Source organism: Mobula hypostoma, chromosome 23 (assembly GCF_963921235.1).
Source record: "Mobula hypostoma chromosome 23, sMobHyp1.1, whole genome shotgun sequence".
NCBI classification, from domain to species: Eukaryota; Metazoa; Chordata; class Chondrichthyes; order Myliobatiformes; family Myliobatidae; genus Mobula; species Mobula hypostoma.
The window spans coordinates 10006219-10111247 of NC_086119.1; the positions used below are offsets into that span (position 1 = coordinate 10006219).

At 45.6% G+C, this 105029-nt stretch overlaps 1 protein-coding gene across 1 annotated transcript; it reads right to left on the reverse strand.

The window, feature by feature from the left end:
* Positions 1-28841: 28841 nt before the first annotated feature.
* On the reverse strand, positions 28842-78865 carry LOC134337097 (heparin cofactor 2-like). The gene is made up of 4 exons (XM_063031937.1): positions 77429-78865; positions 63344-63617; positions 39157-39304; positions 28842-30772 (listed from the first exon to the last, which is right to left on the reverse strand). Exons 1-4 carry the CDS (start codon positions 78255-78257, stop codon positions 30581-30583), a joined length of 1443 nt encoding a protein of 480 aa, XP_062888007.1. The 5' UTR covers positions 78258-78865; the 3' UTR covers positions 28842-30580.
* Between the last annotated feature and the right edge of the window lie 26164 nt (positions 78866-105029).

A 105029-nucleotide genomic window follows, 5' to 3' on the forward strand; every position in this document is an offset into this window, starting at 1 on the left:
CTGGCCCATCGAGCCTGTTCCACCATTCAATAAGATCATGGCTGATCTGACCATGGACTCGTCTCCACCTACCTGCCTTTTTTTTCCCCGTAACCCTTAATTCCCCTACTATGCGAAAATCCATCCAACCTTATCTTAAATATCAGGCCAGGCAGCATCTATAGGAAGAAGCACAGTTGACATTTTGTGCTGAGACCCTTCGTCAGGACTAACTGAAAGAAGAGTTAGTAAGAGATTTGAAAGTGGGAGGGGGAAGGGGAGATCTGAAATGATAGGAGAAGACAGGAGGGGGAGGGATGGATCTAAGAGCTAGAAAGTTGATTGGCAAAAGGGATACAAGGCTGGAGAAGGGAGAGGATCATGGGACGGGAGGCCTAGGGAGAAAGAAAGGAGGAGGGGAGCCCAGAGGAAGATGCAGAGCTGACAAGGAGTTACTGTGAGAGGGACAGAGAGAGAAAAAAGAGAGTGAGAAAAAGGGGGAAATTAATTAATTAATAGATAGATCGATAAATAAATAAATAAATAAATAAATAAATAAGGAATGGGGTAAGAAGGGGAGGAGGGGCATTAACGGAAATTAGAGAAATCAATGTGCCTCCAACCTGAACCCTTATTGTCCTTATCGAATGCCTTCTGGAAATCCAAGTAAATAACGTTCATCTATTCCCCTCTATATACTGCACTCGTTATATCCTCAAAGAACTCCAGTAAGTTTGTCACACAGGACCTGCCTTTGCTGAATCCATGCTGTGTCTGCCTGATGGATCAATTTCTTTCCAGATGCCTTGCTATTTCTTCTTTAATGACAACTTCAAGCATTTTCCCAACTACAGATGTTAAACTAACTGGCCTATAGCTAGCTGTCTTTTGCCCACGTCCTTTTTTGAACAGTGGCATGACACTTGCTGTCTTCCAATCTGCCAGGACCTGCCCAGAGTCCAGAGAATTTTCACAAGTTATCATCAAAGCCTCTACTATAACTTCTGAAATTTCTATCAGTACCCTGGGATGCATTCCATCATGACCAGGGGACTTGTTTGTCTTCAGGCCAACAAGTTTGCTCAGCATTACCTCTTTAGTGATAGCTATTCTATTGGGGTCCTCACCTCCCATTGCATCCAGTTTACCTCTGTAGTATTTCTTGTTCTGACATGAAGGGATAACAATGAAACATTAATTCCATTTCAACGCACACAGAATGTTGGAGGAACTCAGCAAGTCTGGTTGCATATATGGAAATGAATAAGCAGTCGGTGCTTCGGGCTAAGACCCGTCTTTAGGACTGGGAGGGAAGTTTGGGGGGGGGGGGAGATGCCAGAATAAAAAGGTGGGAGAAAGGGAAGAAAGATAGCGAGAAGGTGAGAGGTGAGGCCAAGTGGGTGAGAAAGGTCAAGGGTTGAAGAAGAAGGAATCTGAGAGGAGAGGAGAGTGTTCCCTAGGAGGAAGGGAAGGAAGAGGGGACCCAGGAGGAAGTGATAGGCTTCACCCTATTTCCCCTCCCTCCACCTTTTTACTCTGCCATCTTCCACCTTCCTTCTCAGTCCTAAAGAAAGGTCTCGGCTGAAAATGTCAACAATGTACTCTTTTCCATAGATGCTGCCTGACCTGCTGAGTTCCTCCAGCATTTTGTGTGTGCAAATACAACCTGGGACATGTTCTTTTGACCCAACAAGCCATGCCACCCAGTAACCCACCTAGTCTAATCACAGGATGTTTTACAATGACCAATTAACCTACCAACTGGTATGTCTTTGGACAGTGGGAGGAAACCAGAGCACCCGGAGGAAACCTACATGGTCACAGAGAGAATGTACAAACTCCTTACAGACGCTACTGGAATTGAACTCTGAACTCCAATGCACTGAGACGTAATAGCATCACTCTAAATGGAGACAATAAAGTTTTTATTAACTTTTTTTTCATTTTAGTTTTCAACCTTATATTTTGTTCACTCATTGTGATAAGGGCTTTAAAACATCTTATCCCTTTTGAAATTTGTCATTAAGGGACATCAGTGCCATTTTATCTTATGAAGATTGATTTTTGTTGTCTTTGTGCTTTATCTCTGCTCCATTTCAAATTATTCGAAATGGACCTTGTGTGTGGGGCAGACTTAAATGAATTGCTTTCTGATTAAAGTAATCCAGGGAGGGAAAGCAGATGGATTTTTTATCCGAACCAGCTGTTTCACAAATTCCATAAATTCCTACATGTGTTTGACTTCCATAGCCATCAAATCTCCCATGTATAAAAATCAACAGAGCAGCCATTTTACGTGCTTTTAGCACAAGCTGTCTAATGTCTGATCCATAAACCATGTCCACTCTCGTTGCAGAGAGGAGCTGCTCCAAACCAGTGTGCCGCATATTCACTGAGTTATTTTTTTAATCTGACAAATAGAATTCAAGTTCCAAACACAAAGGTGAAATTACCTCATGTTTTAATTTATTTTATTAGCCCGCTCCCTCTAATTTCTTATTTCATTTCAAGCTCCTATCACTGTTCCTGAACATGCAGTATTATGCAGATTAATAAAACTGTGCATCATTAAGATGTTATTTTTTCCTGTACAATTTTGCAAATTATCTCTGCTCATTGGCATCACTGTGAATTTATTTCAAAACATAGGGAAAAAAAGATGATTCAATACATTAGATTCAGATTTATTTACTAGATGGACAGTGAAATGCATTGTTTGTTTTAACGACGAGCACACACAAGGCTGTGCGTTGAGGCTGCCCGCAAATGTCACCACACGTTCCTCTGCCAATGTAGCCTGCCCACAATGTTCACAGAACACAAAAAAACAGAACATCTCCCAAGCAACAAAGCAAAGCAGCAAGACAAGCCGGGTTGCTCCCTCCCTAGGCATAGAGACAATTCTCCAATCACAGGACAGCCCGTGTCTGGCTTCCAGCCTCCAGCAGGCTCGTGGATTCAGAGACTCTGGGCCCCAACTTCTAATCTAAGAACTTTCATCCTGGTAGTGTAGGGGCCAGCATAATACTTTGTGGGTCCAGCAATCAGTATTGAATTACTCCCGAAGTCTGAAAGGAAGTGTAGCCCCCTGGTAGGCCTCAGGCTCGCTCAGCTCGCTTTCGTCTAGGAGGAACAGCCTTCGGCCCCGCCAAACTGGGTAATCAAGTTTGTGTGGACGCTATGTGATGTACCCCACCCTGCCAAATAACAGACAATACACCATATGCGCTTAAATGATTACATTTTATAGATCTTACTAGAACTATATAATTAATAGAGATAAAATATATAAGGAAAGTAAAAGGCGCCAAACTTATCAAAGTTCACTTCGTGCACAACAGTTGGAGCTCAAATAACAGAGTCTTCTTCCCACCATTCGATCCCCTCTGACCCCCTCGACCCGCCGCCTGGGACCAATCACGGTGGTCAACCAGACGCTCCACACAAGTCTGTCTTCATCTCTTCTCCTCGCCGAAGACCCTGGGCCTGGGGCTTCCGCTCGGGGTCCGTCCCACCGCCCAGCTTACAGCATCGCGTCTCCTCTCTCTGTCCCCATCGCACCTTCTCCCCCAAAGCCCACGAGAAACAATAGCTTACAGACACACAAGAAAGGATAACATCTATCCCAATTGGTTAGCAAATGAATACAATCCTCATTATCAGTAATATAACCCAAACAAGCTGCTAGAGAGAGAACTTTCTCAGCAGTTAACATAACAAAGAAGCCATTTTATTCGCCTTAGCAGTAACATAAAAGAAGAAACCTCTTACAGGAGTTTGTACATTCTCCCTGTGATCATGTGGGTTTCCTCTGGGTGCTCTGGTTTCCTGCCACATTCCAAAGACATATTGTGGTTTAGTAAATTGTGGGCATGCTATGTTGGTGTCAGAATTATGTCGACATTTGTGGGCTGCCCCAGCACATCCTCAGACCGTGTTGGTCATTGAAGCAAAAAACAATGGATTTCACTGTATGTTTCAATGTACATGAGACAGATTAAAATAATCTCTAAAAATAAAACTAATCCCATTGAAAGTTGAATAAATTCTGTATTTAGATTTTTTTTTAAACAACCTACTTTGGATTGTAATTTTCCAGAAAGTAAAACTTTTTGCAAAATGCAATGTTGAGGCTCGTTAACAAAGGATTACATCATTCCCAGTTTTATTAATCAGATGAATCACTATCTAAAAGCTTTTTCTTTGGATAATCTGAAAAGTTAACCAGTTTTTTTTTAGATTCTGATCAATCTTTGGTGGATGGTTTGCACATTTTCAGAGTATTCCAAATGAAATAAAGGTAGATGAATGTGCTTCATTACAGAAAGGATGTGGAGGCTTGGGAGAGGGTACAGGAGAGGTTTTCCAAGATCATCAATGTCAATAGACAATAGACAGTAGGTGCAGGAGTAGGCCATTTGGCCCTTCGAGCCAGCACCACCATTCACTGTGATCATGGCTGATCATCCACAATCAGTATCCAGTTCCTGCCTTATCCCCATAACCTTTGATTCTGCTATCTTTAAGAGCTCTATCCATCTCTTTCTTGTAAACATCCAGAGAGTTGGCCTCCACTGCCTTCTGGGGCAGAGCATGCCACATATCCACCACTCTCTGGGTGAAAAAGTTTTTCCTCATTATGTCGTCATTATGTGCCATGTTGTATGATGCAGGCAATCATGGTCTTTTCTCTATCCATGACCAGGATTGTCTTTGGTAGTTGCCTTCGGCTTGCCATTGCCTTCTTCTGGGCAGTGTCTTTACAAGATGGGTGACTTCAGCCATTATCAATACTCTTCAGAGATTGACTGCCTGACGTCAGTGATCGCATAGCCAGGACTTGTGATATGCACCAGCTGCTCATACAACCATCCACCACCTGCTCCCGTGGCTTCAGATGATCCTGATTTTGGGGGGGGGGGGGCGGTTCTAAGCAGGTCAAACAGCTTGCCCAAGGGTGGCCTGCATACTAGCGGAGAGAAGGAGCATCTTACACCTCCTTCGGTAGAGACATCTCCACCTCAGCAACCATCTTAAGGATGCCACCTGGATTAGAGGGCATGAACTATAAGAAGAAATTGCACAAATTTAGGTTATTTTCTCTGGAGCTGTGGAGGCTGACGGGAGTTTTGATCAAACTTTATAACATTTTAAGAGGCATTTATAGAGTAGTAAGGAGGGAGGAGAAGATGGCGGTGCGATGCAGCGCGCACAGCTGTTCCGAATGATATTGTATTTGTGAAGTAGGATGCCGTGCACAATCCTGATTTGATGGAGACAGACATGAAGAAGCACAGAGGAACACCTGGAGAAACTTCTGAAATGCTCGCTTCGCTGCCGCTGCTACTGTGCGATCAAGAATCTCCGGAGAGGAAGGCGCCAAATCCTCGGCTTTGCCTATTGCCTGTTGCTGGGGCCGGGGTCAAAGCGCTTGGCAGAGATGGTGCTCGGTGCTCGGTGTCGGAGAGCTGGTCGGAGGCTCGGGGTTTTTGGATGGACTCGGAGTTGGACTGTGGTCGGATGCTTCCAGGATGCTGCATCGGCAAGTTTGTGGCGCTGGTGGTTCACCGTCTGCATGAGATGATGGGACTTTCGAGAGACTTTGAGACTCTTACCGTGCCCATGGTCTGTTCTTATCAAATTACGGTATTGCTTTGCACTGTTGTAAATATATGTTATAATTACGTGGTTTTTGTCAGTTTTTACGTCGGTTTGTCATGTGTTTCTGTGATATCATTCTGGAAAAACATTGTATCATTTCTTAATGCATGCATTACTAAATGACAATAGAAGAGGACTGCGTGTCCTCATAATCTAATCTAGACAACAGGTATCTTCTTCTTTTGGTCTGAATGACTAATAATAGAGTGCATGCATTTAAGATGTTCAAAGGTGACAGAAAACATGGTAAGTTTTTTACACAGAGGATGGTGCCTGCCTGAAATGTTATGTCAAGGTGGGGGTAGTGGAGTCAAATACGGTAGAGGGGTTTTAAGAGGCATTGTGTGGTGGGTAGTTGCTTCCTGGGCCAGTGGCCTCATGTGTGTGACTTTCTATACCTAGCAGCTGCTACTTGTAAGACCAGAGAGCATAAGTTAAGCTGCCAACTGTGGTTGTTCAGCTTCTGATCGTAAATGGGAGCAAGTCTTCAGTTCCTAAAATGTAAATGGCAAGCAGTAATCAGTTTGAAATTTGAAAACACAGCTTTACAGACAAGCATTGCATATAGCTGACACGTTGTCTGTAGGAAGCGGGATGTTGGGGCTCTGCACCTGGTATATTGCTGCTCAAGAGGTGCGGGTTAAGACAGTGGGTTATTTAATTTGGCTTGTTTCCACACGGACAATCTGGCTAAATTGTTTAATTCAAGGAAGCTTGCAGACCTGATGGATAATATCACTTAGCATAACTGATTTATTCATAACCTGGGAGTTTTATGTACTCAGAGAAGTTAGCTTTACAGCATTAATTGTAGGTAGTTGGGAACAGTGTCTCCAAAAAGCTTTTAGGCCCCTTGTGTAGAAAGAGTATCTGAGGAAATATCATATAGGTACACGTGAAGTCACCCAAGTGGCAAAGAAACTGTATAAATGTAAATAGCAGTTCAGAATTTTTAGGAATGGGGTCAGGAAGATCAAGAAATGTGGAAGAAATATGAGGTGAAGTAGAGTCCATTCCTCTGACTTCAATTTCTGTGACGATAATTTGTTCATCTGTTGTTCATCTGCATCATTGGTATGTCTTTTTAGCTTATAGGAATTGTACCTACATTTTGTAAATCCTTTGAGTTTCAGAAATAGTCTGTAGTTTGGAAATGTTTAAGATAGAGATCCTCCGTGGGTTTTGAATGTATTTTAAGAATGTTGTTTGGATTTAACATGTATCACAAAAATAAATGAACTGTGTTTTAAACTATGTTATTAGCTGGAAGTATCTTCTCCTTGGTAGGGAGGGGTGACCCACCACTCAGATAGTGGGTATAGGCCAGTAAACTCACCATGGAGAATAATCAGGGAAGGAAACTAGTTTTGGAAGATTAGGTAGCTACAGTATAATCTCCCTTAGTGAGAATACTTGTTGCTATTTATATCCAACAAGGTCTTAGTTTGAGTTTAGAATTTCATGGTCAGCGAACCCAGTACCATCACAGTTGAATATGCAGAGAATGGATAGTCAGAAGAGGTTGGTAGAGTGGTGGATATGGACTTAGTGTAGTCAGAAAGGATTGGTTTAGTTAGATACTTACTTACTAGTTTAATTAGTTTGGCACAACATTGTGACCTATTCCTGAGCTTTACTGTTCTGTTTGCCAGCTGTATTTTTGTGATGTATGGAAGATAATAATCCTTTTGGATTTTCTACCCAACAGAGTTCCAGATGATCATTTATTGAACACATTTAGCTCTGGTTAATTGATTTTTGGATGCTATTAGATACATATTTAACCAGGAGAGTGAACTTAATATGAAACATTTGGAGTCAGCAAAGGGAAGATTTTGATCCCATTGTTCTGAAAAAACAGTGTCCTGATTCAATTTTAGAACATAGAACATAGAATAGTACTTCACAATACAGGTCCTTTGGCCCACGATGTTGTGCCGACCCTTAAACCTTGCCTCCCATATAACCCCTCACCTTAAATTCCTCCATATACCTGTCTAGTAGTCTCTTAAACTTCACTAGTGTATCTGCCTCCACCACTGACTCAGGCAGTGCATTCCACATACCAACCACTCTCTGAGTAAAAAACCTTCCTCTAATATCCCCCTTGAACTTCCCACCCCCTACCTTAAAGCCATGCCCCCTTGTATTGAGCAGTGGTGCCCTGGGGAAGAGGCGCTGGCTATCCACTCTATCTATTCATCTTATTATCTTGTATACCTCTATCATGTCTCCTCTCATCCTCCTTCTCTCCAAAGAGTAAAGCCCAAGCTCCCTTAATCTCTGATCATAATGCATACTCTCTAAACCAGGCAGCATCCTGGTAAATCTCCTCTGTACCCTTTCCAATGCTTCCACATCCTTCCCATAGTGAGGAGACCAGAATTGGACACAGTACTCCAAGTGTGGCCTAACCAGAGTTTCATAGAGCTGCATTATTACCTCGCGACTCTTAAGCTCTATCCCTCGACTTATGAAAGCTAACACCCCATAAGCTTTCTTAACTACCCTATCTACCTGTGAGGCAACTTTCAGGGATCTGTGGACATGTACCCTGAGATCCCTCTGCTCCTCCACACTACCAAGGATCCTGCCATTTACTTTGTACTCTGCCTTGGAGTTTGTCCTTCCAAAGTGTACCACCTCACACTTCTCCGGGTTGAACTCCATCTGCCACTTCTCAGCCCACTTCTGCAACCTATCAATGTCTCTCTGCAATCTTCGACAATCCTCTACACTATTTACAACACCACCAACCTTTGTGACGTCTGCAAACTTGCCAACCCACCCTTCTACCCCCACATCCAGGTCGTTAATAAAAATCACGAAAAGTAGAGGTCCCAGGACCGATCCTTGTGGGACACCACTAGTCACAATCCTCCATTCTGAATGTACTCCCTTCACCACGGCCCTGTGCCTTCTGCAGGCAAGCCAATTCTGAATCCACCTGGCCAAACTTCCCTGGATCCCATGCCTTCTGACTTTCTGAATAAGCCTACCATGTGGGACCTTGTCAAATGCCTTACTAAAATCCATATAGATCACATCCACTGCACTACCCTCATCTATATGCCTGATCACCTCCTCAAAGAACTCTATCAGGCTTGTTAGACACGACCTGCCCTTCACAAAGCCATGCTAACTGTCCCTGATCAGACCATGATTCTCTAAATGCCCATAGATCCTATCTCTAAGAATCTTTTCCAACAGCTTTCCCACCACAGACGTAAGGCTCACTGGTCTATAATTACCCAGACTATCCCGACTACCTTTTTTGAACAAGGGGACAACATTCGCCTCCCTCCAATTCTCCAGTACCATTCCCGTAGACAACAAGAACATAAAGATTCTAGCCAGAGGCTCAGCAGTCTCTTCCCTCGCCTCGTCGAGCAGCCTGGGGAATATTCCGTCAGGCCCCGGGGACTTATCCATCCTAATGTGTTTTAATAACTCCAACACCTCCACTCACTTAATATCAACATACTCCAGAACATCAACCTCACTCATATTGTCCTCACTGTCAGCAAGTTCCCTCTCATTGGTGAATACCAAAGAGAAGTATTCCTTGAGGACCTCGCTCACTTCCACAGTCTCCAGGCACATCTTCCCACCTTTATCTCTAATTGGTCCAGCCTTCACTCCTGTCATCCTTTTGTTCTTCACATAATTGAAGAATGCCTTGGGGTTTTCCTTTACCCTACTCGCCAAGGCCTTCTCATGCCCACTTCTTGCTCTTCTCAGCCCCTTCTTAAGCTCCTTTCTTGCTACCCTATATTCCTCAATAGACCCATTTGATCCTTGCTTCCTAAACCTCATGTATGCGGCCTTCTTCCACCTGACAAGATTTTCCACCTCACTTGTCACCCATGGTTCCTTCACCTACCATTCTTTATCTTCCTCACCGGGATAAATTTATCCCTAACATCCTGCAAGAGATCTCTGAACATGGACAACATGTCCATAGTACATTTCCTTGCAAAAACATCATCCCAATTCACACCCGCAAGTACTGGTCTTACAGCCTCATAATTTGCCCTTCTCCAATTAAAAATTTTCCTGTCCTTTCTAATTCTATCCTTTTCCATGATAATGCTGAAGGCCAGGGAGCGGTGGTCACTGTCCCCCAGATGCTCACCCACTGAGAGATCTGTGACCTGACCTGGTTCATTACCTAATACTAGATCTAGTATGGCATTCCCCCTAGTCGGCCTGTTAACATACTGTGACAGGAATCCATCCTGGACACACTTAACAAACTCTGCCCCATCCCTTGGAACTACTCAGGTGCCAATCAATATTAGGGAAGTTAAAGTCACCCATGATAACAACCCTGTTATTTTTGCACCTTTCCAAAATCTGCCTCCCAATCTGATCCTCGGTATATCTGCCGCTACCGGGGGCCTAGAAAATACTCCTAATAGAGTAACTGCTCCCTTCCTGTTTCTGAGTTCCACCCATATTGACTCAAAAGAGGATCCTGCTACATTAGCCACCCTTTCTGTAGCTGTAATAATATCCCTGACCAGTAATGCTACCCCTTCTCCCCGCCCCTCCCATCCCTTTTAAAGCACTGAAATCCAGGCATATTGAGAATCCATTCCTGCCCTGGTGCCAGCCAGGTCTCTGTAATGGCCACTACATCATAATTCCATGTATGTATCCAAGCTCTCAGTTCATCACCTTTGCTCCTGATGCTTCTTGCATTGAAGTACACACATTTCAGCCCTTCTACCTTCCTACCTTTACACCCTTTATTCTGCTTCTCTTTCTCAAAGCCTCTCTGTATGTTAGATCTGGCTTTACTCCATGCACTTCTTTCACTGGTCTATCACTCTGGGTCCCATCCCCCTCGCAAATTAGTTTAAACCCTCCCGAACCATGCTAGCAAACCTACCTGCAAGGATATTGCTCCCCCTCGAGTTCAGGTGCAACCCATCCAATCTGTACAGGTCCCACCCTCCCCAGAAGAGATCCCAATGATCCAAAAATCTAAAAGTCCGTGACTGGAAATGAAAGCGAAGCGTGAAAGGATTAAGAACTTAAGATCAAGCAACTTTCACTGTGACAACCTGGTGACTCTTCCCACCTTGCTTCCAATAACAATCACTTACCCAAGCACCATTCAGCTCTCTACTCCATCTATTAGTGTCATAGAACCGCACAGCATGTAAACAGACGACACACACACAAAATGCTGGTAGACGCAGCAGGCCAGGCAGCATCTATAGGAAGAGGTACAGTCGACGTTTCGGGCTGAGACTCTCTGTCAGGACTAACTGAAGGAAGAGCTAGTAAGAGATTTGAAAGTGGGAGGGCGAGGGGGAGATCCGAAATGATAGGAGAGGACAGGAGGGGGAGGGATGGAGCTAAGAGCTGGAAAGTTGATTGGCAAAAGGGATACAAGGCTGGAGAAGGGAGAGGATCATGGGATGGGAGGCCTAGGGAGAAAGAAAGAGGGAGGGGAGCCCCAGAAAATGGAGAGCAGGCAAGGAGTTATAATGAGAGAGACAGAGAGAAAAAGGATGGGATATGAAGGGGAGGTGAGGCATTAACAGAAGTTAGAGAAGTCAATGTTCATGCCATCGGGTTGGAGGCTACCCAGACGGAATATAAGGTGTTGTTCCTCCAACCTGAGTGTGGCTTCATCTTTCCAGTAGAGGAGGCCGTGGATTGACATATCAGAATGGGAATGGGACGTGGAATTAAAATATGTGGCCACTGGGAGATCCTGCTTTCTCTGGCGGACAGAGCGTAGGCGTTCAGCGAAACGGTCTCCCCCATTCGGCCCACCACATCCATGCTGACCCTTTTTAACCATCTAGGCAAATCCCATTTCCTTGCATTAGGACCATAACCTTCTATGCCTAGCCAATTTAAAGTGCATTCTAAATGTTTCTTAAACATAGTAATTACATTCAATTCCAGCATCTGCTCAGGTAGTGTGTTCCAGATATCAACTGTTACTGTGTGTAAAAAAAAACTTAAAACCTAAAATCTCCTTTAAATCTCCCACCTTTCAACTAAAACTGTTCCCTCTTGTATTTGATACCCCTACTAAGGGAAAAAAATTCTTGCCTGTTTATATTCCTCATAATTGCACATATTTCTACCAGGTGTCCCAGCCTTCCTCGCTCCAGGGAAAGCACGCCCAGCCTATCCAATCTCTTCCCTTAGCTAAAGACCTCCAATCCGGGCAACGTCCTAGTGAATCTCCTCTGCACTCTGTCCAGTGAATTCACACTACGACATGGTGTGGTGACCAGAATTGCCCATAAAACTCCAAGTGCAGTTAAACCAGTGTGTTGTAAGGTTACAACAAAATGTCCCAATGTTTACATGCTGTGCTGCAACCCACGAAGGTGAGAATGCCATATGCCTTCTCTGTCTGTCTAAGTTGTTATGTTCAGCAACCTGCAGGCTTTCTCTGAAAGATTCCCACACACACATACACATGCACACAAACACACACACTGACACACTTACAACACACACAAACACATAGATGCACACAAACACACACACTGACACACTCACAACACACAATCACACACACACAAATACACTGACACACTCACAACACACACATGCAAATATACACACTGACACACTCACAACACACAATCACACACACACAAATACACTGACACACTCACAACACACACATGCAAATATACACACTGACATACTCACAACACACAACACACACACACAAATACACTGACACACTCACAACACACACATGCAAATATACACACTGACATACTCACAACACACAACACACACACACAAATACACACACTGACACACTCACAACACAGACAAACACACATATTCACATACAAACATACACACAAAAACACACAGACACACACACACATACAAACACACACACACATACACAACACATACACACATACCACACACACACACACTCACACACACACACTGACATACACACATCCACAAACACACACTACACACATACAAACACACACACACTGACATACAAACACATTCACACACACACACTCACGTACCAACACGCTCACTCACTCTCACACACTTGAACGTTTGTGTCTTCTCTTTTATTTCCACCTCAGCATGATCTCTGACCTTGTTATTCATCCATCTTACTAAGCCCTTGTTTAGAAAGGTTCATATATTTTTAATTTGTTCTTTTCCCAACAGAGGCATCTTTTTGTATTGCCTTCCTGCCAATATTATCCTGATTAAAACTCACTGGCTCTGGTTTTGCTTAACTGTGAATATGTGTTGGATTTAACCACGAATGGGTGGAGTCTCTATTACATTCCCGTTATCACAAGGGGTTCTTAGCTCAATGGAGATGTTCTAAATAGCATTTTGCAGGAGGTTGTTTCTGTGCTAGAATCTCAAGATCAACCCATGATTCATTAATTTTGTATCCCTATTATGTCTTCACTCATCCCCTGCCTATAACAGATATTTACTGCTTGGCTAATAATGTTTCTTTTTCACGTAAGCTGTTTCTGACTTGTTATGTACACACTTAATGTCCATTAGCACTTTGTTCTGCTTAGTAAGCCCTATGGAAAGTATACTTTATTCATATTTTATGGATTAGATAGACTCAGCTACATTATCAGGTACAGTATCTCCTGTACATAATAGAGAGAATACAGAGTGTATGATCATGGTCTTTTGCTACTGTAGTCCATCCATTTGGTGTGATGAACATTCTGAAATATTCTTCTGCACACTGGTGTTGTAACACGTGGTTATCTGAGTTACTGTCGCGCTCCTGTCAGCTTGAACCAGTCCGGCCATTCTCCTCTGACTGCTGTCATTAACAAGGCATTTTTGCCCACATTTTGCCTGCTGGATACTTTTTGATTTGCACACCATCCTCTGTAAACTCTGGAAACTTGTGTGTGAAAACCCCAGGAGATCAGCAGCTTCTGAGATACTCAAACCATGCCATCTGGCACCGACAGACATTCCACGGTCAAAGTCACTTAGATCACATTTCTTCCCCATTCTGATGTTTGGTCTGAACAACAACTGAACCTCTTGACCATGTCTGCATGCTTTTTTGCATTGAGTTGCTGCTACATGATTGGATGATTAGATATTTGCATCAACGAGCAGGTGTACAGGTGTTCCTAATAAAGTGGCCACTGTGTGTATATCGCCAATATTTTTATATAAAACTACATCCAGACTATTTTGTTACAATGGATGTATTAGTTGCATAACATCAGTGCAAAACAAACAAAATGATTTGCCTGTTAATAAATATTTCAGATTTTAAAATATAGCTTCTCTGTGCAGGCATGTAATCAAACACATTCATTTTTTGTTGTTTCATTCCCGTGTTGCTGAAATACAAAGTCATTTGGAATGTCAAAATTACTAAAGGCTGGAGAATCAATGCCGATGACGGAGCGAAGTTCTTTTATAATCTGGTCTCAACAGAATTGATATTTGTTTTAGCAACAGGACCAATGAATTCAGCTTTATTGTTCGTTCAGCTAACAGGTCACGAAAAATGATGATCAGAGATATTCTCCCCACTATATTTCCTGTGGTTATTTTAGAACGTGAAATTGTGGGGCATAGCAACAGCTTATTCAGCCCGTTGTGCAGGTACCAATTGATCCTACATCCATGCACCCTGGTGCCAGATAAATAACCTCTTCCTCAATGTCAAAAAGGTAAAGGAGGTAGTTATCGGCTTCAGGAGAACTTGCACCACTCACACTCCTCTCTACATCAGCAGCACAGCAGTTTCAAACTCCTGGGAGTGAGCATCACACACACACCCTACACGGTCAGGAATGCTCACCAACGCCTCTACTCTCTGAAGAGAGCTGGACTGTGCACATCCATACTCAAGTCATTCTACAGATGCACGATAGAGAGCATCCTAACGTGCTTGGTACGGAAACTGCACTGTGGCGGGCAGGAAGGCTGTGCACTAGGCTGTCAAAATTGCCTAACGCATCATTGGCACCAGCCTGCCTGCCATCAGTGACATACACACTGAAAGGTGTCGGTAAAGGGCCAGTAATGTCATGGAGGATCACATCCACCCTGCACATGGACTGTTTGTCCCACTCCCATCAGGGAGGAGGCTACGTAGCACCCATGCTAGGACCACCAGAGTGAGAAAACAGTTACTTTCCCCAAGCAGTAAGGCTGATCAACACCTCACCCACTAACCCACCACTCCACCACGACTTTATCATTTCCTGTCAGAGTCACCTTACGTACAGACACTCCAGTGCCTATCGATGCTTTACAGACATACAATCTATGTATGTTAGAGACATACAGTCAATCTATGTATGTAATCTGTGTATATTACAGACATACAGTCCATCTATGTATCTTATGTATTTATTATTGTTTTCTTATATCTTATTGTGTATTTTGTCCTGCATTGGGCCCTGAGTAACAATTTTTTTGTTCTCCATTACACTCCTGTACTGAAAATGACCTTAAACAATCTTGAATCTTGCATTTTCCCCAGACTTTGCAGTATATTTTTTAGCCTTTCTAAGCAGTGATCCAATTCCCCTTTGATTGTTGTTATTGCTACCACCCTTTTGGCAGTCCAGATCGTAAACTTTGCTGAGTAAATATTTTTGCATCTCCAAGTTACTTTTGCCAATTATTTTAAATCAGTGTCTTGTTGCCAGGCCACTACTGAATGTAAATCGTTTCTCCATTTGTACTCCAGGTTAAACCTTTACTGATTTTGATCACCTCTATTAAATCTCCCTCTTAACCTCTGTTCTAAAGAGAGGGAGCGGAACCTCTAATTCTTGCCTGAAAACTGTTGAAACCCCTCCTACCTGGGACTACGGCAGTCAATTGCCTCTGTGAACTGTTCAAGACATAACTGTCCTTTTGAAAGTGTGGTGCCTACGTACTGGGTGCAATTTTCTAGCTGAATCAATGATTTAGAAAATCTTCTTAATTCCTTACTTTTGAACTCCGTGCATTTATTTATAATACCAACAAACCCAAATGCTTTATTAACAATCTTTATCAAGTTATCCTGACAGGTCAAAGGATCATCTACAGATGAATAGGATGAAATCTCTTCATATTTATTGATCAGATTATATGTGAGTTGACAAAGGAAATGACTGGATTGATTTTGAACCATTCATCTTTATCAGAGTCCTCTGAACTAGGGAGCAAAGCTTACAGCAACGCTCTGAGAAAGCAAATATTTTACAATATCTTTGTCAGTTGCAACATTTAACAACAAATTTAAACTTCTACAATGTATTAAAAAGTGCAGCAAGTTCAGGGTAGGCATTTAAAGATCTTCATTCATGATAGGCTATAGAAAACAAGGAACTAGATAATAACATTGAGGGTCTTGTCTATAACAGAACAAGATGAAGATACAGCCAAAGGCATCAACTAATATCATTATAATGGCCAATCAACCTGAAATTTATTCTGCTGTGGTGTTGTGCTTTTCTTTCAGCCTAAGACTTCGGACACTTTGGAGAGACCTTTTATTTCTCAAGCCACAGTTCACTGAAAAGTCTTTAGAATCACAGCACAAAGTCTAAAACTATTGAGGATGACATAAAGGTCATGCATCTAAGCAAGAAGTTTAGATGGTGCTTGGGAATTGGGTGCTACCAACAGGGTCACCTCGTGGAGATGCCCAATCGGCTGAACCACCGAAGGGCTTGGGTGTCATTTTAAAGGACCTTGGGAATCAATCACATAGTGTGAGACTGGAGTGCTAAAGTATTTCTCTGCAGGACGTTAGTGCAGTAGTTGGGCTTTTACTCTTAGAAAGTCTTTGTGTTTATTATGGTGCCACCCACAATACAATACGTTTATTGAATTTCATCGCTCCCACTGCAAGTGGGTGGGAGGGATGGGAATGTCTTGTTTCGTTTTGTTGCTGCTGGTATTGCTCTGTGGAACGTTGTGGGCATGCTGTGTTGGGACCAGAATGTGTGGTGACCCTTGCAGGCTGTCCCAAGCACAGCCTTGCTTGGTGTTAATTCAAATGATGCATTTCACCACCTGCTATGATGTAGATGTGATAAATAAATCTGAAGCTGAAATCTGAACAAGCCTCCTTAAGGTCTGTGGTTTCTGAAGAACATTTGAAATTATTACATACTATTAATAAGGCAAAACAAAGGAACTGGTTAATGACACTGACTTATTGTGAATTCTTGGTCCTTGACAATTCAAATCCAAGGCGGAGCATTTTGAAATCTACTGCTACTTTGGTCCTCATGAAAATATCTGCTGCGAACTAACATAATTTATCTTTACTATGCTCTCAGTCATTCATCCTAAACAATTATCACTTGTTGGATATTTTAAAAAAAAGTTTTTCTTAGCAACTTGCATTATTTGAAGAAGCATTTCACACCCAATAAAGGAATTTTATAGTGTGGACAGTGATATGCTTCTTGTTCATTAGTCCCTTGGGGTCGTTCCACTCTGCTTCAGGGGTTCGGAGAGGAGGCCAATATGAGAACCACAAAATCTTCCCTATATGGGGCTCAAAGTGTCTGGCACTGGGTAATTGGTGAAGTGATGCACTCTCGCTGCCACTTAGCCAGGACTCAAGGTTCTTAATGCCAGCCTGCATGCTCCATCTCCACTGGTCATAGGACTGAGATTCCCAGGATTCAGGACTCTGATAGGAATGTTGTATTTCCACAAGGAGCCATTGAGCTGTTTAAGTTCTTTCATCTGCCAGCCTGGTAATCCCAATGATAGAATACAGTATAGAGGTCTCTTTTGGGTGTCTGACTGGTACAACATGAAGAAATACCCGCAGCTAAGTTTTCAGAGTACATGGAGAAGTGCCCTAACTGACTTTCAAAAATGCAGTGGAATGACTTGCATCCACCTGAGAAGGTTTGGTTTGACATTTTATCCGTAAGACCATACATTGCTCACACAGGACTCTGATAGACCAATTGTGAGACAGGAATCGCGACTGGACTCACGGCCTTTTTGCCTCAGAAAGAAGATGCTATCAGTCAGGCACAGCTGACATAAAAATAAAGAACTTCTCTCTAATATCTTTTATAGTTACATTCCCTTCATGTCTCGTTCCCGGTCCACTCTCCTTGCTTACTTTGAAGTGGTAGTCTGTTTTTACTTTGTGCATACCGTTTTAGATTTTATATGCTTAAGTGAAATCACTTTTTAACCAACTACTTTCCAGACTTTCAAATTAAGCTTCTCTACTCCTGTCTCGCAGTCCATCTCCCCTCTGGGAAACATTTCACTGTTCCATAGCTGCATAAAGTATCTCACTTGACTGCAGCACTAAATTGAAGGGGCGGTGCAGTTGCGTAGCGGTTAATGTTAATGCCAGCAAGCCTGGTTCAATTCTTGTCACTGTCTGTAAGGCATGTGTACGTTCTCCTGGTTTCCTCCCTGCGGGTGAGTAGGTTAATTAGTCACAAGGGTGTAATTCGGGAGGGAGCTGTGTGCCTATTCAGCCAGAAGAGCCCAGGACCGTGCTGTATCTCGAAACAAATAAAATCCGTAATCTCGAGTCAGCATCATTTTGCCTGAGGTGAACACAAACTCCTGCAGGGAGACAGATTAGACTCCGGGTTGATATGACAGATGCTTCTTGTCGGCCAAAACCAGAAACCATTTTACAATTAATGGGCCAGTGCATCCTTTCCCTTTTTTTTTAAGCGTCATTTTTAATCAGCCATTCTCGTCTGGCGCATGGTGTCAGGCTTGGTCTCCTTTCGGATTAACCGGCTCACAATATGAACGTTCCTGACTCAACCCTTTTTTTAAAATGATGCTGAGTGGCTAGCTCGATGCTCAACCTGGCACGGATGGAAAGCGTGCTTGGGGGGGGGGGTGGCCCGACTTGTATTCGAACTTGGAAACCGTCGCTCCGGAGTCCGGTGCTGATGCCACTCCGCCACCAGCCGCAAAAAAAAAATCCTTTCCCTGGAGCTGGATTTGTTGGTCTTCTGCTCATCCTTTCCTGTATGTGTTTCGTTATCTAGGACTTAACAATCAACTGAAAACAAGATCATAGGGAGAGGAAAACACCCATGCTGTCTGCCCTAACCATGATGTCATTGTAAACTAATTCCATCTGTCTGCACACAGCCTTTGTCCCTCCATTCCCTGCCCATTCAAGTGTCTGTCTGAATGATTATCATAGCAGCTTCCCCCAGCACACTCCAAGCACCAACCACTCTTAGTAAAAAGGATTTGCCTTGAAAATCGCCTTTAACTTTTCTCTCTCTATGTCCTCTGGTATTTGATATTTCCATCTGGGGAAATAGATTATCTACACTATCTATCCGGGTGGCGGGGTGGAGATACATCTCTACCACAGGAGGTGTAAGGTGCTCCTTCCCTCCGCCAGCCTGGGCAAGGCGCAGCATCGACCTAGTCCCCCAGTCAGGGTCTTGTGAAGCCACAGGAGCAGCTGGTGGATGGTCGTCTAAGCAGCTGGAGCATATCGCAAATCCTGGCTATGCGACCACTGACGCCAGACAGACAATCTCTGAAGAGTATTGATAATGGCTGGGGTCACCTGTCTTGTAAAGGCACTGCCCAGAAGAAGGCAATGGCAAACCACTTCTGTCGAAAAATTTGCCAAGAACAATCATGGTCATGGAAAGTCACAATTGCCCACATCGTGCGACACAACACATAATGATGTTGATGACCCTATCTATGCCTCTCATAATTGTATAAACCTCCGCTAGATATCCCCAGAGACAACAAACTAAGTTTGTCCAACTTCTTCTTCTAGTTATCAGTGTTTGAAACACTCTTCCTCTTTAGATTGAGGATGACTTGCTGCTTCTCCCATTTTGTGGCTGATGAAGCTGAGACAGGAATTGCAGGTGCTTCCACAGACTGGTGGTTGAGCGAGTGGTGGTGAATAGTTTGTGAGATAGTACGTTTCTGCCATTTACGCAGTGCTCCTGAAGCAAGTCCTCGAGATTCACAATGCCATCCCATGTCCTCTGTCCCCACTATGATCATCGTCAGAGCATCACACACAGGAGTGTGTGGAGAGTTGACTTCTCAAGGGGGTATCGGAAGTTTTATGGCTGTGTGCCCAGAGACCTGAGATCTTCGGGCACAGAGCTTGAAAAAAGCGATGCAGCGGACTTTTAACATTGTAAACCAACTAGTTGTTTGTTATCTCTCCCCTCTCGCTGTGAAGCGGAGGCACCTCTTCCTCCCTCGTTAGGGAGAGAGAGAGCCTGTGGTATGTCGAATACCGGGTGAACAAATAGTCTTTGGGGTACTGCAAGTCCGTATCTTTGCTCACGCTTGAGCGCTCGGTGGCGAGTGCTGATGCTTTTTTGGCCAGTGGGGGGAGGGGGGATTGTTGCTTTGCTGCTGCTTACGCGCGGGAGGGAGGGGAACTGGGGGGGATTTGGGGGTTCTAACATTTAACTGTCTTTCATTCTTTGGGGGGCACTCCTCTGTTTTTGTGGATGGTTGTGAAGAAAAAGCATCTCAGGATGTATTTTGTATACATTTCTCTAACATTAAATGTACCTTTGAAAACCTTGAAACAAAATGATGGAGGAACTCAGCAGGTCAGGCAGCATCTGTGGAGTGGAACAAAAAGTCAATGTTTCGGACCGAGCCCCTTCATCAGGACTGGAGAGGAAGGGGGAAGAAGCCAGAGTAAGAAGGTGGGGGGAGAGGAAGGAGCACAGGCTGAGAGGTGATAGGTGAGACCAGGTGAGGGGGATGGTAGGTGGATGGGGGAAGGGGGGATGAGGTGAGGAGCTGGAAGGTGATCAGTGGAAAAGGTAAAGAACTGCAGCCATTTAAGAAGGAAGTTCATCACCAACTTCTCGAGGGAAACCGGAGAGAGTCCCAATTGAGAGTCATCCCACTGCTCTGACAATCTCTTTGTATGAGCCATGTAATACAATTTAAAATTGATATGTTATTACCTGGACAGAAACATTCCAATTACCTCCTTTTGAAAGCCTCCTGGTACAAAGTTACTTGTACTTTGTGTGCTTATTCAATCCATAACCTTTGCTGATCTTTACCTGTACCCTTCATCTCCACTGCTGTCTCTATTCAGTATCAAATTTCTAATTTCGCAGGCTAACTTTTCCACTCTGCCAAGTCCCCATTCAAACTACACACAAAACGCTTTTTGACTTCAGTACACTGAAGTTAGAACTTGCATGCCATTAAACTCACAGTTAATTAAGCATTTCTTCCACTTGGGAGGCTTACACCGTTTTGGCGTTATTTTTTCTCTCTGTAAAGTTGTCCCGTTGTGACCTGAGATGTAAAACTGTATGAGGGTAAAGAATTTGCAGTGAAGTATGGGTGACTGTAACTTCGCCAGGGACAGACCAAAGCTGGGCCGTGAGAGGAAGGGGGTTAGACATGGGGTTAGGAACTCCATCCCGTAAAATCCTACAGCTACAAGTGCTCATTCCTGGTCGAGAAAAGGTCTTCGCCTTGAAGATGTATGAAACCATATGGTGAAAGCAGAAACCACCTTTGGTCCAGGACTCTGTCGAGCAGCTGTCAGCAGTCTATGCCCGAGTGGGGGTGATGGGCTTAAGAAGAAGAAGATGAGTAACTTAATATCTTTTCAGAATGATGCAGAAGGTAAATTAACATTGATTACACAACAACAGGAGGAAGGCTCTGCATATTTGTTGTTGTTTGATTGTTGTTCTGTCATCACAAAACAAAAAATTTCATTGAAGTATATTAATGATAATAAATCTGATTCCGATCATAGACGTTTACACCCAGTGAAGTAAACCATTGCTGCACGTTGACCAAAAACTATAATCTCCCTTCTCAGCTGCTGATTCGTGAATTTGTAGATTAAGGTATATTTAGAGCTTTTAAATTAAATGAAAATTCCTGCTTCCACATTTACTCTGACCATGAGATCTGAGAAGCATACACGAGGAAATTTGCAGACGCTGGAATTTCAAGCAACACACACAAAATGCTGGTGGAACGCAGCAGGACAGGCAGCATCTCTAGGAAGAGGTACAGTCGATGTTTCGGGCCGAGACCCTTTGTCAGGACTAACTGAAAGAAGAGATAGAAAGGGGCCGGCTGGTGGCGCAACGACATTGGCGCCGGACCCGGGAGCGGAGGTTCCCGGGTTCGAAACTAGTCGGGTCCGCCCCCCAATAGGCTTTCCATCCGTGCCGGGTTGAGTGTCGAGATCGCAAAATGTCTGCGTGAGGAGTGGCACGCCACACAGTCTCTCTCTCTCGCTCCGCGCCTTGTAAAAGCCATGAAAAAGACATCATCGCGGATGCACGCACGGACACGCAGACGCACATGCACAGACTTGCATGCACGCAGACACACACAAAAAAAAAGAAGAGATACTGAGAAGCATAGTCTGGTTAGGGATAGCCAGCATGGTTTTGTGAGGGCTAGGTCCTGCTTCATGAGTATTGGACCCACAAACACTAACTCATTGCTTTCTTTTCTCTCCTTTTGCACTACTTATTTAATCTTACTTTTTTAATATATGTACTGTAATATACAGTTTTTATTATTATGTATTGAAATGAACTTTTGCAGCATAACAATAAATTTCACGACATATACCAGTGATATTAAACCTGATTCTGGTTCCGACTGAATTCTTTGAGGATGCGACAAAGCAGATTGATGAAGGTAGAGCAGTGGATGTGGTGTCTATGGATTACAGTAAGGTGTTTGATAAAGTTCCCCATCGTAGGGTCATTCCGAAAGTCAGGAGGCATGGGATCCATGGAAACTTGATCGTATGGTTTCAGAATTACCTTGCCACACTTGGAATATTGTGTTCAGTTCTGGTCGACTTATTATACGAAGGATGTGGAAGCTTTAGGGAGGGTGCAGAGGAGATTTATCAAGATGGTGCCTAGATTAGAGAGTGATGCTGAGGATGGTCTACGAGTCTGTGGTGGCCTGTGCGATCATGTTTGCTGTTGTGTGTTGGGGCAGCAGGCTGGGGGTAGCAGACACCAACAGAATCAACAAACTCATTCGTAAGTCCAGTGATGTTGTGGGGATGGAACTGGACTCTCTGACGGTGGTGTCTGGAAACAGGATGCTGTCCAAGTTGCATGCCATCTTGGACAATGTCTCCTATCCACTACATAATGTACTGGGCGGGCACAGGAGTACATTCAGCCAGAGATTCATTCCACCGAGATGCAACACAGAGCGTCATAGGAAGTCATTCCTGCCTGTGGCCATCAAACTTTACAACTCCTCCCTTGGAGGGTCAGACACCCTGAGGCAATAGGCTGGTCCTGGACTTATTTCCTGGCATAATTTACATATTACTATTTAACTATTTATGGTTTTATTACTATTTAATTATTTATGGTGCAACCGTAATGAAAACCAATTTCCCCCGGGATCAATAAAGTATGACTATGACTATGCCTATGTCTTATGAGGAAAGTTTGAGTGAGCTAGGGCTTTTCTATGTGGAGAGAAAGGAATGTGGTGTGACTTGAAGTGTACAAGATGATAAGAGACATAGGTTGAGTGGGCAGTCAGAATCTTCTTCCCAGGGCAGAAATGGCTAACATGAAGGGTCGTTATTTTAAAATGAATGGAGAAAAGTATAGGTGGGGTGTCAGAGGTAGGGCTTTCACACAGAGAGTGACAGGGGTGGTGTTAGAGGCAAATACATCAGGGACATTTAAGAAACTTTTAGATAGGCAAATGGATGATAGAAAATTGGAGGACTATGCAGGAAGGAATCATTAGATTGATCTTAAAGCAGGTTAAAAGGTTGGCAAGGGGCCTGTACTGTTCTGTAATGTTCTATGTTCTATGAGTTTCAGATTCCTCCTCGCTGAGTAGGATAACAAAATTTATCCTCATTTCTCCTCGCATGCTTCTATGAATTCCCTTTCTATTTCTGCTGATATTGCTGTCCCGGTTATAGCAATGGGAATTAGGGCCATGCTATCTAGTGCTTACGGTTTATACATCTTTCTGCCATATGCCTTCTCACAATGACCCTTGTCCCTACAAAATCAAGCAGTCATAAACAAACTTCCCCAGCCATCCCCAAATTCAGCAAACTAAGATCAACCCACGGGTAAGTTTTTCCAAAGGAAGGACTCAGCTTTCACTTCTCTGCGAATCTCATCTAATTTGGAATGTATTGAAGCATGCTGTATTCAGCAGGTTCTGTTAAATTGATGTTTGGGGATTTAAAATAATGAAAAGTTAAACAGACTGAATGTTAAAACTTGAGTTTGCTTTTTGATTCTAAAATAGAGTCTCACACACACACACACACACACACACACACACGTGTGCGCGCGCACCATAATACAGCTCAGGTACAGGCCCTTCGGCCCAACAAGTCAATGCTGACCATGGTGCCCACCCAGCCAACCCCAGTTTCCTGCATTTTGCCTTGCCCCTGCAAGTACCTGTCCATGTGCTTCTTAAGTAATGCTATTATACCTGCCTCAACCACTTCCTCTGGCAGCTCACTCCACATAACACTCCACCCTCTGCTCCAAGAAGTTGCCCCTCGGCCCCTTTTAAAAAATAAAGGAAAACAATTGTAAGTTGTGCAAATTGTCAAGTACTGGCAGGAGCTTTGGAAAAACAAGAGTACTGTTTTGCAACACACATCAAAGTTGCTGGTGAACGCAGCAGGCCAGGCAGCATCTCTAGGAAGAGGTACAGTCGACGTTTCGGGCGGAGACCCTTCGTCAGGACTAACTGAAGGAAGAGCTAGTAAGAGATTTGAAAGTGGGAGGGGGAGGGGGAGATCCAAAATGATAGGAGAAGACAGGAGAGGAAGGGATGGAGCAAAGAGCTAGAAGTGGTTGGCAAAGGGGATATGAGAGGATCATGGGACAGGAGGCCCAGAGAGAAGAAAAAGGGGGGGGGGGAAGTACTGTTTCGCACATCAGTTTCTATGCCCCTGTAATCTCCTATAGCCCACTGAGTTCTCTGCACTCATCCATTCCATCTCCAAGTTTGAACTCTCCACCATTGTCACAGCACCAACAGTTCTTAATTTAGAAATTCTTTCCCCGAACACCAGCACCTTCTTGCCTGCTCTCAGATGCCACCTTGTTAGGTGCTGGAGTGTACCTAATGAAATGGCCATAGGAGTGGAACCCAGTGTGGTCTTCTGCTGCTGTAGCCCTTCCACTCCAAGTTTCGAGTGTAACTAACAAAGTGGCCACTGATTGTGTTACTCTCTGAAGTTGTCCAGTGATCCATTTAGTATTTCCTTTCGTGGGTTAGGATTATTATTTACTCCGTGGCACTTCCGAGAAGCACCTGGGAATGTTCTGCTAAAGTAAGAATGCAAGTGGTTCTGCAACAATCCACTGATGATACCATCTCTTCTTTCTTGGTCCACTGTTGTTGGTTGCTGTTTGTGGAAGAAAAAGGGATTACCCAGTAGTTTTAATTAGGCAGCTTTAATAAAAACAGCATATGAGAAGTTTTTACAAGGATTTCAGTTTGTGTTACCAGATAATTTGACAAGCATCTTTGAATTATAAGAAATAGACTCTCATTTCCATTCCTCCTGCTTTAATTATTCATTTTCCTCCACTGGGAAGATTAGTCGGAAAATTCTTACCCATCACTTTTTGAACTACCACATAAAATGGCTGTTCATTGGGAATTCTGCAGGCTCGTGGACCAGTGCCACTGGGACACAAGCCCCGGCCTGGGTCGCCTGGGCGGGAGTGTCTGATGTTGAAAGATCCGAAACGCCCGATGACCCCAGGTTACATCACTGGTGATGTGTCCAGCGCATCCGAGGATGTACCTCAGCATCATACTCTTAAAGGTATCACGCAGATGCAGGCTTTTGCCCAGTTATAAAACCATTATATTTGGTGTCCTTTTTAAGATACTGAACAAAAACATGAACATACAGGCAATCAGTGACTCCTATTCAGTTGTGATACAATATATACTGTATATACTAATACTCAAACACAATAAGGTTGCAGATCTGTACAACCCTGGTTAGACCATGTTTGGAATATTGCGTTCAGTTGTAGTCACCTCATTACAGGAAGGATGTGGAAGCTTTACAGAGGGTGCAGAGGAGATCCGCCAGGATGCTGTCTGGATTAGAGAGCAAGTCCTATTAAGATAGGTTGAGCAAGCTAGGACTTTTCTCTTTGGAGCGACAGAGGATGAGAGACAATTTGATAGATGGAGTACAAGATGATAAGAGGCATCGTTCAAGTGGATAGTGGAAAGAGCAAATACAAGAGGGCATAATTTGAAGGTGATTGCAGAATGCATGGGGGATGTCAGAGGTAGTTTCTTACACAGAGAATGGTGGGTGCGGAGTGGTGGTGAAGGCAGATACAGCAGGGATATTTAAGGAACTCTCAGATAGGTACATGGACGATAGGAAAATGGAGGTCAATGTAGGAGGGAAGGGTCAGATTGATCTTGGAGTAAGTTAAGTGGCCAGCACAACATCGTGGGTCGAAAGAGCCTGTACTGTTCTATGCTCTGATACAAAAGCAGAATATTGGATATTTAGATTAGATTAGATTATGAGGACACTCAGTCCTCGTTTATTGTCATTTAGAAATGCATGCATTAAAAATGATACAATGTTCCTCCAGAATGATATCACAGAAACACAGGACAAACCAAGACTAAAACTGACAAAACCACATAATTATAACATATAGTTGCAACGGTGCAAAGCAATACCATAATTTGATAAAGAGCAGACCATGGGCACGGTAAAAAGAAGTCTCAAAGTCCCGATAGCCCCATCATCTCACGCAGACGGTAGAAGGGAGAAACTTTCCCTGCCATGAACCTCCAAGCGCCGCAAACTTGCCGATGCAGCACCATTGGAAGCACCCAAATGCAGAGGACTCTGAGTCCATCAGAAAACTTTGAGCCTCCGATACCGAGCACCACCCTCTGCCGAGCGCTTCGACCCGGCCCCGGCTGCCGATCAACAAGCAAAGCCGAGGACTCGGGGCCCTCCCCTCCGGAGATTCTGGATCACACAGTAGCAGCGGCAGCAAAGCAGGCATTTCAGAAGTTTCACCAGATGTTCCTCTGTGCTCTCATGTCTGTCTCCATCAAATCAGGATTGTGCACGGCACCCTACTTGACAGATAACAGATATCAGCACCGGAGTGGCCGCCATCTTCTCCTCCCGCCTGATGTTTGGAATAAAACCCCAAAATGCTGGAAACTCTGAATAGATCAGGTAAGGGAAGTAGTCAGCTTCAACTGATGAACTCCAGTGGAAGGTTGGAGGTCACTGAACTGAAGCCTTGCTACTACAGTTGGCATTTAGTGATGATAAAGCAGTGCCTCCCACTGCCTGCAAGAAAGGGTCTCAAAAGATCACATGATCTCTAGTGAGAATGTCCTCTTTCAGGCATCAGTAGAGTCCCTGGTGCTCACCAGCATTTGCATGATCAGGGTTTCTAAGTATTCGATCACATTAAATACACCCCACGGGGGGGGGGGGATGCAGAAAGCACTGCTTTATTATATTTTTAAACATGGCAGAGACTATTATGAAGAGAAATAAACAGTCGTCATATCAGCCCGAAATGTTGACTGTTTATTCCTCTCTATAGGTGCTGCCTGACCTGCTGAGTTCCCCCAGCATTTGCTGTTTGTTACTCTGGATTTCCAGCATTTGCAGAATCTCTTGCGTTTGTGAGTGAGGAATTGGGAGAGGGAGTGACAGGTTCTTCCAGCCTTCAATGTACTTTGTGCCTGTTTCCATAAAGAAATGAAAGGGATTCTGCAACTTTGATTGTTTTTCAGCGATCTTTACAACAGGCAATGACCACGTACAACAAGAAGCCTCCAAAGCGAGCTGCCTGGGGGAGTCTATTCATTCCCCTCTATAGATGCTGCCCGGTCTGCAGAGTTCCTCCAGCATTTTGTGTGCATGTGGTGCTCTGGATTTCCAGCATCTTCAGAATTTCTAACGTTACAGAGAGTGCTATTTAAAGATTAGAATACATGAGGCATATCATAGAGGCTGAAATGTCATGAATGCATTCATAATGTTTTAAAATATTTCCAAATCCCATTAATTTTAAAATATTCATGTAATGAATTCACCATTCAGATAGGTAAATTTAATATTTTAGGAGTAGGTAGTTTACCAAGGAGTAAATATAGTTTAGTATGCCATTAAAATCCCACATGGATCTTGTGTAACTAAGCATCAGATTTTCAGGGGAATTGGTGGTAGGAGTAAATTTGTAAAAAGCTAACTTTATGTCAGTTCAAGTGATTTCAGCTTGATTGCACGGAGTAGGGCTTTCATGCCACTTTTGGGCATACAAGTCACTGATGGTAACATCTGGATTTCTGGGGTTGTTATGTATGCATGGCAATCCCCCAGTTGCTGACAGTTGCACAGAACAATGTCAGCAAACACTAGTGACTAGTGCCACTGCCTGAGCTCAGCTATTAACCCTTCTGCATTTTAACCCGCTGATACAGAACTGCACTGCCAAACACCCGAGTAATTACGTTGTCAAGTTCTCCAACGACACGACACTGGTGGGGATCATCACCGGCAACGACGAGACGGCAGACACAGTAGGGATGGAAGACCTCGAGGCCTGGTGCATGTCAACAAGACAAAGGAGATAGTTATCGACTTCAGGAGAACTCACACCACTCATACCCCTCTTTAGCTCACCTACACAGCAGTGGAAGCTATGAGGAGTTGCAGACTCCTGGTAGTGTGCATCTCGCACAATCTCTCATGGTCCCAGGACACACCCTGCACAATCAGGAAAGCTCACCAACGCCTCTGCTTTCTGGGGAAGCTGAAGAGAGCTGGACTGTGCACATTGATGCCCATGTCCTCCTGCCGATGCACAGCAGAGACCATCCTGACATGCTACGTCACTGCGGCGGACAGGTAAACTCTACAATGGGTAGTCAAAACCGCCCATTACGTCACTGGCAGCAGCCTACCACCAAGGACAGACTGTACATACAGAAAGGTGACAGGAAAAGCCCAGAACATCATGAAGGATCCCATCCACCCTTCTCATGCACGGTTAGTCCCTCTCCCATCAGGAAGGTAGCATCTACACCAGGACCACCAGACTGAAAACAGTTACTTTCCCCAAGCAGTAAGGCTGATCAACACCTCCACCCACTAACCCACCCCTCAAACACCCCCTCCCCACCACTACTTTATTATTCCCTGTCAGAGTCACCCTATGTACAGACACTCCTGTGCCCATCGTCATTTTATGGACATAGAAATAATCTATGTATATAAGCTATTTTATGTGTTTATATTTATTGTTTTTTTATTATTATTGTGGCTTTTTTTGTGCTGCATCAGATCCAGAATTACAATTATTTCATTCTCCTTTACACTTGTGTACTGGAAATGACATTAAATAAGCTTGAATCTTGGATTTTGAATATTTTAGCATTTTATGTACTTATTTACGATATACTGTGCACTCGGTGGCCACTTTATTAGGTACAGGAGTGGAATCTGGTGTGATCTTCTGCTGCTGTAGCCCATCCACTTCAAGGGTTGACATGTTGTGTGTTCAGAGATGCTGTTCTGCACGCCACTGATGTGATGTGTGTTTATTTGAGTTACTGTCACCTTCCTCTCAGCTTGAACCAGTCTGGCCATTCTCCTCTGACCTCCCTGTTTTCACCCACAGAACTGCCACTCATTGGACATTCTTTTGTTTTTTGCACCATTTTCTGAGAACTCCAGAGACTGCTGTGTGTGAAAATCCCAGGAGATCAGCAGTTTCTGAGATACTTCAACCAACAATCATTCCACGGTCAAGGTCACTTTGATGATTTCTTTCCCATTCTGATCTTCAGTCTGAAGAACAACTGAACCTCTCAACAATGTCTGCATGATTTTACGCATTGAGTTGGTGCCAGATGATTGGCTGATTAGATGTTTGTGTTAACAAGCAGGTGGAGAGGTGTACCTCATAAAATGGCCACCTTGTGTGTGTGTATGTATAATCATATATACTCTATAACACACCTTAAACCATATGACAAAACTCTGCAAAATTTTAAAAAAAAGATTAATATTTGAAGGCAATCAAACAGAGAGCTTAGACTCACTCGACAGCATAAGTAAACATCTGCATTGTCCTGCTAGCAGTGCCCAGATACTGGTTTAATTCCCATTCACAACTACTCTATGTAAAAGCAACACATATTAAATGCTGGAGGAACTCAGCAGGTCAGGCAGTATCTATGGAGATGAATAAACAGCATTTCAGGCCGAGACCCTTCGTCAGGATTTGAAAGAAAGGGGGAAGATGCCGGATTAAGAAAGTAGGGGGAGGGAAAGGAGGACGAGACAGAAGATGATAGAGGATCCAGATCGGTGGGTGAAGTGCGAATCCGGGAGGTAATAGGTGGAAGAGGACTGGAAAAAAAAACCATGGGAGAAAGGGAAAGAGGAGGAGCACCAGGGAGAGGTGATAGGTAGGTGGGGAGAAGAGGTAAAGGGTCAGAGTGGGGAATAGAAGAAGAGGGAAGAGAGAGGGGAAAAATTACCGGAAGTTGAAGAAATCAATGCTCTCACCATTAGGTTGGAGGCTTCCTGGATGGACATGAGGCATTTCTCCTCCACCCTGAGGGTGTCCTCATCATGGCAGAAGAGGAGGCCATGGACCGACATGTCGGAACAGGAATGGGGATAGGAACTTAAATGGTTGCCCATTGGGAAATTCCTCTTTTTGCAGATGGAGCGGAGGTGCTCACCTGGCAGGGTACTTAATTAAAGGTTTGGAAAGTAATAGGTAACATCTGAACATTAAACCAAACACAGGCATTAAGAATGAATAACAGACTGTGAACAATTAGGTTTAATTTGGCAATCTCTTAGGGCTTTCTGTTTGACATCATAGTGTGCTGTCACTCCTGCTGGAACTCGGGCTGCCTCCACTTATTGGTTCAAAGGGTTCACCACTCTCCCCATGAAAAGCAGCGATCTGGTGTGATGCTCCAGGATGAGAAACAGGAAGGGGCGGTCAGCCATGAACTTGGCCTGTGCGGAAAGGGGCATGAACCCAGACAGGGAGGCGGCGGCTGCTTCACTTCCATCTTCGTCCACGTTCAGTGCCACGCGTTGCTTCATCTGGAGGACAGAAAGGAAGAAAACAGATTTGAGGCGGCTGAAGGTAAAGTCTGCAAGTACTAGACTGCAGCCTCAGCTCTCTGCATTCACCGACTGATGCACACCACTGACCAGAGGGTACTGCATCAGAGAAGTCACAGCTTTCTGAGTCAGCTTCACTGAGTTAATTAATTTCATTTGGGAGAACACCTGGATTGAGGAAAATAATGTTAATTTATTTGTAGTAATATTACTTCATGTGCTGTTCATGTGGGTTATTTGTACAGTGGGTTCCACTTAATTGGGCTGTTGATTTATAAGCAGCTGCTAATTTGGCACACCTCTTAAAGAACAAAAACAAATTGAGAAAATAGCCAGGATTCTGTTTACGGGGGCAGCAGACTGTTGCCAAACAGTTTCTAACTAGCATCACTCGTGAGCACGCTGGGTGACCTTAAATACCTCACTGTGCTTGGAGTGAATGGATTTTAAATAGTGTCACTTGTGTGTTGGTGTTCAAAAAGCTGTGATTTTTGGCACTGATGGTCGGCAAGCTATAAACAGTAAGGCAATTCAGAACTGTTTTGCTCACTATGGTGTCAGGCATTCAGGCTTGGAGGATGCCAGAAACGGCCGGGAGTGAAACAGAAATGATTTCACTACTCAACAAGTTAGGCACTACGAAGACACGAGGAAATCCGCAGATGCTGGAATTTCAAGCAACACACATAAAAATTGCTGGTGAATGCAGTAGGCCATCTCCCCCTCTCCCTCCCACTTTCAAATATCTTACTATCTCGTCTTTCAGTTAGTCCTGACAAAGGGTCTCAGCCCGACACGTCGACTGTACCTCTTCCTATAGATGCTGCCTGGCCTGCTGCGTTCACCAGCAATTTTTATGTGTGTAGCTAGGAACTACGAAGAATTTGAAGGTATCAACAATTATCTAGAATGTTACAGTAAGGATGAAGATTTGGAGGATGCAATCGTTGATAACACTGTTTGAAGGCAGTCCACTATCTTCACTGGATGTTTGCGCTGATTTTGTTCATTTACAGTCTATCAAAAGAACACGTCAGCATACACCAAATGAATTCCTCCATCAATAACTACAGGTTGAACACCCCTTTTCTGAAATGCTTGGGGCCAGAAGTGCTTTGGATCTCAGATTTTTTTTGGATTTTGGAATACTTGCATCTATATAACAAGATACCTTGGGATGGAAACCAAGTCTAAACACAAAATCCATTTACATTACACATAATGTACAGCTTGTACATATATACCCTGAAGGTAGTTTAAAATCATATTTTTAATCGTTGTCACTACCTTGGCCACGCAGGTGGACAGTCAGTGACTGTTTGACATTGCTATCAGTCCCGACTCTGAATTTACGTGCAACCGGTAAGCAGTTTTAGTCTTATACTTGTTCATCAGACACATGCACCAATGCTGCTGTTCAGTATGGTAGATTTGCATCATTAACAGTCTTGGCAAACACATAAATGAATTTCCCTGCTGCTTCGTGATAAGCAGACTCTTTATCGCCACAAATCTTAAAAATTTTAGTGCTGTGCCTTTTCTTAAATTCTTGCAACCAGCCTGCTGAATATTCACAATTACCTTCAATTTTCAGTCTGTCGTGATAGATCTTTGCTTGTTTCATGATCAGCACATTGTTAAGCGGCATATTTTCACTCCAGCGCTGAACGAATTTATTATTTCAATACACGATTGAAATCTTCGTTTCTCACTCGATGCAGTGGTTTTCTATTTTTTATTAACTTCATATGTGGGGTCACTTCTCAGAAATGTCTATGGTGTGCAGGGATTTGCGCATCACCGGGAACCTTCCCAGCGCCTTGTGGAATCTTCCGTTTGTGATGTCATGTCAGCGGTCAAAAAATAGTCAGATTTCAGAGGTTTTCAGATTTTGGAGCTTTAATAAGGGGTGCTCAGCCTGTATTAGGAACTAAGACACAGTTTTATAATACTGCAGTAATTTTGGTAGCATTCTAATTTATTCTGTATTTCATTTTAAAACATAACTTGTTACTCAGTTAAATAGTAGTTTGTCCTGTTCTATAGCTTTTTAGCAATTTCCATGAAACCGGCTAATTGTGGCAACTGCTTTATTGGGCCAAAATGCACTGGTCCAGGTGTGTCCCAATTAACCAGAAGTCACTGCACTGTGTTGTGCACCTTGGTCTGGAGGAATGTTGTTTCGTTTGGCGGTATACAGGTGTACGGTTGAATGATAATAAACTGAAATTGATAAATATTAACAAAGGTTCATTATTGGATAGATTGGATTATGAGGATACACAGTCCTCTTTTATTGTCATTTAGAAATGCAAGCATTAAGAAATGATACAATGTTCCTCCAGAATGATATCACAGAAACACATGACAAACCAAGACTGAAAAACTGACAAAAACCACATAATTATAACATATAGTTACAACAGTGCAAAGCAATACCGTAATTTGATAAAGAACAGACCATGGGCACGGTAAAAAAAAGTCTCAAAGTCTCTCGAAAGTCCCATCATCTCACGCAGACGTTAGAAGGAAGAAAAACTCTCCCTGCCATGAGCTTCCAGTGCCGCAAACTTGCCGATGCAGCACCTGACCACAGCCGACTCTTGAGTCCTCTGAAAAATTCAAGCCTCCGACCAGACCTCCGACAACGAGCACCGAGCACCATCTCTGCCGAGTGCTTCGACCCCGGCCCCGGCAACAGGCAATAGGCAAAGCCGAGGATTTGGGGCCTTCCCCTCCGGAGATTCTCGATCGCACAGTAGCAGTGGCAGCGAAGCAGGCATTTCAGAAGTTCCTCCAGATGTTCCTCCGTGCTTCTTCACATCTGTCTCCATTATGGACTCTTGCCAGTAGCGCCCATTGCAGGGCAGAACCTTGCAAATACCAGGTGCTAACTGGGTCAAGCTCGGTCCTCTCTCCGTCTTCTCAGATAGTCACCCCTCAGCATTTGTTTGCCTAAAAGTTCAAGTATCAGCAAATCCATCAAGTATCAGTCATTGACTGGAGGAAGGGTGCTCGTGCTCCTGGTGATATCAAAGGTGCTGATGATGGGAGGGGTGCTTTGTTGTTGCTGCTTCTGCTAAACGTTCTGGACATGCTATGCTGGCACAGGAATGTTTGGTGACCCTTGCAGCAGCCTTTTGGTTGTGTTGGTTGTCGACCCAAGCAGCACATTTCGCTGTATGTTTCAATGTGCACGTGATCAACAGACCTGAATCTGAATCTGACCAGTGAACGGGGTCAGTTTCTGAGCGCTGAACATCACTAATAACTTGCCCTGGTCCAACTACGTTGATGCCAAGTCCAAGGAAACTCATCTGTGCCTCTTCTTCCACAGGAGGTTGAAGAGATCAGATGTTCCCCCTCTGACCCTCACCACTTTCTATCAGTGGGCCATAGGAAGCATCTGATCTGGATGCATCACAGCCTGGTGTGGCAACTGTCCTACTCGTGACCACAAGAAGCTGCAGTGAGTTGTGGATGCAGCTCAGACATCACAGAAACCAGCATCCCCTCCCGGGACTCTCTCCACACTTCTTGCTGCCTTGGTAAAGCACCCAGTGTAATCAAAGACCCCACCCATTCCAGATATTCTCTCTTCTCCACCCCCCCCCCCACGAAGGAAGGGCCCCACCATCAAACAGAAGGTGCAAATGCCTCAGTGTGTACCGCCAGGCTCAAGAACAGCTCCTTGCTATACGATTATTGATTCATTGTAAAGCTAATCTTTATAAGGCCATACCCACTCATGAGGAAGACTTCGGGAGTAAACCCTGAGGGAAAAATCCGGAGCTGGAGTCCCTAAGGCAGTCCTACGTTGAGTTCAACGCTGACTGGCAACTCCTGTGATGCCGCTGGTGCCAAACGGTATCGGTCTATGCCGTTCCTTTAGGTGCATTAGATGCGTGGAGATGCTTGCCCTCCATATCGTACTGCCCAGGCTTGCTAGGACACAATGTCCATGGTCGGCCCTGACTGAGGCCTCACTCACTCACTCACCTGAGACTATTGAACAGTTCCCTAGCATGATAAGAATGGACACTTGACATCGCAATCCACCTCGTTGTAACCTTGCATTTATTGTCTACAAACACTTTCTCTGTAACTGTATATTGTATTGTTTTACCTTGTACAACCTGAATGCCCGGTGGTAATGAAATGATCTGTATGAACAGTATGCAAGACAAGTTATTCACTCTGCCTCAGTAATGCAGCAAACTTTAACCAATTTACCATGAGGTGTTTGGGTGACACTCTGCCCTGGCTTCAGCTGTCACCGAGCAGGGTGACTGGCACATACTGTACCTTGTTCCTCACCTGAGGCTGAGCCAGGACTTTAACTGCAGGTTTGACGAGCTTTGTGTGGGGGGGGTGAGGGGGATCTGAGGAGGATGTCACTGGAAACAGCACCTGTGTGATGGGAGTGGGGTGGTCTTCCAAATTGCCTGGGGTTTGGATCAGAGGTCAGGATGTTAATGAGGTCGGCATGTCCGAGCGTCGAAGTCCCTTGGTCGGCATGAACGGAGCTTGGAGATCCGTGAGTCTGGGCCAGGGATGAAAGGATGGAGGGCTGACTCCTGGGAGTCTGGGAGTCTGAGAGGCTGGGGCCAAGCTATGGTGCTCAGAGGCGGCTTGTTGGCCTGTCCTGGGGGTTGGAGATCTGTGTGTGTGTGTGTGTGTGTGTGTGTGTGTGTGAGTGTATGTGTGTGTGTGTCTGTGTGTGTGTGAGCGTGTGTGTGTGTCTGTGTGTGTGTGAGTGTATGTGTGTGTGTGTCTGTGTGTGTGTGTGAGCGTGCGTGTGTGTCTGTGTGTGTGTGTGAGTGTATGTGTGTGTCTCTGTGTGTGAGTGTATGTGTGTGAGTGTGTGTGGGTGCATGTATATGTGTGTGTATGTGTGTGTGTGTGTGTCTCTGTGTGTGAGTGTATGTATGTGTGTGTGAGTGTGTGTGTGTGAGTATGTGTGTGACTGTGTGTATGTGTGTGTGTGAGCGTGTGTGTGTGTGTCTATGCGTGTGAGTCTGTGTGTGTGTGAGTGTATGTGTGAGTGTGTCTGTGTGAGTGTATGTATGTGTATGTGTGAGCGTGTGTGTGTGTGTCTATGTGTGAGTCTGTGTGTGTGAGTGTGTTTGTGAGTCTGTGTGTGTGTGAGTGTGTCTGTGTGAGTGTATGTATGTGTGTGTGTGAGTATGTGTGTGTGAGTGTGTGTGTGGGTGTGAGTGCGTGTGTGTGTGTATGTGTGTGTGTGACTGTGTGTGTGTGTGTGTGTGTGTGTGTGTGTGTGTGTAAAGATCTTGTTTTGCTGTTGTTGTGCTGTTGTTTGTGTTGCTCTGATGAACATTGTGATATGCAGTGTTGGTGCCAGACTGTGTGGCGATACTTGTGGGCTGCCCCCAGCACATGCTTAGGCTGTGTTGGTTGTTACTGCAAACAACACATGTCACTGTATGTTCTGATGTATACGTGATAAATAAATGAATCTAAATCCGAATCTCAATTGGTGGTGAAGTGAGTGGGTGGGGATGTTTGGAAGCTACATACAGGTGTCCCCCGCTTTTCGAACGTTCACTTTACGAAACCTCGCTGTTGTGAAAGACCTTCATTAGTTACCTTTTTCGCTAACAGAAGGTGTTTTCACTGTTATGAAGAAAGGCAGCGCGTGCCCCGAACAGCCAAGCTCCTCCCCCGGAACTGCATTCTAGCCGGCATTGCTTAAACACGTGTATGTGAGCGTTTGTGCTTTATGTCGATTTAGTTTGAGCATCTGTTAGCAAGATGAGTTCTAAGGTATCAGAAAAGCATAAAAGAGCTCGTAAGGGTGTTACACTTGGCGTAAAGCTAGACATAATTAAGCGTTTCGATCATGGTGAACGAAGTAAGGACAAAGTGAGTTTGGCTTGTGGAAGTTGATGAAGATGATGTTGAAGAGGTTTTGGCATCTCATGACCAAGAACTGATAGATGAAGAGCTGATGCAATTGGAAGAGGAAAAGATAACAATCAAAACTGAATGCAGTAGCGAACGGACTGAAAGGGAAGTCGTCCAGGAACTGAACGTGAAGCAACTGCGTGAGATTTTCACTGCAATGATTGCAGAAAAGTACGACTTTAATTTTGAAAGGGTACGTAGGTTTAGGGCATATTTGCAGAATGGTTTAAGTGCTTACAAAGAACTGTATGATAGAAAAATGCGCGAGGCTAAGCAGTCAGGCATACTGTCGTTTTTCAAGCCTTCCACATCAGCCACAGCAGACAACGAACCTCGACCTTCGACATCGAGGCAGGCAGACATAGAAGAAGATGACCTGCCTGCCCTGATGGAAACAGACGACGATGAGATGACACCCCGGTGTCCCACCACCCCAGTGGTCCCAACCGCGGACTGATACATTGCCGCGAAGCATGCAAAGGTGCAGCGGTAGCCAGGATTGCATCGCCTCTGATCTGGGCCGACATTTACGTGCCGGGCAGCACCTAATTAATTAGCTTGTTTATTTCGGCTTTTTTCTTAAAGATGTGCTGGGTGCGTCCCGGCAACCGCTGCACCGCTGCCTGCTTCACGGATCGGTATCGGTCCGCGGCCTGGAGGTTGGGAACCACTGCGCCCCAACCTCTGACGACTCAGCCTAACACACCATCATCAGTGTGCTCGGCGCTGTCTTCCTGATTCCATTAAGTGATACTACACCGTACATACATTATTTCTACTTTATATAGGCTGAGTATTTTTACGTGTAATTTGGTATGATTTGGCAGCTTCATAGCTTAAAGGTTACTGGAGAGAGTGTTTCTGCCGAGAGTGCTTATGTGAGATTTTCGCTACAGTGGACAGTTCGGCAATGATTGTAGAAAAGTATTTCTACTTTATATAGGCTGTGTATTTATCATATCATTCCTGCTTTTACTATATGTTACTGTTATTTTAGGTTTTATGTGTTATTTGGCATGATTTGGTAGGTTATTTTTTGGGTCTGCGAACACTCACAAATTTTTCCCATATAAATAAATGGTAATTGCTTCTTCACTTTGCGACATTCCAGCTTACGAACCATTTCATAGGAACGCTCTACCTTTGGATAGCGGGGGAAACCAGTAGTTACCAGGGCAGGGGCAGGTACAGGGAGGGGTGAAATAAGCAAATAACTGCAGATGCTTAAATTCCGAAATAAAAACAGAAAATGCTGACAACACTCAGCAGGTCAGGCAGCATCTGTGGAGAGAGAAACCGTTGATATAACAGTTCAATGGCCTTTTATTGGGTTCTGGACTTGAAACATTAAACCTTCCTCTTTCCACAAATGCTTCCTGATTTTATTCAGCAGTCAGGGAGATCTGATTGGAGGAGAGCGGTGGTTGTCGGATTGTTGATGTGGATACAACTTATGGCAAAAGGATGGGGAAATTATAAGATGAGCAAGGTGCCCAACTGGAGACGGATGGTTGTGTTAGTATTGGGGGGGGGGTGCTTCCAGCAGAATAGGGACCTTGCAGATCCCCCACAACATTGCTGTGACTTTGTGAAAATGTCTCCTTTGGAATGCCTAGTAAGGGGCGTCCCTGGGATGATGTGCGCCAAGATCCCCCGGAAGGTTCCAGAACAAGCGTTAAAGAGGAGCGCTGTCATCCCATGTGGTCCGATATGGAAGTCACACAGGATGACAAAGGGGATTCATGACAGGAAGTTCATGCCACTCCTCTCGGTGTGAGTTAATTGCTGAGGACAGACACCATCTGTGTAATTAGTCTTCAACCTAAACTTTTTTTTAATCAATAAATTTTTATTGCAACACCAACAAATTACATTCAATACAACCAGTTGCCGATTACATTTTGACTGTTTAACCCAGCCACTCCCAACCCTCATCGTCTTCCCCCTCCCCCATCCTCTTTCTCATCCCCACCCCCTCTCCACCCCTCTCTCCCCCCATCCCTCTCCCCATCACCAACCAACTGAATAGTAGTGCATACACAGACAGAGCATTCCTATCTTAACAGTAGATCTTTTAAGTTAGATATCAAATTTCTCCACATTAGGATTGTGTTTGGTCCTGCATCATTTACTTCAACCTAAGCTTTGAATATAGTATTGGACATACACCCATCCTATGGCATTTTCCATCATCCCTTACAATTCTCTGAAACCTTATCAGTACAAGCTTCTTACATGGATAAACCTTCAGTTGGAAGTAGAAACTTGCCACTTAATGAAATTACCACCGTCACTAAAAAAAACATGCTAGCACTTGGGAGGCTTAAAATTACAATGCATTCGATCCCTGAAGTGATAACTCACAGACTCTTCAACAGAATATCCAAATCATTTTTCAAACTCCCAAACAAATGGTAAAACATGACTAAACGACTTACCGTGCTAATGTGGAGGTTTCCCTCTTCACATACGCCAGTCAAATCAGCTTGATTCTGGAAGAGATCTATCACACCCAGGTCTTGAAAGACTTCAATTAAATCATAGTCGCCTTGGAGAGTGAACTTTGGAATATAGACCTCTCTTGTCCTGTTATACAGTAAATGCGAATCATTCAGATTGCAAACTCATTAAGAGTATAAGCATTTTATAAAATACTTTACTCGAAGAAAATGATACACTTTGAAGTTTTAATTTGTTCTTGGACCCTCTGTTTTTAAACCTTTATTTCCAGTTCTTCCACAGGTCTCTAACCATTACTGGGTGTTCACTCTTACATCCCCCATTCCAAAGGCTCAAGGTGAACCTCCAAAGTGCTGGGTGCTCCAAACATTACAGAAGGTGTATATGTCTTGACAATAATTGGGTGATCTGCATTTCAACAAAACCTAATACGGCCCCAGCAGACATTGCTCGATAAACCAGAGCAATAAGACTTAGAAGCAGAAATTAGGCTGTTGAGCCTATCAAGTCTACTCCGCCATTCAATCGTGTCTGATTTATTTTCCATCTCAGCCCTAGTCTCCTCCCTCTAAACTTTGATGTCCTTACTAATCAAGAAGCTGTCACTTTCTGCTTTAAATATACCCAATTACTTGGCCTCTACAGCAGTCTGTGGTAACGAATTCCACAGATTCACCACCCTCTGGCTAAAGGAATTTGTCTTATCCCTGTTCTAAAGGGATGATCTTGTATTTTATGGCTGTGCCCTCTGGTCTTAGGTACCCCTTTATAGGAAACATCCACTTCACGTGCATGCTACCTAGACCTTTCGATATTCGGTAGGCCCCCCACTTCATTCTTCTAATCTTCAGTGAGCACAGGCCCAGAGCCATCAAACGCTCCTTGTACCTTAACCATTTAAATCCCAAGATCATTCTGATTCACATAGCCTCCTCTCACTGTACTCACTGGAATTTAGAAGCATGTGGGGGGGATCTCATTGAAACCCACCGCATATTCAAACAACTAGATAGGGTGGATATGGAGAGGATGTTTTCTATGGTGGGGATATCCAGAACTAGAGGGCACAGCCTCAGGATTGAGGGGCGACCCTTTAGAAAAGAGGTAAGGAGGGATTTTTTTAGTCAGAGAGTAGTGAATCGGTGGGATGCTCTGCCACAGACAGCTGTCGACACCAAGACCGTGGGTATATTTAAGGTGGAATTTGATCATTTCCTGATTGGTCAGGATATCAAAGGATCTGGTGAGAAGGCAGGTGCATGGGTCTGAGTGGGATCCGGGATCAGCCATAATGGAATGGTGCAGCAGACTCGATGGGCTGAATGGCCTAATTTTGCTCCTGTGTCTCATGGTATTATGCTAGACCCTCTCCAATGTCAGCACATCCTTTCTTATATATGGGGCCAAAAAGTGCTTACTTATTCCAAATGTGGTTTGACCAATGTCTTAAAAAGCCTCATCATCATACCCTTACTTTTCTATTCTAGTGCTCTAGAAATGTATGTTAACATTGCACTTGCCTTCCTTACTACCGACTCAACCTGCAAGTTTTAGAGAATCCTGCACTAGGACTCCCAAGTCCCTGTGCTCTTCTGATTTCTGAATCTGGTCCCCAGCTATTTTTGTTTTGTTGCCCTTTGCTCACCCAGTGAGACTGATTGGACAGAGGGAAGGCGGTGTAGCGTTACTACTCACAGAAAATATTTAACTCCGCTGAAATCGTAACTGGCAGCAAAGGCTTTCCCAGGATGCCAAATCTGTGCATCTCCATCCAGGAATTTACCCCCAAGATGGAAACACAAGAGATTCTGCAGGTCATGAATGCGAGAAATTCTGCAGAAGCTGGAAATCCAGAGCAACACATACAAAATGCTGGAGGAACTCAGCAGGTCAGGCAGCATCTATGGAAAGGAACAAAGAATAGGTCCTGATAGAGTGTCTTGTCCTGAAACATTGACTCTTTATTCCTCTCCAAAGACACTGCCTGACCTGCTGAGTTCTTCCACCATTTTGTGCGTTATCTCCAAGTTGGTATCACTTCCTGATTTACGTCATCTTTTTATCCTTCTTTGTGTCTTCCATTCTGCAGCCTGAGTCATTACTTTAGGCCTCCCTTCTCAACTAAACATGTTTTGTGTTCATTGCCCTACCTAATTACCTGTCACAAAGACACTGGGAGAGATTTGAGAGAAGGACAGTCAGCTAATTTCTCAACCAGCAATGTACAAATTACAAAGGAACATCTTGTAATTGAAGTTGGTAGAAAGCCGTGGGTCTGTAATGTAATGTTTATACTGTTACATTTCCATACATTGGAAGCTGAGATGCAAGAAGTCTAAAACATGAACATTCAAAGTTAACTATCTCCATAAATACTGATTGCAGTTCCAGAAGTTACAATTTTTATTGCAATTTTGTATTCTAGGACTCTAGATAGAAACTTTACGATTTGTTCTGCTGTCACTTGTTTAAATTAGGTAAAATGTAGTATGGGTTCACATACGCACATCCTGTGGATTGTATGTGTTTGGGCCACAGTGGACCAGTGCTTCAGGTGAAGTGCACTGATTAAGTGAACTGCTTCATAACTTTGCAAAGTTTCCAAAAAGAAAAAAATCAGTACATCTTCTGCAGATGTTCGAAGCCCGAGCAACACACTGGAGGAAATCAGCAGGTCAGACAGTATCTACGGACGGGGAATAAACAATCGAGATTTTGGGCCAAGATCCTTCATCAGGACTGCAAAGGAAGGGGGAAGAGGCCAGAATAATAAGGTGGAGTGAGCCAAGCTGGCCGATGAGAGGTGAAACCCAGTAAGGGGGAAGGTGGGTGGGCGGGAGGGGATGAAGTACAAAGCATGGAGGTGATAGGTGGAAAAGGTAAAGGGCTGAAGAGGATAGAATCTGATAGGAGGGGAGAGGAGACCATGGGAGAAAGGGAAGGAGGAGGGGCACCAAGACGGAGTTGATGGGCAGGTGAGGAGAAATGAAAGGGGAAGGGGGGGGGAACCATAATGGGGAATGACAAAAAAGCGAACGGGGAAGACGGAGAAATTACCGGAAGTTAGAGAAATTGACATTCATACTGACAGGTTGGAGACAGAATATGAGGTGTTGCTCCTCCAACATGAGCATTACCTCAGGACTCAACTGACACACCAGCAATCCAGAACCATTGCCGAATGTTTGATGTGAGAATTTTATTTCCCAATTTGGATTGAAAGTTAGTTCTAGAAGTCTGTGAATTATTGTTCAGATAGCAAATAAAAAATACATACTTCAGAAATCCTATTTTCAGACATAATATTCCCTTGTTTCTGTTCTCCTTTTCAGAATGGCAATGAGGTGGTGCCTACGTTTAAGATTCTGAACAGCCTACTTGGTGAGTAATCCTATCTTTGATGTTGCATGAGTAGATTTCAGGAGCCAGGCAGCGGAGTTAAACTATAAATAAATTGAAAGACTTTCGTACCTAATCATGTCTCTCAGGAATATCTGCATGCCCTGCGTCATGAGTTATTTGTTTGTATCGAGGGCAAATTCATTACTGGACAAAAGAGCCAGACTTTGCTACCTCCTTATTAGGAAGCAATCGTGGCATGTTTAACCGTTCTTAGAGGTTGTACAAAGAACTCCGCTCTGAAGGTTTGCTGCCTCAGTGGTTTGTTATGAAAATCAGCATGTTATCATGACTTGCAACCCGCGTTCCCTGAGGAAATTCCGAGCACAGTCAGCAAAATGCCACCAGAAATCAAGTGAGAAACGAGTGGCCAACACAGGTTAAAAACTGTGGAGCACTCCAGGGATAAAGTCCATTTAGACAATAACATCATAAGATATGGGAGCAGAATTAGGCTATCTAGCCCATTGAGTAGGCTCCACTATTTCATCATGTCTGATTCATTTTCCCTCTCAGCCTCAATCTCCTGCCTTCTCCCTGTATCCCTTCATGCCCTGACCAATTAAAATCTATCAAACTCTGCCTTAAATATACGTAAGGACTTGGCCTCCACTGCTGCCTGTGGCAAAAAATTCCACAGATTCCCCACTCTCTGGCTAAAGAAATTCCTCCTCATCTCCTTTCTAAAAGGACGCACCTCTATTCTGAGGCTGTGTCCTCTGGTCCTAAACTCTCTCCACTTTATTGAGACCTTTTAACATTCAATAGGTTTCAATGAAGTCACCCCTCATTCTTCTGAATTCCAGTGAATACAGGCCCAGGGCCAATCAAACGCTCTTGATACGACAAGCCAATCAATCATGAAATCATTTTCATGAGCGTCCTTTGAACCCACTCCAGTGTCAGCACATCCTCTCTAAGAAAAGGGACCCAAAACTGCTCACAATGCTCCAAGTGAGGCCTCACCGGTGCTTTATGAAGTCTCAACATTACATCCTTGCTTTTATACTCTAGTCCTCTTGAAATGAATGCCAACATTGCATTTGCCTTCCTCACCACGGTCTCAACCTCTGAATTAACATTTAGGAATCCCGCACAAGGACTCCCAAGTCCCAAGTTTCTGCAACTTTGGAAAGTCATGATGTCATAGAGCATGACAGCACAGAAACAGGCCCTTTGGCCCATCTAGTCATTGCTAAATTGTTATTCTGCCTAGAGCCATCAACCCACATCTGAACCATAATTTTCCACACCCCTCCCATCCATGTACCTATCCAAACTTCTCTTAAATGTTGTGATCGAAGCCACATTCATCACTTAAGCTGGCAACTCGATCTGCACTCACACCGCCCTCTGAAGGTTGAAGAACGGTGCCAGAATAAAGGATTTTGGTGAAGCGGAGAAAATGGAATAGATGGAGTTGTACATCTTAGAACAGGCAAGATAAAGGGGTTCGATTTCACGTAGGGTTTTGATAGTTGAAGAGGTGAGTTATTTCCTGTGACAGGAGGGCTGCGAGCGAGAGGCCACATTGTTCTTCCAACCTAGCGGGTCGATAAACAGCCCACGGTTCGTGCCAGCTCTCTGTTCTTTAGGGTTAGTGAGTTGCAGGTGTGCTATGTTGGTGCCAGAAGCATGTTGGCACTCAGAGGCTGCCCCCAGCACAAACCTCAGACTGTTCTGGTCAGTGAAGCAAAATGGCACATTTCACTGTTATGTGCACAGAATGCTGGTGGAACTCAGCAGGTCAGGCAGCATCAATGGATATGGATAAGTAGTCACTGTTTCAGGATGAGACCCTTCGTCAGGACTGGAAAGGAACGGGGAAAATCCAGAATAAAAAGTTAAGGGGAGGGAAAGAAGGTGAAGGTGATAGGTGAAGCCAGGTGGATGGGGGAGGGGAATAATAAGATGCTGGGAGGTGAGAGGTGGAAAAGGTAAAGACCTGGTGAAGATGCAGTCTGAGAGGAGGGTAGAGGAGACAATGGGAGAAAGGGAAAGGGGAGGAGGGGCACCAGAGGGAGGTGATAGGCAGGTGAGGAGAAAAGAAGAGGCAAGAGGTAGGCCAGAGCGTGGGGAACTGAAGAAGAGGGAAGGAGACAAAATTTACTGGAAGTTAGAGAAGCTGATGTGCATGCCATCAGGTTGGAGGCTACCTCAACGTATTATGATGTGTTACTCTTCCAACCGGAGAGTAGCCTCAGCAAGGCAGAAGCAGAGGCCGCGGACCAACATGTTGGGATGGGACTAGGGATTGAAATTAAAATGCACTTCATGTGGAAGGAGCGGAGGTGCATGGCAAAGCGCTCCCCTAATCGACGTTAGGTCTCGCCAGTGTAGAGTAGACTGCGTTGGGAGCTCTGGGTACAACAGGCAACCCCTGCAGGTTTGCAGGTGAAGTGTTGCCTCACCCTGAACGGAAGTGAGGGAGGAGGCGAATGGGCGGGTGCGTCACTTCTGCCCTTTGCAGGGATGAGTACAAGGAGGAAGATTAGTGGGGAGGGACGAATGGACTGGGGAATTACGGAGGGAATGATCCCTGTGGAAAGCAGAGAGTGGTGGGGGAGGTAAAGCTGTATTTGGTGGTAGAATCTCATTGAAGATGGCAGAAATTGCGGAGGATGATGTACTGGATGTGGAGGCTCATGGGGTGGTAGGTGAGGACAAGAGGAACTCTATCATTGTTAAGGTGGCAGGAAGATGGGGTGAGCACGGATGATTGGGAAATGGAGTAGATGTGGGTGAGGGTAGTATCAACGGTGGAGGAAGGAAAACCCTGTTCTTTGAAGAAGGAGGACATTTCTGATTTGTCTCAATGTATATAGTCATAGTATAGTCATAGTCATACTTTATTGATCCCGGGGGAAATTGGTTTTCGTTACAGTTGCATCATAAATAATAAATAGTAATAAAACCATGAATAGTTAAATAGTGATATGTAAATTATGCCAGGAGATAAGTCCAGGACCAGCCTATTGCCTCAGGGTGTCTGACCCTCCAAGGGAGGAGTTGTAAAGTTTGATGGCCACAGGCAGGAATGACTTCCTATGACGCTCTGTGCTGCATCTCGGTGGAATGAATCTCTGGCTGAATGTACTCCTGTGCCCACCCAGTACATTATGTAGTGGATGGGGGACATTGTCCAAGATGGCATGCAACTTGGACAGCATCCTCTTTTCAGACAGCACCGTCAGAGAGTCCAGTTCCATCCCCACAACATCACTGGCCTTACGAATGAGTTTGTTGATTCTGTTGGTGTCTGCTATCCTCAGCCTGCTGCCCCAGCACACAACAGCAAACATGATCGCACTGGCCACCACAGACTCGTAGAACATCCTCAGCATCGTCCGGCAGATGTTAAAGGACCTCAGTCTCCTCAGGAAATAGAGATGGCTCTGACCCTTCTTGTATCCCCAGCTATTTGTAATCCTCCACCATGTCCACACTGACCCCCTGGATGGAAACAGGGGTCACCGGTACCTTAGCTCTCCTCAGGTCTACCACCAGCTCCTTAGTCTTTTTCACATTAAGCTGCTGCTCACACCTTGTGACAAAGTTTCCTACCATAGCCCTGTACTCAGCCTCATCTCCCTTACTGATGCATCCAACTATTGCAGAGTCATCAGAAGACTTCTGAAGATGACAAGACTCTGTGCAGTAGTTGAAGTCCGAGGTGTAAATGGTGAAGAGAAAGGGAGACAAGACAGTCCCCTGTGGAGCTTCAGTGCTGCTGATCACTCTGCTGGACACACAGTGTTGCAAGCACACGTACTGTGGTCTGCCAGTCAGGTAATCAAGAATCCATGATACCAGGGAAGCATCCACCAGCATCGCTGTCAGCTTCTCCCCCAGCAGAGCAGGGCGGATGGTGTTGAACGCACTGGAGAAGTCAAAACACATGACCCTCACAGTGCTCGCTGGCTTGTCCAGGTGGGCGTAGACACAGTTCAACAGGTAGACGATGGCATCCTCAACTCCTAGTCGGGGCTGGTAGGCGAACTGGAGGGGATCTATGTGTGACCTGACCATAGGCCGAAGCAGCTCCAGAACAAGTCTCTCCAGGGTCTTCATGATGTGGGAGGTCAATGCCACCGGTCTGTAGTCATTGAGGCCGCTGGGGCGCGGTGTCTTCGGCACAGGGACGAGGCAGGACGTTTTCCACAGTACAGGAACCCTCCGGAGCCTCAGGTTCAGGTTGAATACATGGCGAAGTACTCCACATAGCTGAGGGGTACAGGCTTTGAGCACCCTGGTACTGACACCATCCAGTCCTGCAGCCTTGCTTGGGTTGAGACGTTTCAGCTGTCTTCTCACCTGTTCAGCTGTGAAGCCCACCGTGGTGGTTTTGTGTGGGGAAGGGGTATAGTCATGAGAGCAGGATAGGGGACTGTGAGGAGGGGTAGGAGGGGAGAGTGGAATATGTGTTGGTTGGGAGCCGACAACAAATGGCTCGTGGGGGATGCGTAGGGGCCACAATGTCAAATCTGTTAAAGAACAGGTTAAGTTCGTCGGCCCTGTCAAAACTGCCTTCAGCTCCTCTGTTGCTAGGTTGCCGGAACCCAGTGATGGTCCTCATCCCCCTCCAGACCTCTCTCATGTTGTTCTGCTGGAGTTTCCACTCAAGCTTCCTCCTGTACCTGTCTTTAGCCTCCCTGATCCTGGCTTTCAGGTCCCTCTGTATTGCCCTCAGCTCCTCCCTATTTCCATCTCTAAACGCCCTCTTTTTAGCGTTCAGGATGTCCTTAATGTCCTTTGTTACCCATGGCTTGTTATTTGAATAACAAAGGACAGTTCTTGTCGGAACATTGCAGTCCACACAGAAGTCGATGTAATCAGTGATGCACTCTGTGAAAAATTAAGCTAATTGAAACAGTTTCCACACACCAATGTGAAGAAGCTCCAAAATGTAGTGCAATTATTTACCTAAGCAACTCTGAAGAACCATCACAACCTACAAACCTTACCATCAAGAACAGCAAGGGCAAAGACATAGACAGAGGGGATGTAGAGAGGATGTTTCCTATAGTGGAGTCTACGACCAAGAGGGCACAGCTTCAGAATAGAATGCAAGGATGTACCTTTAGGACAATGATAAGGAGGAACTTCTTTGGCCAGAGGGTGGTGAATCTGTGGAATTCATTGCAACAGACAGCTAAGTAATTGGGTATATTGAAAGCAGAGGTTAATAGGTTCTTGATTAGTCAGGGCATCAAAGGTTACAGCGAGAAGGCAGGAGAATGGGGTTGAGAAGGATAATGAATCGGACATGATTCTACGCCAGAACAGACTTGATGGGCTGAATGGCCTAATTCTGCTCCTTTGTCTTATGGTCTTCTATATTAACAGTCCCAGCAGACTCCCTCATGTTTTTGGTACGATAATGTATGCAAGCATTCATATTTTTGATTCATCTTTCCCTAGATGATCAATTGAGGACAAAGAAAACTTGATGTTACAGTGTCAGAAGGAATACTCTGTTGGAGATTTGAGAATCGTGTAACAGATTGGCAGGTAAGTTTGGTTAATAATATATTTACATGCCTGTTGTGAAAGGACTAGTTTGATCTTTGCATGATTTTCAGGTAAAGAAATTGAATTGTTGTACATTTTGCCAGACCTGTGATCATTCTAAAGAATGCTCAGAAAAAGCTTGTCCTTTGATATTTTATTTCTTTCAGAAAGTATATTGTTCTCAGTTTGATTGGTTCATGTTCTGTGGTGTTCTAACCATTTTAATGATAGAAGGGATTTGAAAATACAGTCATATTTGAAATAATCTTCAATCTAAGGCATATGCTCTCATTTGGAAAGAAGGACTCGGGACAAAATATAATTAAGACTGCTAATCAGTAACAGATTTGTTTTTGGAGGGTAGAGCAACAAGAGATTTTTTTAGCTTGTCCAGTATATTATAAAAACAGTCAGCACATGCTCCTACCAGTGTCTGTGTGAAAAACCTACCTTTGACATCACCACTATACTTGTCTCCAAATATAGTAAAGTTATACCATCTCGTATTAACCATTTCCACTCCGGGAAAAATTCTCCACCTCTCCATTCTATCTCTGCCTCTTATCATCTTGTACACCTCTGTCAAGTCACCTTTCATCCTCCTTTGCTCCAGAGAGAAAATCCTTAGCTTGCTCAGCCTCATAAGACATGCTCTCTAGGCATAAAGGCATCCGTTAGTCTTGCGAGACCATGGATCTGTGCCTGGAAAGTCTTCACTCTCCAGGGCGCAGGCCTGGGCAAGTTTGTATGGAAGACCAGCAGTTGCCCATGCTGCAAGTCTCCCCTCTCCACGACACCAATGTTGTCCAAGGGAAGAGCATTAGGACCCATACAGCTTGGCACCAGTGTCGTCGCAGAGCACTGTGTGATTAAGTGCCTTGCTCAAGGACACCACACGTTCCCTGGGCTGGGGCTGGAACTCACGACCTTCAGGTAGCTAGTCCAATGCCTTAACCACTTAGCCACGTGCCCACTTATCTAGGCAGCATCCTGGTAAATCTCCTCTGCACCCTCTTTTCACATCCTTCCTATAATGAGAGTTTTAGAGTTGTAACGTTATCTTGTGGCTCTTGAACTCAACTTACCCCAAATAATGAAGGCCAACACACCATACACCTTCTTAACCATCCTATCAACTTGCACGGGAACTTTGAGGAATCTATGGACGTGGTGCCAAGATCTCCCTGTCCCTCCACGCTGCTAAGAATCCTGCCATTAATCCTGTACTCTACCTTCAAGTTCAACCTTGCACAATGAATCACTTCACACCTTCCCAGATTGAAGTCCATATTGTATTCACTGTACTTCGTGGAGAAAGATCTAAGTGGATTTAGAGAGGTTTATATAAGGAGGTACAGGAGCCTCAGGTCCTACACCACCAAGGTCAGGAACAGATATTATCCTTCAACAGCTTGAATAACTTCACTCTCCTCAACAATGAACTAATTCCACAACTTGTGGATGCACTTTCAAGGACTCTACAACTCATGTTCTCAGTATTACTTACGAGAAGGAGCAACACCTTATATTCTGTCTGGGTAGCCTTCAACCTGATGGCATGAATATCGATTTCTCCGTTCCGTGACAGCGACTTTTCCTTCCCCTTCCCCTCTTCTTCTATTTCACACCCTGGCCCCTTACTACTTCTCACCTACCTATCTTCTCCCCCTGGGTCCCCTTCTACTTCCCTTCCTCCTATGGTCTCCTCTCCTATCAGATTCCTTCCTCTCCAGCCCTTTACATTTCCTACCCACCTGATTTCACCTATCACCTTCCAGCTATTCTCTTCCCCTCCCCCCCCGGCATCTTCCCCCTTCCTTTCCAGTCCTGAAGAAGAGTCTCGGCCCGAAATATTGACTGTTTGTTCATTTCCATAGATGCTGCCTGACCTGCTGAGTTCCTCCAGCATTTGTGTGTGTGTCGCTTTGGATTTCTGGCATCTGCGGAATTTCTTGTGTTTATTTATTTATTTATTTATTTATTTGCTTGTTTGTTTATTTCTTGTCGATATATTAACTTTTTGTATTTGGACAATTTGTCTTTTGCACATTGGTTGTTTGTCAGTCTTTGTGTGCAGTTTTTCATTGATTCTTTTGTATTTCTTTGTCCTACTGTGAATGACTGCAAGAAAATGAATCTCAGAACAGTGTTCGGTGACGTGTGTGTACTTTGACAATAAATTGACTTTGAACTTTGAATGTAGGAGGATGTTACACAACCAGGCAGGTGTGAAACAACAGCAAAGTGTACAGAGGCAATGCCAAGTCCGAGGATTCAGTGCTGTGGAGAAAGATACAGGTATTGATTGAAATAAATGTAAGTGACTGTAAGAATGCATTCAGGCAAAGTAGAATGAAGCAGCTTAACGATTCATACCAAACCATGCCTCACCAAGTGTTAACTTGGTCCATCTTGAAAGAAAACAAATATTGACACACATCTAGTCCCAGCTCACAAGGGGATGCTAATGTTACATCCCTGGCACTGATTGTTGTGGTTGTGACAAAGGGTGAGTGAAATCCAATAGTAAATCATTTGGGCCAGTCATGGGAATGAGTGCTGAGTTTGAGAAAGTTTCTATATCTCTGCACATTCTGCAGGTTATTAAGTGAATTACAGGCACTGAATTGTTTTGCCAGAATGAAAAAAAATTGATATTACAGAAGTTTAGAATATTGATTCATATCAGTGATTCTGTGAATATTGAATCTCCAATTCCAGCTCCCTGCTCTTAGGGAAACAAAACACTCTCACAGTGAGAAAAAAAGAAAAATCTCAGGTTCTATCATGCCCACTACATCTATTACATTTGACACAAGACTCAAAAAACTTGGAAACTGACCTCCCTTTCTCTTGGTTGAGCAGTTCAGTGTTGTGGGGAGTTTATACTTTGGTTTGTGAACCATACTTTAGCACAGAGTACTTCCATACATACAAAGACATGGAGCCCCTGATCCCGCTCTGCCATTCAGTACAATCGTAAGTAACCTAATTTCCACCTTTTCTGTCTCTATTACAGATTGGGTGTACAGTATTTAAAGTGGAGGTTGATAGGATCTTGATTAGGAATAGCATCAGTGGTTAGAAGGAAAAGGCGGGAGAATGGGGTTGAGAGGGATAATAAATCAGCCATGATGGAATAGCAGAGCAGACTCGATGGGCTGAATGGCCTAATTCTGCTTCTAGGTCTTACGGTCTTATCTGTAACGGTCTTACATGATAGTCAACATGGCGCCAGCATACAATGCTCCCTCGGTTGACAGCTTCCAAACAGCTCTTAAAAATCTTTTTTACTTCCTCTATGTTCGTTTTTCCCCTTAAAGAGTGCTTGTGGGACTGTTCGAGCCTGTGATTTGCAGTTTGGAGATCGAATGACGGATCCAGTGATTCTGGGAAGAAAGCGCCTCAACTTTGAGATGGTGTGCGAGCTGACATTCGACTCTATTTTGCCAGTCAAAGTGTCCATTAATCGCCGAGTAAAGCGCTGAGGAAGATTGAGACATTGAGGCGAATGCAGATGGTGCTGACTACCTTCCTTTCGATCACTGCCGGAGCGTCTGTGAGCAGCCTATCACTGCGTGGCTCGGTGAGGCAGGCGGGTAGGCCTCTCTGCCTCGCGTGGTGTCCCTCCCTTCTGATGCATGTTGTAGGATGGTATCGTGGTTCTGAGTTTATGGATTGGGCTATTGCGTTTATGGACTGTGGACTCTTTCAGACTTATGGTTTTTATATTCTGTGTTTTTATCACCTGTTTCTTTTCCATTTTTTTGTGCGAGGGTAGAGTGTTTGTGGTATTCTTTTTGTCCAGGGAGGGGTTGTTGCTTTGGGGGTTAATATTCCTGTTCCATTTTGTGTGGGAGGGTTGGGGGGTTCTGGGAGTTGGTGATTGGGATGCTATTCTTTTTTGCGTGGGGGGTGGGTTTGATGTTCCTCTCTGAACGACTTCCATGTTCTTTTTTTTTGTTTAATGGCTATCTGGAGAAGACAATTTCAGAGTTGTGTATGGATACATGCTTTGATGATAAACAAACCTCTGAGTACCTTTCTTTTCAACCTGTAACTACACTGTTTGATAAGGCATTGTGGAAGCCTTCAAAGGAAAACAGCAGTTTTAATGATATTACATTCATTCATTATCTTGTCACTTCAGGAAAAATTTGAGTGAGTTAACAGAGACCTGCCAGTTCCTGTGGCAAGCTGGCTCGCTAATTGTACTTAGATAGTCAAGTCCCACTCTGGGACTGGGCTGTATAATCCAAGCTGGTCCTTTAGTGCAGTTGTTGTAGAAATGTGTTGGCACGTGGCCAAGTGGTTAAGGCGTCGGTCTAGTGAGCTGAAGGTCGCTGGTTCGAGCCTCAGCTGAGGCAGCGTGTTGTGTCCTTGAGCAAGGCACTTAACCTCACATTGCTCTGCGACGACACCAGTGCCAAGCTGTATCGGCCCTAGTGCCCTTCCCTTAGACAACATCGGTGGCGTGGAGAGGGGAGACTCACAGCATGGGCAATTGCCGGTCTTCCATACAACCTTGCCCGGGCCTGCGCCCTGGAAACCTTCCAAGGCGCAAATCCATGGTCTCACGAGACTAACGGATGCCTATTTTTTTTATTTGTAGAAATGCAATCACTCGAGTCGAATATGATGTTCTTCTAAGAAGCCATCTTCAGGATGGATTCCATTGATGAAGAACACTTGTGTGTCACTTTGTTTAAGGTGCGGAGGCTGATGCACAGGTAGCCGCCATGCTGTCCTTGGCAGATCAGGTCTGGGTCCAGTGGCGTGGAATGGAAGCCAGCTAGGGACCCTTCACTGCTGTGACCTTCCTCCATGGAGTTGAGAGAAGATAACATGATACAGCCATTGTGATGTGTCATCGTCTTCTGCCATCTCCACCGTTGAGGTCTTGGTTGGATCGCTCTTTGCCTGGAACCTTCCCCTTGACCTTACCACCATGGGTGACCCACTCAGGGGCTAAACTCCAGGCCACATCGCTCCCAGGACCTCACAAGCCTCTCTACCGTGACAAGGCGAAATACCGCAGGTTAGAATGAAATCTTCCAAATTATCCAGTAAATCAAGATCCGATCAGGAGATGTCCCAGTGTGACTGCAAGCATTCTTGCATTAAAAGATTAAGATTAGTCTTATTTGTCGCGCGAATATCGTAATATACGGTGGAATGCATCATTTGCGCCAGATCAAATCAGTGAGTGTTGTGTTGGGTACTCGCAAGTGTTGCCGTGCTTTCAGCGCCAGTATAGCTTGCCCAAACCTCGCTCCATTTCCGGAACGAAGGAGGAAAGCAGAGTACCTGGAGAATGTACAATCTCATTACAGGAAATGGCAGGAATTGAACCTGGTTTTGTGAAAGCAGCACACATAAAAGTTGCTGGTGAACGCAGCAGGCCAGACAGCATCTATAAGAAGAGGTACAGTCGACGTTTCAGGCCGAGACCCTTTGTCAGGACTAACTGAAAGAAGAGACAGTAAGAGATTTACTATCAATGGCAGGGACCGCGATCCGAAGTTCATGCCTGCCTGTGCCGGGGCCAGCAGGCTCTGGGGTTTAGTGATCACTGGTTCTGTAAAGCAATGTGCTAACCTTTGTGCAACAGTCCTGCCCCATTAATCAATCCACCTACGTTAATTGTCTAAATAGACAATTAAATATTCAACTTGCTGATGATCATACCATTCCTTTTTAATCTATGCATCAGCAGTAATTATATTTTAAATATAAATTGCCAGTTCTGAAGCACATTCGAGCTTTCCAAAATGAACCAACATAACTATATATGTGCATCTTCATCTTTTGTTAAAGGGGTTTCTATCCTTTTTTTATGCCATTGACCCCAGGTTTGGGACCCCTGCTTCAGAACATCAGGGCACCATAGTGGAGTCGCGGACAGCTCAGGGCCTGGGAGTTTGGAGTTCAATTCCGGTATCCTCTGTAAGAAAGTTTGTGCGTTCTTCCCGTGAGCACCTGGTGCTTCCGTTTTCTCCAACAAAGATGTACGGGTCGATAGGTTCACTGGTCATTGTAAATTGACCTGTGATTAGGCCAGGGTTAAATAGATGGGTTGCTGGGTGGCGCGACTCCTTCTGCTCTGTATCTCAAAAGAAATAAACACCCAAGAATTGCTGCTGTGAAGGAGCGGAGATCATACAAGGAAACACTGGAAGACGTATTGAGCCAATCACAAACTGATTCTAATAGCATATGTATTTTTTTAAATAGTTCAGGGAACTGTAGAAAAGAATAAAATTGCCTGTAACCGTTAGATGAATTATCTCTTTCCATTGCTCATCTTTTAAAAAAATGTTTAATAAAATACCTGCTCCAAGCAGCTTGATGTTGGCCTATTAGATTTAGTCCCACATTATTATCTGTACTATTTTAAAGTAGATTGTAAATGTTAATTGGGTTTTAAATTTCAATTGACTACTCTAAATTTTAAATGTTAAAATTATAAATTTTTTATTTATCCCCCTACAGGGACCCGCTGCAAATTAGTCAGGTTATATGAAATTCTAGTGCTCTTGATCTCTTTATTTCCTTCACCTCTTCTGATCAGTAAGGCAGCAGAGGAAATAGCCATTCAGCCCATCTAGTTATCTTTACTGTTTTCAATCCAATGGAACAAAGAGTTTGAATCACATTTGTCCCACCCCATTCCCCTGTTGTTGTAGTGGGGCAGGGAGAGGTAGTGGGTATGAGCTCCCAATGGTGTGCTCTCAGATAGTCTCTGACAACCAAGTCCAGCTCCTGGCCTTCACATGTGGCTTGGTTACTAAGCCCGGTGGAGCCATTTCTCCTGACAGGAGAAGGGGCAAAGGCGGGTTACTGCTGTCTTTAAACCTGTCGCTTCAGGCAACTGGGGCTTGTCAGCTATGGTTTGCATTCACTTAGGAGAAGGAAAACTCTGGTCTCAAACTTCTGCTGCCTTGCAGCTATACCTATTCATGGGGAAGGCTTCAGGAGTAAACCCCGAGGAAAAACCCGGAGCTGGAGTCCCTCAGGCAGTCCTACATTGAATTCAACGCTGACTGGCACCTCCTGTGAAGTCCCTGGTGCCAAACTGTATCTGTCTCCGCCTTTCGTTTGGATTTAATAGCTGCATGGAGAGGGGGAGCCTGCCGCACGGGCAACAGCTTGTTCTCCATATCGTACTGCCTGGCTTGTTCTCCATATCGTACTGCCTGGCTTGTTCTCCATATCGTACTGCCTGGCTTGCGTATAGACCTACACAACATCCATGGCCAACCCCGAATAACAGAAGGCCTCTCTCGTTCCCATGTTCTTCAACTCTTTCTCCTTCCTTCCATCCACCAGATTCAGCATAAAACAATTTCTGCATTTAACTATGGAATTGTATGCCATCCGTCATAACTCTTTTGCCAGAGGGTGGTGAATCTGTGGAACTTGTAGCCACAGGTGACTGTGGAGGCCAAGTCATTGGGTATCTTTATAGTGGAGGTTGATAGATTCTTGGTTAATAAGGGCATCAAAGGTGCTGGGGGAAAAGGCAGGAGAATGGGTTGAGAGGGATAGTAAATCAAGCATGATAGAATGGTGCAACACACATTAAAGTTGCTGGTGAACGCAGCAGGCCAGGCAGCATCTCTAGGAAGAGGTACAGTTGATGTTTCGGGCTGAGACCCTTCATCAGGACTAACTGAAGGAAGAGCTAGTAAGAAATTTGAAAGTGGGAGGGCGAGGGGGAGATCCAAAATGATAGGAGAAGACAGGAGGGGGAGGGATGGAGCCAAGAGCTGGACAGGTGATTGGCAAAAGGGATATGAGAGGATCATGGGACAGGAGGCCCAGGGAGAAGGAAAAGGGGGAGGGGGGGAAACCCAGAGGATTGGCAAGGGGTATAGTCAGAGTGACAGAGGGAGAAAAAGGAGAGAGAGAAAAAGAATGTGTGTATATAAATAAATAACGGATGGGGTATGAGGGGGAGGTGGGGATTTAGCGGAAGTTTGAGAAGTCAATGTTCATGCCATCAGGTTGGAGGCTACCCAGACGGAATATAGGGTGTTGTTCCTCCAACCTGAGTGTGGCTTCATCTTTACAGTAGAGGAGGCCGTGGATAGACATGTCAGAATGGGAATGGGATATGGAATTAAAATGTGTGGCCACTGGGAGATCCTGCTTTCTCTGATGGACAGAGCGTAGGTGTTCAGCGAAACGATCTCCCAGTCTGCGATGATAGAATGGTGGCACAGATTTGATGGCCTGAATGGCCTGTTTCTTCATCTGTGTCTTATGTTCTAACTCTCGGTAGATTCAGATTTGTTTATTTATCATCGTACATCAAAATGTACAGTGAAATGTGTCATTTGTGCTCACACCAACACACCTGAGGATAGCCTGAGGCCAGCCTGCAATTGTCGCCACACATTCCAGTGCCAACATAGCCTGCCCACCATGCTTGGCAGACCAGCATGAAACCCCAACAAAATGGAAGACAAAGAACTAGAAAACCATAACAATCAAGCCCCTTTCCTCTCTCCCAACACACATGGGCAGTCCTCCATATACACACGGATGGTCCCGCACACGCGCACGGACAGTCCCGTACACGCGCACGGATGGTCCCGCGCATGCACGCACACAGACAGTCCCCCACACACACATAGGTAGTCCTACAACTCCAGGACAGGCCACTGGGTCTCCAGGCCTCGGCCTTTGAGCCATGACTTCCATTCAACTTTTGGACTTTGATCTCCTGTGTGGCCAGCCGGATTCTCCAGTAAAGAATACTGTTCAGTTTTCCGCAGACTTGGCCGTGCGGCAACGGGAGCTGTCAGACATACAGATAATTGAAGTAGAAGCCATTCCTCTGCTTGACCCACATCCACGTGTCATCAGGCCTAAAGACTTCAAAGCCAAAGGAGGCCATTTGGCCCCCTGTGTCTGCTTCGTCATTCAATAAGACAGTATAGAACATAGAACATTACAGCACAGGACAGGCCATTTGGCCCACAATGTTTTGCCAACATTCTAGCCTACTCTAACATTAATCTAACCCTTCCCATTACATAATCTTCCATTTATCTTTCACCTATGTGTCTAACTAGGAGCATCTTAAATGCCCCAATTGCAGCTGCCTCTATCACCACCTCTGGCAGTGTGTTCCATGCACCCACCACTCTCTGTGTAAAGAACTTACCTCTGTCATCCCCCCATACCTTCCTCCAATTGCCTTAAAATTATGGCCCCTCATATTAACCATTTCTGCCCTCAGAGAAAGTCTCTGGCTATCCACTCTATCTAAGCCTCATCATCTTGTACACCTCTACCAAGTCACCTCTCATCCTCGTTCACTCCAAAAGAAAAGCCCTACCTTGCCAAGTTTATCCTCAAAAGACACGCTGTCTAATCCAGTGTCCTGCTAAGTGGGGGTTTAATAACGATGCTGAAAGGTGAGGAGGAATTTCTTCAGACAGAGGGTGGTGGATCTGTGGAATTCATTCCCACAATGGTTGTGGAGGCCACGTTGTTGGGTATAATTAAAGTGGAGGTTGATAGGTTCTCTATCAGGAAGGGCATCACAGGTTACAGGGAGAAGGCAGGAGAATGGGGTTGAGAGGGGTAATAAATTCCCCACCTAGACAAATAAGGTCTGGCCATTGTTTTTGCGGTCAAACGCTTTCATCAGTACCTTTATGGGCGCGTATTTACAATTTATACGGACCATAAACCACTGAGCCTGTTCAGTGAGACTAGATGCATCCCACCGCTAGCCTCAGCCAGGATACAGCATTGGACTCTGACATTGTCAGCCTACCAGTACACTATAGTGTACAGAGCGGGTGGGAATAATGCAAATGCTGATGCACTGAGTCGACTACCTTTACCTGAGACACCTGTTACTACATATGTGCCTCCAGAGACTGTGTTTTCACTGGAGAGGCTGTCAGAGACACCTGTAGAGGCGACCCAGATCAGGCAGTGGACAGAGAGGGAGCCAGTCCTGTCCCAAGTCAAGACTTTTCTTTTACAAGGCTGGCCCAGAGTCATGGAAGGAGAGGAGCTGAGGCCTTATGCCAAACGCAAGACAGAACTCAGTCTGCAGGATGGCTGCAATTTCTGGGGGGCAAGGGTCATCGTGCCTCCCCCTGGCCGTTTACAGATTGTGGAGGAAATTCGTGAGACTCACCTAGGGGTCTCTCGAATGAAAAGCCTTGCAAGATCCTGCGTCTGGTGGCCAAGAATGGATCAGGATCTGGAGAACAAGGTAAAATCATGCACGCAATGTCAGACTTATTAGAATATATCACCACCAGCTCCTTTGCACTCATGGGAGTGGCCAGACAACCCCTGGTCTAGGCTACATTTGGACTTTGCTGGCCCTTTTATGGGGCAGATGTTTCTTGTAATGGTAGATGCGCATTCTAAATGGATCGAAGCTCACATCATGAGCAACATCACAGCCCCCTCAGCCATAGACAAACTCAGGCAAGTATTTGCAGTCCACGAGTTGCCTGACACTCTGGTCACTGATAATGACCCGACGTTCACCAGTGAGCTGTTCAGTGAGTTCATGCAGCAGAATGGCATTCATCACATTCGGACGGCCCCTTTCCACCCAGCCTCCAATGGTTTGGCTGAGCGGGCTGTTCAGACAGTGGAGGAAGGCCTGAAGCGGGTGACAGAGGACTCCCTCAGCATTCGGCTTTCACGTTTCCTGTTTAAATACCGCCTCACGCCACAGACTACGACTGCCCGCACGCCAGCAGAGATGCTGATGGGGCATAGGCCCAAGTCAAGATTGGACCTGCTGCGTCCGGACATGAAGGCAAAAGTGAGGCAGACTACTGCGGAAGCATGTCCACCAGTGACTTTGCCAGTGGGCGAGATGCTGGCAGAGGGGTCAGGGTCCCCTGAAGAGGATGAACATTCTCATGCAGACACACAGACCCCTCTCATGCCCCCAACACCAGACCCACCCAAAACACCCTCACCAGTGGTGCCTGCTGGGTCACCAGGGGTAGTGCGCAGATCACAGCGCACTCGTAAACCTCCTGACAGACTGAATCTTTAACGGGACAGTTCTTTTTTTGTTGTTGTTAGATTGAATGTTGAATCTGTCACATTTTCCAGATGTTTTGTATTGATAAACTGTTGCTGAGATACTAGTATAAGTTTTCAGGGGTACGCAAGTTAACAACACCACTGTTTCTATTTCCTAGTTTTTACATTTGGGAGATGTTGGATTTTAAAGGGGGAGAAGTGTTGTAATGTGAGCATTATTAAAAGTAAGTTAATACTAATTAGGATAAGGGGGGGTTCTACTTCCAGTGGGCTTTGTATATAGTGTGCCTGCCATGCCGTACGGGTTGTGAAAGCCTCTGTATATACATAACGGTTTGGAAGTTCGAGATAAAGTTGTTTCTTGGGCATGAAGTTGTCGAGTGTGCCTTTTTCAAAGTAGAAGTTACTACACAAGAGATTCTGCAGATGCTGGGAAAACCAGAGTAAAGCGCACACAAGATGTCAGGGGAGCTTAGCAGGTCAGGGAGCATCGATGGAGAGGAATTAGCAGCCAATGTTTCTCGCTGAGACCTTCCATTTGGATTGCTTTCACTCTTTGACTGCAGTTTGCTTTGATGTCGCACCCATAAGACAGCACCTCGCTAGTGGCCAGAGAAAGCTAATACCTATTGCTGAAGATAAATATTTACACAAGTGACCAAGGCTGGCTGCAAAATTTAATCTAGATATTTCCTGTCCCGATTATGATCATTGTGCTCAAGTTCTACTGTTAGGTTGTGAGAAATTTAACAAACTTTAACTTGATTACTGAAATGACTTCAGAGTTCAGTTTGCTCTCCCCTTTATCACCTTTGTCCTTTTGTCCCTGAAGAAGGTAGGTAATTATAGGTGATAAGTGGAGAGCCCCAGACTTCCAGTATCATTGAGAGCTTGTGGTGAGAATGAAGGCGACACACAGAAGCCTGACATGCCTGACATTGTCACAGTTCGAACTGCCCTTTAAAGGTTAGTGGTGAAGTGTAATGGATGTGTTTTACTGCTGGTGATAACTAGGAAGCGTGTTGGCAGCATCAGATTTTGGGTTTTCAATCTTAGAACAGGTCCAGCCGTAAATCCTTTCATTACTGGAAACTGAGTTCAAATCCAGCTCGGCCCGATGAAATTCAGTCATTCACTGAAGGCTGTAAGATGATTTAATGCCTGTGCACGCCCGGTTTCCAGGGGCTGTGATTTGGAATAAATCACGGCGGGCAATTTTGCTCATGAGGGTTACAAGTGAGAGGAAATAGAAATGGGGGAAGAGGAAACAAGAGAAAATCTGCAGATACTGGAAATCCAAGAACACACACAAAATACTGGAGGAACTCAGCAGGCTAGGGAGCATCTATGGGAAAGAGTACAGTTGACCTTTTGGGCCGAGACTCTTTTCCATAGATGCTGCCTGGCCTGCTGAGTTCCACCAGCATTTTGTGTGTGTTCCTTGAGGGAAGAGGAAGATGATGAGGTTTGACTCAAAGTACATCAATGGTTTGCAGTAACGATAGTTTCAACCCACATCCAACCTATTCAAAAATACTTTGTACTGGTTAGCATCTTGTTATCTCATTGAAACTAACCAAACATTGAAAGGCCAAGATAGAGTGGATGTAGAAAGGATGTTTCCTATAGTGGGGTAGTCTAGGACCAGAGGGCACAGCACCAGAATACAGAGATGTATCTTTAGAACAGAGATGAGAAGGAATTTCTTTAGCCAGAGGGCAGTGAATCAGTAGAATTCTTTCCCACAGACAGTCGGGAAACCAAGTCATCGAGTATATTAAAAGCAGAGGTAAATGGGTTCTTGATTAGTAAAGGCATCAAAGGTTACAGAAAGAAGGCAGGAAAATGGGGTTATTGTCTATAGGTGCAGGAGTAGGCCATTCGGCCCTTCGAGCCAGCACCACCATTCACTGTCATCATGGCTGATCATCCACAATCAGTATCCAGTTCCTGCCTTATCCCCATAACCTTTGATTCCACTATCTTTAAGAGCTCTATCCATCTCTTTCTTGAAAGCATCCAGAGACTTGGCCTCCACTGCCTTCTGGGGCAGAACATTCCATATATCCACCACTCTCTGGGTGAAAAAGTTTTTCCGAAGGTTGAGCCCTGATGGAATGACAGAGCAGACTGGATGGGCTGAATGGTGTAATAAAGCTCCTACATCTTTTGGTCTTGTACAGGACCATTGACCAGGGGTTCAATTCCTGACGCAGTCTGTAAAGAGTTTGTGCTGTCTCCCCGTGACACCATGGGTTTGGTCCAGGTGCGCTGGTTCCTGCCCACACTCCAAAGACCTGCGGGTCAGAAGGTTATTTGGTCACATGGGTGTATGAGCAGCAGAGGCTCATTTGTCTGGAAGGGCCTGTTACCATAGAAAAAGTAAAATTATTAAAATACTTTTGGGATGCTCCAAAGCAAGTTGCATCAATGATGTACATTGGAACATTATCATTGTTGTATCATCAGATCGTTACAACAATGAATATTATTTATTTAGAGATACAGCACAGTAACAGGTTCTTCCACCCAATTATAATGCTGAGCCTTTATAAGGCACTAGTCAGGCTGCACTTGGAGTATTGTCAACACTTTTGGGCACCATATGTCAGAAAGAATGTGTTGTCATTGGAGACAGTCCGGAGAAGGTTCACAATTCCAGGACTGAAGGGGTTAACATATGAGGAGTGTTTGGCATAATTTGGGCCTGTACTCACTGGAAATTAAAAGAATGCAGGGGAATTTCATTGAAACCTACCGAATATTGAAAGGACTAGATAAGGTGGATGCGGAGAGGATGTTTCCTATGGTGGAGGTATCCAGAACTAGAGGGCAGAGCTTCAAAATTGAGGGGCGACCCTTTAGAACAGAGGTAAGGAGGAATTTTTATTAGCCAGAGAGTAGTAAATCTGTGGAATGCTGTGAAGTCCAAGTACGTGTGTATATTTAAGGTGGAAGTCGATCATTTTCTGATTGGTCACGGCATCAAAGGATATGGTGAGAAGGCAGGTGTATGGGGTTGAATGGAATCCGGGATCAGCCATGATGGAATGGCGGAGCAGACTCAATGGGCTGAATGGCCTAATTCTGCTCCCACGTCTTATGGTCTTGTACAGCCAGGGCAATAAATATACACAAATTGAATATACAACTCAATCAGCTCACCACAGGCTCCTACGGGGAACATTGTGCTCTTAGCCCAGGTAAGGCATTTGCTTCCACAAATTCAATTGCCAGGATGCCAACAACAGCTCTCTACTGCTGTTTATGACATTATCATGGCTCCTTTATCATTCATCTGAGAGGGTGGAAAATGGATGAAAAATATTGAAATATGTTCCATTCTTCAGCAGATGAAGTCAATGCCCTCCCGCTGGGTCCCCTGCACTTGTTCTTTCTGCTTGCCCACCACACCGGCCTCCTCTGGCTCCACGCTCCACCTTGCTCCACCTATCAGATTCTATCATCTCTGTTGCCTCTGTCTAAATCCTCCCAGCCTCCGTTGCCATTTCCACCCTTCCTTTGCCCTTCTGACCCTATCTTCCAATCACCCTTCCTCACCCGGATCCACCTGTCACCCGCCAGCTCTTGTTTCGGTCCTCTTCAGTCCAGTTATCCCCCCTCTGCTCATCCAGTCCTGGCGAAGGGTCTCAACAAGAGACATTGACTGTCCATTTTCCACCACAGCTTCCCCCAGCCACCTTGAATTTCTTTTCCAAACACTACACGGAGCTGATTTGGAGATCTATGGCCAATCCTACACAATCACTGATTGTAAATGTTGGACCTCAATGGGAGCACCTTCCGCTGAAGGTTTCTATGGTCCAAGGAGGTGGCTGACCACCATCTCCTTAGCAGCAACTAGGGATGGGCAGTAAACACCGGCCAGGCCGTCACATCCAGATCCTGAAAACTGAATATAGAAAAATACTGATATTGCATATGACAAGCACAAAATACTGGAGGAAATCGGCAGGTCAGGCAGCTTCTATGGAGAGGAATAAACAGTCGATGCTTTGGGCAGAGACCCTTTGCCAGGATTGAAAAGGAAGGGGAAAGAAGCCAGGATATAGCAGCTACTCTACCAAGGATCTAGAATCAGAAATCAAATGGGAAACAAAATCCTGCAGATGAGCAAACACGCACAATTGCCCCGCCTTCCAACCAATCAAGATCATTTAATGAGTGGGTGCACTTTCAGCACAATGGTCACTCTACCTGTTTGTCATGTCTCTGAGCCAGTCGTCGACCATTTCCCAGCTGAGGGCTCTCTCAATGTGCCTCAGGCCGGAGGTTCTGTGGGGAACCACAACCAGCATGCTGGCATTGGTGCTGTACGGCAGACTGATGACATCGCACGCGTAGACGTGATCTGTGGCAGCCATCACAGTGGCCCTGACGTACATCATCGGCACCTTCACCGCCGCTGTCCTGCTGGTGTGGAACTGGAGCATGGCGGTCTTCCGTTTGATAAACTTGTGCTCCCACAGGCCTGTAAGCAGAAGGTACTGGCAGAGTAATAACAGCCTTGTAGCACCAGACTGCGAGTTAAGATTGATGGCACTAGCAAGGTTGATAACAGAGTGGAAAATGATCACATTAGTTACTGCGCTGATCCAAATGATAGCAGAGACATCTCCCTCTACACGTATTGTTCAAAAGATATGTCTAGGGTTGATCACAGTTGGAGAATCCCTCAAGCATTTTTGAATTGTTTTGTGATACAGAAGAATCCCCAGGGTAGTTGGATCCTTGAATTCATCGTTCTTGGTTGTATGAAGGTATTTGACTGCTGCTTCCTTACAATAAAAAATAAGGTCTATTGGGAAAGAACAGGTAAGTGATACTAATTAAGTAGCTCTTTCATGCACATGAGGACTGAATAGAGTAACAGATATAAACTGCTGGAGGAACTCAGCAGGTCAGGCAGCATCTATGGAGGGAAATAAACAGTCAATGTTTCGGGCCAAGACCCTTCATCAGAACTGAATAGGAAGGGGGGAGAAGCCAGAATAAGAAGGTGGGGTGAGGGAGAGTTGGCAGGTGATAAGCGAAGTCAGATGAAGGGGAAGGTGGGTGGGGGAGGGAGGGGAGGAATGCATTGAGAAGCTGGGAGGTGATAGGTCGAAAAGGTAAAGGGCTGAAGAAGAATGAATCTGATAGGAGAGGAGAATGAACCGTGGGAGAAAGGGAAGGAAGAGGGGCACCAGAGGGAGGTGCTGGGCAGATGAAGAGAAGAAAAGAGGTAAGAGAGAGATAGATAGATAGATACTTTATTGATCCCAAAGGAAATCACTGTGTCAGTAGCTTACAAGTGCACAGATATACAAATTTACAAATATTAGAAGAGAAGTAAAAAAGAATAAAAAATAAGTTACCTCAAACAGTCTAACAGGAGGGGGTCATCACGTCCCCAGCTATAGGATGACTCGTTATAGAGCCTAATGGCCGAGGGTAAGAATGACCTCATATAGAACTCTTTGGAGCAGCACAGTTGTCTTCGTCTATTATTAAATGTGTTCCACTGTTCAGCCAAGTTGGCATGCAGAGGGTGAGAAACATTGTCCAAAACTGCCAGGATTTTCCGTGGGATCCCTTGTTCTACCACAGCCTCCAGCGTGTCCAGTTGGACTCCTATAACAGAGCCAGCCTTTCTAATAAGAGAGGAGCCAGAGAGGGGAATTGAAGAAGAGGGAAGGGAGAGGGGGAAAACTTACTGGAAGTTCGAGAAATCAATGTTCATGCCATCAGGTTGGAGGCTACCCAGATGGAATATGAGGTGTTGCTCCTCCACCCTGCGAGTGGCCTCATCATGACAGTAGAGGAGGCCGTGGACCGACATCTCTGAATAGAATGGGGATCGGACTTTAAATGGCTGGCCACCAGGAAATCCTGCTTGTTACAGATAGTGCGAAGGTGCTCGACAAAGCGGTCCCCGAATCTGCATCGAGCCTCACTAATACAGAGGAGGCCACACTGGTAGCACTGTATATGACCCCGACAGATTTTCAGGCAAGGGGTTCTCTTTGAATCGATTCATCCAGCACGTTGAGGCAGTAGGATGGTGCAGATAGTTGATTTGCTTCTGCCCTCACCAGATGCTGTCTGCGTGGAGTTTGCAGGTTCTCTCTGTGGGGGTGTGGGTTCCCCCAGATGCTCTGGTTTCCTCCCACGTCCCACACATGGAGGATGAGAGGGGACTTGATAGAGGTGTACAAGATGAAGAGAGGCACAGATCGAGTGGACAGCCAGATACTTTTCCCCAGGGTGGAAATGGCTTGTACAAGGGGCTATGATTTTTAAGGAGATTGGAGGAAAGTATAGGAGCAATGTCAGAGGTAAGAGTTTTTACAGAGTGATGAGTGTGTGGAACATTTTCCCAGGGTGGTGGTAGAGCTAGACACTTTAGGGACATTTAAGAGACTCTTAGATAGGCAGATGGGTGATAGAAGGAGGCATGCCAAATGGCCAGATTTTGTCAGGGTCAAATGCAGAGATCGAAGTTCCAAATCACTATTGTTTCCTTCACAGCTTTGGAGCCAGCACTATCTGAGCAGGATCAGCGGTTGCCACACACACCTGGGTGTCGAGCTCTGGGGGAAGAGGGTGAATCTCCCGGTACTGAACCAGAAGGCTGTTCTTTCCTAACCCTTCCCAAAATCTTCAGCATCAGCTGCTGCTCCAGTACCACAGATCAGATCAGTGAGGATGGTGTTCAGGGCAGCCCGCAAGTATCACCATGCTTCTGGTGCCAGTGTAAAATGTCCAAAACTCACTAACCTGTACAAACTCCTTACAGTGTAAAATGTCCAAAACTCAGTAACCTGTACAAACTCCTTGCAGTGTAAAATGCCCAGAACTCATTAACCTATACAAACTCCTTACAGTGTAAAACGTCCAAAACTCACTAATCCATACAAACTCCTTTGTGTAGAATGTCCAAAACTCATTAACCCATACAAGCTCCTTACTGTGTAAAATGCCCCAAAACTCATTAACCTGTACAAACTCCTTCGTGTAGAATGCCCAAACTCACTAACCTGTACAAACTTGTTACAGTGTAAAATGCCCCAAAACTCACTGACCTATACAAACTCCTTACAGTGTAGAATATCCAAAACTCACTAACCTGTACAAACTCCTTACAGTGTAAAATGCCCCAAAACTCACTAACCTTATCCCGCTTTTCTTTGGACTGTGGGAGGAAACCGGAGTACTTGGAGGAATTCCACACGGTCATGGGAAGAATGTACAAACTCCTTACAGACAGCAGTGTGAATCAAACCCAACCTTACAGTTGCTGCCACAAAACAACACATTTCGTAGTGATTATCAGTGACAATAAACTTGATTCTGGTTCTGATCACTATTTCAACAAAGAGGTAGCAACCCCCACTCTACTTGTTCTGTTTCCAGTAGGAGACTGAGACAAGGAAACAGGTAGGAGGAATAAGATAACTAGGATTTCTCTGATAGACAGTAGAGACTTAATGGACCAATTAACCTCCTTCTGTATCATAAAAACACATCTGTTTCTCAATAAATAAACACAAGAGATTCTGCAGATGCTGGAAATCCAGAGCAACACGCACAAATCCTCCAAGAGGACCATCACCTTGTCGTAGGGTTTGGAGGCTTGTGTGCCTCAGTGACCCGGAGACCTATGTTGGCTGGAGTCAGGGCTTTATTCTTCGGCTCTTGGCAGGATGACCCATGCTGAACAGGTCAAAGTGCAGAGGCCAGACTATGAGTGGTCCACCGGTCCTCCTGGTTCAGGGGTTCAGCTCAAGGCCAACAGCCCTGACTGCTCAAACAAAATTGTAATGGAAACAGCAATGAAGACTTCTTCTATATCTGAGTGCGATGGTATTCCTGAGTTTCCACCCGTGACTTGCATGACTGACAGTAGTGAAAAACCAAGAGGAAGCTACTGACATGATGAAGGAAGCTCTGAGCATCGTCAGAGATGGAGGACCTTCATTGCTGCCCTGAACGCCAGTGGCAGAACAGGCGGTAAGCACATGCAAAATGCTGGAAGAACTCAGTAGGTCAGGCAGCATCTATGGAGAGGAATTAAAGAGTTCACATTTAGGGCTGAGACCCTACATCAGGACTCAACCAACATCCATAAAACAGGTTGGCCAGTAATTAAATTACAGTTTGAGGACATCTGCTGTGTGCCAGTTAGCAGCTGCTTTTTCTACATTGTAACAGTGACTGCTCTTTTAAAGTTCCTTATTAGCTGTAAAGAATGTTGGAACTTTGGGGAAGCCTTGCTATAAAGTGCCTTTTTTAATTGATCTGCATGTCTGGCTCCATCCATTGCAGCCAAAATATTTTTAAAATAAATAGTTTCAGAAATATTCTTGTGTTTCCAATCACATGGGTACATTTCTGATTGCTGTTGTCACAGATCACAGACATGAAGTAATTTCTTCCAATGTTTATGTGCAGGCGAGATGGGTGGGGCCGTGTTTTGGAAGTTGCTAACAACAATGAGTGGACCATGGATTCCAGCCTTGCCACAAGTCTAAGAATGAGGAGGGAGAGATATCAGTCAAGCCAGGGTTCTCGTCCTCAGAACAGGGTAGGTCAACGGAAGATTGGATAGGACTGTATTAAAATTATCAGAATCAGAATCACATTGCTTATTATCACTGACAAATGTCATGAAATTTATTGTTTCTCAGCAGCAGTGTAGTGCAATACATAACTTATAATAAGAAATATGAAATATATTTTTAAAATTCAAACTAAATAAGTACTGCAAAAAGATATCAAAAGTAGTGAGGTAGTGTTCGTGGGTGGGTTCATTGTCCATTCAGAAATCTGATGGTGGGAGGGGAAGAAGCTGTTCTTAAAACATTGAGTGTGTGTCTTCAGGCTCCTGTACCTCCTCTCTGATGGTAGTAATGAAAAGAGTGCAGGTCCTGGGTGATGGGGGTCCTACATGGCAGATGCCTCTTTTTTAAGTCATCGCCTTTTGCAGGTGTCATCAATGGTGGGGAGGCTCGTGCCCGTGATGGAGCTGGCTGGGTCTGCAATCCCCTGCCGCTGGATCTGCAGTCCCCTGTTGCTGGGTTTGCAATCCCCTGCTGCTTTTTCCCATCCTGTGCAGTGGCCCGGCTCCTCCATAACACGCAGCGATATCGTTAACTTTGATCAAGATCAAGATGGGTTTCGAGTGCTGGGGAGTGTCACTAACCAGAAGAGTAAACATGAAGATAATTAGATTTGGAGACATTTATTTTATGCAGCTTCATGAAGTGATCTGGAAAGACTAGTAGAAGCAGATTCAATAGTGATGTTCAAAAGGGAATTCTATACTCAGTCACCACCTTCATTAGGTACAGGAGTGGAATGTGGTGCGGTCTTCTGCTGCTGTAGACCATCCGCTTTAAGATTCGATGTGTTCTGTATTCAGAGAGGCTCTTCTGCACATCACTGTTGTAACATGTGGTTATTTGAGTTACTGTCACCTTCCTGTCAGCTTGAACCAGTCTGGCCATTCTCCTCTGACCTCTCTCATTAACAATACGTTTTCATCCACAGAACTGCTGCTCACTGGATGTTTTTTTGCTTCTCACACCATTCTCTGTAAACTCTTAGGGACTGTTGTGTGTGAAAATCCCAGGAGATCAGCAGTTTCTGAGATACTCAAACCACCCCATCTGGCACCAACAATCATTCCACAGTCAAAGTCACTTAGATCATATTTATTCCTCATTCTGATGTTTTGATCTGAACAACAACTGAACCTCTTGATCATGCCTTGCTTTATGCATTGAGTTGTTGCCATGTGATTGGCTGATGAGATATTCGCGAAAATGAGCTGGTGCATGGGAGTACCTAATAAAGTCGTCACTGAGTGTGTGTTAACAGATAAAGGGAACACGTTCTACTTATTTTACATAGAAATCAGGAGGGTTTGAAGTCTATTAAAGGGGACTGTCAAAGAGCCAGCACAGATACAATGGGTTAAACAGTCTTTCTCTGAACTCTACACCTACCGGGGGCCTCTGGCACTGAGTCTGGATCTGTGACTCAGAAGGGAAGGGGGGAGAAGAGGAGTATTGTAGTGATAGGGAATTCCATAGCTATAGGAGCAAATAGGAGATACCGCAGATGGGAAAGAGACACCCAGATAGTACATTGCCTCCAAGATGTCAGGGTCAGGGATGTCTGGGACTGGGTCCATAGAACTCCTGAAGGGAGAGGGTGAACAGATGGAAGCCATGATACATATTGGTATCTACAACATGGGTAGGAAATGGGAGGAGGTCCTGAAGAGAGAATATAGGGAGTTTGGTAGAAAGCTGAAAAGCAGGACCTCCAGGGTAGTAATCTCTAGATTGCTGCCTGTGCCACGTGCCAGTGAGTGGGAAGATGTTGGAGTCCATTATTAAGGATGAGGTTTCATGGTAGTTGGAGGCACATGATGAAATAGGCCAAAGTCAGCATGTTTTCCTTAGGGAGAAATCTTGCCTGGCAAATCTGTTGGAATTCTTTGAAGAAGTAATAAGCAGGATAGACAAAGGAGACTCGGTAAATGTTGTGTACTTGGATTTTATGAAGGCCTTTAACAAGGTGCCACACATGAGGCTGCTTAACAGGATTAAAGCCCATGGTGCTAGAAGATTGGCTGACTGGCAGGAGGGAAGTGTGCAATCATGCGCATAGGGAGAAATAATAAAGGTGTAGACTATTTTTTAAATGGGGAGAAAGCTGAAAAATCAGAGGTGCAAAGAGGCTCATGCAGGATTACCTAAACAATAGACAATAGACAATAGGTACAAGAGTAGTCCATTCAGCCCTTCGAGCCAGCACCGCCATTCACTGATCATCCACAATCAATACCCTGTTCCTGCCTTGACTCCGCTATCATTAAGAGCTCTATCTAACTTTTTCTTTAAAGCATCCAGAGAATTAGCCTCCACTGCCTTCTGAGGTAGAGCATTTCACAGATCCACAGATCCACAACCTCTAACAACTAAAAGTTACCTTGCAGGTTGACTCAGTGTAAGGAAAGCAAATGGAATGTTAGCACTCATTTCATGAGGACTAGAATATAAAGCAAGGACGTAAAGCTGATGCTTTACAAGACATTGGTCAGTCCACACTTGGAGTATTGCGAGCAGTTTTGGGCCCCTTATCGGAGAAAAGATGTATTGGCATTGGAAAGGGTCCAGAGCAGGTTAATGAGAATGATTCCGGGAATGAAAAGGGTTAACATATGAGGAGTCTTTGATGGCTCTGGGCCTGTACTCATTGGAGATCAGGAGAATGAGGGGATTCCATTGAATATTGAAAGGCCTAGATTAAGTGGATGTAGAGAGGCTGTTTCCAATAGCTGGCGAGCCTAGGATGAGAGGGCACAATCTCAAAATAAAGGGACTTCCATTTAGAACAGAGATGAGTATGAATTTCTTTAGCCAGAGAGTGGTGAATATGTAGAATTCATTGCCACAGATGGGTGTGAATCCCAAATCATTGAGTATATTTAAAGCAGAAGTTGATAGATTCTTGTTTAGTCAGGGTACCAAAGGTTACAGGTCAGGAGAATGGGGTTGAGAGGGATAATAAGTCAGCTATGATAGAATAGTGGAGCAGGATTGATGGGCTGATTGGCCTAATTCTGCTCCATGTCTTATGGTCTTGTGAAGCAACTCAGTGCATAAAAGCATGCAGACATGATCAAGAGGTTCAGCTGATGTTCAGACCAAACATCTGATGGGGGAGAAATTGATCCGTGTCCTTGACCATAGAATGTTTGTTGGTGGCAGATGGGGAGGTTTGAGTATCACATAAACAGCTGATCCCCTGGGATTTCCATGCACAATAGACTCTAGAGTTTACAGAGAATAGTGTGGAAAAGATACATCCAGTGAGTGGCATTTCTGAAGTTGTTAATGAGAGAGGTCAGAGGAGAATGGCCAGACTGGTTCAAGCCGATAAGAAGATGACAGCAACTCAAGTAACCACACGTTACAACAGTGGTGTGCAGAAGAACATCTCTGAACACACAACGTGTTGAACCTTGAAGTGGACGGCCTACAGCAACAGAAGACCATGAATGCACCCTCAGTGGTAACTTTATTAGGTACAGAATGTATCTAATAAAGTAGCCATTGTGTGTATAACTCTTTGAGGCTCTAATGTGTTCTGCATTGCTTTGGAAAGAAGACTGAGAACATTACCGGGGTACATCCAATTAAAACAGAAGCTGCTTTAGTGAGATGGCTGTCGAAAAGAAACTTTCCATACGAGAATTCAGCAACGTTCACTATCGTCGCACCCTTCGAAATCTGTATCCTGCCTTTTAAATCTTGGATTTTCGATCTCTTTAAAATGTCGCCTGGAAACTCTGCTGAGAGCCACAGTCGCAGTGGTGGTGAGCGCCTGCAACTACTTCTGCTGCGGCTCATCCTGAGATGAAATCTCTGGTAAAGCAAGCAATCGAACAGGAAACGTGTATGATATGGGAAGCTCATACTCACATACATCACAGCAAGGGATTGCAGGCTAAGCTCCCACAATGAAGTTGCTTTGTATGACATAGGAAACTATCTCTTCGGTCAGCATCCTTAGACAAATTAAAACATTGTGTGCATTTGTAGGCATGTATAAACTTGTTGTTAGGACAAGTTTCGCTGCAGTTCTTGTTAATAGTTCCATTTACAAACTAAGTTATTACAATACTTATGTTAAATGGAATACAATACATAAAAATACAAAAGTTTAATATAATGTCTCTCTTCCTCTTTGAAAAAGAGAGAGTGACAGGAAGTTGGACAGTCAGAGAGGGTAAAGAGAAGGGAGAGGGAGAGAGAATGTGGGAGAGAGGAAGGGAGAGGGTGAGAGAGGAGGAGAGGTGGGAGAGGGGGAAGGAGAGAGGGGGGGGATAGAGAGAAGAGAGAGGGAGAGAGAGGAGAGAGAGACTGAAAGAGACCAGGAGAGAGAGAACAAAAGATAGCGAGAGAGAGAGAGAAGGAGAAAGAGAGGCAAAGAGAGGAGAATGAGAATGAAAGAGGCCAGAAGAGAGAGAAAGAGAGAGAGAAGGTGAAAGAGAATGAAGGAGACCAGGAGAGAAAGGGAGGGAGTAAAGAGACAGTGTGAAAGAAACGAGGAGAGAGAAGGAGAGAGAATGAAAGAGGTAGGGAGAGAGAGGGAGAAGGAGAAAGCGAGGGAGAGGGGGGGAGGGATGGGGAGGGAGAAATATGAAGGGGGGGGAACGGAGCAGTGTGGTGTAGCTTCTAACAGAGAAAGGACTGGGTTATTTGAAGAACTGGTTAAGGACCTGTGGTACCAGTCAGTCTGAATCCCCTGCCTGTGCTATGACTATTTTGCCATTTTTGATGTATTGAATTAGTATTACATAGAATGTCACGTTATGAATTCAGGTAAAGAATCCGTATGAAGATGGCTGGAACACAAGTGATCTAAAGGTTATTCTAATGGCTGTGGGTGACAAAGTCGCAGAGTGGTGCCTGGACTAAACTGATGCATTCTGGCATCTTCCCTGTTCTTGTCCATTACTGAAGAACGGTTATTCATTTCCATAGATGCTGCCTGATTTGCTGAGTTCCTCCAAGATTTTGTGTGTGTGTGTTGTTCTGGATTTCCATCATCAGCAGAAACTCTTGTGTTTGTGCTAAACTCGAGTAACTGTCATTATCACAATGAACTGTGTTCCTCGAGGAGAAGAAACATTCTTGGTGATCTCCCCTCTGGAATGTGGGTGTCTTTAGTAATAGATGAGAGAACTTAATTGCTCTAGTCTCGACAGGTATTTTCAACCCACAATGAGGGGCATAGATTGTGTGAACGTACTCAGTCTTTCTCCCAAGGTTGGGGAATTGAGAACTAGAAAGCATATTTTTAAGGTGAGAAGGGAGAGAACTATCACAAACAAGCTGGAAAACCAGGCAACACACACACACACACACACACACACACACACACACAAAATGCTGGAGGAACTCAGCAGGCCAGGCAGCATCTATGGAAAAGAGTACAGTCGACGTTTCGGGCTGAGCTCCTTCAGGAAAGATTTATTTTACTTTGTTTTTACTTTCTTATCGTGAAATAAAGCAAAGTAAAATCCTTCTGTCCCAACAAGCCTGCATTGCCCAATTACACTCATGTGACGAATTCACCAACTAACCCATATGCCTTTGGACTGTGGGAGGAAACCAGAGCACCCGGAGGAAACCCACACAGTCACAGGGAGAACGTACAAACTCCTTCCAGGCAGTGGCCAAGTTGCTGGCACTGTAACAGTGTAGGAAACTAAGGACAACTTTTTCACCAAGAGCATGATCCTTGTATGGAAAGATTTGCCAGAAGAAGTGGGTGAGACAGGTACATTAATGATTTTTAAAATACACTTGGACAGGTACATACAGTTCTGTCCAAAAAATATATATAGAGAGCTAGGGTGCTGAAGACTTTTGCACAGTACTGTAGTAATTTTATGTACTGCACTGTACTGCTGCCAAAAAAAAACAAATTTCATGGCATCTGTGTGTGATGATAAACCTGATTCTGATCTGGGTCTCTACTGTGGACTGAGAGTGGGAAGGGGGCAGGGAGAGGGGAATCATGGTTGGGAAAAGGGGAAGGGAGGTGGAGGGAGTGGAAAGCACCAGAGAGACATTCTGTAACGATCAATAAACCAATTGTTTGGAAGCAAATGACCTTGCCTGGTGTCTCTGGGCCGGGTGTGCCTGCACCCACAACACCCCCCTGACCCCTGGCACTCCTTTTCTGCCACCTGTCCCACAGCCCTCCCATGAGCTCCATCTTCACCATTCTCAACATCTTTTGCTCCTGCCAGATTTACAAACTCGCTCTCTGCTCCATGTTGACAAATACAGTACTGTGCAAAAGTCTTAGACTTTTGCCCAGTTCTGTAGTTAGGAAAAGTTTAGAAGGACATGGACCAAATGCAGCCAAATGAGAATCTTGGTCAACATGGGCCAGTTGGGCTGAAGGGCCTGTTGCTATGCTGTTCAACTCTATGGAGCTATCACTGTTCTGTGTCAGAGGTGAGGAGCGACCATATTGGCTGACATGTAATTAAGGTAGCAGAACTGGAGTGCGGGATGAACTGTGAAGCCCCAGAAGGATTCATTGGCTTTAGGAGAGGAGAGAATGTGGTTGGATAGCAAGAAGGAAAAATAATCAAAGCTGCTGACTCATAGAGTTTACCGCAGACAGTAGATACATTTATTTATAAACACAAGTCATTCTGCAGATGAGGAACAACACACAAAATGTTGGAGCAACTCGGCAGGTCAGGCAGCATCCACGGAGGGGAATAAACGGTCAACATTTCAGGCCGAGACCTTTCATCAGGACTGGAAAGGAAGGGGGGGGGGAGTCAGAATAAGAAGATGGGAGAGAAGAAGGACTATAAGCTGGCGGGCGATAGGTGAAGCCAAGTGAGGGGGATGGTGGGTTCGTGGGGGAGGTGATGATAAACTGAGAAGCTGGGAGCTGATAGGTGGAAGAGGCAAAGGGCTGAAGAAGAAGAATCTGAGGTGAGGAGAGTGGACCATGGGAGAAAGGGAAGGAGGAGGGGCACCAGAGGGACGTGAGGAGAAGAGGACAGCTGAGAGGGGAACCAGAATGGGGAATGGAGAAAGAGAGGAGGCTATAAAAGAGAAGAGGGAGAAGAAGAAAAGGAAGGGACATATAGTTACGTCCTGTATATATTGAAATAACATCTGTGAATTTTGGACCTTCTCCAACAGTAAGCTATGACTGGAATTTTCCATGATTTTGATATGGTCTATAAACAGATGGATTCAATTGATTGCCACCTTGTTCTCTCTTCCTGTGTCCAAGTTCCTGGAAATACCACGCTGCTTTAATTGGTGCAGTTTAGTGGCCCCTCTCGTTAATTACACTATGTTTGTAAGTTCTCTAGTTACATAGACTGTGGATGGTATGTCTCAGAACAAGGGCAGAGACAAGTCTAGTGTCAGAAACTATGCTGTTCTGAGCCAATGTTAAACATAGACGCTGGCCCTAAGTTGTAAACCAAACACTTCCCCGCAGCCTAGAAAGACACAATAAGCCGAACTTCATCCTCCCTTCTGGACACTCCAGTGCCACTAATAACATCTTACATTGACGCAGCACCTTCAACACATTAGAACACCATGAGGCGTTTCTCAGAGCGGCATCGGGGTTTGTCCTTGGGCTGTGAGCTGCGGAAAGGTTGGTAGGGGTTGGCCTTAGCTTTGGAGACTGCGAACAGTTGGTGCATGTAGTGCGGTGGGAAGCTAGAGGGGTTGGCGTTAGAGAAGGGACAGAAAGGGGTAGAGGAATTTGAAAGCAAAATTGGGCATAAAAAGGATAGGACTGAGGGAGTGAGTGAGTTTAGAACATAGAACAGTACAATACAGTACAGATTCTTTGGGAACTGATTTTGTGGTGACCTTTTAAGGGCTCAACACTCTCTGTGTAAAAAAAAACTGACCTCTGCCATCCCCCTACACTTTCCTCCAATTATCTTAGAATTACGGCGTCTCGTATTAGCCCTTACCGCCCCGGGGCAGCACGATAGCGTAGCAGATGGTGTAACGCTATTACAGTGCCAGCGTCCCTGGTTCCACTTTACCGCTGTCTGCAAGGAGTGCCCCGACGTACGTGTGACAAATAAAGTTAATCTTTAAAAAAAAGATAGCAGACAGGCATCGCTCTAATCCTTATCAGTCCTTCAGTGCTAAGCAACTTAAAATGGCTACCACCTCACCGTTTCCTCTGGATGCTCCGGTTTCCTTCCATATTCCAAAGGCGCACGGGTTGGGGTTAGTAAGTGTGCAGCATGTTGGTGACACTTGTGGGCTGCCCCCAGCACATCCTCCGACTGTATTGGCCGTTGATGCAAATGACGCATTTCACTCCATGTTTCGAGGTACGTGTGGCAAGTAAAGATAATTTTTAATCATTTCTGCTGTGCCCACGACCCTCCCTTTCTCTTGCCTTATAAGTGAAATATCTGGCTTTTTTTTTAACTGCCCATTACGCCACTGGCGTTTAGGGCAGCAATGAAGGTCGTCTATCTCTGGTCGTGTTCAGACCTTCCTTCACAATGTCAGTAGCTTCCTCGTGGTTTTTTTTTACTACGGTCAGTCATGCAATTCCCGGGTGAAGGCTCAGGATTACTAATGCAGTCCGATGTAGAAGGAATCTTCATCACTGTTTCCATAACAATTTTGTTTTACCAGTAAGTATTGTTGGCCCTGAAGGACCAGTGGACCAATATCAGTCTGGCCTCTACCTTTTGACCTGTTTGGCATGGGTGACCCTACCAAGAGCCAAAGCATAAAGCCCTGACTCCAGCCAACACAGCTCGCAAGCCTCAATGACCCTATGACAAGTTTGTGGTCCTCTTGGAGGTCCCGGCTTCTAATTGGTACGTAATTAATTTGTCAACACAGCATCGTGTTTTACCATGCGGCTCAACATGTGGGAACACTAAAACGCTGCTGTAATATTTGGAAATGTCACCGTCCTCACAGTGTAATATATTTATTGTGAATCCAACAACCGATCAATGTGTCATAGTAATGATGGTCATTATTTATTATCCAGGTCACCAAATGGTGGCCGTCGTTAATTATGCTTGCCTTATGTCTTTGCTTTTATTTGCATGGCAGGTTCCTGAACGTATGAGTTGATGTCATTTACATCGAGGAGAAACAGGGTGCCAGTAACCAGGGTGAAGTAGCTGTGTAAATGCATCACTAATTAGAATGGTGGAACAGCACAAGGGCTGAGATTCAAGTGTGAATTAGAGCCAGGGATCTCAATGTAAAATCACTCACAGAAAGGGAAAGGAAGATTGGATTAAGAGGGAGTGCAAAGAGGCAGACGAGAAAACTGATGAAATATATATATATATAACTTACAACAATTATTAGATGTAGGAAATGGCTCTACTCATTTGCAGAGCTGGAGAGGTTCACAGACAATAATTGACAACTTTGGTGATATTAGAAGGTACTTAGACTGAAATGTACAAAGGTTCACCTCCTGTGGCAGGTTTCGTTCATATCTTACTGCACAAGTAATTTCACTCCATGCGATGTTCGTCAGTAATGAGCCCAGTGATACACTCACTTGCTAAACTGTGGAGGATGACAAGTGCGGAGATCTGCTCTCAACTGTGAATCTGCCTCTCGCTTGATACTGCCGTGCCATTCGAGCATAATTAAACGCAAGCGCCATTAGTATAGTGATATAAAAATAAAATTGCCTCATTATGATAATAGCATGTATCAGTGCACTGACCTTTGAAATGAAGTGCCTGGAAGACGAGCATTACCGTCTGTGGGTCGATGTCCTCCACCACGGCCTGGAGTTTTCCCTTGGTGGCCCTTAAGATGAGTTGGTTGAATTTGGTGACAAGTTGGGGTTCCGAGAAATCCACAGAGCGTGCGTGCGCCCCATAGTACTGCCTTAGCCACTCCTTGAACGTCTTCCTGATCTCCAGACCTTCCCTGACGTAGATGCCGGAGAAATCTTTAAGCGTGTACCCGAAGTCATGTCTGAAGAGCCTGTGGATGAGCTTGTGGAAGACGTCGTGCAGAACCTCGTCACCCGTCTCTGGTCTGGTATTGACAAACTGATCGAAGCCAAGAGCTCGGGAGATCTGCTGCTGGGTCCTGTTGCCTGCCCCCACCATGACCATCGCCATCAGACTGGAGAGTCCAAATGGAGAGAAGACCATATTTTTGTCACTTGACTGGGACTTCAGCAAGGCCCTGTAGAAATTGAAGGCAAAATCAGTGTTGACCAAAGCCAATCGTTGGATCCGAGACTTGCCCTTGAATTTTTTACGTAGGGAATCTAAGGTTTTAGGAGTGGCAACTTGTTCCTTATTTACTAATGCATCCTCAGGAAAGCCAAAGATATCCTCTTCATCCTCATAGTCCTCAAGTTCAGTGTAGTCATCCTCCTCTAACTCAGGGATATTGAACTCTCTGGTCAAAGTGTTGCTTTCAATGGGTATCAGATGCCCAGTCTCCAGACGAGCAGGAGCTGCTATGGGGATGGTGAAACAGAAGTCACACAGTAGAAACCAAAGCCAAAAAAACATAACTGTACCTTTTTCAAACATTTATCCCAGTTATCGGCAACCCTATTAGGAAAAGAAGCCAGTAGGTTTTTTTTCTGGGGGGGAGAAGAAACGGCGCTTAAGCAGAGAAAAGTAGAGATTGTTCCACTCCGTCCAGCATGAAGCAGAACTGAAAATGTTTCACTTCCCAAATTATCTTGGATTTATTTTTTAAGTAACAGCTGCTGCACCATATGAGGTGACCCCGTAGGCTAAATAAATCCCAAAGGTTAAACGCAGGCACTGAAGGATACCCCAAACTCTGCCAAAACACTGCAATTAATTAAAATCGGCGTAAGACCTGTCTAGGCACTCTTTTCGCAGAATGCTTCCTTGTTTTCAAATGTTTCTAACATTTAGAGCAGGCTTGAATAAACTGCAGCTCTCGTTTTTTTCCATCTCTAACCAATTCCATGTGTGGGGCGTAGTTACTGTGCCTAAAGCAAAGAAAACAGAGGCCAAATACTTTGGCACAGTTTTGACAGTCTCCTTAGAACAAATTTTACTGAACAATTTTCAGAGAGAGAGTCCCATTGGTATCTTTAGTCAACTCTATCGGTTGTGAAGTTCTTTATGATGACCTGTGATTCCTACAGCGCAAGACTTTTAAATGTTTCAACAGAAGGCTGTGAAAGTCACATCGAACAGCCCGAAAAGTCTGTGAACCTCTGTTAACAATCGTCCACCCAAGTTTACAAAGCCAGGCTGCTGTGTGGTATCAGTTGTTCGAGACTTCCTGAGGGCGAGGAAGTTGATCAAGTTGTGTTTTCAGAAGGAGAGCAATTCCAAGCGACTTCCGTGCATTAACAGGGAGCTGCCCCTGTTCCAGATCTTTAATCAGTCAGGAAGTAAAATTAAGAAGATTCTAATTATTAGAAAGATAATGATGAGCTTTATTTATTTATCACATGTACATCGAAACCTACAAATGTGTCGTTTGCAACAAATTGTGAAGGAGGCAGCCCGCAAGAGTCGCTACGCTTGCACTGCCACACGTAACGTGCCCACGGTCACTAACCCTAACCTGCTGCAGGGTCTCGGCCCAAAATGCCAACTCTTTACTCTTTGGCATAGATGCTACCCGGCCTGCCGAGTTTCTCCAGCGCTCGGTATGTGCGTTGCTCCGATTTCCAGCGCCTGCAGATTTTCTCCTGTTTACGGTTGAACCCGAACCATATGTCTCTGGAATGTGGGAGGAAACCGGAGCCCCCCAGAGCAGCTCCAGGCGGTGACAGGGAGAATGTAAAAACTTACAGACAGTGCCTCAGTCACTGAAGTTTTACGCCAGCCACTACGCTACCATGCCACCTTCAATGCAATAAGATGGTTCACACAGTGTGGGGCTTTCTCGTCTATAGCACAGAGGCAGGCCACTCTGCCCATCACGTTTATGATGGAATTTTTATTTATTTAGAGATACAGCACGATAATGGTCCCTTCCAGTGTCCATTTACACCCAGGTGACCAATTAACCTCTAACCCGTACATCTTTGGAATGTGGCAGGAAACCGGAATATCCGGAGGAAACCCACGTGGTTTCAGCAACAACCTTCAAGCTCCTTACAGACAGTGGCAGAAACTGAACCTGGGTCGCTGGTGCTGCAGTGGTGTAACCCCAACCACTACGGTTCACGTCCCGCGTGGCCCCGCCGCATTCACCGCCTCCTCACTTTGTCCGTCGTGCCCAGGAGGGGAGGAGGCTAGTTTCTGTGACGTGCTGAGCTGCTGATGCACTATCAATTACTCAAAAAGACTGGAAGTAGAGTAAACACTGAAAGGCTTTTATTAGCAGTAAAATGTGACCTCGACCATGCTGAGTATCTGCCCTGGACTGAGGGAGGAGCAGTGACACAATCACCTTTATTCAGGGGTCTGTCGGAGGGGCCACAGGAGCAGTCAGCAGAGGGGCGTGTCCAGACAGGTAACCCAGTTACAACATATATATATATATGTGTGTGTGTGTATGTATATATATATATACATGGATTACCACATTCACCCATCCTTTTTTTTTAAAAAGAGTCCCACGGGGTGAAGTGACTGACTATTTAAAACAAGTATATTTACAGGTCAAGTCTATCAGGCGGTCGAGTCCGTCGCTGTGACCTATGTAGCACTGGCGACGATGGTTGTGCTGGCCCCGGCCTGACTTCAGGTGCCAGCACGTTAGGCGTCGGTAATCCCTCGTGCGTGTGCGTCGCGCCCGGTATGGGAGTGCCGTGTGGTGTCTGTATAGGGCTTGGAGTGCGCAGTGTCTCGTGGGTATATATATCGGTGGTTACGGGGTCAATAGTCACCACGGAGTGTTCAGGGTAGGGGCCCGGAGCTCCTGCGGGCGCCAGGTCGCGGATGGAGACCATGTCCTCCCTCCCATCAGGTAAAACCACGTAGGCATACTGGGGGCTTCGCATGAAGTAAGTGAACCCTCTCGACTATCAGGGAGTATTTATTGCTCCTCGCATGTTTCCGGAGCAGCACTAGCCCCGGGGACGTCAGCCAAGTTGGTAGGGTGGTTCCACTGGTCGACTTTCTGGGAAAAGAAAAGAGCCGCTCATGAGGGGTGGCATTGGTGGCTGTGCATAACAGGGAGCGGATGGAGTGGAGTGCCTCGGGAACGACCTCCTGCCAGCGGGAGACCGGCAGTCCCTTTGACCTGAAGGCTAAGAGTGTGGCTTTCCACACTGTGCCATTCTCCTTCTCTACCTGTCCATTCCCCCGGGGATTATAGCTCGTGGTCCTACTGGTTGCAATTCCCCTAGCCAGTAGATATTGGCGCAGCTCGTCACTCATAAACGAGGATCCTCTGTCACTGTGGATATAGCATGGGTATCCGAACAGAGTGAAGAGCTTGCGCAGGGCTTTTATAACTGACGTGGTAGTGGTGTCGGGGCAGGGGATGACGAAGGGGAACCGCGAGTACTCGTCGATAACATTAAGAAAGTACACATTGCGGTCGGGGAAGGGGGCCCTTAAAGTCAACACTCAGTCGCTCAAAGGGGCGGGTGGCCTTGATGAGTGGTGCCTTTTCGGGTCGGTCGAAGTGCGGTTTGCACTCTCCGCAGACTTGGCAGTCCTTGGTCATCGTCCTGATCTCCTCAAGGGAGTAAGGCAGGTTCCGGGCTTTCACGAAGTGGAAAAGCCGGGTGACCCCCAGGTGGCAAAGGTCTACATGTAGGGCGTATAGCCGGTCGATCTGCGTGCTGGCGCATGTTCCCTGGGATAGGGCATCGGAGGGCTCGTTGAGCTTCCCAGGCCTATACATGATGTCATAGTTGTAGGTGGAGAGTTCGATTCTCCACCTCAAAATTTTATCATTTTTGACTTTGTCCCGCTGTTGGTCACTAAACATGAATGCGACTGAGCGCTGGTCAGTCAGCAGGCTGAACTTTTTGCCGGCGAGATAGTGCCTCCAGTGCCTAATAGCTTTCACTATGGCCTGGGCCTCTTTCTCCACCACGGAGTGCCGAACTTCAGGGCCTTGTAGGGTACGGGAGAAGAACGCCACCGGTCTTCCCGCCTGGTTGAGGGTAGCAGCCAGCGCGAAGTCGGAGGCGTCACTCTCTACTTGGAAGGGAATGGCTTCGTCCACCGCATGCATTGCTGCTTTGGCGATGTTCCCTTTAATGCAGCTGAAGGCCGCGCAGGCCTCGGCTGAGAGGGGGAATGTGATGGACTTGACCAGGTGGTGGGCCTTGTCTGCGTAGTTAGGGACCCATTGGGCGTAATAAGAAAAGAAGCCCGGGCACCTTCTGAGGGCTCTGAGGGTGTTAGGAAGAGGGAGTTCCAATAAGGCTGCATACCGTCAGGGTCAGGGCCAATGACTCCGTTCTCCACAACACACCCAAGGATAGCAAGTCGGGTTGTTCCGAACACACACTTGTCCTTGTTATAGGTGAGATTGAAAGCTTTAGTCGCTTGGAAAAAATTTTGGAGGTTGTTGTCATGATCCTGCCGGTCGTGACCGCAGATGGTGATGTTATCCAGATATGGGAACGTGGCCTTCAGTTGGCGCTGGTCCACCATCCGTCCCATTTCCCTCTGGAAGACAGATACACCATTCGTGACACTGAAGGGGACGCGCAGGAATTGATAAAGCCTGCCGTCCGCCTCGAAGGCAGTGTAAGGGCGGTCCTCCCGGCGGATGGGGAGCTGATGGTAAGCGGATTTTAGGTCTATGGTCGAGTACACCTTGTACTGTGCTATCTGATTGACCATATCCGCGATGCGGGGTAGAGGGTACACGTCAAGCTGCGTGAACCTACTGATGGTCTGGCTATAGTCCAGGACCATCCTATTTTTCTCCCTGTTCCAAACAACGACCACCTGCGCCCTCCAAGGACTTGTGCTTGCCTCAATGACCCCCTCCCTGAGCAGCCGCTGCACCTCCGACTTAATGAAAGCTCTGTCCCCCGCGCTGTACCTCCTGCTTTTAGTTGCCACGGGTTTACAGTCGAGGGTCAGGTTGGCGAACAGCGGTGGGGGAGGGATCTTGAGGGTGGAGAGGCCGCAAGTGGTGCCCATAGTGCAGCTGTTGGCATGGTGTTTGGTGGGATGTGCGGGTCGGTGTGTGTGTGGTCAGTAGCGGGGTGTGTGACGTATTCCTACAAAGCTGAGGATTTCCGACAGTAATTGGCGGAAGGGGCCCATCATACTTCATTGTCACGCTTTTCAGGTGGCTCTGGAAGTCCAACCCCAACAGCACAGGGGCACACAGTTGAGGCAAGACCAGTAACTTAAAGTCCCGATATTCTGTGCCCTGCACCACTACTGTCGCTACACAACCCCCCCGGATGTCTGTTGTATGCGACCCGGAGGCCATGGTGACCCTCCGACTTACCGGCCGTATCATGAGTCCACAATGCTGCACCGTGGCCGGGTGGATAAAACTCTCCGTGCTGCTCGAGTCAAACAGGCAGCTTGTCCTGTGCCCCTCCACCAGGATGTCCATCATTGACCTTGCGAGCTGGTGGGGAGCACTTTGGTCGAGGGTCACGGAGGCCAGAGTCGAGTCGCTGTCTTGGTCCGGCACGGCTGGGTGCCTGGTGAGCACCCGTGGGTCGTAGGCAGTGCGAGGTGGCACCAACCAAGATGGCCGCCCCCATGTCTCGCACGTGGTGGCAGTGTGCCGGCAAGATGGCGGCCCCCATGCCTTGCACGTGGCGCTGCTCGATCCCACTCGCGGTTTGGATTTACAGGCCTTGGCGAAGTGGCCCTTCTTTCCGCAGCTGGAGCAGGTAGCTTCTCGTGCCGGGCAGCGTTTCCGGGGATGCTTCTCAAGTCCGCAGAAATAGCACTTCGCGGACTCACAACTGGCAGCAGCCATGGTCGATTCGCCGGCGGGTTGCGGGGTCTGCAGCGTCCACGAGGCCATCGGAAGATTGCGTGCCTGGAGAGCATCAGAGTTGTGGAGAGCAGCCTCCAATATGTCAGCCAGCTCAATCACCGAACGTAAGGTAAGATTGGCGTGTTCCAGCAGCCGCTGGTGCACATACACTGACCTGGTCCCCGTGATGAAGGCGTGTCTTACTAGGAGTTCCACATGCTGTTCAGCCGTCAGTTCTCGGCAATCGCAGGTCCGCACAAATGTCTGTAGAGCCCAGACGAACTCAACGCTCGACTCTTCGGGCCTCTGCTGCTGCGTCACTAAGTGACGTCACACATGGACTGTGTTTACCAGCCACAGGAATTGTCTTTTGAGGGCACTCATCACGCCGTCGTAGCTCAGCTGGTCTGTGATCATCAGGTAGACCCGTGGACTGACCCTGGAGAGGAGAACTCTACGCTTCACGGTGGACCCAGTCACTTCAATCTCCTCCAGGTATAGGCCAGCCAGAGTTCGAAAGTATTTCCAGCTTCATGTGTTTGCAGGTCAAGATCTAACTTGTCGGGTCTCAGGACGTGTTCCATGCTTTAAAATTACTGCTAATAAAAATGATGCACTATCAATTACTCCAAAAGACTGGAAGTAGAGTAAAGACTGAAAGGCTTTTATTAGCAGTAAAATGTGACCTCGACCATGCTGAGTATCTGCCCTGGACTGAGGGAGGAGCAGTGACACAATCACCTTTATTCAGGGTTCTGTCGGAGGGGCCACAGGAGCAGTCAGCAGAGGGGCGTGTCCAGACAGGTAACCCAGTTACAACATATATATATGGTTTACCACAGCTGAATCCACAGCTCTCTGCAGTCGCGTGCAGAGCAGCTGACCTCGATATGATCTTGCCCGTCATTGCTTACCTGCACTGCATGTCCTCTGTAGCTGTTACACTTTACTCCGCATTCTGTTATTATTTTAGCTCAGTGCACAGTTTGAATGCATTGATCTGTAAGAACAGCAGGCAAGGCCAGTTTTTCACTGTATCTTGGTACAATTCTTCTTCTTCTTCTTCTTGCGCCCTTAACTCCTGGTGGAGTCATCGGGGCGCCATCATGACAAGCTTTGCACCAGCTTTTTGGTGTGCTCGTCATGCGGCGTGTCTTGGGCATCTGAAACCTGGTGGAGCCCATCCCTCTCCAGAAGAAGAAGTGGTTGTATGAGTATACAGGCCCACATTCCACACTCACATCTCCACAGAGGGGGGACGTCGACTCAGACCATGAGAGGGCTGCGTCGGGCATTTTCATGCCTTACAAGAGGCAGATTGGAAGTCTGTGTGGGGCGCCACTCCTCGCACAGACTAGAGCAATGTGTGGTTAAGTGCCTTGCTCAAGGGCACAAACACGCTGCCACAGCTGAGGCTCGAACTAGTGACCTTCAAATCACTAGATGAACGCCTTAACCACTTGGCCACATGCCCAACACAATAAACGTCCACAGAAAAACGTTTTATTTATTTATTTAGAGATAGAGTGCGGAGCTGGAACAGGCCCTACCGGCCCAGTAAGCCGAACTGCCCAGTGACACACCTATTTAACCCCAGCCTAGTCACAGGACAATTTACAATGGCCAATGAACCTACTAACCAGTACGTCTTTGGACTGTGGGAGGAAACCGGAGCATCCAGAGGAAACTCATGTGCTCTCGGGAAGAATGTACAAACTTCTTACTGACAGCGCTGGAACTGAACTCTGACATTGTCAAAGCGTCTCACTAACCGTGGCGACCCTTGAACCTACGACTGACGGGCCAGGGCACTTCCACTCTAGCCACGGATGACTGCATGAAAATGAATCTCAGAACAGTGTTCGGTGACGTGTGTGTACTTTGATAATAAATTGACTTTTAACTTTAAATGTAGGAGGATGTTACACAATCAGGCAGCTGTGAAACAACAGCAAAGTGTACAGAGGCAATGCCAAGTCCGAGGATTCAGTGCTGTGGGGAAAGATACGGGTATTGGATGAAATAAATGTAAGTGACTGTAAGAATGCATTCAGGCAAAGTAGAATGAAGCAGCTTAACGATTCATACCAAACCATGCCTCACCAAGTGTTAACTTGGTCCATCTTGAAAGAAAACAAACATCGACACACATCTAGTCCCAGCTCACAAGGGGATGCTAATGTTACATCCCTGGCACTGATTGTTGTGGCTGTGACAAGGGTGAGTGAAATCCAATAGAAGTAAATCATTTGGGCCAGTCGTGGGAGTGAGTGCTGAGTTTGAGAAAGTTTCTACATCTCTGCATATTGGATCTCTGGATATTGACCTCTTTTTGGTGAACCAAATTTCCCTCCCCCCTCCTCTTTTTCCCACTCTGACCTTTTACTTCTTCTCACCTGCCTATCACTTCCCCTGGTGCCCCTCCTGTCAGTCCTGACGAAGGGTCTCGGCCTGAAACGTCGACTGCACCTCTTCCTACAGATGCTGTTTGGCCTGCTGCGTTCACCAGCAACTTTGATGTATGTTGCTTGAATTTCCAGCATCTGCAGAATTCCTGTTGTTTGCCCCTCCTGTTTCCCTTTCTCCTATGGTCCACTCTCCTCTCCTATCAGATTCCTTCTTCTCCAGCCCTTGACCTTTCCCTCCCGCCTGGCTTCACTTGTCACCTTCCAGCTAGCCTCATTCCCCCTCCCCCCACCATTTAATCAGACATTTCCCTCACCCCTCCAACTTCTCTCCCAGTCCTGAAGAAGCATCTCAGCCCGAAATGCCGACTGTCTATTCATTTCCGTAGGTGCTGCCTGGCCTGCTGAGTTCCTCCAGCGTTTTGTGTGTGTTGCTTTGGACTTCCAGCCTCTGCAGAATCTCTTGTGTTTGTGGGTTCTCTTCCTGAGGTTATGTGGAGCACCCTTTGAGTGAGGATCTGTACTGCTGAGGGGTCAGGATAGGTTCTTTTCCAGCCTCAGTGCCACTCTTGGGGGAACTCGGAGATAGATTTATTCATGTGGCCGCCGCACTGCCAGATTCCATTAGTGGCAGCCAAGAAGTGCATCTGGTGGAAAATAAGAGCGAGATGTAGCGGGATAAGAGGTGGACGAAACAGAAGAATGCTGCCTTCCAATGAATTAACGGTGAACTCAAAGCAGCTTTAGAAAAAGGAGTGAATTGACCATCTGCTCAGTTCATTATTTTATCAGCCGGGATCGATAATCTTCTGAGTACCGGACCGATAACACTTATCTCACTGAACAGGCACCTTAAGCTGCTAAGCTTCACAGCCCCCTTTTTTATGGAGAGTAATGGATCTGTGGAGTACAGGCTGCATGCAGCTACCCGGGAGACCGACAAAAGGCAATATAACATGTTGAAGGGTTAAGATGATGTCTGCTTTGTATCAGGGATTTCAATCCCATGATTTATTACTGGCATCGAACTCAGCTGTTACTTATGTGGGAAATAAGGAGTGTCGTCTCCCCTCAAATTTCTGCCCCCCCCCCCATTTCATGGACACACATCCACGCACAGGCAAACGCAGGTACTGGTCTCGGTCAGATGGCTAGTGCCTGTGTGCGGGCAGGGAGGTGATGTGGGGGATCACAGTCACTCTGATCATTACCACAGTAAACACTCAGGCATACACAACTGGTCTCACTAGCACGGGCAATGACACATGCAAAACCACAGCCCTTGTATAAATACAATCACATTTCCGCATGGATAAACACACACACACGTACAGTGTAAACACATCAACACCTGCACACAAGTGCAGTCATGTGTGTTCACAACTACCTTCACACACACATATAAATAGTTACAGACCAATATCCAGACTTGCATACACACACACACACACAAACACTGTTGCAACATGAAAAAGGTCACCAGAGAGACACCGAAGCTAATGGATATAGAAGTGTCTTATTCAACAACAGGCATTATATTGAGACACTCTAGGAAGAAGAGGCCTCCCGACCCATTACATGACATTTTTATATGCCAAAGGTCAAAGGTAACAGCAGGGCAATTCCATAGTTACAATGTATTGTTACGAGAATACACATAAAATTAAGATGTTTGCTGGCCTGGGCTAGCATCAGTGGCATCAGCAGTTGGTCTGCCACCTGCCCTCAGGGGAAGGAGAGATAAGGAACAATGGAGCAGCATCTGGAGATGTGTAATGAAGGGATGTGGGAGAGAGAGCTGTCTGGAGCGGCTCCCCCCTTTGAACCCTGAACTGTTTGAAGTGATGGACAGGCGATACCCCAGCAGGGGGATAAAAAGGGACAGGTTCGCTAAGACAGGGACACGCCACCCGAGGTAACGAGACCCTGGAAGCGGTGCGCCTCTCACGAGTGGGTGAGAAGTACCAGACAACGACAAGGGTGGAAAGGTACGATCAGCGGGAACCCGGTGTGTGTCCGCCCTTGCCTGGGTGCCGGGTTCACTGCAGAGGATCGACCGCATCTGGAGGAGGGGTCACAGTCGGTGACCTCAGGTGACATCACCAAGGACCCGCCCAAAAGTTGCTTGTGAGCCATCTCGCTGATCTGTGAGTGAAGCTGTGCTGAATGATGAGTTGTTCCTGTTCTCTCTGTCTCTCTTCCCCCACCTTGTCCATCGCCATGGCAACGATTACTGTGAACTGAACTACTAACTGGACTGAACTTTGAGTTATTTTGAAATTGGTCATTTACCCCTAGACAACGATAGAGCTTGATTGATGCTGTTATCTTAATTCTGTGCACATGTGTGGTTATCATTGTTGAATTGTTGCATTTATTATCCTTTCGATTACTGTGTTGCTTGTTTCTTTAATAAAACTTTCTTAGTTCTAGTACTCCAGACTCCAACTGAGTGATCCATTTCTGCTGGTTTGGCAACCCAGTTACGGGGTACGTAACAGTATCTACAATGCTTCCTTTGAATGACATACGGTTTTCAAACACCTCCTTCTTTGCACCCACATTCCAGACAGACAAAATGAATGTTAATTACCACTTTCATGCATTTGCAGGCATCTGAGGTTTAATTGTTCTGAGCTGTGTTTTAAATTCAATCTACAATCCATATTTGTGTCTGAAGATTGGTTGCTGGTGAAATTAATATTTGTATATACCCTAACTCCAGATTATGCCCTAACACACACATGCATATGCAAATACACATCCACACACATGCAAATACACATTTTCACACATGCACACATACATATACATACACATATCCACACCCCTACACTCACACGCTCACATGTCCATATACATACACACATGCATATGCACAGTACCATATTTGTCAATGTAGAGCAGAGAGCGAGTTTGTAAATCTGACAGGAGCAAAGAATGTTGGGAATGCTGAGAGTGGAGTGCTGTGAGTGTGAAACAGGTGTCAGAGAAGGAGTGTTGGGGCAGGGGTTGGCACGTGTGCAGCCCTGACACACCAGGCAAGGTCATTTGATTTCAAACAATTGGTTTATTGATCATTACAGAATGTCTCTCTGGTGCTTCCCCCTCCCTCCTCTCTCCCTTCCCCTTTTCCCAACTATATACACACACACAAATACAGTATGTGCCAAAGACTTTTGCACAGTAATGTATCTATACACACACTTGCGTGCAAATACACACACATGCAGACAGGGATAATACTTACACGTAAACATCATAAACATTTAGCATTGCACACACACACACTAACACTCAGGTGCACACTGCAAGGTTGGTGTGAGTTGAGGGTGGGGTAAGACCCCAGACAATGATCAGGACAAGGACTTCTGGTGACTCTCCACTCACCCTATTAGCATAACCAGGGCCCAGGTCTGGTCTCAGATGTAAGATCGTGGTTCAGTTCCACCCCACCCCCCACCCCGCTGCCTGAGAGGTGCTTGTACATTCTCACCAGACCATGTGGGTTTCCTCCTGGTGCTCTGGTTTCCTCCCACATTCCAAAGGCCTATGGGTTAGGGTTAGAGAGTTGTGAGCGTACTGTGCTGGAACCAGAAGTGTGGCACTTCTTGTGGGCTGCCCCAGCACAATCCTCACTAATTTGATTTGATGCAAATGATGCATTTCACTGTATGTTTTTATGTACATGTGACAAATAAAGCTAATCTTTAATCTGCGTAACCACCACATAGTGCTCTTACGGCAGCTGGTTTAGAGGCAGGAGCGGAGGGAGCAGATTTCAGCTCAATGGCCCAACACAGAATCACTGAGTAACTTCTCTGACTGCTCCTTGGAGATATGTTGGCTACACTGAACCTTCATGCTGAGAACATATTCACAAAAGAAAGTGTTGTTGTAAATCTGAGACACACCTACTCAATGTAATCTAATTATCAACCACAGTTTTCAACTTAAATAAATCATGCTTGAGAGGACATAGTTTTAAAGTGATTGGAGGAAAGTATTAGGGGATGATAGAGGTAAGTATTTTTTTACACAGAAGGTGGTTGGTGTGTGAAATATCCTGCCAGGAGTGGTGGGTAGAGGCAGATACAACAGGGACGTTTAAGGGACTCTTAGACAAGGACGTAGATGAAAGAAAAATAGAAAGCTATGGGGGTGGGGAGGGTTAGATTGATCTTAGAATTGGTTAAAAGATCAGCACAACATTGCAGGCCAAAGGGCCTGTACTGTGCTGTAATGTTCTATGTTTTATATTCTTAATCAGCTATTCAAAGTCCCTTTAACTTGAGTCACTGTAGCAGGAATGGAAACATGGGTGTGACTAGTCACTGATTGAATCTGGAGTTGATTATTCTTTGATTTAACAAATACCTTGATCGAATAGTGTGGGTATAGATAACATTTTCACATCAACACTCTGATAATAAGTCACTTGACACCCCACCTCCTTCCTCACTTCCATGCAGGGACAAAAATTCACACACATACCTTCTCAGTTCTGCCTGTCATCTCCCTGCTTCTTATTTTTTAGCTCCCCCCTTCCCCCACCCACCCACTTTCTGCTTCACCTGGTCTCATCTACCACCTACCAGTTTGTACTCCTTCCCTTCCCCTCAACTTCCTAATCTGGGTTCTGCCCCCTTCCTTTCCAGTCCTGTTGAAGGGTCTTGGCCCAAAATGTTGACTGGTAATTCCCCTCCATAGATGCTGCCTAACCTGCTGAGTTCCTGTAGCATTTTGTGTGTGTTGCTCTGGATTTCCAGAAACTGCAGAACCACTTGAGTTGACCCATTTACACTCAACTCATTTTCGAATATCCCCGCAATGTGTTCTCTCTTACATATGCATCCACATCTCTCTGACTTCTGTTGCAGTTAAACTACATTGATGGTAACTTACAGTGATTATGGTGGGATCCGTTAGTCTTGCGAAACCATGGATCTGCGCCTGGAAAGTCTGTGTCCTCTCCAGGGCGCAGGCCTGGGCAAGGTTGTATGGAAGACTGGCAGTTGCCCATGCAGCAAGTCTCCCCTCTCCACGCCACTAATGTTGTCCAAGGGAAGGGCAAGGGCCGATACAGCTTGGCACCGGTGTCGTCGCAGGAGTTGCCAGAACGAGGTTGAAGGCAACGTCAGACTGCCTTAGGGACTCCAGCTCTGGATTTGTCCTCAGGGTTTACTCCCAAAGCCTTTCCCATCGGTGGGTATGGCCGCAAGGCAGCAGAGGTTTGAAATCAGAGTTTTCCCTCTCTTAGATGGACTGCCTTCCCTGGTTGACGAGCTCCATCTACCCAAAGCACTGGTTTTAAGGCACCAGGACCCGCCTTCGCCCCTTCTCCTGTCAGTAGAAACAGTTCTGCCGGGCTCAGAGGCTAAGCCACACGAGAAGGCCAAGAGTTGGACTTGGTTGTCAGGGGCTATTTGAGACGCATGCTGTGAGGAGCACTTTTAGGTAGTGGGAGCTTGTCTCCACTACCACTCCTCGGCTTGACAACCTTGGAACCACAGTGGTTAAGTTGATAAGTTAACCAGTTACCCTACCAACTTTGGAATGCAGGGGGAAACTGGGGCAATAGAGGAACACACAAACACACTCAGAAGAAGATCCTGTGGAATTTACACAGACAGAGCGAGTGGGTGTTTAGGACTGAAACAGTTTTCCTGATGCTGTGAGACAGCAGCGTGATCTACTGTGTCATACCTTGCCTGCAGTTTCTATCTTGCTCTTTAGGCGTCACTAAAGATACTGTGGGAATGCTTGAAGGTCCAACTCATCCCGGACAGTCTCCCTTCTCCCCTCTCCCATCAGGCAGGAGATACAAAAGTCCGAAAGCAATTCCACCAGCATCAAGGACAGCTTCTACCCTGCTGTTATCAAACTCTTGAACATTTCATATGTATGATAAGATGGACTCTTGACTTCCCAATCTACCTCGTTATGATCTTGCACCTCATTGTTTTCCTGCACAGCACTTTCTCTGTGGCGGTTACACTTCATTCTGCATTGTTATTGCTTTACCTTGTTCTTCCTCAATGCATTGAGTAATGATTTGATCTGTATGAACAGTATGCCAGACAAGATTTTCACTGTATCTCTGTACATCTGACAATAATAAACCAATACCAAAAGAGTTGGCACATGGCCATGTGGTTAAGGCATTCGTCTAGTGATTCAAAGGTCGCTAGTCCGAGCCTTGGCTGAGGAAAAGTGTGTGTCCTTGAGCAAGGCACTTAATCACACATTGCTCTGCGACGACACTGGTGACAAGCTGTATGGGTCCTAATGCCCTTCCCTTGGACAACATTGGTGTCATGGAGAGGGGAGACTTGCAGCACGGGCAACTGCTGGTCTTCCATACAACCTTGCCCAGGCCAGTGCCCTGGAAACCTTCCAAGGCGCAAATCCATGGTCTCATGAGACTAACAGATGCCTATAGACACCAAAAGAGTAGTACGAGAGAACCATTCAATAGTCTTATAAAAGTGGGGTAGAAGTTGTCCTTGAGCCTGGCGGTATGTGCTTTCAGGCTTTTGTATCTTCTGCCCGATGGGAGTTGAGTCAAGTCAAGTTTATTTTATTTTACAATATACATGTGTACTGTCAAACAAGACAATGTTTCTCCGGACCGCAGTAGTACACATAACAGACATATAACACACAATAACTTAGGAAAGTAAGAATAAAATCTACAAATGAATTACACATAAATAAACATGGTAAAGTGCATAAATTAAATTTTGTCGAACAGAACAAATTAACTGGTGACACTTTGAATGCGGTGCGGCGGGGAGTTCAGAAGCCTAATGGCCTGGGGGAAGAAACTGTTCCTCATCCCGACCGTTCATGTTTTTATGCATCGGAGTCTCCTGCCTGATGGTAGAAAGTCAAAGAGGACGCTGGATGGATGGGTGGGATCCTTGATAAAACTAAAGGCCCTGTGTATGCAGTTCTCTTGTTAAATGTCCCCGAAGGATGGTGGGGAGACCCCCATGATCCTCTCGACCGTTCTGGAATGACTGGGGTGGCTGTGTCTTTGATTATGCTGGCTGCATTACCAAGGCACTAAGAAGTGTAGACAGAGTCCATAGAGGGGAAGTTGGTTTCTGTGATGTGCTGAGCTGTGTCCACAACTCCCTGCATGTTCTTGCCATCATGTGGAGGCAGAAGGGACCTAGTTTAATTTGTCATCGTGTTCCTTTGGTCTATATAGAGAGTAGTGAAATCTCGGTAACCACTTAATCACCAAGCACTATTTAAAACTAGTGAACTGTTGCTTTGTTTGATTTTTATTTGTGGGAGCTTTCTGTGTACAAATTCACTTTCGGGGTTCTCTGTTGTTCCAACAAAGAACAACGTTCTCCGTTGTTCCAACAAAGAACAACGTTCTCCATCGGAATGAATATTTCCCATGCCACTGCACAGTTTAAGAAAGCAAGAGAAGGAAAACAGGGAATTCTAAACCAGCTAGTTTACCATCTGTTGTTGGGAGATTACTAACGTCTATAATTAGAATGACTAAACACTTCTGAAAATTCATAACTGATCAGAGAAAGCTAACATGATTAGGTAACACGTGGCAAGCTGAGATGAATTTTATGGAGATGGTACTAATTGTAGTTAATTGGATGTTATTTATATCGGCACCAGAAGCCCTTTGATCAAGTCCCTCACTGTCAAAGCTGGAGTTCGTGTAATTGAAGGGAAACGACTGGCCTCAGTGCACGTTAGTTGAGAGGGGAAGAGGCAGAGACCTACCTTGGTGATCAGAACAACTGGAATAACATGGGCCAGTGACCAACATGCTCTGAATATGCATGGGGGCAGCCCACACGTTTCGCCATGCTCCCGGTACTGGAAAGTGAGAGTGGGGAGAATGTACTAACTCCTTACAGACAACGGAGATGATAGCTGCCTGCTACACTACTGTGCCACACTTAGTGAGGATCTTTAGTAAAGGATACCACATTTTTGAGGTATTGTCCCTTGTGGCTAACCCACCACTCCAATGCCATATTCAAGCTTGCTGACGACTCCACTGTCATAGATCGAATCAAAGCTGGACACAAACCAGCATATAGGAGGGAGATTGAAAATCTGGCTGAGTGGTGCCACAACAACAAAGTCTCACTCAATGTCAAAAAGAGCAAGCAGCTGATTATTGACTTCAGGAGGAGGAAACCAGAGATCCATCAGCCAGTCCTCATCAGGGGATCAGAGGTGGAGAGGGTCAGCAACTTTAAATTCCTCGGTGTTATCATTTCAGAGAATCTGTCCTGGGCCCAGCACACAAGCACAATTACAAAGAAAGCACAACAGCCCCTCTACTTCCCTTGGAGTTTGGCATGACATCTAAAACTTTGACAAACTTCTAAGATATGTAGTGTAGAGTATACTGACTGGCTGCATCATGGCCTGGTATGGAAACACCAAAGCCCTTGAACATAAAATTCTATAAAAAGTAGTGGATATGGACAAGTCCATTACAGGGAAAGCCCTCCCCACCCATGAGCACATCTACATGGAGCGCTGTCACAAGAAAGCAGCATCCATCATCAGGGACCCCCACCACCCAGGTCATGCTCTCTCCTCACTGCTGCCATCAGGAAGAAAGTACAGGAGTGTCAGCACTCACACCACCAGGTTCAGGAACAGTTATTACCCCTCAACCATCAGACTCTTGAACCAAAGAGGATAACTTCACTTGCCCCATCACTGAAATGTTCCCACAACCTATGAACTCACTTTCAGGGATTCTTCATCTTATGTTCTTGGTATTTATTGCTTATTTATTTAATATTATTATTGCTGTCTTTTTGTATCTGCACAGTTTGTTGTCATTTGCACACTGGTTGAATGCCCAGTTGGTGCGGTCTCTCATTGGTTCTGTTATGGTTATTATTCTATTATGCATTTATTGAGTATGCCTACGAGAAAATGAACCTCAGGGTTGTATATGGAGACATATATGTACTTTGATAATAAATTTACTCTGAGGATGTCCTTGATGGTAGGGAATGTTGTACTCATGATGGAGTTGGCTGAATTGACAACCTTCTGCAGCCTCTTGCCGCCCTATGTATTTTAGCATCAATACCTGGCTGTTGTCATCGACTGCCTGGCCTCTGACAACTCACACTCACTCCTCAATCAAACTTTATTTTACTTGTGCACAAGGAGTTCAGCATGGCCCCTGTTGCCACACTGCTCTGAATTCTGAACAGAGAAATGCCATTTCTATACAGAATTGACTAGCAGTCACGGATATTGACCATTTGGTAAACTGTGTATGTTTGAATTCCTTACTTGCAAGATCAATCGCCATTCACAATACTGGTGTTAAAAATCAATAGAAATGACAAGCTAACAGCAGATGATAATTTGAAGTCAGCAAAGCAAGTGTCCCTTGGATGGACCGTGTTCCTCGAACTGCTTATCTGGTCTCCATAAGTGCAACGGCCCCAGCCCCTCTGCTGTGCAAAGGGAATCTATGCTCTGCAAAGACTTTTTTGTTTTGCCTGGGCTGTCTGCACTCTATCCTTGCCTGGACAGTATGTTAACCCTTGCCTTGCTGCAGCTTCCACAATGCAACCAGTCAGAATGCTCTCCATAGTAGATTGATAAAAACTTGCAAATCTTTGGTGATAATCATTTCCAAGTTTGCCAGATGCACAAATATATATGTGTGTGTGTGTGTGTGTGTGTGTGTGTGTGTGTGTGTGTGTTTGTGTTTACTTATTTATTTATTTACTTAGCTAGATGATAAATAGATAGAGACACAGTGCAGAAACAGGCCCTTCTGGTCCAATAAGCCACACCAACCAGCAAACCACCTATATAACATAAGACAATTTACAATAATCAATTAACCTAATAACCAGTCTGTCTTTGGAATGTGGGAGGAAACCAGAACACCCAGAGGAAACCCACACGGCCCTGAGGAGAATGTACAAACTCCTTACAGACAGCACTGGGATTGACCTCTGAACTCTGGACTGGCTCGGGCTGTATAGCACCCCTATGCTACAATGGCGCCCCAAATATGGGACCACTTAGATCGATTTCCAGCCACAGGAAGCACTAAGGATTATGGAGGGTGCAGGATCATGGCATTGAGAAGATAAATAGCCACAATCATATTGGATTGCAGAGCAAGCTCAAATGTCGGCGCAGTCTGCTCCTCCTACGTTTATGTCGGAGCTCTAGAAACAGAAAATTATAAAATTGTACTGATTGATGAAGTGAATGGACAGACCTGACACAAATGATTTTATTGAAATCAGAGATCAGGTTATCCACTTTGTCCCCAGATGTCAGTGGTTGGATGTTGGGCCGGCAGACCAGCGAGAATGAGGGCTGATACCCCCCAACCCAGGTCAAGAGACATTGGCGGGTTCTAGGATCGGATTTCTGTGCGGGCAGGAGGCACGAGAGTTGATGACCCCGCTAGTTGGTGAGACCGGACCTCAAGGCCTAGTGTTTGGGGTCCCATCATTGGTGAGTCCAGAATTTGAGAACTAGTGTTCAGTGTCCCATCTTTGGCGAGTCCAGTGTTTGAGGCCTAGTGTTCGGCATCCCATCATTGATGGGACGCTGAACACTAGGCCTCAAATTCCAGACTCACCAATGACAGGACTCTGAACACCAGGCCTTAAACTCCGGACTCGCCAATGATCATCATTGGCGAGTCCGGAGTTTAAGGCCTGGGGTTCAGAGTCCCGTCTTTGGAGAGTCTAGAGTTTGAAAACTAGTGTTCAGGGTCCCATCATGGATGAGTCTGGAGTTTGAGGCCTAGTGTTCAGGGTCCTGTCATCGATGAGTTCGGAGTTTGAGGCCTAGTGTTCAGGGTCATCATCCAGGGTCCTCATCAATTGTCATCAGTGAGTCCTGGGGACAATACTAAAGATCGAAGGCTGAAGGTCGATTGGAAGTCCTCAAGTAGAGGCCTAATGGCCAAATCCCTGGATCTACAAGTCAGTAAGTTCACAGGTAAAGCTGAAGGCTCAAAGTCTGCAAGTCTACTGGAAATTGGAGGCCCAAAGACAGCCTTTTCTAGAGTTAGAGGACTGTGAGTGTGAGTATGGAGGCAAGGAACTTGTTCTGCTGTTGTTTTTTTCGTTGCTGGTGTTGTTGCTTGTGTTGTTCTGCGAACATGGTCAATAAACTATGTTGGCACCGGAATGTGGGGTGACACTTGCAGGCTGCCCCCAGCACATCCTTCAGTGTGTTGGTTGTTGATGCAAACAATGCCTTTCGCCGTGCGTTTTAATGTACATGTGATAAATAAATTAATCCAAATCTAAATCTAAATCTGAACACTGGTAAATCAGAGCACTTTCTAAATTGTGCAAAGCTGCAACAGGTTGCAGGTTGAGTTGGTGGTGAGGAAGGCAAATACAGTATCAGCATTCATTTTGCATATAAAAGCAAGGCTATAATGCAAAGGCTTTATAACACACTGGTGAGTCCTCACTTGGAGTATTGTGAACAGCTTTGGACCCTGTATCTAAGAAAGGATGTGCTGACATTGAAGAGGGTTCAGAGAAGGTTCACGAGAAAGATTCCGGGAATGAAAGACTTATCACATGAGGAGCATTTGATAGCTCTAGGCCTGTACTCCCTAGAATTTAGAAAAATGAGGGGAGATCTCAATGAAAGCTATCGATGTTGAAAGGGCGAGATAGAGTGGATGTGGAGAGGATGTTTCCCATAGTGGGGGAGTCTAGGACCTGAGGGCACAGCTTCAGAATAGAGGGACATCCATTTAGAATGGAGATGAGGAGGAATTTCTTTAACCAGAGGGTGGTGAATCTGTGGAATTTGTTGCCACGGGCAGCTGTGGAGGCCAAGTTATTGGGTTTATTTAAACTGGAGGTTGATAGGTTCTTGATTACTCAAGGCATGAACGGTTACAGGGAGAAGGCAGGAGAATGAGGCTGAGAGGGAAAATGCATCAGCCATGATGAACTGGTGGAGCAGACTTGGTGGGCCAGATGGCTTAATTCTGCTCCTATGTTTTATGGCCTTAACACAGATGAGGTTCAAAATGAGAGCCCTTCAATATATTGTTAAGGTGTCAGAGACCAGAGAGTCAGGAACTATTTGCTGCTGTTTGGGGATGCTGGAATTAGGCTGCAGAGTCACAAATTTTTTTTTTTTTAATTTAATTTTTATTTGGATAAGGGATTCACAATTATCATGTACTTTTTTCACACATATAACCTTTTCCATTTTTTTATATGTATAAAACTACAATTATTTATACATTCTTAAGTACACATTGAGATGATATAAAAGGAAAATAAACATTTAAATAGATAATTATGTACTGTGGTAAATCTAACCTATTAGGCTAAGTAATGAAATTAGTTGTTAAGAAAAATGGTAATAATAGTTTCCATACAACCCTTCTGGACCATTTCCACTGGTCCAAAATGTTGCATACAAGCCTATATACCAACCATTGTGTGTGTGTTGCTCTGGATTTCCAGCACCTGCAGAATCTCTTGTGTTTATGTAAGTTTGGAACTCTCTTCTGCAATCATAGAGTCATAGAGCAGGACAGCACAGACACAGGCCCTTTAGCCCAACAAATAAATCACCCTGTCCACCGAGTTAGTCCCACTTCCTACATTTGACCCAAATCCCTCCAAGTCCCTCACCTCCATGTCCCTCTCTAAGTGTTTCTATTGAACCTTCCTCAACCATTTCCTCTGGTAGTTCATTCCAATTATTGACCACCCCCTGTGTGACGAAGTTCCCCCTCGGGTCCTTCGAGATCTTTCCCCGCTCTGCCCTCTAGTTTTGGACTCGGTTGTATCACCCCTGTTAACTTTAAATCTGGCTTGACAGATTTCTGCTCACCAAAGGCATCAATGGTTAAGGAGCCCTGAATGGAGCCTTGCAGAGCAGCCATGATCTCACTGAATGGCAAGACTGGCCGCAGCAGCTGAGAAGCCTCCATTCTCGATCCCAATTCCCACAAAACAAAACAGTGTAGCAATTTCCTTAATGTGACCGTCTGTTTTATTTATGTTACTTGGCAGGTAAATATAGAGCGGATCACTTTGAATAATTCTCTTGCTCCCGGGCAGTAAACAGTTCCTGCGATCAGTTCCACACATCAATTTTTCTCATGTTGATGTATATCACCTACTCAGAGTACAGGGTTAGTGGCAGGATTCTTAGCAGGCTGGAGGAACAGGGGGATCTTGAGATCCACGTCCATACATCCTTCAAAGCTGCTGCACGAGCTGAAAGGGTTGTTAGGAAGGCGTACGGCTTGCTGGCCTTCATTAGTTGGGGGGTGGGGTGGATTGAGTTCAAGAGCTCTGAGGTAATGTTGCAGGTCTATATAACCCTGTTTAGACACACTTGGGGTATTGAGCTCAGTTCTAGTCACCTCATTATAGGGAAGGTGTGGAAGCTTTAGAGAGGGTGCGGAGACGCTGCCTGGACTAGAGAGCATGTCATGAAGAAAGACTGAGTGAGCTTTTCTGCGCATAGAGGCATATCTATAGCTCTTATTATCTCACACGCTTCGATAAGTCACCACTCGTCCTCAATGGAGGGAGAGAGGTGACTTGATAGAGGTGTAGAAGATGATAAGAGGCATAGATAGAGAGGGCAGCCAGAGACTTTTTCCCAGGGTGAGGAGGGAGGAGAAGATGGCGGCGCGACGTAGCGCGCGCGGCTGTTCCGAATGATATCGTATGTGTAACTAGGGGGCCGTGCACAATCCTGATTTGATGGAGATAGTCATGAGAAGCACGGAGGAACACCTGGAGAAACTTCTGAAATGCCCGCTTCACTGCCGCTGCTATTGTGCGATCGAGAATCTCCGGAAGGCAAGGCCCCAAATCCTCGGCTTTACCTATCGCCTGTTGCCGGGGCCGGGGTCGAAGCGCTCGGCAGAGATGGTGCTCGGTGCTCGGTATCGGAGAGCTGGTTGGAGGCTCGGAGTTTTCGGACGGACTCGGATTCGGACTGTGGTCAGATGCTTCCAGAATGCTGCATCGGCAAGTTTGCGGTGCTGGAGGTTCACCATCTGCGTGAGATGATGGGACTTTCAAGAGACTTTGAGTCTTTTTACCATGCCCATGGTCTGTTCTTTATCAAATTACGATATTGCTTTGCACTGTTGTAACTATATATTATAATTATGTGGTTTTTGTCAGTCTTTCAGTCAGTTTGTCTTGTGTTTCTGTGATATCATTCTGGAGAAACATTGTATCATTTCTTAATACATGCATGATTAAATGACAATAAAAGAGGACTGCGTGTCCTCATAATCTAATCTAATCTAATAGAAGGGGGCATAATTTTAAGGTGATTAGAGGAAAGTATAGGGGGGATGTCAGAGATAAGTTTTGGACACAAGAGAGCGTTGGGTGCGTGGATCACCCTGCCAAGGGTAACTATAGAGGCTGTTACTTTAGGGGCATTTAAGAGACTCTTAGATCAGCAATGGAGGGTATGTGGGAGAGAAGGGTTAGATTGAACTTAGATTAAGTTAAAAGGTCAGTACAGCATTGCGGGCGGAATGGCCTGTACTGAGCTGTAATGTTCCATTCACAGAACCAGGATGGTGTTCACACTGATTGTAATTGAAGTGTTTCTTCTTTATTTCCTCTCCTCTCTCTGAGAAATGCTTTGAACCACAGAGTGAGTCTAACCAATTGATGTTTAATGGTGTTTGCGCCATCAACGTGCTGGGGTTGTCATTGACCAGGTGAGCCGTACAATGGCCATGAATGGAGGAGGGGGTCAGAAGTTGGAAAGTCCGTGGCAAGTGGCTCACCTCCTGAAACTTAGACCATCTACAAAACACAAATCAAGTGGGTGGTCAAATAGTCTCCACTTGCTTAAAAGAGTACAGCTCCATTAACACTCAAAAAACAGGCCAACCCTCCAATCACCACCCAAACATTTATTCCCTCCACCAGCTGCAGAGGGTACATTTTATAAAATGCACTGCAGATACCAACATCACCTCCCAAAGCTGTGACCTCTGCCACAGACAAGGGAAGCAGCTACAAGAGAAGATCGTGCCGGCTGCCCTCCAAGGCTTGTACTATCCTGACATGGAAATACACTGCCGGGCTTTCACTGTTGCTGGGTCTAAGTCGAGCAAGCACCATGCAAGTACCTTCACCGGAAGGTATACAGTGGTTGAAGAAAGCAGCTCCCTTTTATAACGATGCTGGCATCCATCTCTAATGCCCCTCACCATCTGGGACTTGCCCTCTTCTCATTACTACCATCAGGGAGGAGGTACAGGAGCCTGAAGACACACACTCAATGTTTTAGCAACAGCTTCTTCCCCTCCACCATCAGATTTTTGAACAGTCTATGAACTCATGAATGCTACCTCAGTATTTCTCTCTTGCGCTGCCTATCTATCTCTGTTTATTAATGATGATAACTTATCATAATTTGTTATGCCAGCACTGTATTGCTGCAACAAAAAAAATCATGACTACTGTCAGAGACAATCAACCTAACTGTGATTCTCACCAAGGTGATATTGGCTTAGAGGTGGATCCTGAATGAACTCCAGAGACCCTGGGCCCTGGACCCTGAATGGACACCATAGCTCTGAGTGATGGCACCAGACATTATTCTATATCCACCTGGATGAACTCCAGAGACCCTGGGCCCTGGACCCTGAATGGACACCATAGCTCTGAGTGATGGCACCAGAGATTATTCTATATCCACCTGGATGAACTCCAGAGACCCTGGGCCCTGGACCCTGAATGGACACCATAGCTCTGAGTGATGGCACCAGACATTATTCTATATCCACCTGGATGAACTCCAGAGACCCTAGGCCCTGGACCCTGAATGGACACCATAGCTCTGAGTGATGGCACCAGACATTATTCTATATCCACCTGGATGAACTCCAGAGACCCTGGGCCCTGGACCCTGAATGGACACCATAGCTCTGAGTGATGGCACCAGAGATTATTCTATATCCACCTGGATGAACTCCAGAGACCCTGGGCCCTGGACCCTGAATGGACACCATAGCTCTGAGTGATGGCACCAGAGATTATTCTATATCCACCTGGATGAACTCCAGAGACCCTGGGCCCTGGACCCTGAATGGACACCATAGCTCTGAGTGATGGCACCAGAGATTATTCTATATCCACCTGGATGAACTCCAGAGACCCTGGGCCCTGGACCCTGAATGAACACCATAGCTCTGAGTGATGGCACCAGAGATTATTCTATATCCACCTGGATGAACTCCAGAGACCCTGGGCCCTGGACCCTGAATGGACACCATAGCTCTGAGTGATGGCACCAGACATTATTCTATATCCACCTGGATGAACTCCAGAGACCCTGGGCCCTGGACCCTGAATGGACACCATAGCTCTGAGTGATGGCACCAGAGATTATTCTATATCCACCTGGATGAACTCCAGAGACCCTGGGCCCTGGACCCTGAATGGACACCATAGCTCTGAGTGATGGCACCAGAGATTATTCTATATCCACCTGGATGAACTCCAGAGACCCTGGGCCCTGGACCCTGAATGGACACCATAGCTCTGAGTGATGGCACCAGAGATTATTCTATATCCACCTGGATGAACTCCAGAGACCCTGGGCCCTGGACCCTGAATGGACACCATAGCTCTGAGTGATGGCACCAGAGATTATTCTATATCCACCTGGATGAACTCCAGAGACCCTGGGCCCTGGACCCTGAATGGACACCATAGCTCTGAGTGATGGCACCAGAGATTATTCTATATCCACCTGGATGAACTCCAGAGACCCTGGGCCCTGGACCCTGAATGGACACCATAGCTCTGAGTGATGGCACCAGAGATTATTCTATATCCACCTGGATGAACTCCAGAGACCCTGGGCCCTGGACCCTGAATGGACACCATAGCTCTGAGTGATGGCACCAGAGATTATTCTATATCCACCTGGATGAACTCCAGAGACCCTGGGCCCTGGACCCTGAATGGACACCATAGCTCTGAGTGATGGCACCAGAGATTATTCTATATCCACCTGGATGAACTCCAGAGACCCTGGGCCCTGGACCCTGAATGGACACCATAGCTCTGAGTGATGGCACCAGAGATTATTCTATATCCACCTGGATGAACTCCAGAGACCCTGGGCCCTGGACCCTGAATGGACACCATAGCTCTGAGTGATGGCACCAGAGATTATTCTATATCCACCTGGATGAACTCCAGAGACCCTGGGCCCTGGACCCTGAATGGACACCATAGCTCTGAGTGATGGCACCAGAGATTATTCTATATCCACCTGGATGAACTCCAGAGACCCTGGGCCCTGGACCCTGAATGGACACCATAGCTCTGAGTGATGGCACCAGAGATTATTCTATATCCACCTGGATGAACTCCAGAGACCCTGGGCCCTGGACCCTGAATGGACACCATAGCTCTGAGTGATGGCACCAGAGATTATTCTATATCCACCTGGATGAACTCCAGAGACCCTGGGCCCTGGACCCTGAATGGACACCATAGCTCTGAGTGATGGCACCAGAGATTATTCTATATCCACCTGGATGAACTCCAGAGACCCTGGGCCCTGGACCCTGAATGGACACCATAGCTCTGAGTGATGGCACCAGAGATTATTCTATATCCACCTGGATGAACTCCAGAGACCCTGGGCCCTGGACCCTGAATGGACACCATAGCTCTGAGTGATGGCACCAGAGATTATTCTATATCCACCTGGATGAACTCCAGAGACCCTGGGCCCTGGACCCTGAATGGACACCATAGCTCTGAGTGATGGCACCAGAGATTATTCTATATCCACCTGGATGAACTCCAGAGACCCTGGGCCCTGGACCCTGAATGGACACCATAGCTCTGAGTGATGGCACCAGAGATTATTCTATATCCACCTGGATGAACTCCAGAGACCCTGGGCCCTGGACCCTGAATGGACACCATAGCTCTGAGTGATGGCACCAGAGATTATTCTATATCCACCTGGATGAACTCCAGAGACCCTGGGCCCTGGACCCTGAATGGACACCATAGCTCTGAGTGATGGCACCAGAGATTATTCTATATCCACCTGGATGAACTCCAGAGACCCTGGGCCCTGGACCCTGAATGGACACCATAGCTCTGAGTGATGGCACCAGAGATTATTCTATATCCACCTGGATGAACTCCAGAGACCCTGGGCCCTGGACCCTGAATGGACACCATAGCTCTGAGTGATGGCACCAGAGATTATTCTATATCCACCTGGATGAACTCCAGAGACCCTGGGCCCTGGACCCTGAATGGACACCATAGCTCTGAGTGATGGCACCAGAGATTATTCTATATCCACCTGGATGAACTCCAGAGACCCTGGGCCCTGGACCCTGAATGGACACCATAGCTCTGAGTGATGGCACCAGAGATTATTCTATATCCACCTGGATGAACTCCAGAGACCCTGGGCCCTGGACCCTGAATGGACACCATAGCTCTGAGTGATGGCACCAGAGATTATTCTATATCCACCTGGATGAACTCCAGAGACCCTGGGCCCTGGTCCCTGAATGGACACCATAGCTCTGAGTGATGGCACCAGAGATTATTCTATATCCACCTGGATGAACTCCAGAGACCCTGGGCCCTGGACCCTGAATGAACACCATAGCTCTGAGTGGCAGCACCTGGAGGATAGCTAGGGCCTGAGTGTAATAATTTATTCAATAAACAGCACCTCTGAGTGCTGAGCTGTAATCGATACAAAATTGAAAGAAGCATGCTGTTCAAAAGGCTATCTGGCTTAAATTTATTTTGGTTTTCTATTCAGTCTGTGTTTGGCCATCAAGAGAATCAACATCTGATTGAAGAGTCTATCATTCAATTTATAGGTGAGACTAGGTTGTATTCGAGAATTTGAGTTCCTTGAAGTTCTATAATATAAATCCTGCGGAAGGCTGTAATACGCCTAGATGCGTCTAAACAGCCAGAAATAGGAGGAGAAGAAGAAGCACCTCCAAGCGCAGGATGCGTGTAAGCA

Bases quoted from the DNA above. Each gene is read 5' to 3' on its own strand.
- LOC134337097 (XM_063031937.1), bottom strand. From the start codon at position 78,257: ATGTTTGAAAAAGGTACAGTTATGTTTTTTTGGCTTTGGTTTCTACTG. The intron at 63,618-77,428 runs GTCAGTGCACTG...TTCTGCTTACAG, and splicing joins CCAGGCACTTCATTTCAAAG to GCCTGTGGGAGCACAAGTTT. The intron at 30,773-39,156 runs GTAAGTCGTTTA...TCTGTCCTCCAG, and splicing joins GAAACCTCCACATTAGCACG to ATGAAGCAACGCGTGGCACT.